Source organism: Psittacula echo (genome assembly GCF_963264785.1).
Source record: "Psittacula echo genome assembly, chromosome: 4".
Classification (NCBI taxonomy): Eukaryota; Metazoa; Chordata; class Aves; order Psittaciformes; family Psittacidae; genus Psittacula; species Psittacula echo.
Window position 1 is genome coordinate 33,038,763 of NC_137738.1, and position 122,369 is coordinate 33,161,131.

At 43.1% G+C, this 122,369-nt stretch overlaps 2 protein-coding genes across 2 annotated transcripts; one reads left to right on the forward strand and one right to left on the reverse strand.

Annotated features, from left to right (window-relative positions):
• Positions 1-33,070: 33,070 nt before the first annotated feature.
• FRMD1 (FERM domain containing 1) lies at positions 33,071-63,618 on the forward strand (the record flags this gene model as incomplete). The annotated part of the gene is made up of 13 exons (XM_080615817.1): positions 33,071-33,166; positions 38,826-38,916; positions 47,987-48,066; positions 50,116-50,192; positions 51,843-52,029; positions 55,284-55,439; positions 57,655-57,720; positions 57,928-57,996; positions 58,170-58,344; positions 60,051-60,386; positions 60,527-60,655; positions 61,346-61,425; positions 63,331-63,618. The coding sequence occupies 13 exons, from the start codon at positions 33,071-33,073 to the stop codon at positions 63,616-63,618; spliced, it is 1,830 nt and encodes a 609-aa protein (XP_080471943.1).
• Positions 63,619-78,100: 14,482 nt separating this feature from the next.
• Positions 78,101-119,957, reverse strand: KIF25 (kinesin family member 25; the record flags this gene model as incomplete). The annotated part of the gene is made up of 15 exons (XM_080616888.1): positions 78,101-78,258; positions 78,812-78,967; positions 81,266-81,463; positions 86,041-86,192; positions 90,963-91,139; positions 92,173-92,322; positions 97,088-97,162; positions 102,995-103,062; positions 107,176-107,218; positions 108,721-108,809; positions 110,115-110,218; positions 112,961-113,099; positions 114,711-114,827; positions 119,003-119,068; positions 119,883-119,957. The coding sequence occupies 15 exons, from the start codon at positions 119,955-119,957 to the stop codon at positions 78,101-78,103; spliced, it is 1,767 nt and encodes a 588-aa protein (XP_080473014.1).
• Positions 119,958-122,369: the final 2,412 nt, after the last annotated feature.

Genomic DNA, 122,369 nt, shown 5'->3' on the forward strand with positions numbered 1-122,369 from the left:
AGAAACTGTTCTGACTCCAGCCTCCAGCCTTTTCTTTTTATACTGCTTGGTATCTCAAAAACTATCACAATGTGAGTAACATGAGCGTCAAGGTTTCACATCTCCCAGGTGACAAGCAGCTCAGATATCCCCAGTAAAAATAACTGTCATTTTAACAAATCCATAAAGGCAGTGAGGCTCCAAGTGTTTACCCTTGCAGTACTCAGAGGCTTGAAGGCTGTGTGCTTCAACACACTGTGTAGGCTGTGATGAAGCATCAGAGGTAACAAAGGAGCTCAGTTCTGGGCACAGGCAACCAAAGCTTCAGGATCCCATATTAGTCATCTCTAAATAAAATCTGAAAGTTGCTGGGGTATTTTTATCACATATCTTTTTGACTGCTTTGTTATTCTCTTAAAATGTCAGCTTTAGCCAGGCTACACCAACACTGGTGCAAAGCTTTGTGCTGCAGCTCAGTTTGATTCACCCAGCTGATGCCCAACTGCTCTTCCACAAGCTGCCTGCACAATGAGATCTTGGCAAGGCTGAGCTGAAGCCTATGAACACTCTCCCAGGCACCTTCTAAGCCCAGGTTTGAGAGCACCCTGTTCTAGATGCAAGGAGTTGAGCAGTTCGGGAGTATCCAGGCTGTGACAGTCAGTTCCAGGGGCAGAAGACAGCCCTGTTCACCCTGAATTTGCAAGAGCAATTGTGTCCCTCGAGTCTTCACTGGGCTTCACTGGCCCTTCTGCTATCGTTTGCCATAGGATCAATGAGGCAGGATTTCACCTAGGGGTCATCCCAGAGCCATGCCAAAGGCTCTCGCACTCAGATCGCTTGGGATGCATCCACTCTCTGCTGGCGGGATGTCAGTGCCAACTGCGCTGCTCCTGACCGCACGTAGCCCTGACCTCACCAAACAGGCACCAGGGCTGAGCACAGCAGGCAGCTTGTGCTGGAGGCTTTCATCTTAGGCTTTGAAGAGCAAACAAAAGACTGGGGAACAGAAAGCCTGGAAACTTCTCCCTTAAACAGGATCTGTAGCTTCATATTTATTCCTTGGTCTGAGGTAAGAAGGGGTTACGTTAAATGCAAAGAGAGGTGGGGAGTGGACTGCTGTGTATGGACATTCACTGTACTCCCCATGGTCAAACCACAGGTATTTCTTTAATTCACTAGAGCTTACCTACAGCTCAAGTATGTGAATACATAAATAACACACAAATCACAGTCTGGGCTTTGCACAACAGATATTCTCTCCAGCACAGCCAGGAACAGCTGGGACGCTCTTCAGCTCCTCTGATAAAGTATGAGTCATAATGAAACAGCAAGAAAACCCCACCTGGCTGCTTTTGAGGTCTGCAAGTACAGAAATAAATGTTTTCTCCCACCTCTGCAAAATCTAAACTTTAGGCAAAAATCTTTAAAACAGAACTGAGTCACCCTGGCTTGTTAAACTCCATAAACTAATAAAGTTTTGACAAATACTAATCACAAGGCATGAAAGAAATGCTTTATATAAGGTGAAATACTTGGGTTTTAAGTGTTACCATATCCCTAAGCACCCTTCACCTCCAGTGTGGCAGGTGATGAGGTATACATACTGTTGGATCACCCTTTTCAGATATGAGACCCAGCCATCGACTGAGCCTGAAGATGCCCAACACCGCCTGTGGTATTGGCCAGGCTCCAGGAATGCCCTTCACTTCCTCTGGGACTTTTCTTCCACCCTCACAAAAGCCCAGGAAAGTGTCATTTACAAAAAGGTTGATGGACAATCTTGCTGCTTCCTCAATCAGAGTATGAAAAGCACCTTCTGCCTTCTCTCCAGTCACCAAATTTTAGCCACCTAAAATTTGGGTTAATCTAGTTATTAAGATTGAGCTCCATACAGATGATGGAGATAGTGTTAAAGGTACCTCAAAAGGACAGTTCTTCCCACATGTGTTAGACATCTACTTAAACACAGGATCAGTTGTCCTCTGGAGGAGGTTTTTTTCTTCATTGATTAAAAAGGCAGGCAATTAGCACAGACTGTTTAACTTAGAGAGCAAAAACTAGATAAATCTCATCCCTGATGAGATCCTCATTTTGTTACCTGAGGGAAGAAGCAAAGAAGAGTCCCTATAAAGAGGGACAGATTAAATACATGAGGTATAAAAAAAAATTGCAAAGAAATTGCAAAGATAATTTGTTTGATGCTATCCTTCCTGATCTGAGACTGACGAAAAAGCAGCCTTGGCTTTCATGGGTACATTGCCAAGGGCTCAGCTTGCAATGTGATTTTCAGTCCAAGCTAAGCACCTAATCTCCTTGGGCATTTCTGATCCTTACATTAGAGAGTCCTGCAAAGTGCAGAGCTCACTGAAAGACCCTCCCAGGGCTCTGTCAGGCTCTCTGGGGCTTTGTGTTTTCTGTTCCCAACACAGAACACAACTGCAGCTTGAGTCTATGATTTGCAGCTTTGCACTGAAGTGGACTGGTGTTACACCAACCAAATCACAACCAGGCATAGCTAGGTTGTACCAGGAGGAGACGGAGCAAGCCCAAGCCCTCTGATTATATCACAAACACTGGAAGGGGAGTCTGAGAGGTAGGTGATTACATCAGGATCTCCAGAATGATTTGCAGCCAAGGTAACAACATCTTTCTCTCGCTCCATTATTTTTATAGCATATATAGGCAACTTCTTACATTATTCATTAAAAAAAAAAAAAAAAAAGGGGCAATTCTGTGATGTAGGAAAGGCTTTTAGGCTGGCAAGGACTATTTGTCACAAGCTGATATGGGAGTGGTGAAATGGGGGAGAGATTAGTGGAAGCATTATTGCAAGAACCCTCTACCACATCAGCTGGGGTTGCTGTAGCCACTTCATTGTCAATACTTTGGCTTTGATGCTGGGGACCTTTCATGCATGGATGAAGACCCAAACCTTCTACTTTACAGCAGGAATTTTGGGGTCGCCTTTTCAAAATGCTGCTTTTCCATTTCACTGAATATTCCAGTATTATACAAGGATGAGTAAAGGTTTATCTGTAGAAGGAGAGAGAATTTCAGCTATGCCTTCACTCCTCCCATGCTTTCCTTGTGTGCTGAATTCCTTTTCAGCTGTCTATCTATTCCCTGAAAAAATAGTTTCCTTATCTCCCAGCCTCACTTGAGATATGTTTCCCCATGCATGGGCACCTAGCCTAGGCAGGGACACCCCTATCGGATTGTGGGTGACCAACATCAGGGAACAGACAACCCTGAGGGACTGTGAACATCAGGTGAACCAGTAAGAAGCATGAAGGAGTGAGAAAATCCAGTAAGAATGACACATGACCGAAGGAACCCCAGTAAGAAGCATGGAAGAGCAGCAGACCAAACCCATTATGTACATGGGCCCAATCTCTGAGGTAAGTGTAACATGCAGCAAAAACACCGGGAGATGAGACTGGAAAGGATGGAGGAGAGGTGTTTAACTGAAGTTGTGCCTGGGGAGGACTAAAGAAAGATGATTACCCAAGTGTTTGTTTAATTTCTCATGTTTTCTTTTCCTCAATATCCAAATCAGTGATTAGAAGCTTGTGTTAACTGGAAATAAAATAAAATAAGCAAAAATTCCCTGAGCTGAGACTGCTTTGCCAGTAACACCATACCACTTGGCATTTGCTTTCATTGCCTCTTTTACCCATTGCAAATAGCCTTCCAGACACTGTCCCTGATGACACCAGAGAACCAATGTTTCCACAGACCCACCAGCTTTTGTACCCACTCTTGCATCTCATCACTTAACCCACATTTATTCTTTGTCCTGCCTGACCTGATCAGCCCAGCCTTGTGAGAGCCCAGGCTTTGAGCTAACAGAAGACAAAGTCACAGCAGGAGTCTGGAGAGCAAAGAGCACCTGGACATGCGCAACAAAAGAGGGTTGCCTCATCTTTGTGACCATGTTGTGAACCCCACCAGCTCCAACAAAGAACAGCGCGAATGTGGGCAGCTTGGGGCTTCCTGTTTGGTGACTGACAAGCTAATGGAGCCCAGGAGAAAACTCAGCATGATGCTTTCTGCTGAACTGAGGCGTATCACTCCGGTAATACGAACAATATGAAATACAAATAGGAGGAATTGCTTTGCAATATTCTGTTTGCCTACGGCACCTCTTCTTGCATTATTCACAACCAATTTCAGTGGATTAGACTCGTGCAGACCTTAAGAAACTACTAAACATTTTAGCCCTTCTGCTCCAAAAGTACTTGGTAGCTTTACCCTGAATGGGCTTGAATGTTCAAGCATGCTCTTTATTTCCTATTTGAATTTATTTACCTGGCCCTTCCACCACAACTCACCCACTGGTCACTATTTAGAAACTGGAAAAGTCACCCACTGCTCACTATTTAGAAACTGGGGAAAAAAAAAATCTTACGGTGTAAAATTCAGCATGGTCGCCTTGCTGTTTAGCCAGAGAAAAGCACTATCACTGCACTATTGTTATTCAGAGACAGAATAAGCAAGAAACAGTGAATTTGAGTAAAGGACAAGCAGTGGATTTCATTAGTATGCAGAAAGCCAGCACAAGTCTTATACATTAATTTCATACCAGACTCTGAAATCTGCCAGGGATCTAAGCAGTGTACAGACTTTGCGCTAGCTTTTACACTGGACCAAACATTTCACCCTTACGGTCTCTGCCCCTAACAGGAGCAGACCTCTGCCTGTGAAAGACCATGAGTTCCCCCTGCCTGGTGAGGGTGGTGGGTGCCCAGCCCTGCTGGGATCTGCACTGAAAGGCAGCAAAAGAAGAGGAGAGTTGCTGAGTCCAGTAGTGAGATCTGCTGAAAGATGTGAGCAGCCTGAGGTAAGGAGACGCTGAGAGAGACATGAAAACTCCTAGGGAGTGGTCGAGCTGAACTAACAAAATACTTTCCCATGCACATGCCTAATACTTAAAATAATAAAAACACCTTTTGGGGACTACTGAGGCATGGGAAAGCCAAACAAAATCTGGTTTGGGATTTACTTTCGTCAGCAGCTTGGGAATATCAGAGACCCTACTACATGAACTGGAGATTTAAATACTACAGAATTCCAGAGAGCGTGATAAAGATGGACTTTTATTTGCCAAGAGGGATGTGCTTGTGCAATGTTCACAGCAATGGTGCATTTACACTCACTGAGGGAGTGGTATGTCTCCCAGGCCCGGTGGGATTGCCTCCTTTACTCAGGCCTTCAGGCCAGTGCAGAATCCCTTAGCAATAACTTTCCCATAAAGCAAAGCTCAGAGACGGCCCAGCCCAACCCCTCCATGCAGAGAAATGCTGGAACTGAAGCAGCTCATTTACACAGTTAAGCAAAACAGCTTCTAAATTCTGCGCTGAACTTTGCTTCTAAATTTTGGTGGGCTTTCTCTGTGCTATGTGCCTCTACTGCAGCACCGGAGCCAGAGCCGGGCTTCACAAATGCAAGGGCCACCGCAGCCAGCAGCCCTGAGGTGGCCTGCACAGTTTGGTCAGCTCTGGACAGTAGTAGCTGTTCTTGCAGCAATGGGCAGCCAAAAAAGGCTGTGGTGAACAGAAGGACCTCCAGCTGAAAGTATGCTTTCACTGCGGAAGAGTGCTCATCAGAAAAGTTTTTTGTGGAGAAAATGTGGTTTTCAGTGTATTTCCCTCTTGTCTGGCTTAGGAGCAGATTTTGCCTGATGATCACATTCAGGCAGATGTCTCCAGGCATTCCTTTTGCTTAATGCAGACATGTGCTGATTATTCCAAGGACACCATGTTTTTGCTGATTGTGGCTTAGGTGGTGGTGCGGAGACATCTTAAGGAGGCAGGGAATGAGACTGGCAGCTGGAGACTTTGCTTTCTGCCTGTACTTTGAAAGGATAAACCCCTTGATGCTGCAGGTGCTTGAGTAGGCTCCTGGAGGGCAGTCTCACTTTGCATGCTACTTGGCCGTTTTCTTTGGGGAGTGCTGTGAACACTGCAAGATACACTTTGGGTCTGCTTTCACCCGTGGGAACGGAGTCAGACACGGTGGGGAATGTAATGCAGAGATATCTGAAACTGTTAACTCAGATTCAGTATGGTGTAAACATTGCCGGACTGCTTCCACACTTGTTGTGGGACATCTGTGTACTGCTGCAAACGGTCAGGCTTGGTCTCTCACAGCTCAGGAATCCTTCCATCATGGGGAAGGCAGCCTGCAAAGACATGTGCAACCACTCAACTGGGGAGCAACTGGATGAAGAGATGTGTCAGAAGGCGAGAACAATAGCAGTATTCAGTCATGATCAACACAGTTTGGAGGCACTGAACTAGTGATGGAAGGGATTTACTACAGATGTGTCCCAGGTTATTCAGGCCCCCAAGAAGAATCCAGGCCATAGCTCAATGATGTTGTAAATCCAACTCTAGGGCTCTCATTAGACCGAAAATGCTGCATCCTCATGCCACAGGAGTTAAAAAATCTAAGTTTAAAGCAGCAGTAAGTGCTGTATCTACTATCCAGCCCACTTATTCACTGTTACAGCTTCACAGGCATATGGCAAGTAATTTCTCTCCTCATATGCTGTGTGAAAGCAAGATATAAAGAATCTCTATGACAAGACTGCAGTTCAGAAATAACTGAACTGACAATGCATAACATCATGTTTACAAAGTAAACAAACTGGGGAAACAAAAGCAAACCTTCTTCTCTCAAATCTTTAGTTAAAAGAGCCTTGTGTACAGCACACAGCTATAAGCACCAGCACAGCACAGATGAGACAGACAGATTTGAAACCAGTGCTCCTTTAAAGAGTTTGCCATGTGCTGCTGCTGCAGCATTAGCTGTCTCTTAAAATCCTGGTTTAGGAACAGACACTATTTACTGGATTACCAGCAGGCAAAGGCTTGTCACCAAATTCATTTCCAGTAGTCGCATCAAGGGGCACTGAGTTGCAGTATCTGAGAACCACTGTCAGTGCATATTGGACCTGCAGCCTAGTGGCCAACAACTGCAAACCAGCTACACAAACCCTGCCTGTCATTTCTCGTAGAGACACTTTCTGAAGCAAACACTGCAGGGGTTTGGAGTACAAGTGCTCTACTCCTTGCCAAAAGCATCTATGAAAGGATGCAAGCTGCCTTGTGCAACTGCAGCTTGCCTTACGCAGGTGATGCTGTGTGTTTTTCTGTGTGTAGAAATAAAAAAAAGCAAGTAACTGCTGCACATGGACACCTTGTGCAATTAATTAGAGGACCATGAACAGTAGTATTAAAACTGGGCTTGCTGATGCATCCCGCTGACAGGATCTCCACACCACTGATCCTTCTGCTACGTCAATGTGCTACAGAAATATAGAAGCTATGCTTTGAATTACTTCATAAAGTTACTGTTTAGCCTCTTCTTAATCAAAGATGAACCAGTTTTGCCTCTGCTGAAGCCAGCTCTGTCTATAACAGGGGGGTAATGTGAGAACCCCCAAGCATGCATGTACTGATGCACTCACACTTATTAAACCCTGAAGTGAGAAGTTGTTCTCAGTGCCATTTTGCCTTCCTTGGTCTCACCTTTTTCCCCACAAAAGCCTAGTGGTGGTATCCAGAACTACCAGCTTGTGGTAAATGAGCAGGCTGCTTCAACGTGGATGGGGGCAATAGACTAATGTGGTGCTATTAGTGCAAGCAGTAAGGTGCCAGGGCAGAAGAAGAGAGAAAGAAGGCTTGAGAGACAAACAATTGTTTCACGATGTTAGGTCAGCTCCTGCTCCACTTGTCCCGGGTGTTAACCTTCCACAGGATGCTGAGCCAAGACTGCCTGGATGCACTGTAAAAGACTGTATGAAATTACACTTAAGATATTTAACACTAAGGCCATTCATCTCCCAAGATGTGGAAAATTCACTCTTGGATCAGAATATATCTACGGTTTATTTTACTGGCAAAATACCCTGGAGTATGAACCTGCCAGCCCTCACACAAAGGTCCGGAGTGCTTTGGTTTCAGAGGGGTGGGTGGGTGAAGGCGATGGGGCGAGGGGTGGTGCTGGGGATTATGCCTGACTGTTTTTCTGTTGAAAGTCGGTTTGTTTCTGTCTCATAAAGTATGCAAGAATGTTCCCATGCTCTGCTCGGGCCAGCCCCCAGCAGCATGCTTTGCACATTAGCAGCTGATGCTGGAATGCGGCGTTCCCAGGGTAACTGCTGGCCCCCCATTGAGCGCAGCCAGCCCCCCACCATTGTGCGGCTTTGGCTGAAGGCGGCTTTGTTGGGTGATGTAATGCCATGTATGCAAACTAAGCCAGGGGCACAAATGGCACTTGGAAACTGTTCCCTGACTTCAAAGGGCAGGCTGCCTGACTCTCGCTAAAGCTGCCTCGCTCAGGCCTGCACCTTCACAGCTGTATTTCACCCATTCTCCCACTCTGCCATTAATACCGCAGTGATAGCCCTGGCAGAAGCATGGCAGGAGCTCTGCAGTGGACGGGACTCAGGTGTTGCTATCAGTATGTCAGCCTAACTTGCTCACACACATGTCTCCACATGGACCTCTGGGATACAGTCAGGAAGCTTTTTTCCTGAGTATTATTCCTTCTTGAAGCTTGGGACTGAGAAAAGTGCTGCATAGTAAGAAAGAAGAATTGTCCTCCCAGATCCATATCCTGGCTGAATGGATACAGCTGAACTGCTATCCACCACCTTCAATAATTCAACTAATTCTATGGCACTGTATCCTCAAGAGATATGGCTCCATATTGATTAGCAGCTTAGGCTCCAGGGAGCCACGACTTGATGTAGAACTAATGCTGTGTAATGTTTAAAAAACATTATTCTTGTCCCTGAAGCTTTGCTGGGTTCTACAGGTAATGAATACTGAGAAGGCTATTCAAAAAGAGGGAGCAATGTTTTTATTACATTTAAAATCTATTTATCCGACTGCTGTCTAAATTCAGTTACATAAAATGCAGAAACAGAACACATCAGGGCATTGCTGGGACTGATCGGTTCCTTAACAACACCTTGAGCTTAATGAAAATCTCAGCATCAGACCACTTACCTGTCAGATTGACTTGAGAAACAGTGGAAATGTGCCTGTCCTGTGAGCCTGGTTTCTGTTCTCAACAAGAAGTTGGCAGAAGTATTTCAACGGATATTGAAAAAAAGGCAAGTGGAAAATATGCAGCATTCAAAACAATCTTCGCAGTGCTCTTTGGTTGTGCAACAGCAAACCGATACGTAACTCCAGCTACGACTGAGAAAACTTCTGCCTGGGAACCAAAGGCATCCTAGTTACACACCTATTTGCAGACTGCAGAGTGCTTTAACACTGACATCTTGTCCTAGAACATTTTGGCCCAGTTTTTCAAAGACATATATATGATGCCAGAAGATGCATATATGCCTCAGTATATAACTGTGTAACGTTTTGGGCCATGCTTCTTTTCTATTTGTGTCTTTTAGTACTGGGACCTCAACAAATGATCTCAGACATTTCCTGTAGCACTTCTGAGAGGCAGGCAAGTCAAGCGCAGCAATGATGTTACTACCCAGTGCAAAATCAGTAAGCAAAATGGCTCGCATTTTGGTCGTTGTCAGTGACAAAACTGGGACAAGAAGCTGATGGATGCAGATGGAAGAACCCCATTTCAGGAAGGCCAGGGCCAAGGTTGCTCCCTCAGCATCCTAGCTCACCTGCCATGCATTGAGGCGATCTCATGATCACACAGTGTTTCTGATGGGAAGGAAAACTGAACTACCGTGTCCTCCATAACAAATATAAAGCATAATCAAGTAAAACAACATGCTTGAAGGCAAATAAATTCAGAGATACTCTTAAAACAAGCTTATAATGTGGAAATAGAGATGAACATAAAGCATGTAGCCTTAAGTCTGTCCGTGTGTCCCTACCAAAACTGCAGCAGGAGGGCTTGTGCTTCAGTTGTGCAACTCCCTAAAAATGAAGCTGAGTAGAGAAACTGACTGACCTGTTCCAGTGAGACCCAATTCTGTTTCCCTTCAGCTTATACAAAGCACCCATTACTTTCAGTAGTGGGAACAGCTTAGCAGTTCTAGTAGTGTGAATAGATGCATTATAATGTCAGTAATAACAAATGTCATGCACATTCCATGATTAGCTAGAAAAATGATTCTAGGGTTAAATAGGCATGTCTCATTCAGATGCATGTCACTGAGCCAGGCCCATCACCTAGGTACTGGATGCCATCTCTCCCTTTTTCTCCTTCTCCTATTGCTAAACATGCTAATCCTGCGCAGCAACCAAACATCATTATTGCAGGCTTGTCCAAAAATTATGCAGAGACAATTAGTCTCATTGAAAAAGGTATCAAAGACCTCACAGTATCATTCGTCTGTCCCTCAGTGCACACTCACACACAGAGGCATCCAAGGGATTTTAAATATAGCTAAAGACAGTGTTTTCATTAGTTCACTGTGAATGGCAGTGACTTCATGCATTAAAAACTCCGCACCTCCCCCTGTGGTGTAATGCCTGTGCCCTGCGATGAATGGCTTTGCTGCAGCTTTTTGTCCTGAAAGGCTAGGAGAGATACTCACCAGTCCCAAGGGAGATTGCAGCTGAAAGTGCCCTATTACCATCGCCGGCAGCATTTATTGATTGCGAAAAAACAGGTGACAGCATCCCCATCAAAATAAACACAGGGATAAATCAAGCACCTCCAAACAGACAGAATGGAAACAGGGAAAGGGGAACTTAAAGTAATACCACTGGTTTAGATTCTCCTGGGGTATTAGTAGTTAGCAACAGTAGGAGTTGTTATTTCCAGGGTGCTTTACTAGTATGAACAGACACAGTGCGCCTGAGAATTAGAAATTACATCCTTTGTTTTTCTCCTCATATACTCTCCTATATATTTCTCCTTATATCTTCTCCAATATAACAAATTTTATGTTATAAAGGTAAGAAAAAGAAGCATGAGGTGCATTTGATCACAATGCTCCCAAAAGTAACTTTCAGCATCCACACAGCATGTGGGGACAGGAAGACTAAAAGTTAGACAAGCAGATGCAATAAGGATCCAGACATTTACAGGAAATTCTGTAAGTAATTTGCTGTGGCTTTAAAGTTTCTGCAGCAGTTTCCATATGAAATTATATTACTAAAGGGTAAAATTATATCATTATAGGGATGAAAATGCTTTTCATGTATTTTGATATTGGATTTTATGGCCACAGTGCATATATCCTGTGGCTTATATTAGTTATTTTCTTGTTCATGAGTGTTCAGTGCATTTTTACTACAAATACATGCATTTACTACAAATACAATACATACAAATACATTTACTACAAATACAAATACAGTTGCGAGAGAATATCTGAACCACTACAGAGCAATACTGAGTGAATCAGCCAACTGAATGAGATACTAAATCGCTTCACACGTTATCTTACGGAGAACTCATCAACAGAGAATGCGACACAACTCTGGGAAACAATAGCAATTTTAACTTTTATTGGGAGACTTGGCAGGGCAGCCACAGCTCCACCAAGCTATAGAAGCTGAGCACTCAGAAGCAGCCGATGACTCCCTGCGAACCTACTGAAGAGCCTATGGGCCCCAAAGCTCACTCACTTTTTACAGCTGTATGAGCAGTCACTGCCTCCTAATAGAATTTCTCTGGGCCACCAAGGCTGCAATGATTTCAGTGCTGCAAGTCTTCAGACAGACCAGGGTCTTTCACAGGATGTATCAACAGCCTGATCCGAAATTGATGGCCATAAAGAGAAACACAGCCATTCTAAAAACTTAGCTCTTAAGTCTGCTTAAAAACATAAGCTCAAACTTTCCCAAATTCTTTTAATAAAAATATTTACAAGATCTAAAATAATTTACAGACTACTACCATCCCCATAATATGGAAAATCATTGTTATACCAGAAAGCTATATTTTTATACTGGGCTGTTTTTTAAGGGTGAATTAAACCACACTGAAGTGGCTGTGTACAGCTTTTAGGAATCCACTGTTGTTAATGATTAAACTACACACCATTTCCTAAAGGTGGTGCTGCAGCCAAATTGCAATCCATAGGTGGGCAGCAGAAACCGGGCAAAGTAACTGTTTTAATAAAGAATGATCACTGCCTTCAAGCATAATGCTTTTGACAGACTGGTCTAAACTCTTGTTGGGGTCACAAGGTTAATCTCACAGCAGCCACAGGCCCCCTTACTGCTGAGCGTGAACAATATGGTTAACATTTTTGGAACGGAGTTAAATTTCTTTGTCATTCCTAGCCTACACCTGACAGACACAGCCCTCTCCTCTGCTTTCATAACCTGCCATCTGGAAGATAACAAACTCTTATCTAGCCCGTTGATCTTTTCTTCAATCACGATGAATGTTTCCCACCGCTGACCAAAAGACCAGAAAACAGAGCTTACCCACCTGAAATAAACCCTGAGCTCTCCTGAGGCTAATTCCTTCAGATCCTAATGTGACTGCAAAATACAGGAATGTGTGACACAGCAAAGAGCTCTCAATACCAGCAGCATTCCTCTGGCTCATCACCACAACCACCACAACTCTCATTCCTGGGCTACTGACTAAACGCAAATAAATCTTGACATTGTTTTTTGTTCACTATCTCATCGTATTTGGCTTCATTCATCAGTTTATCTTCATGAAAGACTAAGGGTAAGTTAATACAGGATGGATGATGCCATTTAGCTTATGTCCCAACAAAGAAGAGGTCATGCTTTGCTTAAGCACCTACAGTGACACTGCAATACTACCCTTTAGTAAGTTAGCATGAACGACCAGTTACTGATAGTTTCAGTAAGGGATCTACCTGTCCTCATGAAGACTTGTGCCGCATGCAGCAGGAATTCTTTCAGTCAAAGTATTCAGGCTCAATAGTGGGATCCCTACCCTCAATCCTTGCAATCATCTGCAAGTGCTATCTACAGCCCCAAGTCTTATACAAGTGTATACATGGCTTAGCATACCTTCTTGGACTCAGGCAAGCTTCTTGTCCCCCAGATTGAAGGTGTCATGGCCAGGGTTTCACATCCAAACCTCTCTCTAATCTCATCTACAATTAACCAAACTCCAAATTTTCCTTGCTAGCAGTGCAGACCACATACTTAATGTCCAGTTCTGAAAACACTGTGGCCTTATTTACGTGCCTGAATTCATTCAAGTTGCTGAAGTTAGGTGCCCACACAGTAATGCAGACCTGGACTATTGAGGGCTATTTATGCTGCCTAATTTTAGTGAGGCAACCTGTACAGTCACAGAAAGGAGAGAGGCCTCCCAAAGTCAGTCAGATGTAAGGATTTTTGTTTTTCTTAAACTGGCTGATGTGATGTGCCCCATCCAGAAAAGAAAATGAAAGAGAATATAAGGAGCCCCAAAACTCTTCCAGAAGAGGTGTAGCATGAAGAGTTTGAGAATCCACTCTGCTAAGTAGCATCTCTGTTGTCTCTGTTAGGAACACAGATAGACTCATCTTCCGGTTGCAGCTACCTCGACTATCCACTCCCACCCTCCTGCTTCACATCAAAGGTAGCAAGCATGCAACTGCCAAGATTTAGGCCCTTGCTTTCTGTGGGTTAGGTGCCACTGCACATTTTAGTGAACCTGATTAAACAGTGTGTTTCTGCTGAAAAGGTTGCTTGCTGCTGCAACCTCTCCAACTGTAGCGTCCCTGCCATCCCTTCACATATCCTCTTGGAGCAATTGAAGCACCAATTAGTGCTTCAATTCAGAAGGCTCATTTTTTGACAGTATTAGTCTTCTGGAGTCGGCCAAATGAACCAGTTCCCCCTGCAGCTGTAGGATCACGAGGCTGCAACCTAAAGAAGTAGCAGAGAGAGGAAGAGGAGCAGAGCATTCCTTTTGGCCGGACCAGTTTAGCTGTAACTTGAAACCATGCCATAAATGAGGTGCCTTAAACACAGAGAGCAGGAATTTGCCCCCTTGCCAGCCAGGAGCAATGCTTAGGCCACATGGCATTAATGCAGTAAGCAGTAAACCATGCTATCTCTTTACTTCCTCAGCAGGTCGTGACATCCCTGTTTTCAGGTCATGTGTGGGCAACACAGAAGAGCAATCTCTACCATGGGCATGCCCAGTGCATGGGTGTCAGTGATGCTCCCCTGCTCCTTTAAAATGTAGGATATGCCCGGATGCATGCATATGCGTATTTATGGATGAAGTAAAATGAGGTGATCAAGTCCAAATTATTTGGAAATGCTATTTCCTGCTTCAGAGGTGAGCTTGCAAGGTGGAAAGCTAAATACCTAGATAGCAAAAATGTTGTAGGTATCACACAATCATAGAATGGTCAGGGTTAGGAAAGGACCTTTAAGATCATCTAGTTCCAACCCCCTGCCATCGGCAGAGATGCCTCACACTACACTATGTCACCCAAGGCTCTGTCCAACCTGGTCTTGAACACTGCCAGGGATGGAGCATTCACAGCTACCTTGGGCAACCCATTCCAGTGCCTCACCATCCTTACAGTAAAGAACTTCTTCCTTATATCCAATCTAAACTTCCCCTGTTTAAGTTTTAACTCACTACCCCTTGTCCCGTCACTACAGCCCCTAATGAAGAGTCCCTCCCTGGCACCCTTGTAGGCCGCCTTCAGATACTGGAAGGCTGCTATGAGGTCTCCATGCAGCCTTCTCTTCTGAAAGTACTTTATACCTATTCATGCAGGAACTGGCTTTCTACATCTGACATATAATTAAGAGCATGACAAAGGTACCTCTATTTGCTTAAAAGTAATTACCCTACTTATTTTTACCCCTATAATGCCGCAATGCAGTCAATAAAAACCTGATGATCACAGATGGCCACACAACTGGGACATATATGGTAACTGGAAAGCTGTTTCTACTGTTCTTATAATTCTTCTCAACACAAAATCTGCTGAAAAAAGGTTTTTATCATCTAAAAGCAAGTCAAACAGCTGAAAGAAATACGGGGTGGGCATTATAATGTGCTATGTACCTTAATACAAAATTGCTCACTAGCCTGAAAAAAGAGAAGCCTACAACCTAAGATGCCTGGTTGAACATGCTTTGACCTTTGCTGAAGCAACCTCTTCCAGCAGCTCACTTACTTGCTCATATCAACATGACCAAGTGCTACATTTCGATGAGCATCCAGAGCTCACTGCATCCGCTAAGAATGAGACCCACACCCAAGGGACTCTCTTCTGTGCTAGCAGGGCCTCCCTCTGCTCAAGCTCAGCTTTACTACTGAAGATGGCAAGGGACAGCTCTAAACATTGCTTTCACTGCTATCAGATGAGCATTTCTTCTGTCATTTTAATGGAAGGAATAGAACCAGCTCTTTTTAAAAAGTAGGTCTTAGTTCTTTATGGGATCATTTTTAGAGGCTGTGGACATCTTCCCCATGGGGAAAAACAACCAACCAAACCAAACACCCAAAACAAACCAACCAAAACTCAACCCTCAACTTTGAACTAGAAGATTAAAAACAATCAATAACAGTAACAGTTTTTATGAGACAATAACTGATACGTACAAAGAATTAGAGAACAGTTCTTACCTTCTAAAGTTTTAAAATACAATTTGTAAGCAACCTAAAGTGAACCAGGCTGACTTGTGTTTCTCATCTTTACTTGATGTATGATGACAAAAGGAGATAACCTTGGTATAGATAGCATGATTTATTCAGAACTGAAGTCAGTGAGACATGCTTGCAGTCATTGCAGATTAGTAACCCTTGCGTGTACGTTTTTTATTACTTTAGGCTTTTCTCCCTTTCCCACCCTTCATCTCCAGCTTTTACTTTGTCTTTGCCTGTCTCAAAGTAATGTCCTTTTTAAAGGACAGAAACCAATTCCACCAAGGATTATATTTCACAGCCACATTCTTTATTTACAAGGTGGTTTCAGTGCTCGAGACTTTTTATACTTGTAAGATACATCAGTTGTTTTTTATAACTTGATGAAACGTTTATAATGTGACAAAATAGCTTTCAAGTCAGAAGTACTTTAAGGAGGAGAGTTGCAGCAGACATTTTAACACCTCCAGGCAGCCTCAAAAACTATGAGAGTTTGGTGAAATGTGATTACATTTCTTGATACAAGCTTTGAAATCAGCTCTGATTTCTTTTTCAGGAGCATGTCATTTTTCTTCCCGGAGAATGTCAGGTTGAAATATTCAATTCTGAGTAAATTGTTTTGTTCACTTAAAGACCCATCATCCTCTTCAGAAGCAAAACCGCAAATAGGCAGGAGATATTGCTACAGGCAGCTGAGCCTCTGACCGGAGCAATGTTACTCACGATGAGTAGGGGCAGAGCCCTATCTGTAAGTAAGAAGGGGGCTGTGTGAAGCTTGTGGAGCACCTTTAATCCCGACACCCATTTTCAGAGGCGAGAGCAAAGCCTGACTAACTCCATTCTGGGGCACCTACCCTACCCGACCAACATTTACCAGCAATGAGAGGAGACCTAGTTGCCTCTTTACTCATTGACTTCAAAATACACTCTGTAGGTGGAATAAACCTCATATTTCAGTCACTTTTCCTAATGTCACCTCCTGTATGGACAGGTATCACAGCGCTCTTTCCAGTAATCTCTCTCAGCTTTGCACAGGAGCTGGGAATTCACCCAAACCACTTGCTCAGTGCCCAGATAATGTGATGAGGAGGGAAGCGGATGGGACCTACACATTGGTAATTTTACCCAGAACATGCCAGAGGGAAGAAGAATATCTACAGAATTTATCTGTGCAGAAAATGCACACAGTACAGCATAAGATAACTTGTTGTGAATTTCAATAGTTTTTTAAGTCAGGTACAGGCAATGCCTTTTCTTAATGCTTGGAACTGTTTTGCCCAAAGCAATGCAAAAATGGGAAACGTGCTTTAGCCAAAGTTACTACATTTGGCCTGCATTTGCATTGACACTGATGTAAATTCAAATTCTTTCACTCTAAGATCTTAATTTGTTAGAACATAGTCTGACTTCTAATTATCATTTTTACAACCCTTTGTTTACAGATTTCACTGGTTCTTTCCTGATGTATTATATTCCACTCCTGCTGCCTCATTTCAAAGCTCTTGCTATTTTGACACAGCACACCAGTCTTAATACATAACTGATGCATTTACTAAACAGGCAGAAAAGAAAAAGAGATGAGCAAGAGCAGGGTAAGCACTTGACTGTAATTATCCGTAAATAGGCTTAGGTTAGCAGCGATAATGGTAGAAATAGATTTTACACATCAGGCTGAATTCATCCTGTGGGTAATTCAAATCATTTTAGTGCCATTACTTCATGGAAATGTTCAGCCTAAATGTAGCCTTTTTCTTAACTTGCATCCCCCATTTCTTATTTAAGAAGCAGGATGACACAGCTCATAAGGATGTCTAGTCTCTTCCCTTAAATTTGTAGTATTGTAGCCTCTTTTTTGGCTTTCTCCTCACTTTTTCCAGTGTTTTCTCATCTAGGCACAAGGTGGGGGAATCTGCAGCACTGCCTGCTAGCAGGGGGTAGAGAAGGGGCTGAGGCATTTGCGAGCGGCGGCCTCTGTTCATCCAATTGTTTCCTGCCTATAGGATTTTGGAGCATGTGGATCTGCTCCTAGGCACGTTTCACTCCCCACGCCCTTCAGCCCCCCTCCCCACTCCCCCACCAGGAACACCAGCTCTCCTTTGTGTGAAGGCGCAAGGTGCTCCGCAGACAGGAGGCTGAAGGCAGGACGCCAGCAGCCAAGATTACATTTCTTCCACATCTCAATTTGCTAGCGGGGTGGATCAGAGGGAACACCCACAGCATTTCCAAAAAAAACCAGGAAAGGGCAGCACTTTTACCATTAAAAACCACAGTGATTTTGTGGAAGAATCTTTCTCTTCTCCTGCCTCTCAATAATACTCCAACGCTCTGTAATTGCAGACGCTTCCATTATTTGATCTCGGGAACAACACAGAAATGCAGATGAAAAATTTGAAAAAGGTAAAACACTGAAATTCAGATGAAAAATAAAATCGGCATCTCATATATATATTTATAAAAGCTTAACCAGGGAATTTTGTTCCAAATACTTCAAAAGTCGATCCGTTTTTGTAACCAAAACCTACCGTTCCCCATCATCTAGTGGTGTTGTTCTTCCTTTTGGATAAAAATATTTAAGTAAGAGAGAAAAAGGGGAAAAAAAATAGGAAAATAGTATTACAGAAAGTAATTCTAATCAGAGCCAAAATAAACATGTCTGAAATAAAATACAATCAAGAGAAAAGCCCTTGTGACAGCCCTCTCCAGAGACAGCATTTACTCCTTTGGGAGGTATGGCTTTGGTAGGATTACTGTTGTCCTTTAGGGGCTGAGAGAGGAAAACTTGCAGGAAACAGTTAGCAGGAAAGAGTATTTTATTAAGCAGTGACTGACAATGTGTGTGCACATTTAGTGTTGTGATCGAAGCCTAGCACAGACATGATCAGCACTGAGAAACCCTGAGCAGGCATTTAACAGCTCTGGTGTGGTTTCAAAATCATCTAAAAAGTAACCAAAACTTCACAGATCAAACTGCGGCATATGGTTAACTAAGTTGAGAACTCCTGTTCCCAGAAAGGGACTTAACACCAGCAGCTTATGCACCTTGTGTGTATTTAGCTACAGATACCAACTTGCTAGAGCTCCTGTACAAGCACATATATGTCGAACGGGTCCTATCAGAGAGAGAAAGAGATTTAAACTCCCCATAGCCAGCGGCCACGCCATCACTAGCTGTGATCACAGAAGACTGTGTAAAGAATACAGGTTTGGGCTTGATTAGAGCTTGGGTTAGGAAATCTTGAAACAAAGGGTCCTGGGAATTTGGTCTGAGTTAGAAGAAAAGCATGAGCCTATAATGATGTTAAATGATTTAATGTTACTGAAAGACTATTTCTCTGTTTCACTTTAGAAGTGAAATGAAGCTCATGACCATTTAATAAATGCAGTCCCAGAGACTGCCAAGGGCAAGAGTTACAGCCTCTGTGCCTTAGGGCCAAATTTGATTTATGAATCCATTCTCCCTACCCAGGTTCCTCACATGGTTTCCAAAGGTTGTTGATGGAGCAGTGTTAAAGAGCTATTCCCTTACTACATGAGGGTGCCTCTCTTTCAATGGCAAATGAAAAAGCTTATGGAGGAAGCACATCAGGATCTGCTGGGATGAAAGGTCCAATATACAGTGCCTATAAGGCACCAGGCCCAGTAGATATACTGCAATGTCCCCTACGTCTGCGCAGTCACATGGCATGTCCCTGGCTCGCGAGCCATACCTCAATTGCCCACAAGCAGTTTATGGCTCCAGCTCCGTACCTTGACCTCAGTTGCAGTGTAGTATGGTCAATAATCATCGCAACAAGCATTTGATTTTTATTTAATGTAAACTGTCATTTCAAACCTCACCAATTATAGCTATACCTTGTACACAGCTTTTGGTATAACAATGACTAGTTATTACTAATAATGTTATTGGCATATAAGCCGCCTTGCAACTTTACAAATATTTTTGACTGTTTGCATGCTATTGTAGAAAAAGTTCTGGTGAAAAAAAAAAACCAAACCCCTGTCCCAGAGCTCAAAACTAAACCCAATTTTGCAACATGCTAATCATGAATAGTCCCACTGGAGCTATCGATGATTTTCTAGGAATAAGGCAAGAGCCAGCAGACTCAAGCTGTAACCTGTTTGAAAACATCGCAAAATAAGATTTGGCTTCAGCATGTATGCTAACAGAAAGCAGATTATTATCATTCATGTGTAATGCCTATGATGACTGTATATACAATGAATATACGCAAAGAATTATTACTCCTGCAAGGGCTGCATTATGGTTGGAAGGTGTCTGTAATGTATGCAGCTAGTTAAATCTGACCAGTTTAAACTGAGAATGCAGAGTTCTGCAAATAATCTTTTTCATGCAAGTAAGAAAAGCAATTTTTCTTTAAGGCTCCCTGACTGTCAGCTCACTGCAGCCACAGCTAGTTCAAACTTTTTTAGGATTCATTTCATGCTCTCCTTTCTGTTAATATCCCCGAGATCAATCCTTTCTCTAATGAATAGCTGACCTATTCTTCTTTGATTTGCCATTGATTTCCTCTGCTTACCTCCCAACGCTTTGCCTGTTGATTAAATGCTGGACATAAGAATGCCTCAAATTTCTGACTTCTGAGTCATCCTCTCATGACTTGAACAGCTTGAAGCCAGCTTCAGCTCCCCCAGATCATTAGTGAGAAGTCCTTTTGTTTCTAGACTCTTACAAACAATCCAGTTCTTTCCAAGTTTAGGTGCTGTTTGTGAACTAGATAATAAATAGTAGCAACAAAATTAACCCCTATATTCATTGCTAAAATTGTGGCAAGAAAAGGAAAGTCATACTTTTCCAAGATTGTGAAGGCAAACCTCAGCTTTCCCTTTTGCACTGGGAGATCATTTTGTCTACATGCAACGTAGACCCAAGACTATGAGCAGACATCTGCTTATGCGAACTTTCACTGTTGCATGGGGTCCCTCTGACTTCAGCACGACTCTGCATGAGATACAGGCTTACAAAAGGAGCTCTATTTTCTGTATTTTCTGAATCAAGACACTGGTTTATAAGAACCCTTCCACAAATCCCCCTCTCCAGCTTCCACTTTGCAGAGCAAGCTGGATGAAATGGCTTATCTGCACTGCAAGAAGGAGAGCTGGAATTCATGCTTTGAAAACGTGCAGTGGTATTTCCTTGAGCACAGATATCTGCAGCCTCTAACACTTTGATGTCTCCTTCAAAAACAAACAGGCTAACACTATCTCCATTTTCCTGCAGTTCTGATGTTTCTCAAAATGCAGCTTGTTTTCTCTAGGGTGACACACAACATCTGCCAACCCTAGGAGACCAGCTATGCAAGATAATGACTATACTTCTAATTAAAGTAGTCATACCTGACATACTGTACGATATTGCATTCTGATGGGAATGAGGACAGCAGGTTAACATGGGGTGCCATGAAGCACACCACAATCCCAACAGCCTAGATTGCAGCACTTTGCTCCTGTGATGGATAAAGGACCCTGCCACAGAAACCCAAGCTGAGTTTGTAAGCAAGTATGACGTTTTATTTTCAAATGATCAAAACCCAGAAGCATGCAGCAACTGCTCAGAGCTGTTTGCTGACATTTCAAGTTCTCCACTATCTGTCAAGGCATGACAGAAAGTCCTACTGTGAACTGGCTCTGCTGCAAGCTACATGTGTGGTATTCAGCAGGTTAAATAAGAACAAGTTTGAAAATAGAGCCTAAACTTGGGCACCAGATTCCCTGCCTGATTGATTCCCATTCAATCCTGCAATCCATGCTGGAAAGTAAGTCATAGAATCATAGAGTCATAGAATAGTTAGGGTTGGAAAGGACCTTAAGATTATGTAGTTCCAATCCCCCTGCAATGGGCACGGACACCTCCCACTAAGCCATGTCACCCAAGGCTCTGTCCAACCTGGCCTTGAACACCGCCAGGGACGGAGCATTCACAATTTCCCTGGGCAACCCATTCCAGTGCCTCACTGGAGATGTCGGTGGTGATATTACAAGACACTGACTCCAGCACTGAGTGGACCACTCCATGGGACAATCCAATTCACCAACATGACAGACCACTCTTCCAGCAAAAAAAGAAGCTGCTCTTTTCTGTCCCTTTAGTGAGTTTGACCAGTTCAGCAGTCTGAAGCGCTTCAGTGCTGTCACAAGGAAGGTGATACAGCCATGAGCAAAGGGAGCGAAGGAGATAGAAGACTGAAGATGGCAAGGAGTAAAAAGAAGACAGTGAGACATCTTTCTACAGAGAGGGGAGCTGTCATGCCAGCTCAGCTGCCTGTGAAACCCCATGTTAGGCACCTCAGAATTAGAAACATCTGGCATGCGGAGATGGTACTACACATCAGCATAGGCTTAACAGAAGAACAAGCCATGAAGGACTTAACCTTGGCCAGTGAGGATCCCATCTGTTCACTGAGGACCCACAGCCCTGGAACTATTCCTGAAATGTGGTGCTTACACATTTCCTCAGATCACAAGTAAGATGCCAGTATTTTCTCTCAAAAGACTACTGTGGGAAGAGAAAGGGTTGGTGGTGAGATGTCCCCTGCACTCAGAGGACCCTCGCTATTACAATCCAGCTGGGAAGAGGCAGAATTGTCATCCACACTGAGATTTTATCCAGTTTCATGCTCAACCTGAAACACAGAAGAACCTGGGAGGAAGGAGAGGCATGCCCTGCTTCCCTCACCCTGCCAGGTGTCCATGTCACACCAGCGTGTCAGGCTCACTCCTGTGGTCCCTCCTGGGCAAATTTCATCTGTTTTCTGCAGAGCAGCACAATACTGTACAAAAGCCTTCCCACCTGCTTGACTTAGAGCTTGCAGCCATCCCAGTTCCCCTGCGGGCTGCACCTTTAAACACACCTAGGTAAGTGGGGAAATTAAGCAACAATCTACTCATAAGGGAGAGGGAGCTACACTACAGAACTTGAGATGATGCCCAGAAAGGTGGCAGATGCACCATCCCTGGAGATATTTAGGGCCAGACTAGATGTCGTTCTGGTCAACCTGATCTAGTTTAAGATGTCCCTGCTCATTGCAAGGGGGTTGGACTAGATGACCTTTGAAGGACCCTTGCAACCCAAACTATTCTATGATGTTAGCCTTCTTTTGGAAAATCACATTAAAAAGTGAATTATAACATAGAAGAAGGAAGGAGGCAGCAAGATTTCCAGTATCTCCTTCCCAAGCACTTTGCCTTCTGCATACGCAGGCTCCCAGACCCCATCAGGCACTCCGTACCTGACCCCGACTCTCCGACAGCATTTCTTTACACGTTGTACTATCTCCTCTGCCCGGCCAACCCGGTTACGGCAGGGCGACCCGGTCTGAACTGATCGTGCTTTGCCTTCATCACTCTTAATGCAGTGACCTGCCTACGGAGACTTCATTGCTGCCACCGCTGAGCACGGAGTACCCTGCCCAGAAATAAAATCGCCCCCAAACGGGGCAAACCCCCGCCAGCCGCTGCAGGCAGCCGCTGGGGTCTCCCCTACACACACATCGCCTGTCCCGCCGTCCCCTTTTTCCCCTCAGCAGGGCCCCTAAGACCCGAACCCGCAACCGACCGCCACGGTCCCACTTCCCTTCCCTCGGCACCGACCGCGGCGCTGATTGTCACCGCGCTGGCCAACCAGAGGCTATGTCGCAGCCCGCCCCGCCTACCGCTGCGCGGTTCTACCAATCCGCTGAGGCGACGGCGCAGCGGGGGGCGGGAGAACCACGCGCGGGGCCGCCGCCGGTGTCTGAGCGCAGTGGCGGGGCGTGTCCGGGGCTGGGGGCGTGTCCGGGGCTGGGGGCGTGTCTCGCCCCGCCTGGCCCCGCCTCGCCGCCGGTCTCCCCTCAGAGCACCCTCCCGTACCACTGCTTTACTCCGCTCGGCGGGCGTTGGATGCTGCTCCGGAGAGCATTGCGGAGACCCGCTGACGGGCCCGTCCCGCGGTGAGTGCGCGTCCGTCTGCAACTCCTCTGGCAGCGGGTGGGGCAGGCGTGGCGCCGGTGAGCTGCAAGGGACAAAGGACGGGGGACGGGTACTGGGTGTGAGGCGGGAGCGGCACCGGCACCTGTTCCGTCTGACTGTGCGGAGCGGTCCCCTCGGAGGACGGTGCGGCTGCTTTGAAAGGGGGGACCTGAGACGCGCCCGGCTGCGCTCGCCTGCCGGGGTGAGCGAGGGAGCCCTTTGCACCACGGAAGGGAGGGCTCGGTGAGAGGTGTGTGCTCGGTGATCCCCCGCCGGCGTGCAGCCGGCCGCTACCCATGCGCTGCACGCTGCAGGAGTACGTTTACAACTTGGTCGGTAAAGGGAGGTCTGAGTTTCGGCTGGAGCGCCGCACCGGTTTCTCGTATTGCTGCTGTGTTATCAGGGAACTTTGCTGTCAAAGCGGCGGTGAGCGGAGGGGTGAGGCGGTGGCTGCCTCCTGGACCTACGTTGGGCTCCTAGAGGCAGCGAGGGTGGGCAGGACCGGCTGGGAACGGGAGGGAGTGGGGTTCTGGAAGAGTTCTGGAGTCGTGGCAACTCCACTGTCGTCCTCTGCCACCGGTGGGTCTTGCCGGTGTTAGACGATGAGGTGATGCTGGTGCACGTTCCTTGAGAGACATCTCCGGCATGTCCCGGGGCAGCTGGTTATGTCCGAAAGGACTCCCGTGGGACAAATTCAGGACGCTTCCTAGTAGCCCCATAGTTACTGGTACCTGTCGAGCAGGTGCTGATGGAGAGTTCACATGGCCATAGTCGAAAGGTTTAGGACAGCTGCGGGCCTGGTGGGGTGCGGGTTGCCCCACATGCTTTAGCACCTCAGGCAGTGTGAGCAGTGTGGGGCAAGTAGCTGAGCATCTGGGACTCCTCTAGGGCCTTAGGGCTGAGGGGCTGGAAGCATCCTGTGGGGCTGGTCTGACAGCTATCTGTGAGGATAGACATCCATCTGCCGGCCCGGGACAGGATAGGGAAGGAGTGTCCGAGCAGGAGAAGGGGTGGGTGTCAAGAAGAAAAGAGTCTCCATACTTCGTTATTTCTACGCCTCTTAAGTTTCTTCTTGGTAACGATTTACAGGGAAAGGTTCTGGGTTTCCTGTGCTGGGAAATCATCATCCTCTGCATCGAGAGATGTTTCTCCTCCTGCTCGGCAGTGACGGGCTCTCAGACTAACTCCCCCGTGGCATTTAAAATGCACATCTGTTTTTTTCCACTGCAATGTGCTGTCTGAACCTTGTCCCTTCTCCAGAGAACTGCTGTGATGCTCAGGCCATCACAGTAAACACTTCAAAAGCATAGGGCACTTTCCCAGAGAAAATAATGAGGATGTGTTTCTAGCACTGGGGATCTTTGGAGTGACGTTAAAAAAGGAGGAAAAAACCCCAGATATATATGTATTGGTGTCCTATTAATTTGCTCAGCTTTTTTTTTTTTTTTAGTATATTTTAGTATATTTTTAATATTATAAAATAATATTTTATATTATTATTATTATTTTATTTTATTCCTGGAAAACTTGGCATCCAATAGAATGCCTTGGCCTTACTCGGTTGTTTATTCCTCCCGTTTAAATGTTGTGCACTTTTAATCAGTGTCCTATTTTCAGCACTGGCTATGCCGAGAGTCTATATAATAGCTGGTGTTTTGGCTTCATATGAGGAATGCCAAATCAGAGCAAAATGGAATCCAAAAGGGGGAAAAAACCGTTTTCTTGCAGAGATTACCTTAAGGAGAAAAAAAAAGAAGAAGATGACAAGTATAAGCAAAAATAAGTCTACAAAATGCTATTGAAGACCATGAGTTGTAGTGATTTTTATTTTTCAGTGGTTTACGAAAAAATATTGTCTGTGCCCTTTGGATAGGTTTTTTTTTTCTCTAAAGATTTTTTCTGTTATGTGGAATTTTATATAGTGATAAACTGGGATAAACAGCAGTGTCAAACTTGTCACCTTTTTTTTTTCCCCCTCAAATAAAAAAATCTTTACTCCCCTGAAATAAATTGTATTTACATGTGTTTCTGATTTAAGTCTTTTCTTGATAGAGGAAGTTTTTTGGTAACAGGTATGGACTATGTAATTTCATTTTGGAGAGAGGAGTGTTTGTGGGTTTTAAAGAGGTTTTTGTTTTGTTTTTGTTAAGAAAAGCAAAGCCTATAGTGCTTTAAAGCTATAGCACACTTTTCTGCTCCCAACATTGCAGGTAAAAGTCTTTGAATCCAGTGATTAACTGCATCAATTAGCTTTTGTAGTAAAGCGATTGCCCTACTGTTCATCCAATGCAAGACAATGTGAATTGCTTGCATGCTTACTGTGCTCCAGGGTTACACTTCTTTTCTTGTAGAAAGTCCTGTCTTACTGCACTGCTGCTTGGTTATCTTAGTGATTTTTATCAATGGTACCTTAAATCATGGTTTGTGGTTAGTAACTGAGCATGGGCAAATGGTGGTTTCAGCCCAAGAGAAGTTCTCTGACAAGGAGGAGCTGCTCCTTGGAGATTTGCAGGAGGAAGTAACTTGCTTCTTGTTAAACCATTCCTTATGCTTGCCTTTTTTTTTTTTTTTTTTTCTTCCCTCTCATCATTTTGCAGAATTTGGCATCCCCTCAAAAAATGCAGCACTCTGGTTTTTGGTTTTTGTATTTTGGTTTTTTTTTTTTTTCTGTTCTGCTTGATTTTTGGGCCATATTTTCCCATTTTCCTAATGCTTTGCTGAAGCTGATGCCTGGAAGTACTGCTTGCAGTGTCTGAAGCCGCATCTAATCATAAAGATCCTGCTGTTCATGTTAATTTCATCAAGGTATCAGCAGATTGGCATTTTCACACTTGTAATAGAGGCAAGCTGTGTTCCAGGCGGAGTTTTATTTATTGTTTCTGGATGTCTGTCCACTTTACATAGATCAATATTCCTATCTGCTCTGAATATTATCAGGACTAGCTGGACACTTTAGGAGGAAAAAAGGTAGAAGCAAGCTGATAAGTAATCTGCCTAGTTGGTCTGAATATTTAAATGGTGATTCAGATGCAGGAGATCAGCAATGGACTTTCTCCTTCCTCTGAGGAAGTAAGCCAAGTTGGTTTGGTTTTTTTTTACCTGGTTACTACTGGTAGCAAAGCTGTTCCTGCTCAGAAGAGTTCTTTACATGATATATTGGTGAAAGCATGTCTGTTCTTACTTGTGTTGCAACTCCAGGTGTTGCTTGTGAGACTATAATGATGCTTTCCTTTTTTCTTAATGGAGACTTCATAGCCTGCTTACTAATAGATCTGTTACAAGATCTTGATGAGAATAGAAAATGAAGGAAGAGTTTACTCACACTCTTTTGGGTAGCTCTGCGAGGTATTTCAGAAGGCTTAGTGATCTGTCCCAATTCAGTGCAGCCGTGGAATAACTTCTGCAAAGACAGTACTGTCTGTCAGCTGCTGTGCTTAAGGCAAGAGTACAGTAGATTTGCTTGGGAGAATCAAGGCCAGGTGGGATGGATGGGGCTTTGAGCAACCTGGTCTGGTGGGAGGTGTCCCTGCCCATGGCAGGGGGGTTGGAACTAAATGGCCTTTAAGGGTCCTTCCAACCCAAGCCATTCTATGAAATTCCATTTATAGCCTTGGTAAACTTAAAAACAGGAATGTGTTTCCAGTTGCATTTCCTGACTCTGTATATGTATGCCTATGAATAAGATTTCTGTAGGCATCTTGGAAAAATGTGTCTATGGGTTTTAGTGGAGGCAAGCTTGTATTACTGAGTGTCTATTCAAGTAATTCACTTCCCTTAACCTTTGGAAGCTCTTGTGCAATGCTGTCTTGGTCATTCAGCTGAGAAAACAGAGCTTTGCACTTGTGAGGAGGCTTCCTTTGCAGCTGTTTTATGCAAGGTGTAATGGACACTGAGGCCGGCTCATGCCTTGTCCCATATTTTGCTGGTTCTTTCTTACGCTTCTGCATTTACTTAGGCCAGTCGACACCTTCAGTTGATACTTACTCATGAACTTTAATATGCTTGGCTTATGAAGTATGAGGAAGCCCTATAAACGATTGGTAATCAATAATAAACAAGTCCATTAATAGATTATGCAGAAGTAAACAAATTCATTGTAATGAGAAACTTCATGTTGGTAGATAGGCATGATAAGGTACATGCTGCTACCAATCAGTGAAAAGACAGGATCAGTTGATCCATTGCTCTTCCCATGTTGGCAAGAGAATGTTTGTCCTCTCAGGAAAAGGGCTTGCTAGCAAGGAATTGCATGCTCTAACTGCAGACTTTACTGTTTGGGTATTGTTTAAAGCATGTATATTGCCAAGTTTTACATATGCTTCTGATAAAATAATGTGTTTTAAAAGGCTGCATGGTTTTGTGTACAAAAATTCAAAAACACTTTCCATCACTTAGTAGTGATGGAAAGACGTAGTCCCTGTGAGATCCTGATTCTGTCCCTTTGCCTGGAGCCTTTAATGCTCATTGTCTGTTTCTCTCAGAAGGCCTCAGTTTTGGTTTCAGGGGAAGATTAAGCCCAGATGATTCATGCTGGGCTCTCCTCACAGGGAGTAAACTGCTGAGGAGCTTTGTTCATCCCATGGGAGAGCTGGATGGAAGTGTGGCAGCCACCCTGCATAGTCCTGCCACCACTACCCTGCTGTTGTGCTTCCATGTGCTGTAGGAGCACCTCCTTTGGTGTTGCTGGGAATTCTGGGAGATCCCTTCTTCCTGAGCACACTGGCCATGTTGTGAGGGTGCAGAGCAGAAGAGTTACAAACTCAAGAGCGCGTTTTGTGTTCTAATAGTCACTTATGCCGCTTGACATGAGGCAGGAAAACAAAGGTGTGGATGGTCATGCCTCGCTAAGAGCTGAGTCTAATCCTGCAATGAAGACTAATGAGAGAGCATTTTCCTCTTTATTGTTAAAGTTCAGTGTCATCAGGGTGTGCTGCTTGTACAAGAAGAAAGGAAAAAGGATGCTGGTTGGTATCTGAGACCAATGCTCAGTGATTTCTCCGTATGTCTCAAAAGGTACAGAGTGATGGATAAGCCTGCTAGGGCTCCACAGTGCTGGAGTATGTGGAAACATCTTGCATGGTACCTTTTGAAAATCCTAAAAGGAAAGGTGGGAGCCAGGCATACCTGCAAGAGGACTGCACTCAGATCTAACCAGTGTTGCTTGCAGATGCAGGCGGCATACTGCAGTTGCATCTCTCATACTGTGGACTGAAAGCTATTTGTCCTTGCTCCCGGTGTTGCATCTGTCCCGTAGCCAGGCTGCGTTGGTTTGGGATCCAGTCCTTCAGAGCACACAAGTAACTGGGAGGTATCTCAGTATTCCTCAATGAATGGCTTTGAATAGGGACTTCCTACTAAATAGTGCTCAGTGTTTGAAGGCAGGTATGTAGTCTACCCTAAAAGCAGTGTGTGCACACAGAATTCAGCACATTACCTCCTTATGGCATCCTTGGCCTTGGATGTGTCATGCTAGCCCTGAAGTGATGCTGAGGCAGGTACATTTGAAAGGTTAATGTGCTTCTGGGAATTTGCTGCAGGGCACAGCCTAGTTGTCCTGGGTGTTGGTTGTAGGTGGCACTTTTCATATCATCTTCAGCCATGACACAAAGCTGTTTAGCTTCAGTCTTCTTTTCTGGCCTGACAAGCAACCTTTTTTCCCTCCCTCCTGACTGATGCATCTTTCCGGAGAAGTTTTCATCATCTCAGGTGATAGTCAAAGGAGGTAGGTGGGGTGTTAAGCTTGCTGGGAATGGTTGATGCCTGCCATCATTACATCTTTCACTTGCTTGAGCTCTTTATTACTGTTCTGCAGGTGCTATACAGTATGCCTCTGAGGAGACGAAATACTGGGAAGGTGAGGGGGGTTCTCAGTTTTAAGGCTGTGTTTCATCATGCCTATGAGGCAGCCCAAGTATGGGTTGCTGCCAAAGACAGATTTGTTTCCAGGCAGTTGTGTGTCTGTCTTGCTGCAGGACTGCCTTGATTAAAGCTGCTTAAGCTGATTGTGAAACTGCAGTCTAAGAGTCTAGTTGTCTTAGAAGTTGAAGACATCTCTGAATAATGTCTGGAAAATGTTCAGAAGAGTCTTAACGTTTCTGGACAGTTTTTGATGGGACTTCGTAGGGTCACTCTGGTAGGGTTTCATGAGGAAGATGCTCAATGCTCACTTTCTGTCAGCTCTAGCAAAACCACCTTTCCCAAGTTGTTTTTACTGTAATAAACCTTACAAAGCATGTTTCCAGGTGTTCCCGAGAAGCATGGAATTACTTGTGCTTTTCTCTCAATAGAAGAGGACTTCATTCTGTTTTTCTGCTTTGAGTTAGTAGGTAACTGCTTTGTCCCCTTGAGATGTGGTTGTGGCAGTACCTAGAGGCTGAAATCAGGATCAGGACCCAATTCGCTGTGGTCCCATGAACTGTTGTGTAAAGTACAGCAGTGCTTCTAAGGCTATGTGAGCCCATGTGCTGTTTGGATGGGATCTGCTTCCAGACAGGCTGTGGCTGTGGTAGGTCCTCAAATTCCTTGGTGGCAGGTCATCCTTGTGCCATTGTGCATATGGGCTATGTGAGGTGGTTTAGCCAGCTGTTCCACTGAAATCCAAAGCAAACAGTCTCCTTACTCGTCCTCCTTGTCTCTATCACTCTTATCCCTCTTCCTGGGGCAAACCTCAACCATTCCTCCTTGGACCCAGCAAGTGCTGAGGTTCTGGACCAGTGCTGGAAGGCAGCTGAAAGGGCTGTAGAGAGAAGAGGGGATGATTAGGGGGTTTCTTAATGAGTTTTTGCAGCCATGTAAGAGCTGTTTAATTGGAAGAGTCTTGAAATTAATGACAGGTGTGTTTTCCATAGCTCTGCTGTATGTGTGTTCAGGTAAAATAAACAGTGTTAAATAAGCTGTGCCTCCTCTCTTGGCACTAATAAGCTTCCTGATGGGTACCAGAAGAATACAAATAAATAGTGCCTTTGACTGTTTCATTGATAGACTGCTGGGCCTTTGACCAAGCAATTACATCTCTAAATGCACTTCTACAGGAGCTAAAACATGCTGTGATGTTATTTCTAAATAAATAAATGAAATAGTAATAAAAAAGCAACCAAAACCAACCTAACAAAAAACTCCAACAAAACCAAACACCTTGTAGGGTGTCTCAGAGGCCAGTGATTGACTTCAGCTTTTATTAATTCATCTGCAATGCATTTGCTGAAGCTTTTAGGGTTTAATTGAGGTTAAGAGGTTGGAATCTGTGGTAAACAAAAGAAGGGCATATGGGCAGGAAATTGTGTATGTTTAAGTAAGAGCATTCCTTCTGGCCACTTGTTTTCATTGGGCAGCTACTCCTGGCTCACAACTTTTTTATTTTTAAAGGTGTAAACATGTAATGCTAGCAAGTTAATGATTCACTATGGTTTATCACATCCTAACATACCTCTGGAGAAGGCTGAGCTGGGCTCCTGTTTGATCTCCCCCTTCAGATTAAGGATATTGCCTCTTTAACCTCTTACCTGCTGTGGCTGGGTCCACAAAAAACATAGGGAGAACAACACTTTCTCCCCTTCCTTTCTCATTTCCTTGCTCCCAGGGTCCACAGTTTTTCTCATAAAAATCCAAACGGACAAAACCGGTGTGAGACCAGAGGAAAAAGCTTTCCAGAAGCTTTGTTTTATAGAGGCTATGGGGAAGTGGGATTCTTTTTCTCTGGTTGTGCACACAATTTTCCGAGGCTGTGTTTTTAATGGTCACTTCTTCCTTCTATTTTCGGTTCTGTTAGAAGCCAAATTAATATCTTTGCAGGTCATGATCTTTTCATGTGAGTGGGAATATGTACAGGCCAGTGCAACAGTTTGACAAGCCTCCTTACACTGGAAAGCTTGAGCTCATACTCTGAGGCCTTTATGCTCTTGATAAAGTTTATAGTGCATATGACATCAGCTGGCAATAATGATGGTGATCTGTTGCCCCTGAGTCATTCAGTAGACATCTGTAATTTAGATACAGCTGTTAGTAGTGTGTAGCCTGGAGCTCAAGAGGGCTCATCGGTATAATTATATCAATAAGAGAGGATAAATCAGAGTTTTTTCTCTTAATATTTAATAGAACCTCTTATCTGTCTCAGGGAATCAAATGTGTTTTCCCCGCTTGCTTATAATTTAGAGTAATATCCTTTTTAAAACTCCTCATTCTTGTTTAAATTGCTTTTGAAAAAAAGGTAATAAATAATAGCAGCCTTTATTAACCCCTTCTTTTCATTACTACAGTAAATGCATGTTTTTATGCACTTGCCTCACAAGAGGTGCTCTACATAAAGAAATTGTATCAAAATGCTTTATTAAGAAGCATTTTATATGCCAGCTCAGGGAAGGAGGTGCATGGAACAGCTTTTTGTCCCTTGCAAAGGGACACTTGTAGATATCTTTCTTGCATTTGATAAAGAAAAAAATAAAATGCTTGAGTGCACAACTGAAGGGAGAGGGGTAAATCCAGTTTTGGGGGGCTTTGCAGGCAGGCATCAGCCAGCAGCACGTGGTGATGAGTATCTAGCTGTTGCTGGTAGAAGGGAGTCGTGCTAGGGTGACTTTGAGGCAGCCAGGGTTTGACTTGCATTACATCTTGCATAGGGATGATGTGGACCCCATAACTGGTTGGTATCTTGATGGTTCAGGTGTCTGCTGGTGTTCATCCCTAACTTGCCCTCAAGGCGTCTCCCCTTCCTGATGGATTCCTCAGGGCCTGGAGGATCCTTCCTTGCTCTGGAGAACATCAGAGCAGAGAGGGCTGTAAAATGTCACAAGGTGCTGAGGGAACTGTGTCTAGCCTAGCTATGAAGATGATGTCGTCTACCGTGCTTCTGGGCGTGAGCTGAATTTCTGTCTCTTATTTCTATTGTTATCATAACTTAAGCTCCAAAAAGGCCTGTGTAGCTTGGGATCAACCTTAGGAAGGAATCTGGCAGTGCTCACCTCACAAAAAGTATGATACAGCAGCTCAGCCTTGTGAGTTGATGCATTTCCACCTCCTCCTTTGAATTGAGGTATAGAGGATTTGGGGGAGTGGTTTCCTAAGAACTAGGGGCAAGGTCAGGGAGAAAGCAGCTCAGATGAAGTCTTGTGCACTGACACATGCCTGCTTGATGGCTCATTGAAATACCTGCTTTGGGTGAGAGTGAGGTACTTGGTTGAAGGACAGGCACTTCTCCCTCTCTGGGCATTTCTGGGGAGAAGTCCATGGTGTCATCTCCCTTATCACTTAGTATGTCCCAAAACCTTGAGTCTGGTTGTTATTTTAGGGAGACCTCATCACTTTATGGCACTCTCTTAAGACTCACAAGCTATTTAAAGTTTGATTCTTCCCAGTTCGTGCTGTGATGCTGGTGGAAACATTGGCAATGGCACTGTAAAACGTGTGTGGTTTGTTTATTGTTCTGTTTTAAACAGCAAGGAGGAAAACCTCCCATCAAATGCATGCCATGGGCTGCTCCCAGTGCTGGCTGGAGCATGGCACTAATGCTCTCACCTTCTCTACAGGTGCATGGGATGAAGTGAGCCTGACGCCTGCCCGGAGAGGAGACCCTGTCCCCACAGAGCTGCCCACCATGAGCCGGGTGCTGCTGGCAGGCAGGATGCAGCCGGAGAGCCGCAGCGTCTGTGTGTTCCTGCCCACCCGCGAGCAGCTCAGCCTTGTTGTTGGGGTGAGTGGCTGGAGGGAGGACGGGAGGTCTCCGTTTTAGGGCTGTGGTTCAGTTTTGTTAGCTCCCATTGTTCTCCCAAGAGCCTGGTGTGGGTCTGCTGACCAAAAGGCTATTAGCCAGCTTAGGGTAATTGGTGCTCCATCTTCTATTGGGCAGCTTCAACTCATTTGCAGAGTTCCTTAAAAGTTTCTGTGGTGGTTTTGGACAGGGGGTCCCCCCTGATCTTTTTTTATTCTCTCCAAGTGTTTTTTGTCACTGCTAATAACCTAGCAGTTTTCAAAGGCTGAGTCTGAAATGCCTTGATGACTTGGCAGCTGTACCCAACACATGATCATTTGCTCTGACTTTTAGCTGTTTCTGGTTTTGATAGCCTGCAGATCCCTTCAGAGTCTTAAGGCAAACAGCCATTGCGGGTGGGGTTTTCTCCATTCTTTGAGTACTTGTACACACAAAAACTAAAAGGCAAGTCACTTCATTCCTTTGATCACCACTTCAAATGCCCAAGCGTGTGTGCATGAGTGACAGCAGAGCCAGGTCAGCTGGCAGCACAGCATGGCACAGTGTCCACCAGAGCACGGTGCCTCTTTGTGCAACACCGGCTGCTCCTTGAACTTGTGAGAAACTGAGCTGACAGAGGCACTTCACATTCAGAAGACAAGCCAGCCTCAAAGATAAGCACTCTCTTGTGTGTACATGCACTCATGTGTGGGCTGGGAAGGTTTTGCTTTGTTTTGGGTGGGTTTTTTCCCCCCTCTGGGATGGGCAAGGGGAGAAGACAGTTGAGGTGTTATTTTAAGCACTTGATTTGAGATGGTGGCTTTTGAAACTATGCATGGTAATCCTCAAAATCCAGGTAGGAATTTTCCTACCTGCTGTGCCTGTGTGGCATCATTAACTGAAACAGCCACCAGGGCTGGATGGAACAGGGCTTTAACAGCAAAATCTGGGGCACTCTGCTTCTAGGTTACCCGTTCAAACCCAGCCCAGCTACTGCCCCAGAGGGGTTTTGCAATCTGCTAGCTTTTGTGCAAGCCTCAGAACGACAATTTAATTAAGTTCTTGGTGGCAGGTGCACAGGCCTGAGAATGGTCTGTTGCAGCTGACCCTAAATCTCTTATAGCTTTTATCAGGGAGAATGAAGATCTGAGATAGCGGAGGCCCCCCTGCTGTGGAGAAGGTGCAGGCTGGTGTGCAGCAGGGCAGTGTACCAACAGGGCTGGTGCTGTCACTGCTCCTTGCTGGGCACATGGCTGTTCCTCCACTGCTGGGTCACATTCCACCATATTAAGTTTAGGCAGCGTTTAGACCATACAGTAAATTCTGGATACCTGCAGTTTATCCTAAAATCATAGAATCATGTAGGTTGGAAAAGACCCTTTAGATTGAGTCCAGCCATAAACCGAACACTTCCAAGTCCACCACTAAACTATGTCCCTAAGTGCCACATCTATACATCTTTTAAATACCTCCAGGGTATTTAATAAGCATAAGAAATGGTCCTTTGCATTGAGTGCTGGCAGAGGCAGAAGGAAGGTGCCATGTCCTGTTTGCTGCCCCCTCAAAGAGCTGGGGTGCCTTGAGCATCGCTGCCTTGTCCCACAGGGGTGTCCCTGTCACAGCACCTCTCAGCAGCCTTTTTTTTTTTTTTTTTTGTGGTTCTGAGCAAACCTGAACTTGAGTTGAAGGTGTCCCTGCTCATTGCAGGTGGGTTGAACTGTATGACCTTTAAATGTCCCTTCCAACCTAAACTCTTCTATGATTCTAAAGACGTTATCCCTCCTTGCTCCTGCTGCTTCTTGCTATGGTGGCTGGAAAGCTATAGAAAATATGTATGTGGAGATGCTTTTGTGTGACATGGAATAGCTGCCTGGGCCAAAACATGAGACCTTAATGTGCAGTTGTGCCCTAATTGCATAGAGGGTGAAACATGACCTGTTACAGCTGGGCAAGTCACCAAAACCAGCTTTTCATTTGGCTTCTGTCTTTACCACAACACCCCTTCAAAACGGCAACAAAAAATAAGGTTTCACAGCTGGAGATCTATATATATTTTTAAAAGGAACATCAAGGCAATTTTCTAGTGATGTTGAACCCAAATTCAATTAGTACAACCGCAGATGATACTTTGTGCATTTATTAGAATAATAATGCCACTACTTATGATTTTCAAAGCCTTTTAACCTCTTCAGTTTGGAATGCAAATACTAAACAAGCTTGCAGCTCAGTGAGGTAGGTAGGAATGGTTATCCTTGCAGCAGAATAAACTATAGATCCTTCCCATGATAAGCTCAGTGTTTATGCAGGTAATTCCTTTCTCCTCCCTCCCATATAAATTCCACCCTTCCAGATAAGAGTTTACCTATATGTGTTTTATGTGGTCACCTGTTGATTGAATCCTGCTCTTTAAAATGGATTTGGTTTATGTCCTTCACAGATAATGCTGTTGAAGAGGGAAAAGAAGGAGCCATTATAAAGTCTCTTCCCTCATAATTGGGTATCTTTTAATTAACTTTAGTGTCCACCTTTCTGCATGTATAGGTGAATTTGAGGGCATGGTGAGGAGGAAAGTTATCTTTCCAGGAACAACTGTGAGCATGAGGAAAAGCAAAGCAGTGAGGAGAACTAGTGGGAGCTGCAGCTCCACCAGCTGCCCTGAGGACAGTGAGGCAAAGGGGGAGAGTGGACCTCTGAGCACAGAGCAAAGCCGTCTGCCTTGCTCCAGGCAGCCCTAGTTGGGAGGTGGAGTATGAGCACTCAAGAGCTTAACTGGACTTGGAGTGAGAATGAGGTAACTAAAACTTGTATTACTTGCACCAGAGATCTTGGAGTGGTATCCAATTTGTTCAGTTTTGTTTGTCTGCCAGCATTGTGGCTTATCTCCCTCGTGGTGTTGAACCTGTTGATCAAGTAGGTTTCTAAAACTTTTCTGGGCTGGTAGCAGCTGAATAAAGGACGGACCCCTATGCTAGGGAAGGTCTGGCTGCCAAGGAGGGTAGCAGGGCAGGCAGCCAGCCACCTTACCTGTGTTTAGGTCTCAGAAGCAGCCACAGCAGATGTTGCTCCTTGCCTAGTTTCTGGACAAAGGGTGGGAGCATGAGCAGGAATTTCTGCAGGGAGGGAGTCCTGTGAGGAGATTCTGGGTGTTGGTGAATGGCAAGCATAGGTCTCAAGTCTTTCAGTTGTTCTGTGAGCAGGAGAGCTGATGTTTTAAAGCGTATGGATTGAGTTAAAATAGAGATGGGTAACCAATACATGTGAATACTTGCACACAGAATGACCCTAGAGTAGCAGTACCTTCTGTAAACTTGCACTTGACTTCACTTTGGACTAAATTCGATGTGTAAAGAAGCCCTGAGTCTGACGTAGGGCAAAGCTGAGGATCAGTGGAAGGAATGATTCATGGCGTGTCTGGGATGAAGCTTGGCACAGGAACCATATGCAAAGGGAGAAAAGGCCAAAGAGAAGTGCACAGATTAAAAATGCAAAGGGAAATGTTGGTTGTTTTCAGCAGAGAGGAAGGCAGGAGGAGGGAACAGCCATTCCAAATGTCACTGGTATTGCATAGCCTTGAAGGCTGGGAGTAAAACTTGATACAAAAGGGAAGTGCTAAAAGGAGAATGGACAAGGTGGTAGTTCACGTACCTGCTGTGCAAGAAATATGATTAAGTTGGTACTTTAGAGTGTCACAAAACACTGAAGTGCTCAGTTCCCTGGAACTAAGTGTCTTAAAGCAGGTTTTTCTTCCCTTAGGTGTGAAATTTACAAAATTCATCTAATTTCAGCTTTTCCATAAAGTCCTGTGCTGCCAGTGACTCATGTCACCATTCTGGCTAGGGGCAGGTCACCTCTTCCTTAGCGAGTCCTTCCCAGGTAGGAGAACATGCTTAGAGCTTCCTTGAGAAAGAAGGTCAATCTGTGCCCAACTTTCCCTTCCAACTGTGTATTCCCGGCAGCTGAGTAAATACTGCATTTAGCTGGGAGACTGTAAGGGTGCAGGCTCACACCGAGACCCATATTAAGACCTGGCTGTGGTTTTGGGTCTTACCAGAACTGTGCATCACCTCCTTTCTTCGCAAAGCACATACATGCACATGCGTGTATGTATGGGTGTAGCACAAGTTTCAAAGCTCCCAATAAAACAGTAGTGAGTGTTTGGCTAGTGATGCTTGGCAAGTAGAAGAAAACGAGTAATTAAATGACCTCCTGTTTCCCATTGTCCATGTCTAGTGACATGGTACATCCTGGGGCAGGAAAGGGAGCGCAGCCAGTTTCTGGGGAGTGTGGCACTAAAAGGGTTTGAAGAATTGCAGTGGCAATTAGTTGGTGGTGGTAATTAGTTTGTAGGGGAGTTCAGCAGTTGGCTTCTGCCCAGTTATCTTTGCTGCTGTGAAGGTAGCGCTGCACTGTGCCCCCTCAGGAAGGCTGCTTCTGCTGCTGCTAATTGCATCATCCAGCAGCAGTGCAGTGAAATTCAGAGCTTCTGGCCCATTTTGTGTCTGCAGCTGGCTGCACCCTGTGCTGAGCTGAGCTTGTCTGTGTCAGCATTGTGCTGTTTTCCCCATCCGCTCTTGCTCTTTCCTCCAATGCCTCTGAGGGTTTTTGATTGTGCCTGTGGTTCTGTCTGTGCTTCTGGGGTGGTGAAATTGGGCAGGAGGAAATGAGGCCGTAGGTGGGGAGCATTTAGTGAAGGAATCTTGTGATCATAGTACACATCCAGGTCTGCATATGCAGGTACCCAGCATTGCGCTCTTACTGGGGAGCCTGTGCTCTGAGCTACCCTGCTAGAAAAGTGCATTCAGTATCTATACCACAGTGTTATGATGCTCTCTTGCCCTTGTGCCATGCTTGCAAATACTCCCCAGCCTCTGGTCCCATGCAGGAGGATATGCTAGCAGCTCTGCTTTTCCCAGTGCTTCCTCAGAACATGCACAGTATTATGGGAAGCAATGGTAGTGGAAGGCCTCTGTGTCTCATGGAAATAGGAAAGAGTTTATTGGCCCTTGCTGGTAGCTTCAGAAGATGAAGATGTTGATTGCTGTGTGACCAAAAGTCAGCAGGGGACAGTACAAGCTCTTCTGTGGGGGTACCGAGCAACTTCATCTCTAACCCGTGACCTATTTCTGCTCTCAAACCGTGCAGTTGAGTTTGGTTTTGTACTTTGTTTTTAGTTCTCCTGAGTAAAAGCTTTTTGGTTTTTTTTGTTTGCTCGTAACCTCTCTTTCTTAGAAGAAAAAATTTCTGCAAGAAAGTCATATTTTCATTTTTGTAATTACAAGCACGATTTTTGTAAGAGCACCTATAAATAGCCTGGTCAGTACTGAACAAAACTAGGGCTCCATCAGCACTCCAAATTCTTGCACCGAGATGCCAGTAGATAGGATACCTTTTAAATTCATCTTACTGAGGTGAGCAGTGCTGCACTGTGAAGGAAGGAGAATGACACATTGATAATTCTCTTGTGATAACAGCAGTAATACTGAAAACAAACCTTGTTCTGTTTTGGAGTTTTTTTGGTTGTTTTGGGAGAACTTGGGGGTTTATTTGTTTGTTTCAAGGTTGGTTTGTTTTGCTATGGTACCTCAAAATATACTGGTCAATGTGAAGCAGAATTGCTCCATCCAGGTGTGTGAGCTATCTGTAATTGGTTTGTTTCTTTCAGGTTAAAGCCACTGGACAGGAGCTCTTTCAGCAAGTTTGTGATTTAGTGAAGATTAAAGAGCCTCACTTCTTTGGCCTCAGCATTGTTAAAAGTAAGCAAACTCAATACATGGAGCAAATGACTTGGCAAACATCCACAGACCTGCTTGTGTATTTACAGTATGTGCATATATACACAGCAGCCGTGCCTGCGGGGAACTTGATTGGAGTAAGGTCACAAAGTATGCAGATTATGCATGGGCTTCTCAAGCTCTTTTGATCTTTGGTATGTGGGCAGACAAATTGGGAGAAGGGGGGGCTTTTGTTCTCCACCTTTGTTCTTACATTCCACCTCTTAGTGGGGTTTTCTTTCTCTCCTGTAGCCAAGTTGCTAGCCAACATGTTTTGTCACTGAATTCAAAACTGTCCATAGTTGAACAAGAGGTGAATTTTAAAAGGACCTTGGGGCTGAAAGTGTTACTTCTGAAGTCATAGGAAAAGAATGTGGCAGCAGGGGTAGGAAACTTAAATGGTTTGGGGGGACTGAATGCATGTGTGGGGGACACTGGGTTTTGAAATGTCGCATGGGAAATACAAAACTTCTTAGTCCATGGATCAAAGTCCAGTCTCCTTGGTCCTATGGCTCAGTATTGACCAGGTAACAGTGTAAGGTGATGCCTTAAAGGAGCAAACTGATACGAGATATTGCATTTCTAGGATGGTGTGTGCATTGGCACCCCCTCTGCCCCCAACTCTTATTAATTAGAAATGGATCTGTTGTCCTCCTTATCCTGCCTCCCCCCATTTCCAAAAGCACGGAAAGGACTTCACTCCGAAGGTTTTCTCAAGCGTGTTATTTACTACTGCAACTCTAGATATTGTTACGTTGAAATGAGAGTAGTCTTTTATGAGTTCTTCTAAATAAGGTTTCTTGTGCCTTCTAATGATTATGTGGGATAAAATAGTTCCCTTTAAGTTTACTTGTCTCATTTCCCTTTTGCTCTTATTCTCTGAGAACTTTTGCACTTTTTTTGAGCGTAGTCCTCAACCTAAGACAGACATAAGCTCTTTATCTCCATAAGGTGTGTAGAGTCTCCAAGAAATTCCGTGAGTGTAACTACAGTAGCTAAGAACTACACCTCTGCGTTTAAACCAGCACAGGCTTGGGTTTTTTTAAGGTTAGAAGACCTGAATGCTCTTAACTCTTTTCATGAACCAGCTGTGTTCCTGTGAGCCACCCCTCCTCACTGCCTTTTTTAACACCAGTTTTCACCTATTACACTTGCAGATCATCTTGAGTGAAACTGGAGCTCCTGAACTCCCACGTAAGACAGGGCAATTGCATTACCATTTTCTTTGAATTGGGTGCTCTTCTCCTGTTCTCCTCCTGTTTCTTTCACTTTTTCCTCCCTTACCATCTTCCTTTTTTCATATTTTCTGTACCCTGTTTATAACTTCTTCCACCTTTTGCATGGGGCAGTTTCCTTTACCATGTCAAGCACAGGGACTCGGGCCCCAAAATACCCTATTGTGGCAAATGCCTTTCAGCCTGTTGGAAATGCAGTATAATTACCCAACCCAAAGAGCACAATGAAGCTCTGCTGACTAGACCTTAAAGAATATTACCCATGGCTTTAAACATAACAATCTTCTTGCTTCACAAAAGTGTTCTTCCTTTTTAGAGCAGCTAATTCTTTGCACAGCTCTCAGAAAAGCATCAAGGAAAAGAGTTGCAGGAGCCCAGCAGCCTGAATTAACCTTTTTGGTTTGTTCTCTTTTCTTTATGGCTCCTCATTTCTCCTTGCTGTAGCTCAGTTTGTAAAGCTGCTTAATTGAAAGCTCCTCGTGCTCGCCTTGGCTTCTCCTGACAGCCATCTCCCTCCACCACCCAGGCAAGTGTCAGGATTTTGGACAGGATTTTGGACAGAGGAGGAGATTTATTGTTGTTTGTGCCTCTGTTTAAGAAACTGTTGGGGCTGGCCGACAGGAAAGCGTCAGCAGTGAGTTTCTCAGCCTGAATGGCTTTATCCCCAAGGAAGGCTGCATCCCACTCTTGAGAGAGGAAGCAAACCTGGTCTGTTTGTTATTGCTTCCTGTGGTCCCTACTGTAAAAATCCAGTGAGCTGCTGACCGCAGTCTTGTGGAGTAGGTTTTGAGTGTCATCTTTATTTTATTCTTAAATAGTTTCATGTTTACTACTGTAGAGCTATAGAAAAGGAAATAATTTGCTTTCTGTTCCCCAACTTGAATTTCCTCCCCCTTATTTTGGCCAGCAGACTGGTGATCACTCTTGCTGCTAGTGGTAAGCGGTCTTCCTTCTATTGCGAGTGTAGCACTCTCCATCTCTGGCATTTGGAAGTAGCCTTTCAGGGCCTGCTTTTCAGGGTTTTTTGGTTTCATGGCAAGCTATCAAGTCAAGAAAAGGAAGCGATCCGGTCAGCTTGTGGGGAGGCCTGAGGAAGTTTTGCATTGCCCAGGGTTGTCTTGTGGTTACTTAAGTCAACTGCCTTGGCCAGGCAGCAGGTCGGTGTGTGTCCTGCAGAGGCTGTGAAGGGAAGGCATGGGGTTGGTCTATGAGGCAGGGGTGGGTTAGATCTCCAAAAACTGGAGAGGAAGCATCTGTGTTTTGGACCAAAATATTCCTCTCCCGCATCATGCTTTCACCTCTGTGCTGCAGCTCTAAGATGTCATTTTCAAAGAAACGACTGTCCTGTTTTAATAAGGGTAGTTTTCCCAGTTCCTTAACATGCATTTGTTTTTGGCAGTCTGATGCTGCCACATGCAAAACAAGTTATTCTAATCCACCTATATCCATTACCTTGCTGCTAATTTGTCAGCAAAACCCTGACTGTCAGCAGTGGCAAGAGAATGAAAATTAAAGGATTTCTACAGAACTGTAACCAATCACACTGGGTGGATTATCTGGATTAGGAGCCCATTTGACCTGCAGACACTGTACAGATACACTAATGCTCAGTTGGTTTCATGGTAAGCATGTGGGGCGGGGGGGAGAGGTTGGGATCCTTAATCATAAACAGAAGTTTAACCCCTAAGTGTTGCAAAGGGGAAAACAGCACCATGCAAACTGCAAACCATGAATGCTATGGCATATAAGCTGTATGTTATGGAGTCTGTCTTCCAGCATTTGTTGTCCAAATTTGTTGCCTTTACTTCTGACAGTTACAGATGCTGAGGGCAAGCTTCAGGATTTAAGTTAACAGTAATGGTGGCAGTACAGAGTTTTTTCACCTTTTCTGCTCTTGAGCAGACCACTTCAACCAACTGTATTTGGGGGGAAGAAAGCTTGCATCTATAAGAAACTGATTGCTTTGAAAATTGGGGTCAGGAGTGTATATTAATGGGAGGGCCCCACCACCACAAAGCCTAGGGCATGTTGCTCCTCTAGTTTTGTCACAGATCATCAAGCAGGCTATACCTTGTGTGCTGCTGCTTGCAGTGCATCCTTTCCTGTAGTTTGCTTAGTGAAAGACCCTGCAAACCTGCCAGGTTCAAGCTGGCTCCATAAGCTTCAGCAGATGGGTCTTATATTGCAGCTCTTCCTGCAGGGTCAATCTTATCTAGTAGCTTACAGGAGGTTTCTCCCTTGTTATCAGAAAGCATATGCAGTGACACAATTCAGTCTTCTAAAACAAAACTGGTTGGCAGGGGGATTGGACTAGATGATCTTTTGAGGTCCCTTCCAATCTCTAGCATACTGTGATACTGTGAGACAAAGAACAGCCAGGCCTCCTTTGTTGTTATAACCCAGATCCCTCCAATCCTGAGTCTTGGGCTTCTCCTTTCTAGGAGCAAACCTTGCTTGACCCAAGCAGATGGAAGCCTTTGACTGGGAGGGAGCAAGCCTGCAGCTCCTACACCCTGCTGCTGTCTCTGTGTCCTCTTATCAGTTTGTCAGGCTGGCTTTCTAACAAAACCAAATCCCTTCACTTCAGCTCCCCTGCCTCGAGGATCATCCTTCAGTTATTACAGCTATGCTGTTCACCTTGCCAGATCTATGCCTCCCAGCACATGCTTAGCAAGGAATTTGGTGTTTAACTGTGCCATTCTATCTCTGATTAACTCCTCTGCATCTGTGTATGCTCCAGTACTGAAGTTCATGGATGGAATACACTAATGTTATCTTTATATTATTATTGCAACAAAAGTTCTCCTAAGAGACAACAGAATTTCTCCAAAATACACTTTGACTTCTACACCCTAGTCCTTTTCCCTCTATCCCTTCTTCTGCCTCTTCTCCCTTAAATCCACTTGGATAGTTTCATCTCTCTTCTGAATTTCTTCTGCATTCTAACGTAAGATACAGCTCTATTATAACGACTTTGATAGTTCAAATGAGTTAATTGTGAAGTAAGAAAAACGTGCCAAAATATGCCACCTAGAGGGAACTGCGGGGATTCACGTGTTCGAAAGGTATATAATACTCCTTGGATGGTTTTTTTGCCTGACCAAGTGCTCTCCTGCCTGAGAATTGCAAGGAGTTTGTTTGGTCCTGGATGAGCAGTGCTGGAAATGGTTCTGTAGCTCTGCTTGTGCAGAAGAATCCCTTGTGACACTGCCAGAAGTCTGGAGATCTGTGCCTGGGCATGCCTTGTTGCTAACTGTAAGATGCCAACATAAAATTCCTGCAGTACCTATCCATCATCAGGAATGATTGAACCTTTATCTTGGTCTTCAGACCTCAACAGTTACTAACAGCCACACAGCCTTGGGCTTCTTAATATTGTCTCCTTTCATTCTTTCCTCCATATACATTCTGCCCATCCCAGGTAAATCAATCTCAGCCAGGGCCTCTCTTGCTTTACTCCCAGTCTCTGTTGTGTTTCTTTTCTTCTTCACTTGGTATACGTGTACCTTCCAGCTGAAACTAAACACACAAGCCTGCTTGATGACCTGAACCAAGTTCTTCTAGATCCCTTAGTAAACTAATCAACCAGGTACTGAAAAATGGACAAGGTTTGAAAGGTAACACCAGGAGCATCAAGAAATTATCTAGAGGTGGTGATGTTCCCAGGCCACCAGCACTTGGAAACTTGGGGAACTCCACATGCATGTGTGTATTCAGCTCTTGTTCAATGCAAAAAAAAAAATCCATGCTGGTATGTGGGGAAGCTAAACAGGTTATGTGAGATCTACAGCATGTGTTGTGAGGAGAAGTTAAGCACTATAGCCAAGTGCTGGTTTTTTTCCCCTTTAAGGCAGAAAATGCTTGCTGTGTGAAGTTTGGCTTTGCACTAATTAATATTTTATTTGAATCCTAATCTTCTGGACTGTCTAAATAGTTACACTAAAATATACTTGACTCAACCAAAGGAGTTAAAGGGATGTTCTTGGCTGCCAGTGGGGCCTGCGCTCTGCCTCTTGGTAGGACAGGACTTAGCCCTCTGGGATTTCTCAGTGCTCCTAGCCCAAAATGGGCACAGGAGGAGAACAGGTTATTGGCATTCACCATTTCTTACTTTTCCACAGGGAAACTTACCTTTTATAAAAAAATTTAATAGGGAGGCACCGGTTAATGTAAAACATTGGCTTTTAGAGTTAACAGTGATTCAGAGTTTATTTGACCCTGTATTACAGTCATAATTTTCTATTCCCATTTTCCCTGCAGTGTAAATAATTCCTATTGTAAATCCACATCACTCCCTGGAACTGTGTCACTTTTTTCTGACTGGAGACCTGGCCCATTATTTTTCCGCAACAATGCTTGTCCTATATTTGCTTAAATATATAAATGTACTGAGCTAGTTTTGCAGAGCTGGAGCACTGGAATGTTTGCATTTCTGGTGAGTGCTTAATTTGAAGTGAGATTTTTCCAGCATAAACTTTGCATTTCATTTGAGGGCTCTTAAAAGTAAAGTATGTTACTGGAAACTGGCTGGGTATCCCGATGCAGTGCAATGCATGCGTGTGTTGTGCCAGATCTGGTATCTGTACACACATACATGAGGGAACCTTCTAAGAGAAGCTGATTTGGTATTTTTAAGCTCACTGACAGTGCTGAGACGAGATTCATGAATGCAGTGTCAGTAGCTGCAGGTGGACGTGTGCATATTTGCATGCAACTTGTAAGCCAGCTTCATAGTACCTTTCAGTTGTCCTTCAGCTGAGGCCTGTGAAGCAAAACCAGTTTGTACCTGCTGAGTATCCAGCACTGTTTTGATCCACAGATCAGACATATTCTTCCCTGGACAGGCAGCCATCTGTGCATTTCTATACAGTCCTTTACAGCACTGCTCTGAAGTGCTGCAATTTGGTGCCCTCATCTCTGTTAGAGATGCCATTTTCAAGCCACAGACAGTTTTAGCATCTGGCAAAAGATAGCAAAGTTTCACTGCTAATCCAGTTTAAGGGAAGAAAAGAAAAACCACAACCCACATAAGGCTGGGGAGGGAAATACCTCTTTGTTTTTGTAGATGGAAGCTTACACTGCAGGTTGACATTCCAGCAATATTAACTTCATTAAGGCAGGAATGCAGTGCTGCATTCTTGCATGGGAGGGAGGAAGGGTGAGGAGGATGTTGGCCTGGGAAGGAGCAGGACTCCAGAGAGAGCTGATACATCAGGGTGTCCTCCTCCTTCATCTTGGCTTATTCTTGGGGTTTATGTGCACCTCTCAGTAGGCATGATAGTGACCTGGAGTCCTCAGGCTTGGCATGTGGGCCACATGTAACCTAATTAACATGACAGAGATAAATAAGGGCTGTGGGTAACAAATGGCTTTACTATGGTGTAACTGCTTTGTCATCCTGTTCCCCTTTCTGTCCCAGTATCCTTGTGTGGTGGGATGGCTCAGGGTATACCACTGCACTTTCTGTTGCCATCTTTCCCTTGTGGCTTGATTCATTGTGTATATATGTATCCATCATTTCCTGAACAAGAAGGGAAAACTGACCCCTTAGCTTGTACAGCCATGTGGGTACCCTACCCTCTTTACAAGGTGGCAGCTAGACACTGATGCTGGCAGAACCAGTACAGGCTTTACCCAACACTCCTGTGCCAGCAGGAGCAGCCTCAGTCCCACTGCAGGAGCCTGTCGTGCACAAGTACCCCTGCCCTGGGACTGCCAAAGCCCGGGGAGGGATTGGGTGCTGTGCTCGTGTTATCCCACTCCTCTTGTTTGCTGTACAGTCACTTCCTAAATGAGATTTTTACTTACTTTTTAAGAAAAAGCTTTACAATGAGACATTTATCAGCTTGACAGCTGACAAGGGGCAGAAACAAGTCCAAGAGATACACCAAACCCATCTTTGTCACTGACTGGGGCTTCTATCAACCTTCTTAAGGCAGCATTATCTGATCCAAATGGATTTAGAGAATCAAAGGCTGGGGCCAGCATAGGCCCCCAGCTGCCCAATCTTACAGGCAGAAGTGAAAAGGCAGGTACAAGATGCAGTCTCTGTGGTGCTAAAACCTTCCTCTCCTTGTCAAAATAGCAAAGCAACTTCTATATCACCTTGTGTGCTGTGGCACTTAAATTCCCACCACTAAAATGTTCAGGATTTGTGTACAGTTTCAGCACTCCTGTTAAATACTGTTGTATGTGTATGTATATGTATGTAACATGTCAAGCAATGTGGTAAACAAGTGTAATTATATTAAAACTACAGCTGCAATCAGTACAATGCAAAGAAGATCACAGAGGCAGAAAAGGGACTTTTTTGGGATTGTCCTCTATTTTTGTCCAGTGTTACTGATATTTTACATAAGGCTTCCTGTTAGTGTGGCGTATGGACCAATGTGGTTTCTTTCACTTGAGATGGGAACTGAAGGAGGAGGCAATAGGGGGTTGTTTTGCTTGCTTGTTTTTTAAAAGCTTGCAAAAGAAGTATTTGCTGTATCTGCCACTGTAAGGAACTGGAATGCTCTGGGAGGATGGCTGTGATGTAGCTCAGAGCTCCCTTGAATACCTGCTGTAACTGGAACCGTGGCCTCTACCAGAGCTTCGTCTGCTGTACAGACAAAAGTGCAGGCTCTCATTTGGCTTTAATCTCCACTAAACAGATTTTGCCTCTGTACTCCCCCCCTCTTTTTTTTTTTTTTTTTTTTTTGGTTTGATATCAGAAAGCCAAATCCAAAGTTGGAAGTCTGGGCTGGTCATCGGGGCAGAAGATTGTTTTGTGAAGGGTTTTTTTTTTTTCTCCTTGGGTTTTCCTGGGGGTTTTTCTCCCTTCCTTTTTCCTGCTCTTTTCATGTCTAAGGAACAAGCTCTTCAACTTGGTACTTATGTCACCTGTCAAAGCACTTTATTGGGCAAGACCAAAGAGTAGAGGGACTGGTCAAGTGAATGCTCAGCTGGCATTGCTGTTGAAGCCTGAAACGCCCATCAGGTTTTACTATTATTATTATTATTTATTTGTTATTTAAAATTATTATTGAAGACACTTGTGCAGACTGGAAAAAATCTTTTACTGTCTGAGTTATTTTGGATTTGATAATTGGTAAGCAGTGAAACAAAGCATTGGCTTTGAAAGCAGCACAAAGCTCTTTGAAGACTATGTGCTGTTCAGGCTGTCTCTTGTTCACCCTTACCTGGGTAGAGAGCAAGTCTTGGTCTTGTGAGAGGCCAGGTTTCCCTTCCTTTTATTCATCCCTTTGCTCTACGAAAGAAGTGAGCAGGAGATGCCAGACTTTCTGAGGTGGACATTTGGGTTTGGTCATTGTCCTCCTCACCATTTTGGAGGACCCAGTTCATATGTAGAGGATGAAACCTGTCAAATACCTGACTCTCCACTTGCTTATGCCATGTTGGGCTGTGGCAATACACGATGGCAGAGTGTAAGTTTGGGTAGGGATTACTTGTTAAATAATGATAATGAAAAGCTGAATCTGCTAAACTGACAGTACAATTAGCTTGGTAAGGTGACGTTTCCCCTCTGTAAGTGGCTTCTTCCTTAGGAAGCAGGAATTCTGCATTTCTGGTGAGGGTGTTTGGGAAACTTTAGCTGTCTTGAATTGAGGCATAGCTGACCTTCCTTCCATACTGTTTGAGGTAGCACACATACCGAAGAAACTTGGTGCCCTCTCTTTTCCCTGCCTTGTCCGTTCCCTGGTCAGCTTTGTTTCAAAGTCCATTGCTTGGAAACAACTTGTATAGTCATCTAAGTACTTAATGAACGAGAATTAGAAATTCTTTAACACTGAATTCCTTTTCCTCTTGTCTTTCAGATAATGAATATGTTTTTATAGACCTGGAGCAGAAGCTTAGCAAATACTTCTCAAAAGAATGGAAGAAAGAGACTGCAAAAGTAAGACAAATGTTTGCTTTTGGAGACTACTGATTTCTGTATTAGACTACACAGTGAAATTAAAGCTCTTAGCTAAGGTCCATAAAACATTTCTTGAAGATGGTCTGCAGAATGCTGTTTGGTAGCAAGGTGCAATGTTTTGTGCATGGCTGTACAACTAAAAGAGTTAAACCAGCCCCTTACACAACTGTACCTGAGCAATAGTAGCTGCATGGTTGCTGTTTAGCTGCTACAAGAGTAGAGGTCACTTGGTCAGTATTCCTTTTGAACTTAGCCAAGCCCACAAAGAGTCTGGAGATCTCATTGTGCTTAAGCAGAAGAGACTAAATGATGTTTTGTGACTTGAACCTGTTATGAGGGAGAGGCTGGAGCTGTGACTCTTCCAGAGTACATGCAGAAGGACAATGCAGCAAGAAGAAGGATATTTTGTTTGAGAAGAGTTTTAATTCTTTAAGGCTAGCCAGGCCTGTCACCAGAGAGAAAAGCTATGTGAAATAAAGACAAGCCTACGTAATTGTTTAGTGCTGGTCATTCAGACATGATAGTGCTTGTTTGTGTGTGTCATTATTAGGGGAGCCACAGTCTAAAACACAGTGTAGTATGCAATTACATTCAAATATCTTAATTAGCTCATCATGACTTTTTCCACCTTCCTTAAGGGTTTTCACTTGCCATTTCTGCTGCTTAGAGAACTTTGCAGATGACTGTTGAGGTTTGGAGATCTCTCTTATCCCACACTGCTTCTCCCAAATACATGAGGGTTACTCCAAAGATAGCTACCAGTTGTGCAGAGGGCTGTCTGTCCAGTCAGTGAGGGCTTTCTGAGGCAAGTGTTTCCGATCACCTCAGAGTGGGATATGCTTTGTGATTGCTTTGAGGCTGGATTCTTGCAACACTTTTTAAGTCAGGACAAGTATCAGACCTCTGATGCAAGGTGAATCATAAAAGGCTGGAGTTGCCACTGGCAGTACTTGAAGTCTGAGAGGATCTGGGCTGTTGGACTGAGTTAGCAGACAGGGATTTAATTCCTATTAAGAGGTTTCAGGTGGAAAGCCCCATCCAGCTGATAATATAGGATGACTATGAACAAGTCCCAGAAAAATAACATGTAAATATTTGATCAAGAAATTGCTGTCTGCATCAGATGGGCACAGCATGCCATATACCTTGTCCCAGTGAGATGGGTCTGATCAGCAAAGCCTTGAAACTGGCTGTGTGAGCAAAGTTACCTGTAGGAACACTAAGGAAGTGAGTGGCAAAGTAGGAAAGATGAGAGAATGAGCTAGTAAGATAGGCTGTTCCTTTTTCTCCTCCCTTCTTTTTTTTTTTTTTCCTCTCCTGTTTAAACAAGCCTCTAAGTCTGAAAGGTAGGCTGGAGTTAAAACAAAAGCAGAACTCTTGCTGGCTTTCTTCTAACAGACATCTTCAGTGTGAAGCAGACATCAATGTCTCCCTTTGGTCTGTGGCTGCAGGAAGGTGTGGATAACTAACCATTAGCCCTGCCCAACAACAGGCGAGGAGCTAATATCAGGCTGGTGCACCTGAGCCCGAGGCAGTAGATGCTGCACACAGCAGCGCGTGTGTCCGTGCTGAGTGATGTGGTGCGGCACAATGGTAGCTGGCTCCTCCTAGGTGTGCCAGCGTGGCACGCTGCCCTGCCGTCTTGCCTGGTGCTCCAGGGAGGCTGTGTTCAACCTGCTGCGTTCAGCACTAATGCGCTGCCAGGTGCTGAGCTGGGTTACTCTGTGCCAGGCTGAGCATCCCCAGGCTACATTGGGGCTCCTTTATGTTCTTTATTATTTCATTGCCCCCATCCAAAACCTTCGACCCTCCCTGGGATGTTTTGCCATTTAGCCTGTTTTATGATGCCTCACGGTTGTGAGCCTGCAAGACAGTCGGATCTCCTCCCTAAAACCTGCCAAGAGCTAAGAGCAGAAAATGGAAAGCAGTATGGAGAGAGGGAGCTTAGGAGAAGAGAGAGTTACCAGATGGGTAACAGGAATTTTGGATGTTGAACATTACTTAATTTGTCGTCTATCTCTGCTCTAGGGAACAGAAAAATTCAGCCCTCCTTTTGTTGCGTTCTTCAGAGTACAATACTACGTAGAAAATGGAAGAGTAATAAGGTAAGTTCCCCTCTGTGGTCGTTACTGTATTTTGAATTATTCACTGTTTTCTTAGGAGGCAAGAAAAATAATATTTATTTGTTGAGCTCATCTCTGTGAGCTCTCAGAAATAAGCTCAAAAGATTTGCTTTATTTTTTTTTTCTTTATCTTTCACAGGGTTCCTCACCCAGCCATGAATATTTTGCCCTTGAATCATACTCCTTATCCCTATGAAAATAGTGACTGCTTTTCCATCTGTGTTTAGAGAACAGGTTGAATGACGACAGTATCAAAACACAGTTAATACTCTTCTGCTTGCGTCTTTTGGTTGGATGGAAAGCATCAGATGAATATACCAAAAATATCTATCTATACTCCAGAGCGCGTGCTAATAATTTTGAATCTGCTTTTTGTATCTGAGCAGTGCTCTGTGCAGTCTGTTCCTGGAAATGGACTTTTGTAAGCAGACAAAAGAAATTACTTCATAAGTTTTGCATTTGCAGTCTATTCACATGGAATATGGGCTGCACTCAAAACACCACCACCCTCATCCCTGGTACAGAACAAAGGATGAGGTAGTTAAAAATGAACAACTGACAGAGTTAATTTGCATCAGCACTTCTGGCATCGCTGTGACCCTGGGGCAAGCCAAGAGCTGGGATCATTTGGGTGGATTAAAATCTTTACCAAATTTTTGGCATTTGTTCTCATCTTAAACAAAGCTTGGTGGTTTTTTTTGGTTTTTTTTTTTCTCTCCATAGTCTTTCATTTTGGATACAGGGGAGTCTTTCTGCTGGAGTCTGTTTGGCTGTTAGGTGTGTTTTATTGTTTTATTTAGTTTTGCTTATAGGTACAAAGGGAGATTGCATTTCATTCTACCACCCCTGACATACATATCCTTTAGCATCACAAACAACTTTCTCTTGCACTAGTAATTTAATTGGAGAGGTTTGTGGAGACATGCAGACATAGTTGCATTGCCCCTTCAGACTATACACACACACTTTTCCAACCAGATCGTAGTGTCCAGCACCTCATCTGTACATGCATGTCAGCAGCCTGCTTCCCATGAGCTCTTACAGCGGGGGCTGTGTGGGTTATCAATGCTATGCAATAGTTATGCCTTATCAGACTATCCCTGTTTAGCAGCTTGAGGAAGAAGACAAAAACAAGCCCAAGGCTCCTGTGTCTTTTGATCTACCTTGCAAGGAATTGGCTGTTGAAAAGTGCCTTGTGCCTAAGGCAAGGTGAAATGAAAAAGCAGTGCTGAGTTTAGAGGGGAAAGGAGGACAGGTGTGTAAGAAACAGGACTGGGATTCAAGGGAGTTGGCTCTCCCGATTGCTACAGGCTTTCCACAGAAACAGAGTGCTTGATGTAGTCAGACTCCAAAACAGGTGACGTGATTTTCTTTCATCTACCCCTGCCCTAACTTCTTAGATCTCATGCTCAGCAAGATAGGAACTACCATTTCCCATGTTTGTACAACACTCGGTGGGAGAACACCTTGATCTTGGCTTGGTGCCCCCTACGCACAGCTATATCAGGGTGGCATTGGCACACATCAGGGATGTCAAAGTTTAACCCCTCCTGTCCAAACCAGATGTGTTTGAGAGGCCTTGTCTGCACCCGAACTTTCTGCTTCAAGTAAATCTGTCTTTGTGTCTTGCAGTGATAAGGTGGCACGGCAGCTCTACTACTGCCATCTCAAAGAGCAAGTTCTGATGTCTCGATGCAACCACAAAGAAGAAATCTATTTCTTGCTGGCGGCCTACAGCTTACAGGCAGACTTGGGCAACTACAGAGAGAAGGTCCACACTGGCAAATATTTTGAACCTCAGGCATATTTCCCGCAATGGGTGAGTTTCAGGGGATCCTTCTGTCAACAGACTGTGTGTGCAGCAGGAGCTATGTCAAGGTGGTACCTAACTGCAGCCACACAATATCCACAACTCCCACTGCAATGATCAGGCATAGTGGTAAAGTGGCACCCTGAATTCCCACAGGAAATGACATCTCTCTTTCCACTGGATGTAGGTGCCCATTCCTCCTGGGCTCACTCATCAGTGAGGTGGGTAACCTTCCTTAGTGAAGGAATGTATTGGTGTCAAATTAAGAACTCTGACAGTGCGGCTGTCTTAATTTAATTCTTCTGTGGCTTAAAGGGTCGTGTGTTTGCAGTGGTGCATCAGCAAGATCTGCACAACCTAAGCTCTGCAGAAAACCTTAGTGCCTCGAAGCCAAGTCCATTGCCCTTTGTTCCAATCTCTGGGATGGTTAGACCCAAACCCTAAGGAGTAATACTGCTGTGCAATGCCTCTAGTGCTTGCTTTGTCATTAATCTCTAGCTCAACTGCAGCAAGAGAAAAGGGAAGGGCCTGGAAATGGGTTTGCATGTTTATTTATAAGCATGTGTGCATGGGCTATGACCTTCAAGACTTGGAAATCTAAGAGTTGGTTTAGTTCTCAAATGAAGGCAAATTAGCTAAGACGCTGTCAGAGCTGGTTACCTACAGAGAGTTCTCCTCTAGTGGTAAGTGTCAAGGAAACTTACAGAATCATAGAATCATAGAATAGTTAGGGTTGGAAAGGACCTTAAGATCATCTAGTTCCAAACCCCCCTGCCATGGGCAGGGACACCCCACGCTAAACCATGTCACCCAAGGCCTCATCCAACCTGGCCTTGAACACCGCCAAGGATGGAGCATTCACAACCTCCCTGGGCAACCCATTCCAGTGCCTCAGCACCCTCTCAGTAAAGAATTTCTTCCTTATATCCAGTCTAAACTTCCCCCGTTTAAGTTTGAACCCGTTACCCTTTGTCCTGTCACTACAGTCCCTGATGAAGAGTCCCTCCCCAGCATCCTTGTAGGCCCCCTCCAGACACTGGAAGGCTGCTATGAGGTCTCCACACAGCCTTCTCTTCTCCAGGCTGAACAGCCCCAACTTTCTCTTTTTCTTTTGCTTCAGTCCCCTGATCATCCTCATGGCCCTCCTCTGGACTTGTTCCAACAGTTCCACATCCTTTTTATGTTGAGGACACCAGAACTGCACACAATACTCCAAGTGAGGTCTCAGGAGAGCAGAGTAGAGGGGCAGGATCACCTCCTTCTACCTGCTGGTCACACTCCTTTTGATGCAGCCCAGGATGCGGTTGGCTTTCTGGGCTGCGAGCGCACACTGAAGCCGGCTCATGTTCATTTTCTCATTGACCAACACCCCCAAGTCGTTCTCCGCAGGGCTGCTCTGAATCTCTTCTTTGCCCAACCTGTAGCTGTGCCTTGGATTGCTCCGACCCAGGTGTAGGACTTTGCACTTGGCATGGTTAAACTTCATAAGGTTGGCATCAGCCCACCTCACAAGCGTGTCGAGGTCCCTTGATGAACACTTTAGTGTCCATAAAAATAGAAGGGGAAGCTAGCTTTGCTACAGGTACATCCTTGTAATGTCTGAGGATGTCTGGTGGAGCAGGATGTTCCCTGTGACCTGGACAGAACCTTCTCTGCAACCTGATTTAGTTCTGGAGCCCCCTACTCTGCTGTGACAGCAGATTTCAAGCCCAGATGCCTCAGGTAGTTGGTCCCCAACAAAGTTGTGTCTCCCTTGATAGGTGGCACTGTCCCCTGCTTTGGGGAGAAGGTTCAGAGCAGTGACGGAAGTTGTGCTGGGGAGGCAAGGCTGGCAGAGCCTCCTTCATGCACGAGTCCCAGCCTGCCTGCCTTGCTGTGCAGAAATGAGCCTTTTTCCCAGACAAGAAGCCTTCATCCCTTGCTGTTCCTTGTTATATGTTGCCTGGCAGAAGGTAGCTAACAAAGGAAAAGGTGGGTCTCATTTGTGCCACTTCTGGGGCAGTTAAAAGTCTTATCACAGACTATTGCTCATCTGGCAAACATTGCAAAGGCCAAGGCAAATCCTGGCTCACCTGCACTGAGCCACAACCCCAAGGAGGTATGTGGATGATTTATTACATCATTACAAAGAGCAAAATCTGGCAGGCATGGGGACGCTTCTCTCCCTGCCCCTGGGCTTCCATGGGGAGATATTGAGTGATCTCCTCTTCCAGCACAAACTCTTCTTCCAACACGTGCTTCAGATCATTTGGCCAAGGGCTGCCCCAAGCCTTGTGCTGGTGAGGAGAGGTGGTGCTGCCCTGGGGTGATCAGCCTGGCTTTGAACTGTGGTGTTAGTGCATCTCTTTCTGCTGACATGGCACAGCTGATGGCATCAGTGTTGTCCTCCACGGAGCCCAGCCTTTCTTGTGGGAGGGCAAAATCATGTGGCAAGGCATGCCGAGGAGAGCAGAGGTGTTACCAAGCAGAGTAAATAGGGGGCTTAATATAAACCAGGTGGTGATGGGGTCTGGTTGTTTTGAGCCTAGGCAGGTTGTTCCTGGCAGGATGTTCTCAGGTATCCAGTGGGATTCAGTTTTAAATGAGCCCACTGGTGAGGGATTTTATGAAGTGAATTCAGCTAATGCCCTTCTGGTTTGTCACTGCTGCTTGTGGTCTGAGATGGGGCTAGGCTGCCCTGTAGCCTTGTATAGAGAGGTCATGTGAGCAAGCATGGAAACTGGGCTTGCAAGGCAAAGAGCAAATGGCCCAGTGTGGGTTTTTCTACTGCTTAGCAAAGCCACATGCCTGCCAGCTACTCCTAACAGATAAAAAAAATACCTTGAGATAGTGTTATCCACCCCTTTGAGGATGGAAATGCTAAACAAGGTAATGTGTAGTTTCTGGTCTTAAAAGGACCACCTAGCATTTCTGCAGTGTTTAGAGATGTTGCTGTTGATTGTGTTGGCATGCAGAGCAGTATTTGTTATCTGCCTACAAGCATTTATGGATGCCAGGGGTTAGAAAAGCTAATTCCAGTAATTAAAATGGAAAGAGCTGACACGACCTCTATAGTCCTGGTCTGTTACGATTTTACCATCTAGGATCTGTTTGGAGACATTGGTACCATCTACTTTGAATGCTTATCCTCCAGGGAGGTAGAGGTGAATGGATTAACGTTTTGAGGGACTGTATGAACCTCCTCCATTTCCAGTCTCTGCTTTGCTGCCTCCTGTGGGGATTGCTGAAGAGTTGCTGACCTGTTTGTTTTCCTTGCGGTTTAGATAATTGCAAAGAGGGGGAGCGACTACATCTTGAAACATGCCCCAGAGATGCACCGAGAACAGCAAGGGCTGAGCGCTAAGGAAGCAGTGCTAAAGTTCATTAAGGAGTCCTGTCTGCTGGAAGATGTGCCTGTCCACTTCTACAGGCTGCAGAAGGTTAAACAAATTCCTTCTTATTTTGACCTTCTCTCCCATCATTAATTGGGTGCACCACTGAACTTGCAAAACAAGTCTGAAACTTTCAGCCTATGAGGCCTGTCCCCACAAACAAATCTGTTGTCGATACACAGGTGTAGCTGGAATCTAGTTTTGTTCCTTGGCCAAGAAACTGGTGCCAGAATGGCAAAACTTGATTTTTGTCCCTGCCTGTCAATAGACTTGCACCAGGGAATCACAGAGAAGCCTTTTTTTGTTGTTGTACAGTTGGTTGAAATGGTGACAAGAGGTTGGCCAGCTTTCACACAAATGCCATGTAATAACTGAGGTGACACTGAGTCATCCTGACTTTCTTATTCCCTTACGCCTCCAACCCTGTCAGAGTGGTTGATGTTTTTTCAGCTGTACGTCAGTTTTTGGATTCCTGTTTTGTTTGTCCCTGAGTTTTAGACTCCTTACCCAAGCCAGCTTAAAAAGAATGTGCTTTGTTTTCACATGCTGAGAGAGTTTAGGTCTAGAATTAGGAGAAGTTTTCTGTTCTGCTTAAAGTGAGTGAAACCTGCTTGTGCAATTAGGAATGCCTTGGATCTCTTTTTTCCCAAATGGAGATACTTCATTATGAGTCTTACAAAGTGGAGTATCTTGATTGGTTGTGCTAAGTGGGAATTATGTCTGGGAGGTATCCATGTCCCTTGACCAGATCTAGCAGTTCTAGTTACTGAAGAAACATGGATTTTTCTGGAGGAAATAAGTTCCAGTTTGGTCTACAGTCCAGGCTTAGTTTCAGTTCCTTGCGAACTGTAGGTGCTCCCCCTACCTCTCCTCTATCCTCTCTGTTTTGATTCTAATACTGTTAATGATGCAGGTTGGTTATACTTGAATACCATAAGAAATCCACCTGGCAGGACAGGATATAATTTATATGTGAAAGCACCAGGGCTGTGAAATTGGTTGTTCTTAATATCCAAATTCCTGTCTAACTTGAACTTATATTTTATGCATTGCTGACTCTTTCATGTGTTGTTTGATCTACAATGTGCTCTTCTTCCTGCTGTGTGACACAGTTATCTCATCTTGTGAGGAGATTTCCTCCTCCTAGGTGATACCTGGGTCACAAACAGGGGTGCCAGGTGAATGTGTTGGTGTGCTGGCTGCCCTGAGATTTCAACTGCAGTTAACTTTTGTCTTACGGCCTCCTCATGCCTGCTACTGAGGTTGGGAACTCTGAAAGAAAACACAGCACTGAGCACCGTGTCTCCCCTCCAGACCAATACCAATTTTCGAAGCTCTTAGGAGGCAGAAAGCATTTCCTAGTGACTTCAAACTGGGACATGGATGGTACTGAGCCAAAGAGGGAGGTAATGGGATGATACAAGCATAAGGCTTATATCTTAAATGCCATGAGGAGAGAAAGTTTTGATAGCAAGTTTGAGTTCTGTGAACCATAAATCTTTACCCCAAAATTTTCTTCCTCCTCCTAGCAAGAAAAGCATGTGTTCCCCTCCCTTAGTCTGCCATGCCAGGAAGGACTGAAAGGACTAGTTTATGATATTTTTTTGGTCTTCAAGCAGAGGAATCTCATTAGAGACTGAGTATGTCATACCAAGAGACAGGATGAGGAAAAACAAGGCAGTATTCCAACAGAGCTGCAAACATTTAAGATCACCTGCTCCAAACACTGAGGTCAAAAGGTTATAAAGAAAGTTTCTGTTAACTCTGGGCATTGATTAGCCCCCTCCCTGCCAAGGGACATCTAAGGTCCAGCAAGTCCCTGGGTTTTAGCAGCAGTGATGTGGCAAGGAGAAGGGGATATGTGTCCCTTCTGTTTTGGGCTCCCTGTCACCTGCAGAGTGAGTGGTGCATGTTCATGGTTACAGCAGAAATAGCACATAGCAGTATAAGAGGTTACAGGGTACCTCTGAGAGCAGCAGTTGTCCATGCTCTCAGATCACTAAAGCTGGATTGCCTGGCCAGGGTAGCTAGGGTGTTCATTTGCTGGTGAAATGCTTGAGTTGCCCGGCAAGAGGGGATTTTAGGTGTAGATATTTCAGGGGTCAACAAGGCAAGGTGCCTTTTACAAACACAATAAAAACTGAATGAGCTGATGGCATCTGCCTGATGGAGGAGTCCTGCTACCTCTCCTGCAGTAGGTGCCAGAAAAAGAGTGTGGTCTTTGTAGATTAACCTTTTACTCTGAGCTCTTCTGTTCTTTCAGGATAAGAAGGAGGATCGCCCGACAGTTATCCTGGGCCTGACCCTCAGAGGAATGCACATCTATCAGGTAACAGACTGCTGTGAAAGCCTTCTGGTGTAGCATTAACTCTGCCCAGCTCCCTGTCCTCCCCCCCACCGCGGCTCCTCTGCCTCCCCTGTGAGCACCAGGCTCCGCATATCTCACATTCTTGGTTGTTTGCAAATTCTTTGCACATCACTGACTCCACCCTGTACCTGCCAGTCCCTGTGTCACTCTGAGTTTGATGTGTTGCAGGAGGTGAACCACGTTCGACAGCTCCTCTACGACTTTCCCTGGTCACACATCGGGAAGCTGGCGTTTCTGGTGAGTATGACGGAACGAAGGCCATCTGGCAACAGGCTGTCAACCTGGGACCTGGCAAAGCCCGCTTTGCCATGTCAAGTCCTGTTACTCATACACACAAGATTGCAGCTATCTTTGATGGCTTTGTGGCTGGAAGCATGCTCATTTCACTGGCATTTCTCCTCTTTATGCAGGGTAAAAAATTTGAGATCCAGCCAGATGGTTTGCCCTCTGCACGGAAACTGGTTTACTACACGGGTTGCCCCTTCAGGTCACGGCACTTGCTGCAGCTCCTCAGCAACAGCCACCGGCTCTTTCTCAATATCCAACCAGTGCTGAAGCAAATCCAAAAACTGGAGGAGGCTGAAGGTATGTGATGGAAGAGTAGGTGACTTTGGTAAGGGTAAGAGTTAGGCTCTGCTCTTGCTTCATGCTGGCTGCTCTCTATCTAATTAATGGTGTTTCTGTCTTATCAGGAAGCCAGTGAGAGAAATAGAGGTGTTAGGTATGTTTCAAGTCCATTACTGGGAAGTGTCTATGGCTCCCACATTGCTAGACTGTGATCAGAAAGTGTGAGTGCAGTAGACGGGTAATGTCTTACTTTGAGTAAGGAGATCTTTGCTCTTTACGCTCCTAATTTGTGCACATTTGACACACGTTTCCAAGTGGAAGTAATTTTGAATAAAAAGCTTTCCACTGAGATTAGATCTTATTGTGTTCAAGCAGCAGTACAAATTGTGAGCCTGTGTCTTAATTTTTTAGTGCCCTTTACTAAAGACTGCACACAATTTAGTCTATAGTGTTTGACAGTTAAGAGTTGTAGGTGCAACTCTTAAGCTAGGATTTGCTGGTGCTAGAGCCCAAGAGCAGATCAGGATTCCCAGAATTTGTCTCTTCTGATGGGGGTCCCCTCTCTGTAAGAACAGTGATGTGAACTGACAGTCCCTAGTATCCTTCCAGACAAACTTCAGTCATTTCATTACCTCCCAGCTTGCCCTGTTCCATTTTCCAACTCTGCAAGCTGGATCTGCTACAACTTCTCAGCCTGCCTCTACCTGGTGACTGCTTTTAACACATTGCATAGGTTTTCTGTCAGAGGATTGTGTCCCTTTCCCTCTAGCCTTCTTCTGAATGCCTTTTTCATCCTACTTCTTTCCTAACTGCTGTTCCCTGCATTCTTCATTCATGCTCTCTCTGTTTTCACTGGAGTTTGTAAGACTTGTGTTGTTATGCTCAAGGTCAGTAGAAGTCAGCCAGCAGTGGTCGGTAACTTGTTCCTTGCTGGAAACTTATTTCTGGTTACTTCCCATCTCAACTAACTCTAAGGAGTATAAGTGATGATCACTGGTTGCATGGAATCAGTGTACAGGGCAAGGCAGTGCTTGGTCTCATCTAGCTTGGTTGTCTTTCTCTTCAGTGGGGTTATAGCAGTGGCCTTGAGCTATGTGGGTGCAACCAGTGGCATGTGCCAGTCACCTGTAGAAAGGCTCACTAATCAAGTGTGTGTGCAAAAGGCCCTAGGTTGGTTTGTGTCTACTAGTGTCTCATGGATTTCTTGACCACACTCAGCACACCTCTCTGTAGGTAACAGATACAAGCAGTCAGAAAATAATTAATAAATCACTAATAAACGCCAGCCATAGGGATCCTGTTCTTGGCTGTCTCCACACGTTATTGACTGTTTCAAGAAGATATCATTGCACTCTGCTCTTAAAGACTGAGCACTTGGGTTAGCTGAGTCATTCTCCCCTCTTCCGCCCCCCCCCCTTTTTTTTTTTAACCTTTCCTTCAGTTTGGAAGCTAACTGTTTTCTGTATCATAACTGCCTCTACCTGCCTGTTCTAATTCAGGAGATGCTGGGTTTACTGCAAGCATGACTCACTAATTCTTTTACAACTAGCTGAGCATCCTAGTATCTACTGAGGAAGCAAAATATTAAACGGTCCCTGTACCTGTTCAGTAGCTGCAGCAGTTGTTTCTTAATGGTTGGTTTGTCCCAGTCCATGTTATTTTTGCTACTCTTCCTTCAGTCCTGCTTAAAATTCCCACTGGTTTCTCTCATCTTTCTTCCTCAGAGAAGAAGCGCTATCGGGAGTCCTATATCAGTGACACATTGGACATGGACCTAGACCCATCTGATAAGAATTCACGTGGCAGTGGGAGTAGCGGGGGCAGCCGGAGGGACAACCGCCTCTCGCGCCAGTCCACAGGGAGTCACGGCAGCTCCCACACATCAGGCATTGAGGCTGACTCCAGGCACCGGGTGTCAGTGGAAATGTCGGTGGATGAGCCCTTCAGCATCGACCGGGTGCACAGGAAAGAGAAATCCTGCAGCTCAACCATCAGCTACGGCAGCTCAGGCATTGACAGTGGCAGCAAAGGGCGGGCTGAAGATGACTCTCAGGATGATGGTAAAGGCTTTGGAGATGCAGATCAACTTCTAAACCTGCTCTTCTCTATTCCTGCAGGAAAACAGGGAGTAAGAGAATGTGAAGCAGCTTGGAGCAGAAGTGTAATGCTAACCCTACTCCTGCTGCTCTCTTCCTCCTAGAGCTTGAGCTGGCAGTAGATGAACCAGAGGAGGTGCCTGTAGATGAGCCTTTAGAGGGAGACCAGTTAGAGGAGGCCACTGTGGGAGAATCTGTTGAATCTCTTCCTCTAGATGCTGCCAGCTGCCAAGGTGAGATGGCTTTCTGCTACTGCTCAATGCTTTCCTTTAGGCTCTAGCACCAGACATAATCTGAGGGGATGTAAGAAAGCTGTATCTTCTTCCAAACTACTGCCAATACTACTTATTGCCCTACTGCAACATGATTTGAAGTCAGCTCATCTAGAAGTTAAAGGGGAGCACCATTTATTGTACTATGCTGCTCTCCTCTGTCTTCCTCAAGGTCTCCCTTCTCCAAATTTGCCAAGTTTATACTCGGTTAATGACAAACAGATAGCCTTTTGTCATGAAAGAATTTGCTGTAAAATCTTCTATACCACAAAACAGACAAGGTGTTCAACCACAGATTAACAGGCTAGTCACAGCGATGAATAGGTAAAGGTCTGTGGCTTATAATACAGGGAATGCCAGAGAATGGAGTCACGCAGAAGCTGTCTGGCCTTAAGACACACAGCCCTTATAGCAAAGCAAGATTGGCGAATATGGGACACATTGGCGAGAAGCTGTGTTCTTGAGGTTTTCAAACATTAATCCTTAGAGGCAAAAAGGAGTACTTGTGAGCAAACCTTCCAGAGTGTTGAAGGTGCTTTCTGATGTATATTTAAACATATAAGCCAGCACTGCTTGAATGTGGCCTGAATTTCTGCAGCCTACAAAACCTCAAATCTGCAATGCTTCTCACTTCTTCCTTCTCCTTTGTAGCTATAAATCAGGAATCGCTGTCTGTGGTGCAAGTCACGCTAATAAAAATGAGAGGCCAAAGTGTGGAATCCCTTCACCAGGTAAGGGGGGTGCTCGGTAGGAGGGTCTGTGTGTGGGCATTGAACCAAGGTCTAGTGCAATGGAGACAGCTGTAAATCAGTGACCTTAACTGATCTGGATTTGACTGATTTTTAAATGGTGTAACCAAAACCAGCTGTTGGCCAGCTACTGCTCAGTAGGAGTAGAATGAGAGCAGCCTTTGGGTCCAGAATAGTATAGAGAGGTTTGGAGCCATTGGTGGGAAAATCTTGCAATCCAGCTCTGTCTGCCTTAGGCTTCCAGAAATGGGAAATGGAAAATAACCCACTTCCAAATTTTCAGTGCTAGAGCCAAGACATAGCCACACATCCATGCAGTTTGGATGTGCATTGCAAACTTGATAATCTTCCTGTTCCTGAAGCCAAAAGGGGCTCACATGAGAGCAAAACCAGATACTCAAGCTCCTAATTACTATCATTTGTGTGATTATACTATGCGTGTGCTTAAGTCTTTGTTGTCAACATTTTCTTTTCATCAAACCCTTGAGAAAAGACAACTATATATGGTAAAATATGTTATTTCATAAGTTGTGCTTGGAAAAAGCCTATTAAAATGTCTTTCTAAGGCAAAACAACATTTCTTTTCAAAGTATAGCTGTACCCACTGGGGTAGATAAAAACAAAACCAAAGCCAAGCCTCCACCATTTCTTTCCTCTCTGAATCTAAATTAGCCTTATCTGCTAAAAGAATGGTTTAGGTTTTAAACTTTTTTTTCTTCCAAAGCTGAACAAATCCTAATGAACTTATTCCTGTATGAGTGGAGTGACTTACAGAATGCAAGGCAGGGAGCAGGCATCTTGCTTAAAGTAATGCTTTTAATGTTAATGCTTTTACCAGCACATGCTTTTGTGCTATTAATTGATCAGGTGGCATCTGTTTTATAAGAATGTTTCTGATCAACACAGGACTGTCTTAAGCAATTGCAAAGACCTGGCTGCCACTCTTATACTTCAAAAACCCCCCAAACTTCCTTACAAGGCCATGCTGCAGGACTGGATTTCCTTAGCATTGACTAGACTATACAGCATGTGCCTGTTTCTGGGAGCGCAGCTGAGCCAGCACAGGATTTCCTCAGGGTAGTTTTTAATTCCCATCCCGTGTAAGTGAGAGAAGTGATACTGGAAGGAAGTTTTCTGTGTTCCTAATAGAAGTATCTTGGTTAAAAATTACATTCCTGAAATCAGCCTTAATATTAGCATTTAAAAGCTGACAATTAAGAGAGTAAGAAAAAACAGGTGGGGAAGTTGGAAATGTCTGGCATGGTCAGTAATTTCTCCACAGAGGCTGAGTCACTACAGCTTGTGTAGTAAGACGCTGCCTCTGCGAATTACTGCTGGTATGTCACTCCTGTTTTCTTCATTGCTAAACGAAGTTATGTAGATGAAACTGTATGTCACACAGTTAACTTTGGACACCGTAACACCATTAGGTGTTACACCATTTTGGACACTTACCAGTTTGCATGGTTGCCTTCTTGAACCTTCTTTTGAGCTTCTTAGATTTTCACTAACTCAGCGTGTTCAAGAAGTTGGAGTAACTTTTGGTCATGTGCATTTCATCCATTCGAGGATGACTGCATGGATCTGCCAAGAAGTACCAGATCATTCAGGTGTCAGTACCTGTCAAGTATTTGATACATTGTACTGGACACTGAGGACACTGTGCAGACAGACAGGATCCGGCTGAATGTGGCAGGGCAGCTTAACGCACTTGTAACTTCTCAATGGTTCACAGCTTCTTCATTAAGCCAACGTTCTTCAGGCTGGTGGGGCTCTTTTGAAGTAGGAGAAGACAATTTTGGGAAACTTGTAGCATGCATAGCCAGCAACCTTAGGCTGTGTCTGAGCTCATTGGTCTTATTCCTGTGTGTGTGACTGAACTGACAGGTCAGATCACTCAAAACCAGGAGCTGCACAGACCAGCACAGCCAGAGTTTGGATGACATCCGCCTTTACAAGCATCGGCACCCACCACTAAGTGCCACGCTGTCTTCAGACACGTCCCACAGCTACACGTTTGGCTGCAGCCTGGAGGATAAGCTGTCTATCTATGGCTGCATTTATTCCACAGCAGACTGCAAAACCAAGTCTGCTCTTTATGGGAAGCGATCCATGAACTGCCTTTCCTTGGATCTTCTTGGAGAAGACCAGCTCCCAGAGGAATTTGTGGTGTAATGAGATTGGAGCTCTTCCATACCAGGAAACAGCTCGTCATGGAAATATATACCTCATTAACACATGTGATGTCACTCTGGTTCTTGCAGGAGATTGTGAGCAGCTTTGTTGCTCAGCTCCATAATCAGTAAGCGGCATCACTTCCGCAGACCTGACTAAAGGGCAAATCAACTGGAGTGTAGCACTTAATGTTTGCATTTGAAGTGTCTGTCTGAGCAGAAAATGGAAGTGGCCTGCACCATTAGCAGTGACACAACCAACATAAAAACCAAAAACCCTGGACCAAAACTGGCACTGAGCTAGTAAAGCAAACACTGTGTCTTAAATGGACTTATCAGAAAGAAATTTCAAGTCTATGTCAGTTTATCTTCCTGCCTTTCTTTTGTGGTTCACTTAAGTTAACCAAACTACCTGTACACTAGCATTGTCTTGAGTCTGTGCTGCTACACCACTGCCAACAGCTGTCAGGTCAGGATATACTCTGAGCACATTTGAAGGGCCGTGTATGGAAGTTCTGTATATACAGTATAGCCTGTTCCTGTTGAAATGAACACAAGTTACCTGTTCGCTTTACTGGGAGCAAGACCTGCTCTGCCAGAAGTTCTTCTTTCTTTTTTCTTTTGTTTTACTGTAAGCATCCAGCCAAATACATTGTGTGTTCTTTCTTTCCTTTTTTCTTTAACGCAACAAATTGAACTGTCTCTCAGCTCTTACTACTACTGCTGTGATGCAGATTGGTAAATAAATGCTTATATCTTTGGGGAGATGGGGCAGGGAATAAAACAAGTGACTTGTCTTCTGTGCTCTCAGAAGCAGCCGAGTTAATTGACTGGCTCTTGAAGACAGGAGTGTGACTGGAGAATTTGTCCAGGCATGATCACCCCTTAATGCTGAATCATACTTTAATGTTGTTCTTATTCTTTGTTTTTAATAAATCTGTTCCTTAGAAATCTTTCCCTCTGCTTAGGAGGCAAGTATGGACCAGAGAAAAGTCACTTTGGAAGGACAGACTGAGTGACTGTGTCCTACTTAGTCATGGGTAGGTCATGCAAATGTGTGTGTGGTGCTCGAGGGCTGGCAGTGGTGGAAGCATAGGGTGTTTGTGTGTTAAACAAAGGGTACTTGTTTGGTGATTTTGAGTGGTGGAGCTGGCTGTGCTTGCTCTCACTAGGAAAATAATGGTAATTATGCCGTTTGACGGAAGCATTTGTTGTGGAAAGCATCCTGCTACCTTGTTATATCCAAATAAGCCTATGTTCATTTGATTTCCTTCCCTGCCCTCCCGCAGTACCTCCTTCCCATACCAATTCCAAGCATTTGGGAAGCTTGTACTTACAGGCATGTGTAACCTGTGCCCAGGTTTTGACAGCCTTGCAGGTGGAAGCTAATAATTTTTTTGCAGACTCTAGAAATAGACTGATACTGTTCTGTTTGAGGAAGTGTGTGTTGTGCAGTGTCCATCACTCAAAAGCTGAAGATAGCCAGATTCAGGAAAGGAAGGAAGCCAGCCCGCAATGAGGAGGGTTGGAGCTGCTGCTTTGATGGTGGGCTTGTAGGCTTAATTTTGTTCCTGTACCTTATTAAAATAGCAGATCTGTGAAGTTTTTCATCTTGCTGTGTCTATCCAAGTGAGTGAGGTATAGAGACAGAGTGTGCAGGTGCATCTGCATTTACTAAAGTGGCATCTGTGGTTGTACATCCCCTGCAATGAATCTGGCACCAAACCCTAGCTGTGTGTTTGAGGAATGAATGATGAGCACAAGCTCACCATAGTCATGACTTATTTGACTGTGACCTCTTTGATCACACTACTCTTCCTTTTTATAATGAATAATTAGGAGCTGTGTATTCACCATAACCTCTTTTCTTCTAAGCAAAGCCAAAATGCCTTTACAGAGTACCTAGGTCTATTTACTTCATCTAGAATAAACTCTCCTAAATGGATCTAAATGGACAAACGGTTCAGTCCAGCATCCTGCTGTTGGTCACTCCCTGTTACCTGGGCCCTGTTTGGCCATAAGCCATGGGAGACAGGCACAGCTCCGATCCAGGAGGCCTGGGGCTGTGCTGCAGGGAGCAACCTCGGTTTTGCAGAATCACAGAGCTAGAGGTATGGTTTTTACTGCAGTGATGCCTGTCTGTCCAAGGGAAAGGTCGGGGGTCTGGAGTGCCAGTCCTGAAAAACTTGCTGTCCAACCATGCAGACATACAGTTACTTGTGGTTGTGGCAATGGCTGTTAACAGGAAAGAAGCTCAAAATTCAGTGGGTATAGTTGTTTGGAAAAGTGTCATAAAACATGTGTGCACCACATGCTCACATCTGTGCACACTTGTCTCAAAAGACAATCACATTCATACCTGCTTCAGCCTAACCACCTTACTGAAGTGTTGATTGCCACAAAGCAAATTGGTAGTTTCTTGTTGCAATTACTAAGCACTCAATGGATTTGGTGAAATCCACCTGTAATCCTGCTGTCGCTGGTTGTAAAGCATACCAATACCCCAAACCAGTGTAATTGGCTCTTGCATGAGCATCCACTGCCTTGTATGTACATAAGGATTTCTTGTATTTATTCATGGCTGGTGGGGAAGGCAAACTCTCCCGGTCTGACTGTCTTCTCTCAGTGATTTATGCAGCTTCCTCCGGAACTGCAAGTTACATATGCGTATGAAGGGGAGACTGGACACTTTTGTGTATAGACTGATAATGAATGAATATCTTACAAGCACTGTGAATATCTATCATGCAAGTTTTTGTATTCATATGAAAAAAAACCCAAGAAAACAACTCTGTTCCTGCTCGTAATAGATCTATTTTTTGTTTGTCTTTGGATTTAGAAGGTCTCTTGCTATTTTCAGTTTGGATTGGTTTGGTAGAGGGTAATGTGTAAGCATTTATTAGCTGATGTTAGAAACTAGCTGCCAATATTTGTATATATTTGTAAAATACTCATGGTATAATCACTCTATTTTAATGGTAAAAGTTTCTCCTTTCCATGAAAGGAATTTCTTGTTAAAATAAAATATAAATAATTATATGTATACCTGCAATAAAGTATGGATAGAAAAAGGTAATTGTCTATCTTCATTATTTTTTTCCCTTTAAGTGGTGCATGTCAGTGACATCTTCCTTGTGTGATAGGTAGGTTGTAGAAATTAAATTGCTGCCAGGCTGTAACCCGTATGATCTTGGCTTGTGATGGCAACCCCAGAGGCACTGTAGGCAAGGGAACAACTCTTTTTCCTCCCTGTCACTCTTTAGTAGCATGATGCCAAAGGGGCCTCTGTCAGGTACTGAGGACCCAGTCAAGCCAGGTTGGAGTCAGTGGGAACACTGATAGGAGATAAGTTGAGCTGCTCATGGTGGCTGGTCAAGAAAACTGAGTGTGTGCACTCCCGGGGATGTAGAGAGATACTCCAGCATCCTCCCAGTGACTGCATTTGAGGACAGGCACACGAGCCCAGGTGGTGCAAAGTGCTGCTGAGGAGCACTCTGCCGAAAGTCACTTAACCTGCTGGCCTGGAGGCTGGCATGGATAAGGGAAAGTCTGGCTTTTCTTGGCACATGAACCTATGGCCTACTGGGCCATAGTATAACTATCCACATCCCAAAGAAGCTGGCTGACCGGGGTTCCCTTGTAAATGGGGGAAAGGAAGGCGGGGAGGGGATTGTTTGTGTGTGTTTCCCTTTTCTCTGGATATGTTAATGGATGAATAAAGCTAGCATTCAAAGAAAGAAAACAAATAATTAACATACTGTTCCTATGACTTCCCCTCTTGTACTTTATGTTTTTGTCCAGCACCTGCGATATTGCCAGAACATAAATTTTCAAGGACTCTATACTCAACCAGCTTTGTTTTGGGGATGCTGGAAGAAGGTGGCTGGGTTTACACATGGAGTTTTTTATGGAGGTAAAATTAAATAATAGGCAAATATGAAATCACCTATACCTGAACAGCTTTGTCACTTTTCGTTTCCTTGCTTGGCAAGTAATAGCGCCTTCTAGCCTGTTAGAGCGTACTGCTGCTCACTGGAATGTATAGGATGGTTTTGTCTCTGAAGATGGGACCTCTCATGGCACCAGGAAATCCTGTGTGGGTTCAATAAAGTGATACAGCGTGGGAAGGGGGCAATGGTACTGCGCCAGGTCTGTGGTGAGATGCACTAACTGCCAGAGCTATATGGAGGTAAGGTCTGGAGGTGTGTGCTGAAGCTGATGTATAAAACACCCAGGAATTCTGTGTGAAGTGAGAGCAGTTCCTCAGTGCAGTTCCTGGCAGTGAGGTTTGAGACACCAAAGGCTGTCTGACACGGTGTTTTAAGAGCCTGAGCGCTTTGAGCGACAACTGGTCATAAAGTCTCAGGGCATGCCTCTTCTACGTCTTCCCAAGCTGGTGGTGCCTGTGCTGTTCTTCCGGAGAAGCTGGGTGCAGCTGGCCCCGGCCGAGCGGCCTGTCCGACCGCCTCTCCTGCGCGCCCTCCTGCCCTAACAACGGGCCCCGGGCTGGGGGTGAAGGGCCGGCGCGGGCCTGGAGCCAAAGGCCGACGCGGCGCTTCTCGCTCGGGCCGGGGTCCGCCCGGGCCGTGTGGCTGCAGTGCCGGGCCGGGGCGCGAGGCGGCGCCCGAGGAGCACGGCGGCCGCTGCCCCGCGGGTGCCGTCTGGCCGAGCGGCCTCACGCAGAGCTGGCGGCGGGCCCGGGCAGTGTCGGTGCCACGTCCCTGGGGGCAGAGGGGACGCCCCGAGCTTCTGTCGACACATTGCGGGAGACCAGACTGCCCGCTGCACGCAGGACACGGGCGTACGGCCGGCTGTGAAACGGGGGTAGGCCGGAGGGCCCACACAGGACAAAGCGCTGTGTTTGAGCGGGCAGACCCCAAGACCTGCTGTGGCCATCAGGAGCTCGCCGAATCATGCACAAAACGTGGTCCCAGGTTATGGGGCAGCATCCCTTGGGCCCAGGGGAGCATGTCTGGTTCTTGCAGGGAGGGTTGTATGTCCCAACTACACCGGGGACAAAGCTCTTGCTGCTTAGTCTGAGAATCTTGGCATGGGATGCTGGTACTAGTTCATAGACCTCCTCCAATAAGTTAGCATATGGAAGACAAGCCTGACAAGGAGCAATGTCCATAAACTAAAGCACAAGAAGTTTCACTTCAATATGAGGGAGAACTTTACGTTGAGGGTGGCAGAGCAGTGGAAAGGCTGCTCATGGAGATTGTGGAATCTCCCTCTCTGGAGACATTCAAAACTCATCTGGACGCGTTCCTGTGTGACCTGCTGTAGGTGGCCCTACCTTGGCAGAGGGGTTGGACCAGATAATCTCCAGGGGTCCCTTCCAACCCGAACCGTTCTGTGGTTCTGTGCAATATAACCCCTGGGATGGGATGATGGAGAAATTAATGGGAAGGACTTCTTCTCCCACGGGTTATTTCACTTCTTGCATCCAAATGACATTTTATAAAGTAAACCCACCTCAGAATAATTCCCACCCCTCCTTTGTTGGCATTTTGCATCCCTGCACCTTGTTTCTGGGGGACACACTCCAGCCCATGGTCGTGCTGCATTTTCACACTGCTGTCAGCCAGGTACCATCTGCGTCTGTCCTTCAGAAGCCTGACTTTGGTTCTGCATGGAGGAAATTGTAGCTGTTAGTGTAAGATCCAGATAGCAACCCATGCGTTGGAAGTCTGTTGTTCTACCGCAGAGATGTAATGATCAAAAATCATATTCATCCTTTCTGGTAGACTGCAGGAGCAGCTGAATATAGCTATTGACAAGCATAGCTGTGGTATTTTAAAATTCTGCTTTATATTTTTCCTGGAAATATCAGACTCACATTTTAATCTAAAATCTCATAAATGTATTTATACCAGTCTTTATTTTTCTTTCTCAAATCACTGCTGTTCTCAATATTCAGTTAGAGAATTAGGTATGGCATGTGCTAGAAGCCTTAATTCACAAGCTACTAACTGGAAAATACCTCTGAATACTTTAGCAGCAGTGTAGGAAAAATTAGTTTGCATTAGCTGCCACATAACGTACTCAGCCTCTGCTATGACCAGCTGGAAAATAGCCCAAGCTATTTGAGGACTGTGGCAACAGTGACTGATGCCCATGGCCATGTTCCCCACCCTTGTAGGAAATGAAGCTTTGAATGTGGCTCGGTCTCTTAACCAGGGGTTTCAGACTGGAAGGGCACCTCCCTGCTCTTCTGCTGGGTGCAGCCTTCGAGGTTACCCTCCCCTCATACCATCTCAGACCCAAGTGTGTTCAGAAGAGCTCTGGCTATCGGGGTAGAGATGCCTGAGCAAAAACACATGCTGTAGGAAGCCAGGTACTTTTCTCTCCTTGATGCCTAACTTTGGGTGATGACAGCGAGGAGGCTTTTTGACCTCTTCTGAGGTATCTGCACTTGCCCACTGCTAGAAATAAGGTCTGTGGTGCAGTTTATTGTTGTCCCTCGTGGTGGTATTGAAATCTTTCTTGTCTGTCGTGTGGGCTGTGCTCCTATATTTAGGGTGTGTGTACAGAGGGAGCATGGGAAGCCGAACTGGCTTTTGTCTGTAGCATCCCCTGATGTGGATTCTGAGCTCTCTGTGTTTGCAGGAACAGCAGTGCCCCTCCTCTCCTCTGGTATGCATAGCTGCAGCTGGGATCAAGGAGGGGTTTCTGCTCATATGATCTTTCTGTAGCTAAAGCAAATTTTCTACTATGGTCTTTTTAGTTAGACATGAACAGAGGGCTCCATAATCCCTCTGTTAAAGTGCTAATGGGTTATGAGATACATTTTGGTGAGCTCCCATTCTTGGCATAGCTAAGAAGGACATGCCAGTCACCAGAGTGGGTGCATTAAGGCAGGTGAGGTACTTGGGCCAGGGGGACGCTATTAGTATTGCCAGCTTTGACCACATATCTTGCAGGTGTTGCAGTGCTCTACATTTTCTTTTTAAAGCCTCAGCCCCCTGAGTCTCATTTTTGCCCAAGCCTCACAGCTTGTAACGAGAAAAACACGGAACCCTCCACAGCATACCTGGCTGAAGGGAAAGTTTGGCAATAGGACTGCTCCAAGGGCCCATGCCAGAAGGTCAATAAAGGGAGCCTCAAGTACGGGTGTGTATTTGAACATCTAAATCCAAACTCACACTTAAGAAACGCTTTAAGGCTGGAAGTGCAGATGTGAGGCCTTCCTCTGGAGTGGCAGTGCCCCTGCCAGCACTGGCATTCCACTCGCCACATCCTGCAGCAGGGATGAGCAGAAGGGTTTGCTGTGGGAGCAGCTGGACACGATTTAGCTTAACACGTGCCCTGCAAATAATAGAGAGGGTACAAACCAGTGCTTTTCAATCTGCTTCAACACAAACCACTTTGAGATCCAAAGAAGGATTACTGCTGAAAAATATAGGGTAGTATGCTGAGGGATTGCTCTACAGCCACGGTGCTGATTTTATCCTATTTTCAGAATAAACAGAGGAGAGTAAGAGCTCTTGAAGGCTGCTTTTCCCAAGGACATTGCCAGAGCATCAGCTGATCTTTCGGACAGCCCTACACCTTTAAGGTTAACAAGCTTTAGTGACTTTCCAAAGCTTCTCCCCATGTCTGCTGCTACCACCACTCCAACTCTGCTTTGTTGATGCTATCCTGGAGGCTCAGAGCTGCCTCTCTAGTGTCAGGCAGGTGTCCACGGAGCTTCAAATACAGTTCCTTCTCGTGTAAAAGATGTATGAATAAAACACAGCCCCTTGAGGCACAGGGACAGCTACTTCAGTGATGACATCCCAGATGTGGAGGAGCACAAGGTGGTTTCTGGTGTCCCTAAGCTCCCAAGGCAGTGGGCTGGAAAGAAAGGGTTCCTTTGGCTCAAGTGTTTACCTTGCTGCCGCTGGTGGCAGGTCCAGGTGGAGATGCCTCCAGATAAGGGCAATCAAGGCACAGGAAATCAGTTCTCTTCTGAGGAGAAGAGCCAGGGAAAAGAGGAGGTCTTTTTAGATCTTCTGGGAGAAGTTATCAGCAGGCTGTGGTGTCATGGTGCTGTGGAGGAGCTGCCCAGGGAAGAAGTAAGAAGAGCTCTGCTGGGGTGGTGGGGTAGGGCTTGCTTCTCAATTGTGTCTAAATGTTGTTCACTGTAGAAGTCCTAAGCAGTTGCTGGGATGGGGCCTGGAAACTGTGTCCTAGTGGTGAAGCTGCTGATGGCATGCACTGGTGTAAGGAATAACTTGCAAGGACTGCAGGCAGTGATGGCATGCTTGAGGGCAGCAGTAACTTGGCAGGGCCTTGGTAAGAGACTCTTGTGATTATTGCATCAGTAGGCCAGGGCTTATTTTATGTCTGACTGTCCTTATTTTATCTCTTGTTTGTGTCTCTTGTCTTGTCTGGAGCTTGAGGCTCTCCTAAGAGAAGGGCTCTGCAGTTCTAGTGTCTTGGGTTGCAGAGGACCTTGGCCTCACACATGTTGATTGTCCAGCAGTGTCCTCTCTCAGAGCACATGTGGCTGCTGAGTCCAACCTCCTGGGAACAGCCTTTTGTGTCTGCAGATCCCAGGTACCTGGCAGTACGAGCAGCTGGGTGAAGGTGTCAGCTCAAGGCGTGGTGGTGGGACACTGCAGGGACTTGCCTGGTGGCAGTGCTGCTTGGAGAGAATGGGTAGGAGGCACTATCAGCCTTCTCCAGGGGAGTCTTAGACCTGCTCTATTAAAAGCAGGTTCCTAAACGGAGGCTTTGGCCAGGGTCTGGCAAAACCTTGGCCCTGACTGAGGTTTTTCAGGGACTTCATCTGCCTGCAAAGTGCCGATGAAGTCTGAACTCCCAGGGCTGGTTTTGGGACTTGAGTTAATGTTGTATGAGTTAGTGTCACAGTCTCTCTGGTATGTTATGCTTGCCAGAACTTCAGCAGGGCTTGCTCAGGACTCTGCATTTTTCTCTACTTCCCTTTCCAATCGTTATGGGAGGTAGGTGGTGTCCTTCTTGGAGGCTGGGTACTTTTGTGTTGTTGTGCATGTGATGAGGTGTCTCCTTGCCTTCAGGCCACCCTGTGATGGCAGCAATGTATGTGACTCAGAGCTCAGCTGGCTGCAGGCATCTTGAGTGTGCCTTCTGTAGCCTGGCCATGTCCCTGGCAGCCCTGGTGGGGCCTGATGGTGGTGTGGAACCCTCTCTGGGTCTCACAGCACATTTGGGGTCACTATATACTGTGTTGTATCTGAGTGATTGGCCAGGCTCTCCAGAAAGATGTCCTGGCTGAAGGCAGTTTGGCACTGCCTTGTGCAGTACCAGGCTTGCCAGCAAACAGGCAGAGGTGTCGCCAGTGGCACCTCCCCTTCCTTGGGCTTGGTCTGTTCTGCAGAGGGACCACCTCACTGTCCTGTGGCTGTGCATGGCTCACTTCAGGATGGATGCAGTTGAAGCAAACCCGTGAGCGAGCATGGGTACTTTCTAAGTCACATGTGTATGAGTGTGTGCATCTGCCCATGCTGAGCCACCTACCTTGAAAAATGCATGTTGGGAAAAGGAATGCAGACAGGTGGACCTCAAATGCAGACGAGACTCATCAGAGCAGGTGTAATGCACGTTGTGTTGGGAGCACTGAGGCTGCCTGGCCAAAGCACTTAGGGCTGGAAGTAGTAGAGGCCTGTGGCTAAAGTGTGAAGAAGAACTGCTTGTTAATGCATGGGCTGCCCTGCTATATGCTCACACTTCTTAATCTAGCCATGAGTTTAACCTGGAGCTTGTGTAGTTCAAAAACAGCTGGGAGCATGTAGTGGGCAGAGTCTGTGTGTGCTCAAAAAGAGGTAGAGGATGCTCACACTGCAGAAACCCAAACATCTGAAGTGAGGGAGGAAGTATCATCTTCTGCCTCTTGGATTTTCAAAGCTTCTGGTGTGGCTTCCAAAACCTTTTATGTAGTGGGGTGGGTTTTGTTGTTGCTGTTTTCTGTTCTTTTTGTTTAGAAGAGGGAAGGAACTGATTAGTAAAGTCCAGAGGAAAATGAGAGGAAAAATGACTCCTTCTGGTGCTTGCCTTTAAGTGATCTTCTGGGCAGTGACTCATCTCAGCCAGGATAGCAATTTCATGTAACAGAGAGAGGCTAAGAGGGGACATGTGTTGGAGGAGGTACTTGCAAGCATGGAGCCAGAAGAGCTGGAAGAACAAGGAGGTGATAGCTTAGCTGTGGATCCACAGGGAAATGAGCAGAGGTGCAACTTTAAGCCTGCCAGTCTGTGGATAAGATGTGCAAACCTCATGTTCCTGGAGTTTGACATCTGTGTTGTTTGTTTTGGTTTTTCCCACATTGTTTCCATTAAAGCAGATGATAAATACTTGGTCCTGAGAGCTGGAGCACTCCAATTCCCTTCTGTTGTTGCTGAATTTAGGCCCTGGTGTTTGAACAGGTAGGACTGACACCTGAATGTGTTTGGTATCTTGACCAGCATTTCAGCAGGTTTTCTGGGGCAGATCTCCAAGTTGTTATAGACATGTCATGCACTGGACAAACAAGAGGTGAATTTGGAGCATCGCATCATGTTATTCAAGTATTGGGTTTGGAACCCCCTTCCAAAATACTTTGTCTGATCAGTCCCAGATCCTTGGGTAAGTAGAGGAGGGATCATCCCTGTTTTAAAAATCTGAGATCTTGGGTAAAAACATAGGCAGAGGAGAGTGTTGTCGTGAAGGAAGGGGTAGTTAAGATCATCTCCTGGAAACACTTTCACAGCCCAAGAGTTCAGAGAGGAATGCCCACAAAGGTGCATTAACCAGTGACTTCAGCATGCTCTGTGCCATCAGAGAGGCCATCAATAGCACCCCATGTGCCTTTGTAGCCACAGGCCTTAGTCCCAGGCACTAGCCTGTTGCCTGGCACAGGCTGAGGCCTTTTGGGCGCTGCAGTGCCCATGTTTGCTACTGTGTTTGCTCTCCTGACCCCAGGGCATTCTGGGAAATGCTTGCTTCTAAATGTCACCAGGGAATAGTTCAACACCACTTTAGGATGGTTCTCGTTTGGACATGTTGCCAACCAAGACCACAGGCACCTTTTCACTTATTCAAGATGAGCTCAAGTAAATGAGACTGAACGCAGCTGACCACTGCTCTGGCCTCTCAGGAGATACTTGCAGGAATTCAAGAGGGCTCAGATTTTATCTCAGATTTTTTTTTCTCTCTCTTATATAAACAAAATAGGGGCAAATGTGTTGTGAGATAAAACCTGATTTGATAAAATGGATGTCAGAAAAGTCATAAAGAATTATAGGCAATGTTTCCCCTCACTCGTGCCTTTCAATTAGATCACCCTGTGCCCTCCTTTGTATGGTACGTGGCTTGCGTTTATATCTGGCTGGGCTGTGATTGTTGTTGCTCAAATACCAAGTTGGTTTTGTGAAAGACAGTGGTATGTTTGGTGTTCCTGCACTCTGAGTCCCTCTGTTCCTCCATGAGCAGATGCTGTTGCTTCTCCCTCTGGTTGGAAGGGGCTTGCAAGCCCATCAGCTTGTAACAGCTTGTCCACAGCAGGAGCCAAAAGGCTTTTCCAATAACCACTTCATTCTGCCTGGCCCTCACATTTTGCAAAGTTTTGGAAAAGTGCTTCATAAAGTGGAATCCGCAATTTAATAACAAATTAAACATTTTTGTGAACTTTCCAAAGCTGATTATGGTTTCCCTAGCCTGAATAAACCCAAAAGCAGCCTCTCTTTGTGGTGTGGCTGCTGCCAAGGCATAAGGCCACATGTGGAAATTAAATATATAATTTTCAAACGTCAGCATAGGTCAAGATTTGGTTTAAGAATGCGCCAAAGGCACTGCCTGGTTTAATTACTGCTTTTTTTAACCCTGTGATGAGATGCAGCACTGTTAAGCAATTGTGGATATCGCTTCCTTGGGCTCTGAATGAAGGTATACTCCTCGGTGGTGGAGAAGATTAACACTTATCTGCAGGGGGTGCACAGTGCTATGAACTGCACTGTGCATTTACAGCATGTCAGATGTGCTCAGAGTAAGCTGCTCTGAACAAAGGTTTTCCCTGTGGGCACAAAGGAAGACTTAGATCCGTGGGTATGTCACACCTGCTTTTCTAAAATAGCTGTTATTTCAAAACATGAATGATCTGAAAACTGAAAGAAATACAGCAGAGAGGTGTTGGGCCTTGCACAAGCTATTTATTTTCCTTGCACCTCAGGGCATCAGTTCGAAGGGTCTGAAGACCCTTGCCTCTTCTTTAACAGGCCTGAGTGAATCTTCAGGCAGAAGGCAACTCAGGTTAGATGCCAGAGTAAAGCCATTTTACCCTTGCAACGTTCCTGTCAGTCCTTTGGTGCATCATATCTGACACTGGGATTGAGCAATCGTGTCTCTATAACCCAGGAAATTCCAAGACTGAAAGTTGTTAGACCAAGATGTTAACTTTGCTGCCTTGCATATCTCATACACTTCATTGTGCAGGTCAAACTGCGAGTGATATGCTACGCTGACAAGGAAAACAGGAATAGGGAATGCTGCACATGCACAATTTGGCAGAGATAATGTAGAAACTTTTGGTATTTGCTGATACTTGAGGGGTTTAGTTTTCAGCTTTAACAGTGAGTATTGCTGCTTTTCCACTACCACGCAGATTGTAAATAAATGCCAAGTTTTGAAGAGCAGCTCCAGAAAAGAAAGCGCAGTTCCTGACAAGTTACATTTCTGTGTAACACTTAGGAAATGCCAAATCCTTAAAAATATTTGAGGAACTTATTTAAAAATGCTGGAGGAATCAGCTAGCCCTCCCTTGTCAATTAACCTCCCCAGGAGCTGTAATTCAGGCTGCTTTAGTAGCATAGCTGTCAGGAGACTGAGGTGAACGTGGTCTGCTCCTGCCTTTTGTTTTCAGACTAACATTCCTTGCTCTGACACTTTCTGACCCAAGATGGCTTTAGTGACCATTCAGCTTCCTAAGGTCCTGAGTCCAGATTCTTTTTCTACCCGTATGTTACTGCTGGAATCAGGTAAAATTAAGGCATTTTTACCCTCACAGCATTATTTGAGAAGACAAGTAGTATTACAGCTCTGGTTGCGATTCTGATGTTCTGAGCAGCAGAGCACTGCATGCAAAATAGCAGCTGTTATATATTCAAGGGTGAAATTCCAATAATAGTATGCTATATAATATCTGGATAAATATTTATGCTTGTGAAGGTTAAGTGACTTGGAGTACTATAAACTCCAGCCTTTTGGACAGGCCATGGCAATTTAAGCCTTCTTGCGGTGACTTACCAATGACCTCTCTCAGTCTAGAGGCAGAGCGAGTGCTGGAGGTAAAAGTTCAGCCTATCCTGAGGTCTCTGCTGAGCAGTAACATAGTGCATGAAGCACATTAGGTGTTACTTGAACCCAACTATTCATCTTGAAACTGCTTCTTATCTCGAAATTGAAATAAGAATTCATGCTTGAATTTCCTTCAAACTTCTCCCAATGCAACTTAATTCGCAAACCCTGCATGATGATGTCTCAACATTGGTGTAAGAGAGTGAAAGCCTCTTGAAGATGACAAACATCATATTACAAGCTGGGTTTTTGGTGTTTTGTTCATGTGGTGGATGGGAAGCACGTAGCTATCCTTTCCTAATGTGCAGGCACATCTTCAAGGTTCTGCTGTGGTTAACTTGCATCAGAAGTACAAGGGGAAACAACAAGCCAACTACTAAAGCAGTTGTGCAAGTTAGGTCCTATTAAGATCTGTAGTTCAGGGCCTTTTATCACTCATAAAGCAAAAAACCCACCCCAAAATAGGCAAAGCTGAACTTGGCAGCGTTGGCATTTACTCCAATCATTTAACCTCAGTGTTTTCAAAAAGCTGTATAATCCCTCCTTTGCTTCCTAAGCTATGTTCCAGAGGGACGGATAGAGCCTTACTCCTTTTTTCTCCCTCTTATTAGTGCCATTAGTTCCTACCTAAAACCAGAGAAGAGAACTCCACTCATTACAGATGATGGGTTCATTTACACTCCTACCTGTTGACAGTGCATCAGGAATGACCCCATCTATGCTAGACAGAAGAGCAAGCTACAGTGATGTGTCTTGTTTTAATCCAAGCTGGAAGGAAGTATTTCACTTGCTGCTTTGAAGCACTGGAATGATATTTAGACTTCTGTCTTCTGTTGAGAAAACAGAATGCACCCTTGGCCTTTCAGAAGCCATCCTAAATCAGGGCTCTGTTGATTTACTTCTACTTGCCCAAAGAAAACACATTGCCAAAACCATATCTTGAAGTAGCTATCCTAAAACAGCCTGATTTATTCTCTGCCGTTCCACCATGGTTGGTAGCTGTTGTCAATACTTGCTATTATCTTTGGAGCAAGAACATTATCAGCAGGTTTATGACTTACTAATGCCATGTTGAGGATTGTTTATTTTATCTGGCAGTTGATACCTAAAAGAATGGGTTTAGGGCAGCGATATACATTTCAGTCTGAGGAACTCATTAATAATACTTTAATCCACAGGAGTCTTAGGTTTTATTTTACTTTACTCAGCACTGGGAAATTCTTTTTCTTGACTTGTCCTCTCTGAACTTGCCGAGCACGAGTTCCAAAGCCCAGAGACTGCATTGATTCTGTTAAGTACTTGTGGTCAGGAGAGATGCACAGCATCACCAACAGCTTAGCATCACCCCCTAAAAGAAGAAAACAGACAAAACACAATTACCTCATTATTTTCAGTAAGTTATACGTTGGTAATGTACTGATCTACAGAGCAGCAAGCATAGGCTTCCTGCTGGTGCTTTTATGAAGCAGAAGACTGCCCATGAGAAGGGCTGTTGACAACCGACAGCTCCTTCAAGTCACCCAAACATAGTGTTAAGGAATGTGTAAATATGTGACTACACCCTGTAGCAATAAAGATTGAAGCTTAACTTGCAAACTGTACCTGACGTGAAACATTAGTGAAATGTAATTGTTACCCTTTACATGATCCTATTAGAGATGTTGTGGTTTTTTACAAGTGCATTCCTAAACTGAACCTTGGGAACAGCAAGGCTTAGCCAAATTCAGGAGCAGTTCAGAACTCTCACTGTACTCACAATGCTCCAAAGCCAGAGGCTTTGAACAGAGGCCCACATACAAGGGATGAGTACAAGATCATTCTCTAGTTTTATATAACAAAGGAAGGGAAATATTGGGAAATCTATATTGTTAAACAAAAGACAGGAAAAATTCATCCCTCACCTACGGAGTCCTGCAGGAGATGTGTGAGTTTGCTGTTTCGATATGGCACATGAGATCGCTGCTCTGCTATTGCTCCGAGAACGTCTGCTAGGGCAGACAAGCTGCGGTTAATAAATGAGGTCTCTCTCAGTGCTGCACCTGTCACTCCAGACATACCTACAACAGTGTAGATAAAGGCAATGGTAAAATAAAGCAAAGCTGATTCAACTGTAACATGTGAAAAATTCTGTTGCTGTATCATCTCCTTCTGATGCAACATTTTTAAATACAAGTTCTGAACCATGACTTCCAGTCCACCCATGCCAGAAGCAAGACACCATGGTTTCTCACTCTGGACTGCTAGTACATTGTTCAGTGCTTCTGCTCTTTTGAAGGAAGGTTGAAGAAGGTTCAGTGCTGGCAGATGGTCTGCATGAAGTGTCTCATGTTAAAGTTGCTCTCTTCAGCTGTACAATTCATCTTGTCTCCACATGTATTAGGAATAGGGAACTGAGAAAGTAGGAACACCGTAAGATCAGACAAGACAATGCTGCTTTTGAAAACATGAGTCCACGGGGTCCCCCAAAGAGGAGCCTGGTGTGGTCCACCACTTTTTATAGCAGTTAACTAACTGTCCCATTTGTATTCCTTAGGAAAAATAGGAGTGACAGTGATGGCATAAGCTCCAGAGACAAAACTGTACAGCAGCCATAAGTGTGAGGGGTTTATGTTCACCAGAGTCTTCAAGGTGCTGTTTTGTGGTATGATTTGCTGTAAGGAAACTGATAGAGGAAAATTATGCCCTTCTACCATCCACCCAGCATGATGGTATGTAGCTATGCTACCCTTGAACAACTGGAAAGGTTTGGTCTACACATCACATTGCACCGATTTAAAGAGGTGCTGCAAGCTCAACTCTTTGATTGGTCTCAATGAGTATGCAGTTAAGAGTTCCTCCTGTCTTTACCTCTTCCATTTCAGGAATAAAGCACTTTCCAAACTGTGAGAACAAGAGAGGTGTTCAAGAGGCAAATGTGAAAAGGTTCAGTAATAGCAAAACCCCCAGCAGTCTGGACAGTGAGAGCTGGAGAAATGTGATTGTGGAAGGGGATGGGGCTGGAGTGGTAAAGTCTCTTGGCAGAGAAGCACAGAGCAAAACAGTTTGGAAGACCCTGTCATGGTCTGTATCTCAGACTAACTTTGCTGGGGTCATTGTGTATGTAGCCATCCCCAGACTGCAAGTAAAGATGGACTCCTGAGACAACGGGTATCACCCTAAAGCAGAAAACTGCAAATAGGTGATGGGGTACATGTTTAAACTGCTGATTATCTACGTTTGGTTAGATAAACTTCCACAAAGTGTTTGGCTGAGTTTTCAAACTGAAACCTGGTTTGCTAAAAAGGGACCACTTATCTTGTAAATGCTGTACATGATCCAGGATGGCTGTAGAGCTAGGGAGGCAGGGTGCTGAAGTGTGTGAGAAGCCTCCTGTACCGTTGCTCGCTTAGACCTGTTCATATTTTAGCACAATTATGAGTTACCAGCTGCCCTCACTTATCAGAGTAAGTCCACCAGTGTAGCTGGTGGCAGAGATTAGTCTGCTGCATGTGCTGGGCCACATCTAACACTGATGTGAGCTTCAGGCTTCACTGGAGGACCTGGCCCACTGAGCCCCAGACCAGGCAAATGTTTGTCCCGGTTGAGAGAACAAACACACACCCTGTTGCTCAATTACGTGTTTACCAAACAGTTTCCAGCACTCAGAGCAAATGAGAAAAAGGATGAATTATATTAGGTTTCTCTAGAACAAAAGTTTAGCAGTGAGCAACAGCAAGAATTCTTGGCAGTAAAGTAAAAGACTCTTTCATAATACTGGTTCAGTTTTCAAAACATTATTTCTGGAATGGTATGTTTGCCTGCATGGCTTTTCTTGGTAAAAAAGCTTGTCCTTTAGGAAATAATCAAGTTTTTGAAATTATTGTGTGCATACAGGAGGCAGGAGGAGGAAAATGCTTTGAAGAAACAATGAAAACAATATTATCTTTTCAACATCAACTTCCTCCAAGACTTTTTCTATAATAAGGCAGAAAACCCCACACGTGGTGATACCAATTATTACAGATATGTGTAATATTTAAGTAATTTATGCACTTTAAATATTTCTGTGCAAAGACATGCTAATTCTCAGAGTAGAAAAACAGGCTTAATAAAACCAGTCTGAACAAATAATATACCTATGATACGGGTAATCGCCCCGGGCTTATTTCAAGCTCGTGCAGTCAGATTTTCAGTTAAACTGTACCAGTGTAAAGCTAGAACAATCCACCCCCGAAACTCTCTTTATGCCAGGATGTGTGGATTTAAACCGCCCCATGTGTGAAAGCAGGGTGGCATGTATGCGTACATAGAGGTAAAGGCTACTATTGTAACCTGGATCTGGGAGGATCCATGCCCATACAGATGTATTTGCTTACCGACACACTCACTACCAGCCAGGTCCACCAGTTGCAATCTAGTTTTGACTTGCTTCATTTTCTCAGCTGCTTCAAGCTGTGCTGGTGAAGAGGCTCTGGAAGAAGAGGTGGATTTACTCTCTCTCATTTTTTGTGGAAAGGTGCAGGAAACCTCTTTGTGTAGTCTCTGACTTGTTTGTTCATCTTCCCATGAAGTACCTGGTTAGTGGTAAAAACAGTTTCTCATTGACACTGGAAATTGAGATGAGGAAAAATGGGGCATCAACAGGGGAAGTACAATATATGTTATTTCAGACTATTCTGACAGAAGCAATATACAAGTCAGAATCAATGACATAGGCTGGCTGAATCACTTTTTTAGTTAAGGTTTTGCTCATCAAACCAATTGTACCACTTGGTAACAAGACTTGGTATAGGTTGTGTTTTATCCAATTATCCACATTGTTCACACTTCTATTCACTCAAAGTGAATATTGGGTGTTTGGGAGCTGTAAACTTTGAAGTCTGGTTTTATATCTTTGAAATATCATCACCTGCTGATGCTTTGGGCAAAAAAAAATCCTCACCAGGCTTCTGCAGTTTTGCCCTTTGCTGCTTTTTCCTCTAGACTTCTTTCAGCTCTCATATCCCACTGCTGCATCCCACATTATGAGCTAATATGCTCAGTAACATAACTCCCACTTGTTTAGGTTGGTTACTCTTGGTAGTTCTGCAGTTGCACTAGACTGCTTCATATCCTTCCTTTTCCTGACCAGCAGCATCTGTCTTTCATTCTCTGCTGGGAAGGAAGAGGAAGACAGATTCTTTGGGAAAGCCACTTTCACGTTAGCTTAGCGGGAGCACAGAATCATAGAATCATAGAATAGTTAAGGTTGGAAAGGACCTTAAGATCATCTAGTTCCAACCCCTCTGCCATGGGCAGGGACACCCCACAGTAAACCATGCCACCCAAGGCCTCATCCAACCTGGCCTTGAACACCGCCAGGGATGGAGCATTCACAACCTCCCTGGGCAACCCATTCCAGTGCCTCAGCACCCTCTCAGTAAAGAATTTCTTCCTTATATCCAATTTAAACTTCCCCTGTTTCAGTTTTAACCCGTTACCCCTTGTCCTGTCACTACAGTCCCTGATGAAGAGTCCCTCCCCAGCATCCTTATAGGCCCCCTTCAGATACTGGAAGGCTGCTATGAGGTCTCCACGCAGCCTTCTCTTCTCCAGGCTCAACAGCCCCAACTTTCTCAGCCTGTCTTCATACGGGAGATGCTCCAGTCCCCTGATCATCCTCGTGGCCCTCCTCTGGACTTGTTCCAACAGTTCCATGTCCTTTTTATGTTGAGGACACCAGAACTGCACACAATACTCCAAGTGAGGTCTCCAGAGAGCAGAGTAGAGGGGCAGGATCACCTCCTTCGACCTGCTGGTCACACTCCTCTTGATGCAGCCCAGGATACGGTTGGCTTTCTGGGCTGCAAGCGCACACTGCCAGCTCATGTTCATTTTTTCATCGACCAACACCCCCAAGTCCTTCTCTGCAGGGCTGCTCTGAATCTCTTCTCTGCCCAACCTGTAGCTTTGCCTGGGATTGCTCCGACCCAGGTGTAGGACCTTGCACTTGTCATGGTTAAACTTCATAAGGTTGGCATCAGCCCACCTCACAAGTGTGTCAAGGTCCCTCTGGATGGCATCCCTTCCCTCCGGCGTGTCAGCCGAACCACACAGCTTGGTGTCATCGGCAAACTTGCTGAGGGTGCACTCAATCCCACTGTCCATGTCACCAACAAAGATGTTGAACAAGACCGGTCCCAACACCGATCCCTGAGGGACACCACTCGTTACCGGTCTCCAGCTGGACATCGAGCCATTGACCACAACTCTTTGCGTGGGACCAGCCAGCCAGTTCTTTATCCACTGAGTGGTCCACCCATCAAATCGATGTCTCTCCAATTTAAGGACAAGGATGTCGTGTGGGACAGTATCGAACGCTTTGCACAAATCCAGGTAGATGACATCAACTGCTCTGCCCCTGTCCATCAGTTTCGTAGCCCCATCATAGAAGGCCACCAAATTGGTTAGGTAGGATTTCCCCTTAGTGAAGCCATGCTGGCTGTCACCAAGCACCTCCTTGTTTTTCATGTGCCTTAGCATGCCTTCCAGGAGAATCTCCTCCAAGATTTTGCCAGGCACAGAGGTGAGACTGACTGGTCTGTAATTCCCTGGGTCATCCATTTTCCCCTTCTTGAAAATGGGGGTCATATTTCCCTTCCAGTCGTCGGGAACTTCACCTGACTGCCATGATTTTTCAAATATGATGGCCAGTGGCTTCGCAACTTCATTCTCCAGCGCCTTCAGGACCCGCGGATGGATTTCATCAGGTCCCATGGACTTGTGTATGTTTAGGTTTTTAAGATGGTCTCGAACCAGCTCCTCTCCTACAGTGGGCCTAGGGTCTTCATTCTCACAGTCCCTGCCTCTGCCTTCCAAGACTTGGGTGGTGCGGTCGGAGCCTTTGCCAGTGAAGACCGAGGCAAAGAAGTCATTAAGAACCTCAGCCTTCTCCAAATCCCAGGTAGCCAGTTCTCCAGATATCTTCCGGAGGGGGCCTACGTTGTCCCTAGTCTGTCTTTTACTTGCTACGTACCTATAGAATCCCTTCCTGTTATCCTTAACATCTGTAGCCAAGTTCAATTCTAGCTGGGCCTTAGCCTTCCTCACCTGGTCCCTAGCTTCCTGGACAACATCCCTGTATTCTTCCCAGGCCGCCTATCCTTGCTTCCACCTTCTATAAGCCTCTTTTTTCCTTTGAATTTTCCTGAGCAGCTCCTTATCCATCCAAGGAGGTCTCCTGGCCCTCCTGCTGCACTTCCTTCTAGTTGGGATGCAACACTCCTGAGCTTGTAGCAGGGGATCCTTGAATATCAACCAACAGTCTTGGGCCCCCCTGCCCTCTAGGGCTGTATCCCATGGAACCTTACTAAGCAGGTTCCTGAAAAGGCCAAAGTCTGCTCTCTTGAAGTCCAGGGCAGCGAGCTTGCTGCACACTCTTCTCACTGTCCCGAGGATCTTGAATTCAACCATCTTGTGCTCACTGCAACCAAGGCTTCCCTGGAGCATATGCAAGAGCACTTTCCCAAAGCAGTTTTTCTTTTTTCTCCCCCTCAGTGTTTTGGTTTTCATCCATCTCTCTGACAGACGTGAAAGAATAAAAGGCACATACTCTGCTTCAGGTAGTAGAAACAATAGACTTGAACACTTAAAGAGCCTAGTTGCAATAGTACAAAGTTCCCAGCTGCAAAACTTGAGTAAGGAGCAGATTAAATTGCGTTGCAGAGCTCTCAACCTCTCAAGCTAGGCTATTGTTAAAACCCAAGCTAGCTGCTTGCAGTGTAGACAGAGCAGCTGTGTTAGTATACACAGAATAAATGGCTTTAGGCCATAGAGTGTAAAAATAAGTGTTCTCACTCCTTTTCAGTTTCAGATGAGGAAATTAAGAAACTGCTCTCCTCAAACTGGTAATGCTGAAACAAAATTCTAGAAGACTTTAATCAAACCTAAAAAAGTGCTGGCTTGTCAGCCCTGGCTTTAGCTGCAGAATTCATCACAGACGTTACAACTCTTTAACTTAGTCACCTTAAGTCTCCAGATACTTGACAATTGCACCTAGCTTTTAAATCAGGATTTTCTCCTTTTAAACATGACAGAATGTGCTGTCACACTGTTATAGCGAGGTCCTATTTGCAGTGCTGTTCTACCCACTATATTGCACATCTTCATCCACGTGCTATGTGCTGGAAGCCTTAGCCTGCATTCAGCATATATCAGACATTTCTGTGAAGCTTTGCTACCAGAAAATATGGCATAGAAGAGTGACTGCAATGAGAAGTGGCAAAGGGAAGTCTGGACTAGACAAGATGACTGGTGCCCTATTGGTGCAAACACTGTTTTGAAAAGTACCTCCCGTCTGATTGACATGAATCTGGAACTGGCAAGAGCTAACACCTGGAACACTGGAGCTGCAACTTGTGAAGTAACTGTGTCTTTGGCAATGGATAAGTGAGGGCACTATATGTTCTGTTTTGCTAATATTGTTGGTTTAATTTCTGATAGCAATCTAAGGGAAAAAATGTTAAGTATTTTCCACTTTCTAAACCTGTGCTGTTGTTGTAGAGCATGAAGGAGATGGACCACAGCACTGAAAGCACAGAGCCTAATTACAACATGAGCAAATGAAAACAAAGTTAACCTCCCACAGCCAAAGTTACTCCTGAAGCAATAAACTGGTAAGTCTTGATGTGGTAATGAAAAGTAGAAATACAGGTTTTGCCGTAGTAAATAAAACAACTGTGCTGTCTGTTCCTACAATGGCCTTTTATTATCAGTTCAAGAAACTCAATTTAATGGATGTTTTTGCAAGGCAGCCAGGAAAAAAATCATTTTTTCTCAACCAAAAGCATATGATGATCCTTAAAATGCATGGTTACTTTACAACAAACTTACTATGAACTATACTATAAAACTTCAAGGACTTCTTTACATATGTAAAGATATGTAAAGGAAAATGAGAAGTTTTTATGAAAGTAAAAGTTTCAGTAGCATTCAAACATCAAACTGGTCTGTTATTTAAGATGGTGAGTACTAGTTAAAAAGTGAAAAAGACCTGAGGGAGTGGATTAAACATTGGAAAAGGGAGAAAAAACAATATGAGAATCTCTCAGTCCACAGATTGTTTTTCAAAAACCAACTGTCTCTAGATGTATTTCAGTAACATCCTACTTACCAAAGCTATCTCCAGAGACAACTGTGGTTATGGTCAGTGTAACTACCAGATGAGAACGAGAGGAATGAGCATGCACCAGTGTTGGGTGCCTGACTCTCAGCTGCAGGCCTTTGTTGACTAGATGCAAAAATTCAGATGCATTTTCAACTGTCCTAGGAAGTAAAAAAAGCAGAAGATTTAACTGACTCACAGTAAAAAAATCACACAAGGAAGCTGACAAATTAGACATGAATCTGAGTATTTCCACTTCCCCACTCTGTGCAGCTCAAAACTGAGAATAATGTAAGGAGCTAGAAAACAACTGTATTACAGACTTTTTCAGATGGGATATAGTTAAGATGAAAATTCAAGACAAAAGCTATGATGTACTACTGAAAGTGAAGAAGTGTCTTTCCAGCCTTGTATAGGTACTGTAGTTCAGCTCTAGAAGTGACTGAAATTCTTATACCTCCACACTTTGGAAAAGAAGGTGTAGATTTAGACACTCCTAGAATCTGGTCTTACAGAAGTGGAGTTGTCCAGTTTATGCTAAGGTAGCTCCTGTTCTGTGGGAGGTACAGAATTATCTCCCACAGAATTAGGGGAAAAAAGGTATCTCTGAGCCTTTGGAAATCATATTTTGCCTTTAAATCCAGAATTCTTGGTAAAAAGGTTAGTTACACTGTTCAACGAGCAGAGACTCCAGCACAGTGTCAGAATACAGAGACATAAGTTTCTACAGACCATATTATCTCATACTATCCATCTGCATTTCCAGAGATATGCAAATATGACCAATCAAAGGGCAAAAACCTAACACAGAAAATGAAATAAACTGATTTGGTAAGGAAGAAAACCACTATGGTTCCCCCCAGGTTTGCAGTGTTTAAAACAAATGAGGTAAGATTGCCTTCCCTTTCCTGCCAGTGCACTGCCTTCTTCAAAGATCACACAAGTTACATCACTTAAACATTAGTTTCTAGATGGCGATATAAATTACTATGCCTGCATATCACAGCCTTGTTACTGAATGCCCTGTAACACCAGCACCATTAATAACTCTCCTGACAGGCTGCAGGCTTGGTTCCACATCACTGCTGTCAGCAAAAGCAGTCATGTGATACAAGGTGTGAGGGCTTTGTGACTTAGATTTGGCTGATTTCAATGAAAGTCACATTGGGCACAGACTTATTTTATGCTAAGAGCAGCCATACTTGAAGACAAAAGAGCTGTATCCAAGTAAAACAATTTCTTTTGAAAACAAAGCAAGGGCATCTGAAGAACAGAATACCACTTATCCACACTATCCTTATAGACAAGTAAGAAGAGAAGCAGCCACCTAAAAGCAGTTCCTTGTGTAACCAGGGAGCTAAATGATCACTACAGACTTTGCGTGTCAGTCCATATGCTGGCCTCCCCTGTAATATCTCTTACCTTTGCATAGCCACTGGTAATGTCTCCCTGGTTGTTTGACCTGCCACCAGCAGGGAAGCAGTGGCTTTAGTTCCTACTGACAAAAGACAGAGCCTCACACTGGAGGGCTGACAGCTGCCTCAAGTCCAAGGAGACAAATCCTACCTTCCTGAGTTTTGAACTGCATTTTCCAGTAGCTGTCAGCCAGGACTGGAGGGTTTGAGAGGCAAGCAGCCTTTGCTAGGATGTAGCAACAGGCTGTTGGCTTCTGCTGTGCATTGGCAAGGGGTCAGTGCTACAAGCCACTGTCCTTTAACTAGTGTCTGCAGAAGAATAGCTTAGAAGAATACTCTTAGCCTTGGACTAAGCTGTCAGTGCTGGTCTCCTACAGGGAAACTGCAGTTGACTTTGGAGAGAAACAGCATCCCCAGCCCAGTGCTGCAAGCTTGGAACAGCAACCTCTCAGCAGGACTGACAGTAATGATTTTTTAGTATAATCTCTACAACTTTATCGTGCTGTACGTACTGCACGTTTCAGGACCAGATCCTACAAAGAGAAACCCTGTTGTGGTTAGGTTAAAAATTTGATGCTGAATGTTCTCCAAAGTCAACCAAGCCATAAAAGAAGAAAGAGACTGAGGTTTTTGTGATTCAGTAAGATGTACATGTTAGCAGAAGAGACTACTGACATTACTGGATATATGGAGAAGCCAATGAGACCCAGCAGGCCAATATAGTCTAGATGAAATATTATCACAAATGAGGATGTGTTTTTATTCAAAGCAACAGCTGTTTACTTTAGATTTTGGGCAGCTGGGTGGCCTCATTCAATGATTCCCTTACTTTGTTTGGGTTTGCTTTTTCTTATTAACCTTTCTGTGTAATTATTACTATAACCTGTTTATGAATTGGACTTTTTTGCTGCTTGCATTGTAATTGAGATACAAATCCATATTCTTACTTATATTTGCATTAGAATTCAGTATTTATCAATTGATTAAGTGAGTTTTAAGAGGTGCTTAGTTCAAGGCTCCAGGTTCCTTTACCATAAATTAAAATTTACAGAAATAAAGAAAGCAGCCATTTTGTTAACTAGAAGGACAAATGAAACCTTATTGTAGCTTCTAGTTCTTGTCTCTGTGGCACAAGCTACATCTCGCTCTTCCCCAAAGCCTAGGAAAAGAGATGGGTCACCCACTAACTACACAAAGATCCCTTGGGAAGGCGAGTAGGCACTTTTCAGGAATGAAACCAGCTGAAATACTATGCTTAAAAATTACTTGGAGGTTCTGATGAAGCAGGAAAAGTTTAACTCCCATCATACCCACACTATATGTATCTCTCTTAATTTTCTAAGTCATATTGTTCCTTTTTCTCCAGTCAAAAGAAAAAGATTAGCTCCTTCAAGAAAGATTCGGCACACAAAGGTTAGACTCTGCTCCCACCCTCTTCTGAAGTTTTTCATTCCTTTGACAGCAGAGCCTTTACCAGACACTAAAAGTTGGAGTAGAGTCACAGTTGGCAAAATCCAAGAACAGAGACTGAGAAACCTACAAGTCAGCATATTACAGACGGGGCAAAAGGATTCATCAGTTCAAGCTCCAGTCATTTTTAATTCATTCCATGCTCTTATAGAGCATGCAGAGTGCAATCAAGGATGCAGAATTTCTCTGGAAATCATATTTAACCTCAAGACTGAAGAGCAGGCATACCCTAGATACAAATGTTAATCCACCCTAGAATATTGCAGTGATTATTATTTCATAGAACGAAAGGACAGTTACATAGCCCCCATGGTGAAGAAAGGCACTTTACCATTTCTTGGGGATCCCACTTTTCTATGGGAAAGGGCTAGAAAACAGAAGTCAATGAATGAGTATAACTAGGTAGAATGAAAGTATGTTTGTGCAATCCTCTAGTACTTTCTTGTACTTTTATCAAGGCTTGCTGGCAATAGCATAAACTCACATGAGCAAACAACTATGAGTCTGCTTATGTGACTAAGTCCCACAAGACAAAAATACTGCCTTCAATTATTTCCACTGAGGGTGTATTTTATTTTAATGGGTGTGGGGGGGGAAGGAGGGATGCTTTTCATATCTGACTTCTAATTCCTTCTGGAAAAGTACAGATTAGACCATGATAAACAAGTATTATAAGAAGTGAAGAAAACCATTGTGTTTTCCTCAGAAACATAAAAAACTATAATACCATGCTAAACATTTCAATAGGGCAAGATGTTTCTTTTCACAAACATAATTTGGCTTAGGAGCAGAATATAATATTTTTAAGTTTCTAGATATTCTAAATATTCTAATATTCTAAAAATATTCTAAAAATATTCTAAAAATTATAATATTATAATATTCTAAAATATTATTCTATAATATTTTTAAGTTTCTATAGTACACAAGAGAAATGTCCCCTTCTGGTATCTGTTCACATGCTGGGTGCTCACATGGAGATGTCCAGTAGCTTAACTCCACTGGGTAGCATCACTCCTCTGGTGGCACTAGTACTGCTTGTCATAATTTTAATTTGCTAACATTGATTTAATACTAGCATAAATAATACAGCCATTACTAAAATCTGAAACATATTCACTCTTGTTAGTAGTTGAATTGTTATGAACGTGTTTTTACAGTCTGATCAGCCAAGTGTTTTATGTATAACAAGAAAAAACATTTGCTTTGTATTCTACACATATGTAAAACCAGGAATTATTCCCATGTGAACTAAGACAAGCCTTTATAATGATTAGTAAGTACAAGAAAGCATTAAAGTATAGCTGTAGTACTAAATACCTTGGCACTCCATATACCATCAAGATGTGAGAATAAGAATCCAGTTGACCATGAACCGATGCGGGGAAGGTATATATCTTAACACTGACTGGGTAGAAGTTTAGCTACTTCTTAGCTTTTAGTTTGAAGAACCTGGATTTTCAAGAACTATGGGTTCAAATGCCTCCAGTTATGAAAATAGAACACTAAGCATTTAAGATGGGTATTTATATTAAAAGATTCCTTCAAATCTTATTCTTTCTAAGGTAATTTTTTTAACCCCAATGCATGCAGGGAAAACTAACACTCTACAGCTGCTTAAAAATCTACAACTACATGCATTACTGTTATAAGATGTAAATTTTATAATCTGGTGAGACTGAAGAGAAGGTGCTTTGTAACAGGTTACCCCTTCTTTTTCTACAGCTGATGAGAGGCCATAGATCTATCAACAACAAAACACACAGCTATCTTCAGGCATTCTGAGTGGAAGGTGCTTAATACAGGAGTATAAAGCAAATTAACTGTACTGTTGTTTCTGAAAGTATTTTGAAAGTTGCAGCCCACTGCAGTCTAATAGCCTGAGCTAATAGAAACAGTGAGAGCTTGCCATATGTTATTTTGCATATGGCAAGGACTCATTGTATAGAAGTGATAACTGGTGCCTGTAATGCAGTTTTGTGACAGCTATACATTGCACTGACACCAGATCATGGTCAGATGATAAGGATAAAATCATGTACTTACTCATGCGTAAGCAATGGAACATCGCTCTTTCCTTCTCTGGTTGTGACAACATCACGTTTGACGCCAAATACCTTTCCACAACTATCTTTGGCCAGAAGATCAAAAATTTCATTATTATACACTTCTACAACAGAAACCTCAACCCAGTAACTTCCTGGTGGCTTTTCTGAAATAAGCCTAGAGAATAAAAATAGGGGAAAAAAAGGAAGAAAAAAGCTAAACAACATTGAAGTCAAGCCCCAGTCTGTAAATAAAGAACTATTTGTTAACTGTAATCTAATTATAATCTGATAAAATTGTGCACTGAATATCTGCAGCCATGGCTTTGCCTCATGCATATACCAACATTAAGCTGAAGAATCAGAATATACAGTTAAATTACACGTGAAGCAGTAAATAAAACTTCATTTTCCAAACAGCTGTTCCAGCTTAAACTGGTTTTTGCTACTAGCCTCCCTCCTTCCTTAAGATTTTTTTATACCATTTCTTTGCTAGACATGGCATTCAGAGCTCAAGGTATGATAAACAGAGTGCAAGCAATGAACAGGTAGAGATGGTAAACTGCACAGCTAGATCTGTAAGAGATGGCCAGCCCACAGCCTCAGAAAATTCATTAATTAAGGAGAGTATTTACAGTTATAGTTATTCTGATACAAAATTGGATCTTTGATTTAGCTTATACCCTCCTCCAAAAGAAAACGCTTGGCTGGAAAAGCTCTAATGGTTCTTCTATTATAACACAGCAGTGTATCAATCCAAATCATGCTAAACTAAAAAATCTAAGAATTCTCAAAGTAAGAACAGATTGTGGTTAAAACCTCTACTGCCATTTTTCCTGGGGACCAGGTTCTAATTCTGGATCTTTTCAATCTATTCCCATTGTCAGTGTTCACATGTAGGAACTTAATTATCCTTTGGACTCCCACAACTATGGTTGAAGCATTTTCAAAAGTTAATTAGGAGTCTGAAGGACAGACAGGCAGATAACACACAGCAAGACTGTGTAATCTTATTTATTTTCTTAGAAAATCAGACCAAGCAGGAGAGAGACTAGAAATTTGTATCAAAAATCAAATATTAAATGGCAGTCAGAGAACCTATAAACATTAATCACTATGAAGCTGGAATCTGTTATGATAAATACATTACAAACATAATTTCATCTTTTCTGTAAACTTTAAGATAACTGCCACAGCCACTTGGCTGTTACCTGAACACTTCTTGGGTAGCTCGAGGAATAATTCCAAGTTCTGTTTCATCTTCTATGGCAAACACAAGGTTGTCCTCTGGCTGCGGTCCCAACATTGTGTATGTCTTCCCGCTTCCGGTTTGCCCATAAGCCATGATGCACACATTGTACCTGAAAGTTAAAAGGGCCTGCATTTTCTTTACCATTACCAAATGTGTTTGCTAGGTGGCAAGTCAAACCCCAAACAATTTGGGAAAGCCAAGGTTTTCCACAGCAGAATCTCAGACGTATCTGATTCTTAGAGAAATAATTTAATAATTGAGTGGTAGGAGCAGCTTGAGCTGGGTGCCTCTGGGGAGGGATCCAGAACAAAGAAATTCCTGGGTTTTAAACCCTTACATTCTATGCACCCAACCATCACACACTGTTCATGCATCTCTTGGTGCAATGGTGAATTTTGGTCTGCTAACTAAACTTAAGTCACAACAGGGAACACAAACTGAAACAAAAAATAAATACAGTGCCCTTGCAGATTTCTTTCTGGAGATCTTAAAGTCTGACAGAAATTAAAAGTATTGCTCACAATATTGCCTAAACAGATTTTATTTTTTAAGCAGAATAGAATGGATGCTTTTAAGCAGAGTTTAAGGGATGCTTAGCTTGGAATGACTGATGAGGTTAGACCTCCTGTCTGCCCAACTTCCAGTTCATGCACTACTGAGCTGCTTGTTAATCAGCTCCTGAACCACTGCAGTTTACAGTACAGCATTTTAAAGTAAACCACTACTGGGTTTGATTTGTCTTACAGTGCTACACTACAAACCACAGCACTAATATCTTAACAGCTGGGAACAGCTTAACAGCTGGGAACTCTTCATAGTCTTTTTCAGGCAGGCTCATCAGTCATAGCCACTTGGAAAAGATAAGACTGCCCTAATAGTAAGAGGCATACATTTTAAACCAAATGCATTAGTTCAGTATAAGCATGCGCGCAAAGAATACTCTGGAATCAAGGTGGTAGGAATTGTTCTGATACAGACTTGTAGAGGGTGAAAATGTGCATTGTTATTGCAGAGGTACAGGCACCTATGAAACACAATTCATTGTCTTCTGAAGTAGACATGTAAAGTACATCTCATGAACAGAACTCTGAAAATGCCCATTTCTCTGGACTGAAAATAATAAATAAAGTCCATAGCTATGAGCTCTGTTGTGGATGTCTGTGCTGCAGGGATCTGAATTTAGATGTAAGAGTCCTATCCAGGAAGTGTGATTTATCCAGCCACAGTACTACTTTGTGTTGAGGACCAATACTGTACTGTGTGGCTGAAGGTTGGTCCCTACTCAGCTGCATCTGCCCTGCAGCACCTGCCAGAACTTTGGTATTGACCACAGAACTGTGCCAGTAAACACTCCTGGAAGACACACAGTTATGCTGACAGGACTACTCATTCCCTGGACTATCTTGTTTGCTCAAAGGCACACCATGAGCAGAATCTTGAGGAGTGCTTTGCAGTATGCTGAAATTTCTGTTCTACTGGAGGTTGCAAGAATGGGCTTGCTCCTGTTCTGCCAGGGAGTAAAATTTCACTGCTTAGGCTACCTCCTCTGTGGGCAGACCTGAACAGCTGCTTTTGGTTATCCGATGTTTTCCTCACATCAAAAATGTTGTTTCAAGCACATGCCAGCATATTTCAATGAACACCCCTCATATAATTATTTCAAATTTATGGTTTCAAGTCATGAAATACTTAAGTGGCCACTGCAGAGAAAAATATTTGCAGTGATTTTTTGCATATTAAACATGCCTAGAAGCAGTTATTTTTGGAGAAGTATTTAGCAAGCTTTCTCTTGCTAGAAGGAAATGTGGGCTGATAAGCAACACAGCAAATATCTGGGTACCCCTTCTGGGGATGTGAAATCAAAGTTGCAGCCAGTGAACCTACAGTAAGGTCCTCTCACAGGATGCAGAGTATTAAATAAATAGAAGTCTAGTCATAGATTTGGTAAAGCAAAGGAGATTAACTGAAAATAAAGAGCACTGCAGCAAAATGAAATGGGCTAGACATTAGAGCTGTAAATCTGAAATGAGTGATTTCTCTAAGAATTCACTGCTGACATAACTCTGCTTCCATGTATGTTAGTGGAAGAGCTCCCAATAAGTTTGGTAGTTTTCAACTAGGCTTACAATGAGCCATTTTCACAATTCCACCCTAACACGCACTGCCTGGCCAGCCCATAGCTTTTTGAGATTTCTAGCCCTGCTCCAAAATTAAAGAGAACTTTGGAATCAAAAAGAGAGCCAGAAGTTTGCAAGTAGTAGTTTTCCTTAGGAAAACCAGAATGGAAGCCTTTTTAGAAGTCCTTCAAACTTTCATATAGTCTAGCTATTCAAGTTTTCCTTAATTGCTAGTTGTTAGAAAGTAAGCATCATGGACAAAATAGCTCTGACAAGATACAGATGATCAGATTAGAAGCTAAGTAGACAGATGCTTGTAACATTGAAGATAGAGATGCAAATCAAGTATCAAACAGTGATAACTTCTCTGCCAAAGCCAAACCAGTAAGCCCAAATGACCTAAAACTATCCAAAGTGGTATCATATCTAAGTAGGCACACGAGAGAACGAATTGTTGAGAGCTTCAACAAGATGACAAACAGCAGACTAGTTTATATTTAACTAGTTTACTTCATTGGTGTTCTGGTTCCAATGAAAGGGTTAGAAATAGAGCAATCTGAAAATTTCGGACTATGATTCATCTACGTGCCCTGATATTTCTCCTTCTACACTCTGCTTCTTTAGTTATATTCTTGAGTAGAAAAGTTCTTATTGTCAAGCTAGAATACCAATAGAATCATAGAATGCTTTGGGTTGGAAGGGACCTTAAGATCATCTAATTCCAACCCTCCTGCGCTGGGCAGGGACACCTTCCACTGAACCAGGTTGCTCAAAGCCCGTCCAACCTGGCCTTGAACACCGCCAGGGATGGAGCATTCACAACTGCATTGGGTAACCCATTCCAGTGCCTCACCACTCTCACAGTAAACAATTTCTTCTTTATATCTAACCTAAATCTCCCCTGTTTAAGTTTGAATCTATTGCCCCTTGTTCCATCACTACAGTCCCTGATGAAGAGTCCCTCTGGCATCCTTGTAGGCCCCCTTCAGATACTGGAAGGCTGCTATGATATAAAATAGTTTCATAGTATTTCTGTCCTAAAAAGAGTATGGGTATTCAGTATAGCAAAGTTATTGCTAGGAGAGAATGCTATTAAAGGAAATCAAAGGCAGAGAATTGTATTCTTCTTTAAAATAAATAAAAAGTTTGACTCCTCAATGCTGTAAAAAAAAGAAATGTTATCTTCCTCCCTTTCTGGCCCTGTATAGCTAACTGTAAACTTTGAAGCTTGCTGTACTTTGTCTGTTTTGCATATGGAACAGTCTTTCACAAGGAGTGGAACACACCTTTCTACTTAAGCTAAAAGTTGTTACAGACCACTTTGGAGCCCAGACTAAAACAATCAAGAGCAGCAAAGAGGTTCAAGGTTCAGACTACGTATGTCTGTTTCCCATTTACAATGGCAAAGCTGCTGAGAAACAGGGCTTGTATGCACAGCCTTGCCTTCCCTGAAAATCTGCTTCTGTTTAAATGACACTTCTGGAAGAACAAGACAGGTCTTTTGTTTTCAGTAGCAGAACATTTCCTAACTGAACATAAAACCTTAGCTTTTAGGGCAGGATTCTCCCAGCATGGGAATTAGAAAGTGGGAAGTACAGCAGATCAAGTACAGATCAGGTATGTCTGAAGATACAGAAATGACATATTAAGCCAAAGAAAACTTACAGTTATTGCAAAAAAAAAAAAAAAAGTAGAGAGAGAAAACAGTGGTTATAAGGATTTCTTCAGGCTCCTTCAACCTAGATGTCCCTAGGTTGCTCAGCTGTGGAAACTGTGCTTACTCATCCTTGGTAAACAAGAATAATGTCATATAGGATCTTTAGATCAGGTAGCCATTGTGGGCCTCACTGTGACATGTGTAAAGGGATGGCTGAGCTTTCCCAATATTCACAATATCCTTATTTTCCTCTTCAAAGCTGCTTTTAAGAAAAGAAGACTTGGAAACCTCAGTGTGCGGGCTGCCAGAAACAAGGATTGCTACTGTTCAGTTATGCCACTGTGGACAGAAATGGACTGTCTTTCCCTCTACAGGGAGGGAAAGGTCCATGACAACTCTGCAACCACCATCTATAGCTGAGTGGAAGTGGAGTGGGGATGAGAAAGGAGCAGAAGATAAGTTTTGTATAAATCTCAGTTCAAGACTTAAAGATTCAATAGATTCAATATGCACATCAATTGTTAATTCAAATATGCACAATTCAAATATGCACAATTAAAAGATTCAACATGCACATCAAGACTACTTTGCAAGAGTAGCTTAAGTTGGCTCTAGTATAAATGAAAAATCACACTTATGAACTTCACTGGCTAGAAATAATTACATATATTTGTTAATGCTTCTTACTAATCAGTTTTGTATTCAAACCAGAATTCTGTATAAATCCAGTGCCTGAAGGAACATTAGAACTATGACTGAGGAATTGATTCATGGTTCGTCCTCATATGGCCTGTGCTGTACACAACAAAACAGATGCTTCACTTCACCAGTTAGGAGACCAGAGAAAGAAAAAAAACCCACACTTTTTAATTTCCAAATTTGTATGCTCCGTTAAATTTTGTAAACAGTATTTTCACTGTCTGTATGCGGAAACAACATTTACTTGGTGTTAAGTAGAAAGAAGACAGGAAAATGAAACTGCAAAGCTACAAAACTTAACAAGATGGCCACTATTAACTAAGTGTTGGTTTTTTTTTTTAATTTATGTATTTAAGTAGATTATTCTGCTTTAGCTTTCTTACTTCCACCTTTTAACTTACCCATCCAGGAGAGATGTTAGCAAAGGGGCCACATCTGCAAATACTGCGTCTTGAGACTCCGAAGCACTGTAAACTCTGAGGAGCAAAGTGCAACGATTAACTGAAGAAAAAAATATAACTATGTTGTCACAATACAAGAACATAAACTAGGGGAAGTGTAGGCAAGTGACATAAAACTTGTGACCTGCTGACGTTTTAACACTGGCACAGGTTGCCCAGAGAAGTTGTGGCTGCCCCATTCCTGCCAGTGTTCAAGGCCAGGTTGGACGTGGCTTTGAGCAACCTGGTCTAGTGGAAGGTGTCCCTGCCTGTCGCAGGGGGTTGGAACTGAATGATCTTTAAGGTCCTTTCCAACCCAAACCAGTCTGGGATTCTATGATTCTGTGTCAGCGAACTAAAAATCAGAACGTCAAAGTTCTCCCCCATTTTTTGGGAGCGGCTGTTGTGTGTGCTGGAGGGAACAACCCACAGGTGTACACTTGTGGCTCTCTGAGCTTATCCTAATCCTTCTGCCTGCCTCTCTGGCAGACAGACTCTACTTTTTTCAGGCTGTACTTTCTCCCACCTACCAAACTGAAATATCTCTGCCTCCTGTGTCTCCTTTGTGTCCCTAAGAAAGGGAATGGTCATGTTGTGCTTCCCTTTAGATGTGGATAAGGCTTTGGGGTACGGAGGCTGCAAACTCACCATGTGACTTGTCTAACGAAAGTCAGTGGCACAGTGGAAATCAGAAGGCCTCTGAGGGCCTTGCTTAAGAATGCGCTGTCTTTGTGAACAGCATCAGCCTAAGGTACATCCATCCCCATCCCAACTGAACTATCTGCTCTGAAATAAACCCTTCTCATTGCAGAGAAGACTTTCTTTTACATTGTGATGTGGATTCAAACTAATTTTTAAACAGAATGAAAGACAATGAAACTGAATGTTCTTCTAACCTTTAGAAAACAACAACAGTACAATCCTTGGGCCAGAACAACATCTGAAACAACTGTATATGTTTTTCAAATCCAAGGAAAAACCCAAACTAACACAGGACCCTTTAAAGAAATATTTCCTCTGATCCTTTCAAGTTTGTACAACATAAAATCAAGACCTGAAAATAGGAAATCATCAAAGGAAGGATAGTTCTGATCATAAAACATGGACTTCTGACTCCTTCATTTCTTCTTTAGCACACCAAAAATATACCCTCCCCAAGATTACAACCTGCAGCAAGCACTGTTTATACAAGATGAACAGAATATAAAACACGAATGTCATTAGCCACATTTAAGTATTTGAGGCATGAATGTTTATCTTTGGAAAAAGCTTCCTTTTCTGATATCTTTCTGTTGTGATTTTTGTTTTGTTTAGCTCTGTTTTACAATGAGTGATGTGTTTTTTATGGCTTATAGCAAAATGACTAATTAGAAACAGGAATTTTGGGTAGCAGCAAACATTACAAAGCATAGTCACTTCCTTGTGTATATAGTATAGTAGCACACTTCATTTAGCAGTATATCCCAGTTTGTGTATTATACTACAAGTGTAACTGAATGAAGACATATTGTGCTCTTTAGCATTTGCTCAAGCTCTATATTTGACCATGGTTTGGCCAGTACAGTCTATAGCTTGCACAAATGTAGATTTTGTATTCATGTTCTCCATAAAAAAAGACTTTACTGATGGATCACTGATAAACAGATACAGAACTGGAGCCAACCCATTAAATTCAGCATTTTGTTCCTGACAATAGCCAGAGGAAGGAGCAAGAAACACTGTGGTGGCTGGAAACACAGTAATTCATCTCTGTGCCTCATCCTAATCCTTAAAATCTGTAAACTGGCCTCAGAACTGTAATATGAGTTGACTCTCTGTTTCAAAGAAAATATTATTAGAATTAGCATTCAATTTCTTTTTACATCTTGCTGAATTCTTGGCCTGGAGTAACATCCTGTGGCAATGTGTTCCACAGACTAATTATAAGTTGCATGAAAATGTACTCTCTTTAATCAGGAAAGAAGCACTTGTCTGGTTTGATGGACAAATACTGCTTGTCTTGCCATTCCACTGATGTGCTGTCATACTACACTGAGAAACCAAAAAATATGCAGGGATGTGGCACAGTTTGTACTAGGAGGACATAGACACTGAATAGCAATCCCCTATCCTTGTTTTTGCATGCATAGATGCATATGCTTCAGTAAACTTTGCACATCAAATCTGCAAGGTCCATATAAGAGAGCAAAAGCACTTCCAAACACTTTTCTCTGCTTCATTTATCATCTACAATTCATGAAATACTCATTAGCACCGAGCCCTCCATCTTAACCAACTAGGTCTCTAACTCGGTACGTGTTGAAATGATGTTATTTTTTGTAACATATCAAAACATCCCAGACCTACTACATTAAAAAACCCCTACAACTTAGTTATTTCAGAGATGAGAACGCTCATACTGTCTTGCTACCAACCATTACCAGAGGGTAGAATCAACCAGTCTCAGTAGTCTGTTTGCACTGTGAAGAACTACAGCAGTAGCTAACTATGTCAGGTTCAGCTTCTAGTAGCTGTACAGAGGAAAGACACAGAGCTTCATGTTACAGTAACTACTCCAAATATTTACTGAACTTCCTAAAGGGGTTTTATTGCCACTACTTAGGTGCTGTGATTCATATGCTCCCGGTACCCAAACGAAGTAGTTTAAAGTTGTCTTCAATTAGTTTATGCTACACTGTAATCACAGCACTAGCTGAGGCATGGACACCCACTTAATTAATCTGAGACCATGTAAGATGCAGCAAATCCAGAGAATCTCTTTCTATAAGCCCATGTATTTTTACCACAATGATGACAGATTTGTGCCTGTGTAGTGATTAATGTTAATTTTGCCTTGAAATTTTGAGCATCTTTTTATTTTGCTAACTGATTTGCCAATAAAACTATAAAGGCATAACATGCTGAAAGCTGGAATTTTCTTCCTGAGCTGAAATCAAATATTTTGACATTTATTAGTTCCATAAACGTTGCTAAAAAAATAAACATTTTTGAGTTCATAAGAACCATATGCTCTTCTGTTTATAGAAAAGAGCTGTGCTGGGACACTAGAAAAACATTCCCCAAGAACTGCATTCTTTGGGGGATTTACATTTTTTTAACCCTTTTCCTGATTATCAGGATCTACACCACATGTCCAGAGTCACAGCATCTCTGGAGTCATGTGTCAATACTATTAGTGGTGTTGCTCTACAGAGTTGAATTCCAGCACTATTCTGCATTTACTTCAACTGACATGGCTGTATTAGGTATAGCTGGAGAGTGAAAGAAATTACTTTGAGTAGCTCATCATACATGCGACAAGGCTGTGTACCTTGACAAATCTCATATGCCTGGTATCAAAGGAGTCCTATAACCTATGGGGTCAGTAAAGCTTCCCCAAGATTTGCGTTATCTCAGGAATTTTCAGGTTTTGGTGGCCTATAAAACAGCAGTCCCCAGTCTTCATACGTAGAAAAAGGCAGCGTCTTAGAAGGATTCTTCAAGGAAAGGGTGAATGACTGGCAACTTTTAACAAACCTACGGCAGTTCAGGCTGAACAGGCTCAGAACTTAAGTTTAAACCAGGACAGATAACTCATGCTGGATAAATCTGACTTTAAATCAAGCTTTGTCTCCGAGCAAGGAAGCATGAAATTGTCTTTATGTGTTCTGTTTCCAGAGGGTTTTGAGGCATGGTTCAGGGTAGAGAGCCTACTGTATGAGGCATTGTGATGTATTGATGCAAAGTTTGCACTAGAAAAAGGCATAGGGCAAATTTCTCTATCTCTTCATTTACAGAAATCTCATTTGTATTAATGTAACCCTTCATTCCTATTTTCAGAAGTTCAGATCAGCTCCATTCTGAAAGTACATAAGGCATTTTTCAGCCTGATTCCCTGCAGTTTTCTGTCTTACAGACTGACTCTCTGGTGTCCCATAAGGCACAAACACCAACTAAAACCCTCATTGTATGTACATTGTATGTACATTGTAGGTACATTTTATGTACAGTCAGTACATTCAAAATCTCTCTTATTTGGATTATTGAGCATCTAATAAGGTAAGTGGTCACACCACAGCCTTTCCCTTGGAGAGCACTGATTTACATGCCACTACCCCACTCTGCTGTCCATGTTCAGGCTATTTTAACTCTAACTTAAAAGGAGCATGGCTCATCATCAAGTCTTACAAGTCCTTAGTCCAGTTTCTTGCTCAGTCATGCTGTATGTCTAATGCTGAAGATATGCAATCCACCTCAATTCACAGAATCAGAATAGTTTGGGTTGAAAGGGCCTTTAAAGTTCATCTAGTCCACAACCCCTGCAATGAGCAGGAACATCTTCAACTAGATCAGGTTGTTCAGAGCCCCGTCCAGCTAGACCCCCATCCACATTTCCAGGGATGGGGCATTACCCATTAACCTGTTCCAGTGCTTCACCACCCTCATTGTAAAAACTGTCTTCCTTATATCTACTCCTAATCTACACTATTTTAGTTTAAACCCATTACCCCTTGTCCTGTTTCAACAGGCCCTGCTAAAAAGTTTGTCCCCATTTCTCTTACAAGCACCCTTTAAGTACTGAAAGGCAAACATCACTTCCTTACCTTTAAAATATGGATAACATTTTACTATCTATCTCACAACATGTAGCAAGAATCGTAAGAGCTATCAGACAGGGAAGAGGGTCAAATAAATCTACACAGGTTTCAGACTTAGACATATCAGTACTCTTCACTGAGAGGGAAGACTAAGTGTGTCATATATATCTCAAAGTGCATTTTCTCGAGTGAGGCGTGTTGCCTACCAGGGCTCAGATCAGGGATGTTGCCAAGAGGCTGCCTGGCCTAGTAAGTCCTGCTGACTATTACCCACTTCTTGTGGTCCATGTGGGTGCTAGTGATATTGACAGCAGTATCCTGGGAATCATTAAGAAGGACTACAGAGCCCTGGGAGAGGTGGTCAGGGGCTCCAGGGCTCAGACAGTTTTTTCATGGATCCTCCACGTCAAAGGGGAGGACCTTGAAAAGGCCAGGTGGATTTGGCAGGTTAATAAACGGTTAGCACAGTGGTACCATAGCCAGGGGTTTGGGTATTTAGAACATGAGACTCAATTTGGGAGGCCAGGTCTACTGGAGGCTGGTGAAGCTGGGAGTCTGATGAAGGGGAAGAGCTGCTTTGGTAGGAGGCTTGCTAGGCTGGTCAAGGCAGCTTTAAACTAGATGTGTTGGGGAGGGGGGCATCATTCCTTCCCAACACACCCAGTCAGTTGCCAGCATCTGTAATAAATGCTTGGAGCCTTGTAGAGCTGTTTCAGCCACTCCAGCTTCGTCTGGAGCTCAGCTTAGATGCCTCTATACAAATGCCCATAGTATGGGGAATAAACAAGAGGAATTAGAGATGTGTGCATGTCTATGGGGACATAATATCATTGGCATCACAGAAATATGGTGGGATGGCTCCTATGACTGGAGTGTTGGAATGGAAGGTTATAGGCTCTTTAGGACAGACAGGCCAGGCAGACAGGGAGGGGAAGTTGCTATTTATGTCAGTGATTGGCTGGAGAGTACGGAACTCTGTCTGGGAAGAGGTGGTCAGTCAACAGAGAGCTTGTGGGTGAGGGTCAACAGAGAACAGCAATGGGGGACATTACTGTGGGGGTCTACTACAGATCTCCCAATCAGGAGGACTCTGTGGATGAAGCACTCTACAGACAGATAGGAGCAGCATCACGCTCGCAGGCCCTTGTCCTCCTGAGGGACTTCAACCATCGTGATATCTGTTGGAGGGTCAGACAGGTCATCTTAAGGTCCTTTCCAACCCTAACTATTCTGTGATTCTCTGATTATACAGAAGTTCCAGCAATCCAGATTGCTGCACACAACTACCCACCTTTCAAACTGAAAAGTCTTGTTTACTGATGCATGACCAGGACGGCTACACTTTACAAGGACAGTTTCCTAAGAGAAAACCAAAATAGCCATAGTTAATATCGTAGGCTCACACAGAAACACAAAGAAATATTTACCATTTCTAACATTCGAGCTGACAGCAGTAATAAAGGATCACAAAGTCCAAGGTCCTTCTCCAGCAGTCACCAATATGTGAGCCTTTACAGTCTGTATATTGCAGTGAAACTAGCAAAACTATAAGACATGATCTCAAAACATGGATTATTAAAGACCAACCAACACAAAGTATGTGCACTTAAGTTTATGAGGAAAATTCAAACCCTTACCTGAACTTTAGTGCCTAGAAAGCCATAGGCAAGTAAATCCAACCTCCCTAACTGCCACCACAGGTAGAAAAAAATGGCAAAAACCAACTCTTTTTTATTATAGAGCCAGTTTCCACAGTGTCTTTTCAGATTGATTTTATGTACATTTGTGCCTAGAACTGAGCAGAAGATGCACATTTTATAGAGTAACACGCTAGACCACCACTATGAGAAAGATCTGCACTAGCACAATGGCTGGAATTACATGAGTTTATAGTGGAATCCACTTTCCAGATGGATTACATAGTAGTTTTCTAAGTCTGACAGATATGTAAGCAACTCTTTTATACTATTACCAGAGTACAATCACAGCAGTCTGACATGCCTTACATAGCAACTTCTGTGCCTGTCTGCTCCTTCTGGCAAATGTTGCTTAAGTGCAGAGAAAAGCACAGAAAATGCTTCATCTAATCCAAGTAGGTTTCCTAGCTTACTAACCTGGGATAACATTACCACATTTGATGGGAGTGCTGAAATTCCTACTGTGCTTCAGACAAGTAACTTGGAGTGCTAAATTAATGGCCTGCAAATTAGTATTGCTACAGACTGAAGTTGTAAACAGCTGAGCAAATAACAATTGCATAACAGTATGTCCAGCATGCAAATGGCTAATAAAAAACAAATTTCTTGGTTTGAGTTTACAAGTATTTCTTCCTTTTTGGAGAAGGCCAATATATCATTATCAAACTAATGATGACAACACTCACTCTACAGAATGAGCTGTTACCCATCCCAATACTGGCAAATTTAGCCACAGTACAGATGTAAGTACAACACTTTGCTACGAAATGGCCTGACACCAAAACTCTAATAGGATCAGTAACCAACAGGCACTGGGAGAAGGAGAAAAAAAAGAAAATTAAAAAAAAGGGAAAAGAATTATATTGTTATGGAACACATTTCTGATTCAGAGATCGATGTACTTGCAGACCAGCTTTCCATAAGGTGAGAAATGGGACACAAAAAGATATCTGCATAACAGAGAAACAGAAGAATTGTTAATAGGCTGAAGTTTCATATGAGCATTTGTAATGACCTTCCTTTCTCAGGAGATCAGTATGGGCTAACATATATTCATTACTGCTACTGGCCTACAAAATCTCATCAAATTTCCCTGTCAATAGTGCTTATGACAGGAGTCTCACAAGAACACTGAAAAATCTTCTTTTCACCCCACAGTCACGGAATACTCCTAGTCTGAGTTCTTTCCAGGCAATATGAATCCCTGAAATGACAAAAGTATACTTCTTAAATATCCACAATCTGTCCTGACATCCAAGCCTGCTCCCTAATCCATGTGGAGCAGTTCAACCTGATGTGCAGTATGTACTTACTCTCCACCATTACAGCACAATAAATTATAGAAGAAAGGCTCAGACAGTTGTTACTGTTATGCTGAGGAGCTGGGCATACATAGGAAAGTAAAAAGAAAACTTCACAAATCTTAAAGTAGCTCAAAGCCTGAAATGAAATAATCTTCTCTACATCCAGTAAAATCCTAAGCCTTTTTTAGACTTAGAATGAGAATAATGATTCTCTAGACAAGATAAGCAAGATTATATAAAGATCACATATGTCTTTTGAAGAATGATATGAATCTCTAAATAAACAAAAGAAAAAACACTCAAAGACTAAATGGAATTCAAGTAGTCTCAGTCTCACAAATAGATACTCAATCATTCTGTCCAAGTATCAGTTTTGCCCATCTATAGTCGATTTGAAGGAAGACATAACACAGCTCATGGCAGAAGAGAAGCAAAGCTGCTTTATTCTGCCACTTCTGTTGTGGTCCTTCACTATGAGATAGATGTTTTCCTTATTCTAGTTATAACATGACAAAGTTGTAGCACAGATGAAACAGATCAGCAGATTACTAGAGCTACCATCCAATCCAGGAGGAATGTCAAGCTGAAGCTTGTCCAGAAGATCCAGCCATAGTTTCCTGTATGTATGCTGGACTGCGTTGTGACTGGTTCTCAAATGCCACTCTGCTTTCTAGCACACGTTAGTTCTAAAGTGGTCATGGCATATAACTGCCTGGTTATATTACGTGTATACAGTATTTTCAGGGAAAAATCTGGAAAGACAGCCATGATCTAAAAAGCAAAACTAATAAACTCAGCACCTCTATCACAGGTTTCTTTCACCTTGATCTAAAGTTGCCTTTAAATCATAAATACTTGTCTGAGAAATGGTTAATTTGTTTCCAGAAACATGAGCTTTGACTCTGTTGCAACTAAAAGCTCAATAACAAGACAAGCCCCATAATTTTATCTAAAAATTACATATTTATCCTAGCCAAAAGCATAACACTGTGAGGTATTAAAAGCAAAATAAGCAGGCAATAAACACTGTTTTCCTTTACTTTTGTTAGATTAGTCTAAATTGACTGCTTTTTGTAAAGTCAGCGCACTTTTATCCTCCCTCATGAACTTGGGTACTTCAAACAATTTTTTTTTCTTAAAAAATATCCAAAAAAATCATGTTAAGAAATTAACACAAAGACTTAAGGTGTTTGATCAAAACTAGAAAGCAATTTAGCCAAAGAAATGCCAATGCAAACCAACAAAACATTTGAAGTCACTGTGGTGTTTTCCAAATACAGGAACTTAGTACCTTGCAAATTTTGTTTACCAGACAAGTCCATGCATACATGTATTTTCCTGCAATATTCCATAAGGATTTTTAAACATGAGAACAGGTTAGCATATTGAAGGTTACCAGACCACTATTTCATACAAACTGGAATTCATAAACTGGCATAAGCAAGCATACACTGCTTTGCCTGTAAGTATATAGATACTGTAATATATCAGTCATCTATATTAAATAATCCAAAACCTAAATATTATCTAATTTAATCTTTATGAATAAAATTTAACAGGTCAGAAATGGTCATGGCATTTTATAGTACAAAAAATGGGTCATGACATCCAGAATACATCTGTCATTATAGATTCCCGATTTTAAATCTGGTGTATCTACTCCTTAGCTGAGACTTCATGTGCTCTATTAGTTTCCTAATTGGATATATATACATATAAGTATCTACTTTATGCAAGAGCGATCTGCCTAATGAAGCTACAATTTGGGAGATTTAAATGCATAGAGCATTGTAGGTCACTTCAGCAATATTTTAATCACGATACTACTGAGGAGCATTTGGCTAATCACCATGTAAGTAACAGTGAGCAGTAACTAAGAACATTGGCAGCAAAGAAAATTAAGCCCTAAGTTAATATTTTGACCTTAGCTCACGCTACTGTGCCTTTTTAAGTTTTATATCTTGGTAATGGCCTCCATTAATGCTGGAATGTCACCTGGATTTGCAACCTCAATGCTCATTCTCCTTCATTTCATGCATCTAAGCCAGAACACTTTAATATGCTTGACTGCAGTACCACATAGGCTGTTGTGACTCATGAGATCCCGTGTTTCTCTCCTAATGCATGAGATGCCTTGCAATAATAAAATGAAAAAAGCCTGACATAATTTTAGAAATCGTTACAGCAAATACAAGTGGCTCCAAGGGACTGACTGCAGGAAGTCTGAAGCGGTTTGACTACTGCAAACATACAACCTCCACTTCACGGGTGACTGCACCAGCAGAAGCACCAAGCTATTACTATTACAAAGTGTTAGGATGAAAATAGCACAGATCACCTGCTATTGCACCCATGGGTAATGAAAGCTGGGCAACGCTTGACAACAAAGTACCCACGGCCCACGTGTCCCTCTTGTTTCTCTGTCCTAGTGTCTGTGAACGTGCTTTTAAATTTTACCATCAAATACTCACATCATCAGCTGCATATGCCACTTCTTCTGAAAAGTTTCTTTGCCTGTAAAGGAAAAAAAAAAAAAAAAAGCCAGTAAGGAAAAGACCAGCACCTTTCAGGCCAAACATTACATTTAGGTAAGGAAAGTCAATGCTCAAAATGTCTGTGAGCTGCACACTGTCCCGAAGTATATACTAACACCACAGTTCATTGTGAATAAAAGAACAAATTAAAGTGCAACCAAGCAAAATAATCTGCTTAAAAAAAGAAATGTAGAACAAACCCAAGTAAGACTAAATCACATGCAAGCCATGCTTTTATTTTGAGATTGTAATGTGAGCTTGTAACAAGTGGCTTTCACTTTAGAATATTAAAGTGAAAACACCCTCTTTTAAGGTATTTGTCCCTGTTCTTGCATCTATTACTAGCCCCAAAACTGACTGGGATTGCTGAGGTGTATAAATGCATTCATGTATGCAAGTGTTTTGAGAATCAGTCCTTAGTTTTTTACAACTACGTTTTAGTTAAATTACTTTTTGATATATTAAGAAGAGTTAGTCTTAATGATTGTTTGTTTGGCCTAGTCCATCCTGTTTGACACTGCATTCAGCGTCTGACTGCACTATTCCATAGAGCAATAAAAACAGTGAGCGGATTCCTTCCCAGCTATAGCAAAGCATAGGTCAATGCAAGTTTCCCCTTCAGGCTCCTTGAAATTTCTGTCTACTCTTTTTGATGTTGTTTTAATTAAAACAATTCTATATATTTTTTTAAGATTTTCCAAAAATTAATAAACTTTAATGCACTGAATGTACTCTTTCAGAATTACCAGCCAGCAAAAGTAAAATAAAACCCCAAATCAGTTATTTACTGATAGAGCAAATGATAGTGTTACTGGTTTCTAGCCACCACCTAGATTTGCCCTTTTTATTTTCTCTCCGTTTCAGTCTCTTCCCTCTTTCATGTTGGTCATCTATGGAGAATTCAGCTTGTTATAGCACATACTTGCATCTAATCCCTCTTCTCCTTTTGGATCTTGGAATGTTTTGTTTTGACACTTCAGTAACAGTAAGTGTATTATGAATTAGGGATGCAGAGCCAAATTACACTGAAATAGAATTACCAGTGTTTGTAAAGACAGAAAATATGTTCTACAGCATAAAAAAACAACTGTAATGCTGAGTGTGTTTCTTTACCCAGGTCTTCTGACAGTTATTGCATTATAGTATCCCAGAATTTGTATAGGATTGTGAATATACTCTAAACTGATTGCAGCTGTGCTACTTCTGCAAAGCCAGGGGGGTAATCCTGGCTTGGCAGAATGGCTATGGCTTTCTATGCAGATAGACACACTTTTAGACAAGTGGATGAGATTGGCTAAAGCCAATTTAGCAGGAGAAAGAAAAGGAAAATGCAGTTAGTTTTTATGATACCATCATCATCTCCCTACATGCATAAAACCAGAAAAATCAATAAGACAGTTGTTCTCACATACATATAATTATTGTTTTCTCTGTATATTAATTACAAGTCAGCTAAGATCCAACACAGCCAAAATAAATTACCTATCTTGTGATACCAAATGCCCAGCAGCAGTATCAAAAGGTAGCAAAGGTCGGATCCTGCAGTGGACTCTGATATTTCCTCTAAGTTCCTAAGGTTAGAATATTAAGACGTATTTAACACAAACTACTGGAGAGGGTGAATACACTGGAATTTGTGAAGCAGACAGGAACATGTTAAGGAAAGCAAGTGTTTACAACATCACAGCTTTAGTCTCTGTGGAGAGAAAAATAGCATCAATATCATTTGCCTTGAGAAGTTAGGAAAAAACACTTGAAGAATTATAGGCTCTTCAGAGCTCGGAATGGTGTAGCCCTCTCCAGTCTATGTGGCAAAAAACCCAACCAACCAAACAAGAAAAGGGCTTTCAATCTGAGCCATCTTCCTTTCTTCAGTCTCCTTTTTACTTGAGCTTCTTCTATTAACTCAACATACAAGATTACACACTCCATTTCTCTTCCATCAGCCCTGAGGAAGATGTAGAATATAAAATATTTTGTAGTTTTTCCTCTCCACTGTGTGTTCTTACATGACTAAAAAGCCAGTAACTAATTTTTCTCTGCAGGCTATTTCAGACTTCAGTTTATCTGACCTGGTTCTTCCCTTTCTTTTTGTTGGTGATCAGTTCTTCTCATTTTATATCAGTGAAAACAGCTTGCCTGTAATGGCTAGTGATCACTGGCAATAACTCCCTGCTGCCTTGTGGAATAGCCTTTCCATAAATACAAGGCAGAGTTTGGAAACTAAGTACTTTTTAACAGAGATTCATTTTCCCAGAAAGAAGAACTTAAAAGAATTTTGTTCGGGGGGTGGCTTGTGTTTCTAAAAAACCACACAAATGTCTAGTTTTGGGGTTCCTGAATCAGGCAACCCAAAACTAGACATTTGTGGGGTAGGGAGGAAGAGTAAAGTTAAAGGGCAAAAAGAAAAATCTTAATTCCAAATGAACCATCACTAACAGCAGAGCAGGATACAGCTATGGCAGAGCAGGATATAGTTATGGCAGAGCAGGATACCGAGAGGCATACCTGGAAAAATAACACACGATGATTTTGTAATTTCAAGTTGATCATTTTATGAATTCTGAAACAATTTCAGAAGCTGCAAATTTAGAGAGGAGGATGAAGAAACTCGAGTTTTGTCCACTATTCAAAATGGATGATACTCCTTAAGGCAATATGTTGCACGAGTGCATTTGGAAGATGCTTGTGTAAAAAGAATGGGGGTGGGATTTATTGTAAGACAGATGGGCCTCAGCAGAGAAATGTATTATATATAAGACAGCTGGGGGAGGCGATATATTCATTTAAAGTACATTCATTAGTTTTATTGGTGAGGGAATTGTGAGCATAATTACAACAAAATAAGACAATTATCTGCCATTAAATATACTTACAACTAAGCTGTTATGTAGAGCTCTCCTCTTTTGCTTTTCTTTCTCATATCTCTCTGTCAGCTCTTGTAGAGACTGCTCAAGATCAAAAGCTTTTATCTGAAACACTAGAAGAAAGCAGTTTCAAAGAACTGAACTCTGTTACTTCACGAAATGAATTTTTCAGTAGCACCTCATGAAATACAAGCATAAACCTTTTTAACTTCTACCAAACTTTAAGTAAGACGGTTAGTTCCTGGTTTACTAGACTTGAATAATCCCATCATACTTGTTGCTGTGTGAAGTTACAGATAATTACTACAGGTATATATGTGAAATCTTGAAAAACAATCAAAAATACAAAATATTTAAAGGCAGTTCAAATGCTTTGATTTAGTTAATGTTATGAGTCAGTGAACCTGAAACCTGAACTTGAAGCAACCTGCTTCTAAATGGAACTGTCACTTGCAAGGCTCATGACATATTTGCAGATTATTAGATTCATGCCAGCTAACTTTACAAGAAGTTAACCTATCATTTATCCTCATTTACAGTGCTACTAATCCTGTAAAACAGCTATAAGGATCCCCCTTTGAGATAGGTGCACTCACTTCATGAGTAGGATTCCATTAAAAAGATTGATCTTTCGAACCCCAGAAAGTCTGCTTCACAAAACCGAGGAGAGCAATATGGTCATTACAAAATCCTTCTGACTTCACAAATGGTTATATTTCATTACAATTACATGAACACTGAGCAGGCCTAAAATGAACACTCAGCCCAGAAGGCACACCATGTGACTGTAAACTTGCGTAAAAAGCGAGATTTTAGGAACTCCAGCGGGATATCAGTTCCTCCAGCAATTAATTAGTGAGCAGTTTGAAGATGTAGAGTATCAGTCAAAACCATAGTCTGAGAACTGAGTTAGCAAGATGGCCACCAGTCTCAGTATGCGCCTTTCAAAGAAAGGAACAGACTTAAAATCTCAGCATGTCACACCTATGATTTATGGTCTCTGGTATAGACTAAAAATCTGATAAATTCAAGGGACATTTGTCTACATTTGAGATTTCACAGATCTTATTTTTGTAATATACATGCTGTCAATAGTTGGAGAATCAAAGTCTAAGAGTTTCACTGAGAAAACTCACTCAGAAAAATGTGGAGTAATACTAGCACGTCTTTGTTTGGAGAATCACATGCAAATATGTTACAATAAACTGTCAAAGTGATTTGTACAGTCACTGACCCCTAATCATACAGTATTTTTCAAAATAGGAGATTAGAATCCATTGATTAAATAATCTCCATAATATGCATCTTCATTCATAAATTTGTGTACACACACTTTGAAGTCTCTTGAATAAGAGGTAAAGCAACACGTGCTAAGGATACTCTGCCTTTTTTGAGTCTTGAAACTAAAAAACAAAACCTACTCTATTTCAGTACTTAAATGGCCTCTTAATGAGGACTCTGAGAAGCCCACTGGACATTGTATGTCCAGTTTCAGTTAACTTAAGCCCTAATTACTCAATATTTTTTTCCTAACTAGCCCTCCTATGGTGAAGATGACTATGAAAACAGAAATCAGCCTTGGGGCTTCCTAATTTGACACCAGGGCTTTTAAGCAGAGGGGTGAAGGACAGCAATCTGCAGAGAATGAGTCAAGCTGCTGCATTTAGCAGATGGCATATTGAGATTTGTAAGAGTGAACCATGAGTTTTAATGTCCATCTTTTGTAAAGCTTTACATGAAGCACAGAAAAATTTCTTTAACAGAAGCTTCACAAGACAAATTTTCTAATGCACCAATTATTTCTGAACTTTCAATTTTTCTGGAAGTGGAGTTATATAATTATAAAGACTTACTTAGCATTTTCCTAGTTTTTTGCTTGGCATCAGCTGCAAACTATTCAGAAGTTGTACTTTGGTCCATAATGTAGAGGCAGCCTGGGTTCATCTGGTTTTAATACTAATAACCTGCTCTTCATTATTCAAGAGAAGTAGTCACTACATGCCTGCAGCCATTATAGACATCTCTTTGCCCATCTCATTGACCTATATGGAAACTTTCTGGGAGATGGGAATGATGTTTTTTTTGTTTAAGCATCACTGAGCACAGTTAGACTCTTCATCAATAATTAGACTAACAGTTGTAGAAGAGTAATGGCTTGCAAACATGTTCAGAATTGTTATGTTTCTTTAATTGACAGTCCTGGTTAAGGAGCTTTTCATCCCCTCCCATTCAATGCTGCACCAAACCTACTGCTGTGCTCACACAACTGCTTCCAGAGCCAGGTGAACCTCCATCCTGGATTAGCTCCCTGATCTGCGTGTGGTCACATGAACAGTTACATCAGCATAATGGAAAATCTAGTGCGCGGATTTTGATTTGCAAGAAAAATTTTCTCTATGACACACTGAAATATTAAGAATCCAGTCTGTTCTAATTTCAGACAGTATTTTCAGAAATCTCTGAAATCACCAGAGTCCTTTTCTGGTACAATCAAAAGCAGACAAATCTCAACTAAAGCAACACATTCTTTCTTCAGCTATTCTAAAATAGTCAAGATAACAAGCCTGAGAATTTCAGATTTAAAATGTTACAGCTGAGCCAGCTCAGCAGCAGTCTAGTAGCAGCTGCAATCAACACAAAAACTAAATCCAAATTATCAGTCATAACCTCTGCAGATTTATTTGTACTCTAATGCTTCAGAACTCCTTGCTGATCTAATGTCAAACAAAAAAACAAGTGTTACAATTTCAGTGACTCATTTCTCAAAAATCAAACTCGACCTTTTAACGTTAGTAACATTTAACAATTACATTGTTGGTGCTACATATTTGAAATATAAGTGTAATGAGCCTTACTTTGCACTGCTTCATTTTGCAGCTGTATCCCTTGGACTGCTGTCAAAACTTGGTAAAGGTAAGTCTTGCTTTGACGCTGAAAGTCTTTTGAAAGTTCAAGAGTGAATGAACGGAGGCTCTTCAGGTCACGCTTAAGCCTCTTCTCAGCAAGAACAAAAAATACGTTATTAAGACACAACAGCAGCAGTTAAAGAAGAATCAACATAACACCACCACAGATAATTATGGTGAGATATCAGTGTCAGGAACAACCCTCTAGTTGGTGAAGCAAAGTCTTTAGTCTATCTTTAAGCATGTTTAGAGAAGAATCCTGCAAGGTATTTAGCAATGCATTTCCTAAAATATTCAGCAAGGCTTTATGAATCCTTACCATGTTGTGGTACATGCTTCGACCATAACACAACTTCAGTTATAAATAAGATTCTTTCTTATTTTATCAAAAAAAAAAAAAGTGTGCGTGAGCATGTGTGTGTTCCGTCCACTTATATGACATATCCAGAATTACCAATGAAAAATTGTGATTCATATATCCCTTACAGCATTCATTTTCCACGCTTTGATTGGGAGGTACTTGCTAAGCTTCACTGTAAGTAATTTCTTAAATAAGCCTGTTTAAGGCCTTTCTATGAGAATAGCCATATTCCGTGGCATTTTATTTTTCCAGTGCGGGTACAGACCTTGTATTAATAGACTAATTTCAATAATAAAACATAATTTAAACTAAAAGGAGAAAAATCACTGCATCTCTCACTCTCAAAAGCCACAACATAGAACTGGGAAGAAGTTTCAGGTTTTTGTTTTGTCTTTTACTATGGGTATGGCATTACCATTAATCTAGATTTTCATTTGGAGAGCTTTGCTCTCTCACCTAACATTTATTGATCTTCAATAGCAAATCATCTCAGTCCACTGTTACTGCATCACAAGCAGTTCTGCTGCTCTAGCTAACCTAAAATGTAAAATACCACCACAAAATTTTCTGAGCAGAATCACTGTAATTAGAACAGAACAGTTGGAAGGGAGCTACAACAATCATCTAGTCCAACTATGCTACAATTACGCAATGTCCTTCTGCCTGTTAAGAATCAGCTTTCTTTCCCTAGGTACTTTTCATTTATTTTATACAGTCATTCAGTGCTGCCTTGAGAAAAGCTGTCATTTGTCAGTGTCCCTAAAAGGATTTCACTATTTCATGGGGTAACTTAAGGATACGTACTTCAAAAAAGGAAAATAATATGGCACTGGCAGAACAGTTTCAGTCTCTTTCATGCAAAATTGAGACAAGCTGAGTGAGCATAGAGCAAACTACTCCCTTTGGTGCGGTCTTGCCAGACCAAAACTCTCAGTGAAATCAATGGAGCTCTCCAATGCTTTTACAAAGGATCTGGTTAAATTATATCACAACTACTGTTTCTTAGGGGATGTCCATATGATAGTCAAATCAGGGATTGCAAGGTTTTGATTATACAAATATCTAGCTCAGATATTGACAGCACCCATACAAAGATCCTGGAGCTCAGAAGCAGCTACTTCCACCAGCTTCTCGGGTGACCTTGCAACCTATTGCAGCAAAACCACTACAAATTTTAAGCTAACTCACGCATGGCCACACCTTACTGCAAGCACCGCTGTGAATGCAGTAAAACCACAGATCACGTTCATATCTGACCGTTTCCTGAGTTTTACTATATTTGATAACCATGTAAATGTTCAGGACATAGATCATGCCTACATTACTAAACGTCTTTACCTTTATTGCTCCATACATCTGGATTACAACAGAACTTTTCTGCAATTTCTGCTGCTGGCTATGAGCAGAGTAGAGCTGCAATACTTCATTAGTGCTTCTTCCAGCCAACCCTTGATACTGTTTAAATAAAAAAACACCCAAATCAGCTAATAATCACTTTAAAGTGCTCATGTTTTCTGTGGCATTCTGTCCCCTTTGTCCCTGTAAATATTTTTAATTCAACTATCTGATCACATATGATATTGTAAATACATAATTTCTTTGCTTTTACCTTTTTCTGAGTCATGTGAAAGTTGCCTCACCTTGAGGCAACTGGCTAACATCACAACATTCTACTTCCTTAAGGTGGCAAACCTCAGCAGCAGATTACTAACATGCGTTTGCAGTACCTAAGACCTCTTACTTTTCCTGAGGTCGATCTGCATGGTTAAAACTCTGCCCTCACTTAGGGGAAAGGGCTGGTTACACAGCTGATTTAAATGTCTTCTGGTAACTACATTCAGTGCAGGAAGGTCTCTGAAAGGACATGAAATAGAACAAGGACACATATAAACACATTTTAGCTGCTGATGTCCTGAAGAAGGTGGTAATACACAGCCCCCAACTTAGTGTTCATTGCTCTAGCTTTCTGCTAACACCAATTCCATTACATTTTGCAAAGTTGCCGGGGTGCAAAATGGTGCCAATAAAGCACTAAGCTGTGTCTTCAGTGATCAAAGCAACCAAAGCAACTTCTACAGGATGTGGAGAAAAATGCTTTCTAATAATCTAAAATTACTTACTATGTAAAAGCAATTCTTATGGCCAACTTTTTTGAGATGTTGAAATAAAAAAATATAGAAATAGGGCAACTTTAAATACTGAAGGTCATGAACACAAAAAAGATCTCTGTAGAGTACTTGTGAAATTTTGTAATATGACAGAATCGGTATTATATGACAAACTGCTTTAATATGACAGAATCTATATTATATGACAAACTGCATTTTCATCATTTACTGACAGTCCATGTGCTTAAAATGAGCTGCAACTTCTTCACCTACTTTCCCCTGCCACCTGTTGACATCTATCCTTAACTAGTACTAATAGCCTCTTTCTTTATTTTTGGAATGCCCTTATCGCTAGCACAGACATATTTCCTACTTTATTCAGACCATAAATTCCATGCCTGCATTTCCGTGTTATTTAAATTAACAAAGCATAGAGCAGTACAACATAAAAGTGCTAAATCTACTTACATCATCTGATAATGGTAGGTAAAAAGTAAATACTTAATTGCAGTTTAACTACAGATGATACCTGCAAAAACAACAATACAACATTGTGGCGCTGTTAAAATAGAGAAAGATTATATTTTCCAAGAAAAGTACTTCACTTATCTAAACCAACCTTTTCATGTGGCTTTTTTCACCTTCACAAAGCATGCATTTTCTATTTAAAAGTGCAACTGAAGGTTCTGCACAACTACACACCTTAGCACTAATATAAAGAATTGTCTCGTGGAAATCATATAGCAGAAAAAGATTATTAAAAAAACAAAAACAAAGCACCAAAAAAAAAACCCAAACCCAAAACACCACAACCAAAAAACAATTCCTCTTTTTTTTTTTTGTTTTGTTTTGTTTTCTTACAGGCTTTAAGCTCCCAGACATTGAGAGTGATTCTATAGAGTGTTCACATGTTCTTTTCCTTTGAGGATTTTCAGGAGTCCAGTTACTGAGAAACAGTATTTACAAATATACTTGACAAAAATGCACACAAGTAGCACACCAGAATTAGTAGGTCTAATCACATGTGAAAAGTTAAGCATATATATATAAGCAACCGTAGTACGCAAGCCTTACTGTTAAATAAGCTTAAGCTAGTTAAAACCTACTTTTAACATCTGATACATTTTCCACCATCTGCACGGGGTCCCCCTGACCCCACATTTTGCTCAACATGAACAATAAAAGTAGAATGGTCTATCCTACTGTCACTGCAGTTAAACTCTCATCACTTCCACTATAAAGTTTATCTTTACTGCAAATGCTGCCTTGGTTTTGAGGTTTTCTCCATTAAATAGTTTTAGCATTCATCAGACTTGTCCCAAGGCCAGAACTTGAAAATCTGTGCTCGTGCATAACAGGCAAAAAAAACTACTATAAAACTTTTTATAGTCAGCTTTATTATAAACAGAAGTGAAACTGAACCACTTAATAGCATTCTCCAATGTAAAATATCAGTTCTGCAATTGGATCCTTTCTGGCAGACTTGGCTTTATGTATGGAAGGCTGCAGGATCAGGACCGGAAAGATCAGGAAGGCTGCAGGATCAGGACCTCAAGGACTGCTAATGAAAGCAGGGGGCACGCTAGTAGACAAACACATTTCCAAATAGGCAAAAGCAGATATACAGAGAAAGAATCTGCCGCCTTATGTTCAGTAACAACCCTTACAGTATGCTGTCAAGATTAAAATATACTGGACTGCAGAAAACAGTGGCAGTGCTAATATCTGTTATTGTCTTAAGCAAGGAAGGGAAGGTCTACAGCAAGAGGTAACATTTTTATTAGCCTGATACAACCCATAGGCAAACATTTACACTGCAAATTCTAATTTATAGCTATCATCATAAGTTTGTCTTCACAGCTGCCTAACGCCCTTCAGCCAAAATGAATCCAATTAGCTTTTACAAGTTAGGAATAAGACCTCTGTTAACCCTGGTCACTGTGACTGAACTTCTTACAGCTCAATCGTTCAGGCAGCTTCACCAGCAGATCTGAAGGGTCAGTGATCGATAGCTGAGGGCAAGCTCTTTTTTTTGCCAGCATAACTGATGAAATACCAGGAGATACGGCACAACATTGTGTAACCTTAAATTCATCTATTTAAAATTAGTGTTCTTTTTAAGAGACTCTTCAATTGAGGTACAACTATTTCACAGATGTCAGTTTAGCTCATGCTTTCACATTGCTGGGGCAAATTAACCAAGAAGAAGTGAAAATCTATTTAATAACCACCTGATTAGAAACATCAGCACAAGGTTAACTGCAGAGTATTTCCATGGATCATTTCACATTGTTTCTGAGTGATGGTGGTAACACTGACACGCTTCTCATGTGTCTGTAGGCGCTCGTATCTTTCAGCACATTTTTCAATAAACTGAAACAGTGCTGGAAAATGACACCTTGGAAAACAAGGTTTCATTATCTAATATTCATATAACTTCTTCCTACATCTAATGCACCTTACTGATGAGAAAAATTTATTTCTTGTGCTTGTGAGAATAAAATAAAAAAAGATAAAACCCATCTGACATATTTAAGGTCTTTGGTAAATATTATAAAGCAGAACAAAAATAATAGCAATGTTTTCTCAGAATAAATGCCAGTATTCTTCTGTATACCTAGCAAAACTCATTTCAGATGTACCATCTGCTTCCAGTCAGGCTTTGAAAAATGCTAAATCCACTTTTATCCACAGGTGTTAACAAACCCACAGGGAAGGCAAATGGCTTTCCTGAGGTCACCCAACCATCTAATGTTTCAGCCCAGATTAGAAACTCTAGGCCAACAGTCCGTATCACAACTAATACAGCTGGCTCTACTCCAGCAGTGTAGATCAATACTGAAAATTCTTTAGATCTCGGAAATCCTACCTTTGAAGACCTCAAACATTATTACAGGCTGTTCCTTGTTTCAGTAATGGTCTAGGAACAACATATGTTTCTGTAGAATGAGATAAGGAAATGAGGGCATCCAGTTGTTGCTGTGCGCTCTGTGACCGACTTCTGCAACAGTACCTTGCATTTTTCACACAAGTGTAACACCAGTGCTATGAAGGCATGCAAAAGAGCATCTCTGGTAAGTCTACTGTTAAAAAAATTTCCTTTTCTGCACTCTAAGAGCAGTCCTTTTTAAAGCATGATCCTAATTATGTCTAAAAAGTATTCCTTCAAAATCTGCCTTTGACTCTCATACATTTCCCTGAAAGCAGAAAGCAGTATTCCGTATTTAACGCTAGCAGAGCCATTCCCTCAGTTCACTTTTATAATTGAAACCAACAGCAATAATTTAAATGCATGCCAACTTCTAGTTAATGAGTCTATTGTTACTGTTACAATATGTAACAACATCTTGTTACCATTTATGATTTATATGTAAACAAATAGAAACAAAGGAATGCCGAGCCTTGATCCCTTCACAGATTTCCCCAACAGGTGAAGAGTTCAAACCTTGAAAACAGGAGGCAGATTTCAGTGCATTTCTTATTTTCGTAGGAATTCTTCCTGGACAAACAAACAATAATTACCTCTGCAAGTTTTAGATGGAGAGCAGCATTTTCAGTTTCCAGGACAACTATTCTTTCTTCTTTGGCCTAAGGAAGAAAACCCACCCAACACCAGAAAGTAAAAATGAAGTAACTATGAGTTTGATGGCTGCTATTATGATAGTTTTTATTATTATATTGCTCTGTTTGTCAGGTTTCTCAGCCTTCTGAAATGACAGGACTACCTCCCCCCAATCTCCTCAGCACAGTAATATTTGTCTATAAGCACATAAAAGTCAGGATAAACTCTTTAACACCTCTTTGTTTCCTGACTCATTTTGCCTGCTTGCACAGAAATGCATACGTACAAGGGTTTAACTGCCATTGTTTTATAAAACCATCTCCTGGCATTTTTCAGATCTATGGCCTTTAGAGAAATTCTAGTCACAGAAAAGGAGGTTGGAAGGGCCCCCCGAGGATCCTCTGGTACAACTTTTCTAGGCAAAGCATGACTTAGACTCGATGTCCCAACACCCTGTCCAGCTCAGAACATTCTAATTTGTTTATAAACAACCACAAAGATGTCCACTTCCAAGGCTGCTCTGTTGGAGATCTCCAACGGCGTGGCAGCAAGACTATTCCTCGGTGCAGGTGCTGTCTCACAGAGGCATGCCCGCTCTACCGAGGAGGACTCCTCACAGTTCTGAAGCCCCATTTCCAGCCCAGCTCGAGGTGAAGCAGCCTCTCTCCTGCCGATCCCTATAGGCTGCTGTATTGAGGATTCCCGCCCAAATGTTAAGCCTAGAATATACGCCTTTAACACAAGCGGCCGGACGGGCCCCGCCACCTCCCGCAGTGTCCCGCCCTGCCGCTCCAGAGCCCGCCCATCGCCTCCCCTCCCGCCGCAGTGGCGGGGTCTCACTCGCAACCGCTGCTCCAGCTGCCGGAGGCGCTGCGCCCACACGGAGCCCGGGTCCAGCCCTCTCCGCGGCCGCATCGTTCTCCCCGCTCCTTCGCCGCGGCACAGCAGGGCCGAGCGAGGCCCCAAGGGGATTTAAACTGGCCAATGCGGGACGCAGCTGGCGTGGCCGCCATGGTGACAGGGCCCGCCTCCTTCCCCGCCCAGCAGCGTGCGCCAACTGCGGCCTTTAGGCGCTTCAGCCGGCACGGAAGTATCCCCCCTTCGGCTGGGTCACCTGGGATAAGTGGTCTCGGCCTCTGAGTGGGATTAAGGATTAGGGTAGGGAGGGGACAGAAGGGAAGCCTGGCGCTCTCTAGGTCTGAGGTACTGAAAGATTTCTCCTCAGAGCACTGGTTCCCGGAGGCGCATCGCGTTGAGGGGCAGTGGCCACAACAAAGGGGGAGGAGGAAGCTTATTGCTCCTATTCTGGGTACAGGATTTCTTCCCGGAGCAGTTGGTGATGTGTACTATGGGCTAAGGCTGAAAAGGCCACAAAGAAGATTAAAGGATAGGAACATCTGTTGTTGGGGCTGGGGGAAAGAAGGCTGAAGGGGAATCTGGTCACTGTGTAAATACCTGATGGAAGGCTATAAAAACAAGAGAGCCCAATGACAGTACCAGAGGCAGCAGGTACAAACTGAGATGTGAAACTTCATCTGAACTTTAAATACTTCTTATTGTGAGAGTAGTCAAACGCCAGCACAGGTTGCCCAGTGAGGTTGAGTCTCCATGCCTCCATCCTTGGAGATAATCAAACCCCAACTAAGCAGAGCTCTGACCTTGGGCTATGTAATACACCGAGGTCCCTTAAACTGCAACTATTTAGTTACCCTGTGAACAAAGCCAGTGCTAGTCTTAGGAGATGGACAAAGCCTGCAGGTCCAGCTGCTGTAAGAGCCCTAATTGGCTGCCCCAGGTGGAAGCTATTCATTCAGGCTATGGCAGGGGGTCTCACATTAAGGTGGATGCTATACACGTTAGTAATACTACTTAGTGCTCTACTATATTGCACTGAAAGATTAACATCTTAAAAGCAGTCACAATACTATTTGGCTATTAAATGTGAACATAATACCAGATACAAACATGTCAGCTTTTTGGAAGTGGGAAATAATGCTATTTTTGCACTAGAGTTTTGGTTGTTTTTTTGGTTTTGGTTTTGTTTCTTTTTTTTTTTTTTAAAACCAAAGCCAGCATCATAATTACGAAGGAATCCAGTTCTGCAAAACAGCAGTGTCAAGTTACCGTCTACTAAACATGGCGAATGCGCTCTCACACAGGCAGTAGAAAATCCAAAGGCATGCAGCAGTGGATTCTCCATGTCTAGCACAAAAGGGATAGCAATCCTTTACAGAGGAACCCCGATGAAGCCCACCTGTCACACACCAAACCAAACATTCCTGTGCAGCTCTACCAACTGTCTTGGTGATACTGTAACTTCCTCCCACAAACTGTAGCCTCAGTCTAAAGCCAAAAAACCTCAACAAATTGGCTGGAAGCTCCTCAACAGTTCATCCTTGCAACTAGTTCTGTATCGGTGGAAAAATGAGAACTGACAAATTGATACAGGCTTCAAAAAAAAGAGAGTTCCAAAGTACTGTGACACTGTGGATGTTAGGAGATGTTGGCACTACGTAAGGCAGCCAGGTTTTTATCAACATCTGCTATTTTGGGAAGAATAAGTTTAGTAGCTTGAGGGGTATGATTCACAATTCTTGACACTGAGCTGTGATTTTTAGATGTAATGCTTATCCTCTAGCAGCAGCAATCAAGTCAGAACAGTTCCAGCAGAACTCAGCTTTATCTCAGAAAGATCACCTCTGAAGTGTAACGGTTGATCTCTGCCTCACTGTGGATTTTACCCACTATGAATGATATTAAGAATCTGGTTTCTGTAGGCTGTGACAGAGAAGACTTAATTCACTATCATTCTGACTTTGAACTAGGAACCTAAAACTGAGCAGCCCCAGACTACTCTTATTTAGTTATTCCTCTGTGCACAGCTGAAGGTTAGGTAGTACTGAAAACTCAATCCCCTCTGTATAAAAAAAGTGAAACCAATAAAACACACCACCACACCACACACCCCCAATTACAGTATGATCTGTCACTCACTATAATAGCATTTTCCTTCTATTTCCAAAGCAAAGGGGAAATTGCTTGGTGCATGGGGAACAAAAAAAGTCTGTCAGTGAGATCTAGGCAAGAAAGGAATACAAAATCCAGCTATCTGCTGGAAATGCTGCACGGCTGTGTTCCAAGCGTGCCTGTCTACACTGATTCTCTACTTTGAAGAATCTTGGGTTTTTTTCCCCCCTCCAACTTCTGCCACCTAGATCCCATCTTCCCCATGCAAATACAGAGCCCTGCCTTGGTACAGATCTTTCTGGGGAACCAGAGGGCCAGAAATACAATGAAAATGCCTCAATCCACTTTTAACTCTTAATT